The sequence below is a fragment of the Papio anubis genome, chromosome 1 (assembly GCF_008728515.1).
Source record: "Papio anubis isolate 15944 chromosome 1, Panubis1.0, whole genome shotgun sequence".
In the NCBI taxonomy this organism is placed as follows: domain Eukaryota; kingdom Metazoa; phylum Chordata; class Mammalia; order Primates; family Cercopithecidae; genus Papio; species Papio anubis.
Window position 1 is genome coordinate 8355889 of NC_044976.1, and position 119141 is coordinate 8475029.

General features: G+C 50.1%; 2 protein-coding genes across 6 annotated transcripts; both read left to right on the plus strand.

Moving 5' to 3' along the window:
• Positions 1 to 30557: 30557 nt before the first annotated feature.
• SLC25A33 (solute carrier family 25 member 33) lies at positions 30558 to 75842 on the plus strand. Of its 4 annotated transcripts, none has more exons than XM_031664273.1 (7): positions 30558 to 30832; positions 46401 to 46580; positions 49241 to 49314; positions 62275 to 62352; positions 68087 to 68153; positions 72714 to 72994; positions 75370 to 75842. In XM_031664273.1, the coding sequence occupies exons 1-7, from the start codon at positions 30777 to 30779 to the stop codon at positions 75570 to 75572; spliced, it is 939 nt and encodes a 312-aa protein (XP_031520133.1). In that variant the 5' UTR covers positions 30558 to 30776; the 3' UTR covers positions 75573 to 75842. The 4 variants fall into 4 exon arrangements, with proteins under 4 accessions (XP_031520133.1, XP_003891124.1, XP_009187097.1 ...); XM_003891075.3 differs by lacking the exon at positions 49241 to 49314 and adding an exon at positions 64933 to 65033; XM_009188833.4 differs by lacking the exons at positions 30558 to 30832; positions 49241 to 49314 and adding exons at positions 31056 to 31119; positions 64933 to 65033.
• Positions 75843 to 82071: 6229 nt separating this feature from the next.
• On the plus strand, positions 82072 to 108458 carry TMEM201 (transmembrane protein 201). 2 transcript variants are annotated; one of them, XM_003891074.5, is made up of 11 exons: positions 82075 to 82344; positions 89151 to 89271; positions 90113 to 90307; positions 91695 to 91871; positions 94359 to 94711; positions 95325 to 95528; positions 100737 to 100969; positions 103550 to 103621; positions 104202 to 104501; positions 105446 to 105583; positions 106636 to 108458. In XM_003891074.5, exons 1-11 carry the CDS (start codon positions 82232 to 82234, stop codon positions 106731 to 106733), a joined length of 2004 nt encoding a protein of 667 aa, XP_003891123.2. In that variant the 5' UTR covers positions 82075 to 82231; the 3' UTR covers positions 106734 to 108458. The 2 variants fall into 2 exon arrangements, with proteins under 2 accessions (XP_021791470.2, XP_003891123.2); XM_021935778.2 differs by lacking the exon at positions 106636 to 108458 and having other exon boundaries at positions 82072 to 82344; positions 105446 to 105890.
• Positions 108459 to 119141: the final 10683 nt, after the last annotated feature.

Below are 119141 nucleotides of genomic sequence, written 5' to 3' on the forward strand. Positions count from 1 at the left end.
TCACCGTGTTAGCCAGGATGGTCTGGATTTCCTGACATCGTAATCCACCCGCCGTGGCCTCCCAAAGTGCTGGGATTACAGACATGAGCCACTGCGCCCGGCCATATTTTTTTTTATTTTTAAGACAAAGTCTCACTCTGTCCCCCAGGCTGGAGTGCAGTGGTGCAATCTCCACTCACTGCAATCTCCATGCAGCTGGTTCACTGCAACCTCCATCTCCTGGATTCAAGCAATTCTCCTGACTCAGCCTCCCGGGTTCAAGTGAAGAGAACTTGGGTTCCAAACTCCCGCAGGTGCTTCACGCAGGGGCAGACCCAGCTTACGCTGCAGGGACTCCAGCAATGGGCCTCTCCCAGTCAAATGTTTTTGCCAGACTTGCAAAGGGGAAGTGGTTAAATATGACCCCTTTCCATTTTGACCTCCCACTATGCATTACCCCTCCTGTCAGGGATCATTACAATGGATGCAGCTGTTTGGAATCTGATGAGAAGGTGGGTTAAGTTTGGTGGTGAATATCTATGCAGTTTGTGGTCAAGTCTGTGTATGTAAAATTCTTATAGGAAAGGCTTCTGTAGCCAGGCATGGTAGTGCAGGCCTGTAGTCTTAGCTGCTCAACAGGCTGAGGCAAGAGGATTGCTTGAGGCCAGAGTTCAAGGCCACAGTGATCTATGATCACACCACTGCACTCCAGCCTGGGCAACAGAGCAAGACCCTGTCTTTGAAAAAGAAAAAAAAAGTCTGGGCATGGTGGCTCATGCCTGTAATCTCAGCACTTTGGGAGGCCAAGGCGAGAGGATCACTTAAGTCCAGAAGTTCGAGACCAACCTGGGCAACATAATGAGACTACATCTTTACAAAGACATTTCAAAAATTAGCCAGGCATGGTGGCATGAACCTCTAGTCCCAGCTACTCAAGAGGCTGAAATGGAAGACTCACTTAAGCCCAGAAGGTCACGGTTGCAGTGAGCCATGTTCACACCACTGTACTCCAGCCTGGGTGACAGAGCAAGACTGTCTCACAAAAAAAAAAAAAATAGAAGAAAAGACTTCTAGAAACACTTTCACCAACCACTACAGCTCACCCTGAACAATGACAGGTCAGCGCGGGGTCAGAAAATGTGCTGCCAAGTGTAGGGGAAAGAATGCTGGGAACGCCAGGCTGCTGATTGAATTTTAAAGATTTTTTAAAGATCTTTTTTCCTGGATTAAATGTTTGTTTATACTGTTCCTTTACTCCAGTCTTCTGGTCTCGTGGAGGGCAACACGAGAACAAGGTTGGTTTGAGTTCTGCTGTGTCACAGGCACCGATTTTCCATCCTAGTGGGACATTCCACGGAGGCCAGGTGGAGCTGATGCTCAAAAGGAAAGTCAGGGAGGAGTCAACACGGCAGCCCCCAGCACACAGGTGCTTATCAAATCCCGGAAACGGAACGAGTCACCAGACAGACAAGGCAGAGTGGGAAGTGATACAGGACTTAAGAAAAAATTACTTAGGCAGATAGCGAAGGTACAGAAGTCTTCAGTAAGGTTTTCCTTTTCATGAAAAGCAGCCCAAAATTGTTTTCCCTTCTGACAAAGAGCAGCCCGTAAAATCGAGCTGCAGACATAAATGCCGGCAGGTGTGCCAATCGTGTTCAAGGTGGCGGCTCCATCTTCCCTTCTCTTGTCTGCTCGCACATGTATAGTAAGGAGCAGACAAGACGACCCGGCCAAGGGGAAAGTCATTTGCATAATAAGATTAGGGTGGGGCAGCCAGCCTTCTGGGCACACTATGTAACTATGATGCTTGATCAAACCAGTCTGTGAGCCCTATGTAAATCAGAAACCGCCTCCTCAAACGTGACTGTAAAATCCCTCCCATTGCCTGGGCGTGGTGGCTCACACCTGTAATCGTGCCACTTTGGGTGGCCAAGGTGGGTAGATCGCCTTAGGCCAGGAGTTCAAGACCAACCTGGGCAACATGGCGAAACCCCGTCTCCACTAAAAATACAAAAATTAGCCGGGCATGGTGGTGGGTGCCTGTAGTCGCAGCTACTCAGGAGGCTGAGGATTGCTCGAACCCAGGAGGCGGACGTTGCAGTGAACCAGAGGTTGCAGTGAGCTGGGATCGTGCAATCACACTCCAGTCTGGGCGACAAAGTAAGACGCCGTCTCAAAAACAAAATCCGGCGCATCCACCACTGGCTGGCCTTTTCCTCTCAGAAGTCCCCTCTCTCTCACTAGAAAAAGAGTTGTGTTCCTCTTTCTTTCTCTTTCTCTTGCCTGTTGAACCTCCACTCCTAAATGCCTCATGTGTGTCCGTGTCCTAAGTTTTTCTGGGGCAAGACGACGAACCCCAGGGTATTTGTCCCAGACAACACAGCTGCTTCAGAAGGGTGGGCCTGGGACCCAGCACAGGGGACAGAAGAGAAGGAGCCACGGAGGAGGCCACGCCAGGCAAGCAGGGAGGGCGAAGGGAAAGCGGCAGAGGCAACGCCGGGGAAAAGACAGCTTTCATCACCTGGAAACCATGGCATTCCGTGATCGGTTCTTTCTGCCCTGCTGAAACTGCCATTACAAAATTTGAAAGAGAGCTGACCTGACCAACTCCATCTTGCTTCTAACCTCCAAGTTGTCCTGGTTCATTCCTGGGTGTAGGCTGAACTAACTTTGGGAAGAACTTAGTTTAGAGTTTACTTTTATTTTTATTTATTTATTTTTTGGACACAGGGTCTTGCTGTGTTACCCAGGCTGGAATGCGGTGAGCCAAGATTGTGCCATGATCGAACCTTCACCCGCCAGGTGTAAAAAGTAAAATAGAAGTTCCTCTTCAAAGACGTTCTTGCGCATCTAATTAGGAATAAATAGTAACATCTTTTAGAAGCAAAATTTATTGAAAGACCTGTGCTAATATTCTTAAATATCCGCTAGCCATAATAAAGAAATCGATGTGGCCGGGCGCGGTGGCTCAAGCCTGTAATCCCAGCACTTTGGGAGGCTGAGACGGGCAGATCACGAGGTCAGGAGATCGAGACCATCCTAGCTAACACGGTGAAACCCCGTCTCTACTAAAAAATACAAAAAAACTAGCTGGACGAGGTGGCGGGCGCCTGTAGTCCCAGCTACTCGGGAGGCTGAGGCAGGAGAATGGTGTGAACCCGGGAGGCAGAGCTTGTAGTGAGCCGAGATCCGGCCACTGCACTCCAGCCTGGGTGACAGAGCAAGAATCCGTCTCAAAAAAATAAATAAATAAATAAATAAAATGTACTTTATGTTCTTAGCTCCCACAATTTAGCCTAAATGTTTGTCCTGGCATGCTTACACTGGTCCACTGGTCCAAGCAAGCATTAGGTCATAGCCTGTTCCTCTTCCTTATTTGAAGGTGTTTTTAGCTTTCTCAGCATTCCACGAGTTATTTCCTCCTTCCTTTGTTCTCCTCTGTCTTTGCTTTCTTTTTTTTTTTTTTTTTGAGACGGAGGCCTCCTCTGTCGCTTCAGGCTGGAGTGCAGGTCGGATCTCAGCTCACTGTACCCACCTCCCTGGACCACGCCATTCTCTGGCCTCCCGAGTAGCTGGGACTACAGGCGCCCGCCACCTGCCCGCTAGTTTTGTATTTAGTAGAGACGGGTTTCACTGCTTAGCCAGGATGGTCTCGACCTCCTGACCTCGGATTCAATCTGGGCTCCTCGCCTCCCAAAGTGCTGGGATTACAGGCTGAGCCACCACCGGTCAGTTTCTTGCTTCTTTTAAAAGTTCTCAGTTGGTCGGGCGCTGTGGCTCGGCCTTGTAATGCCAGCACTTTGGGAGGCCGAAAGACGAAAGTGGATCACGAGGTCAGGAGATCAGACCATCCTGGCTAACACGGGGTGAAACACCGCCTCTACGCAAAATACAAAAAACTAGCTGGTGAGGCTGGCTGGCCTCTGTAATCCCAGCTTACCTCGGGAGGCTGAGGCAGGAGAATCCCGTAAACCCAGGAGGCGGAGCTTGCAGTGAGCCGAGATCCTGCCACTGCACTCCAGCCCGGCGACAGAGGGAGACTCCGTCTCAAAAAAAAAAAGTTCTCAGTTGCGGCCAGGTGCGGTGGCTCACGCCTGTAATCACAGCACTTTGGGAGGCCGAGGTGGGCGGATCACGAGGTCAGCAGTTTGAGACCAGCCTGACCAACATGGTGAAACCCTGTCTCTACTAAAAATACAAGTTAGCTGGGCATGATGGCACATACCTGTAGTCCCAGCTACTCAGGAGGATGAGGCAGGAGAATCGCTTGAACCCGGGAGGCGGAGGTTGCAGTGAGCTGAGATTGTACCACTGCACTCCAGCCTGGGTGACAGAGCAAGATTCCGTCTCAAAAAAAAAAAAAAGTTCTAAGTTGCTAAGCTGCTAGCCAATCAGGACAAATGCAGAATATGAAGTCCTGTTCCAGCCAGTGGAAACCAGACACAGCAGTAGGGTGGATGCATCAAGTTATAAATGACCCTGTCTCCTTTGTTTGGTGTACTCTTGTGGCAAAACTGCTGGCGAGGGTACCGTTTCTGTAGAAAGTAAAAAATTGCCTTGCTAAGGAAATTAAATTTATATTCAAGTGCTATTTCTTTACGGCACCAGGGAACAAGCATTCCTAACATGGGTTCAAGTGATTCTTGTGCCTCGGCCTCCTGAGTAGTTGGGATTACAGGTGTGTGCCACCACGGCCAAGCTAATTTTTTGTATTTTTAGTAGAGACAGAGTTTTGCTTTGTTAGCCAGGCTAGTCTCAAGTGATCTGCCTGCCTTGGCCTCCCAAAGTGCTGAGATTATAGGGGTGAGCCGCTGCACCCTTTTTTTTTTATAGTTTAAAACAGACAATAACAGCCCTTTCCCCAAACAAACGTTCCTCTTGCCTAGGAACTCGACTGCCTTTGTAGGACTAACAGATTAACCAAAAGATTAGGAATAATGGTTTAGGAGTCATGCAGCTGCAGACTACAAGATTCTGACCCTCTCCAAACTGCTCCTGGGGATAACATCCCTGTGTAAAACCTAAAACCAATGCTTGAGATATTTTGCAGACCCTGCACTTGATGGATCAGCTGGCATCACCCAGATCAGTAAACTGGCTCATCTGATCTTGTGGCCCCCACCAAGGAACTGATTCAGCGTAAAATGACAGCTTCGAATCCCTGTGATTTCATCTCTGACCTGACCAATCAGCACTGGACTCACTGTCCCCACCCCCACCAAGTTATTCTTAAAAACTCTGATCTCCAGCAGGGTGCAGTGGTTCATGCCTGTAATCTCAGCACTTTGGAAGGCCAAGGCAGGTGGATCACAAGGTCAGGAGTTAGAGACCAGCCTGGCCAACATGGTGAAACCCCATCTCTACTAAAGATACAAAAATTAGCTGGGTGTGGTGGCACGCGCCTGTAATCCCAGCTACTCAGAAGGCTGAGGCAAGAGAATCTCTTGAACCTGGGAGGCGGAGGTTGCAGTGAGCCAAGATTGCGCCATTGCACTCTAGCCTGGGTGACAGAGCAAGACTCCGTCTCAAACAAACAAAATAAATAAATAAACTTTGAAAATGAGTGAAGACTTTAAGACCAAAGACAAACGGTGCCACTCATAAGTACTGTCCTCTAGTTGCTAAAGTTGTTTCTCATGGAATGAACTTAACAATTCAGAGCCACTACACACCACTTATATTAGGATTAAACAACAAGTAAATAGATGGTGGATGGCGGGGGCCAGGTTTCTCACTGTTGGAGAGGAGAGGTAGAGATGGGTAAGGGAAAAGGTTAGAATGAACCATGTGATGCTGGATTAGAGTTGGAGACATCAGTGTTAATTCCTTTTAGCTTAACATAAACACAGATGGATAAATATGGAAAGTATAGATATGTGTATATACATAGGTTATTTTTGTCTATATATTTCCAGTTTTGTCCACTGAGAGAGTGGAGAACAACACCACCCAAGTAGCAATGAGCAGTGAGGTCTTGATTTCTTTTTTTTTTTTTCTTTTTTTGAGATGGAGTCTTGCTCTATCACCCAGGCTGGAGTGCAGTGGTGCGATCTGGGCTCACTGCAAGCTCTGCCTCCCGAGTTCACGCCATTCTCCTGTCTCAGCCTCCCGAGTAGCTGGGACTATAGACGCCCGCCACCACGCCCGGCTAATTTTTTTTTTTTTTTTTTTTTTTTTTTTTGGTATTTTTAGTAGAGAGGGGGTTTCACCATGTTAGCCAGGATGGTCTCGATCTTCTGACCTCATGATCCGCCCGCCTCACCCTCCCAAAGTGCTGGGATTACAGGCGTGAGCCACCGCGCCCGGCCAAGGTCTTGTTTTCTAATGCATTCTCCCCAGTAAAAGAAACCAGGGCTCTTTGGAGAAATGACTGATTCCAGAACTGAAGCAGGGTCTTTTTTTTTTTTTTTTTTGAGACAGAGTCTTGCTCTGTCACCCAGGCTGGAGTGCAGTGGCTCAATCTTGGCTCACTACAACCTCCACCTTCCTGGTTCACGCCATTCTCCTGCCTCAGCCTCCCGAGTAGCTGGGACTACAGACGCATGCCACCATGCCTGGTTAATTTTTGTATTTTTAGTAGAGACGGGGTTTCATCATGTTGGCCAGGCTGGTCTCGAACTCCTGACCTCATGATACGCATTCCCCACCCCCCCGCCCCAGTCTCCCAAAGTGCAGAGATTACAGGCATGAGCCACCACACCTGGCTGGGATAGGGTCTTTGTAAGATAAGCTTGAAGCATCTTGTAAAGTCAGAAAGTAAGGAAGAGCTTAAAAAACAAAATGATGGGGTGATGACAAAGGAACAAAGAGCCAGCTGAAACAGCTGAGTGCCAAAAGAAATAATATTGCATTGAATAACAACTCAAAGGATAAACTAAATACCCAGGAGCCCACGTTGATACAAATAAATAACTAAGTAAATAACTGGGGGAGACAAATCTCCAGTACAGAATAATTGTAAATAACTTTTTTTGCCAGGCGCAGTGCAGTGGCTCACACCCCTAATCCCAAAACTTCGGGAGGCCAAGGCGGGTGGATCACCTGAGGTCAGGAGTTCTAGACCAGCTTGGCCAACATGGTGAAACCTCATCTCTGCTAAAAAGAAAAAAAAATACAGGCCAGGCACAGTGGCTCACTCTTGTAATCCCAGCACTTTGGGAGGCCAAGGGGGACAAATCACTTGAGGTCAGGAGTTCGAGATCAGCCTGGCCAGCATGGTGAAACCCAGTCTCCACCAAAAATACAAAAATTAGCCAGGCGCGGTGGCTCACGCCTGTAATCCCAGCACTTTGGGAGGCCGAGACAGGCAGATCACGAGGTCAGGAGATCGAGACCATCCTGGCTAACACAGTGAACCCCGTCTCTACTAAAAATACAAAAAATCAGCCGGGCATGGTGGCAGGTGCCTGTAGTCCCAGCTACTCAGGAGGCTGAGGCAGGAGAATGGCGTGAACCTGGGAGGCGGAGCTTGTAGTGAGCCGAGATCGCACCACTGTACTCCAGCCTGGGTGACAGAGCGAGACTCTGTCTCAAAAAAAAAAAAAAAAACAAAAATACAAAAATTAGCCAGGCATGGTGGTGAGCACCTGTAATCTAGGCTGCTCGGGAGGCTGAGGCAGGAGAATTGCTTGAACCTGGGAGGCGGAGGTTGCAGTAAGCTGAGACTGCACCATTGCACTCCAGCCTGGGCAACAAGAGCGAAACTCCATCTCAAAAAAACAAAACAAAACAAAAATTATCGGGGTGTGGTGGCACCTGCCTATAGTCCCAGCTACTTGGGATGCTGAGGTAGGAGGATAGCTTGAACCCAGGAGGCAGAGGTTGCAGTGAGACAAGGTCGTGCCACTGCACTCCAGCCTGGTGCAACAGAGTCTCTGTCGAAGAAAGAGAGAGAGAGAGAGAAAGAAAGGAAGGAAGGAAGGAAGGAAGGAAAGAAGGGAAGGAAGGAAGGAAGGAGGGAGAGGGAGGGGAGGGAAGGAAGGAAGGAAGGGAAGGAAGGAAGGAAGGAAGGAAGGAAGGGAAGGAAGGAAGGAAGGAAAGAAAAAGTAAAGAAAGGATAAATGATAAGTCTGGGCACAGTGGCTCACGCCTGTATTCCCAGCACTATGGGAGGCCAAGGTGGGTGGATCATGAGGTCAGGAGTTCAAAACCCCCTTGGCCAACATAGTGAAACCATGTCTCTACAAAAAATACAAAAATTAGCTGGGCGTGGTGGCGCGCACCTGTAATCTCAGCTACTCAGGGGGCTGAGGCAGGAGAATCACTTGAACCCGGGAGGCGGAGGTTGCAGTGAACCGAGACCGTGCCATTGCCCTCCAGCCTGGGTGACAGAGTGAGACTCCATTTCAAAAAAGAAAAAGAGAGAGAAAGAGAGAGAGAGAGAGAGAAGGAAAGAAAGAAAAAGAAAGAAGGAAGGAAGGAAGGAAATATTCTAACCCAAGCCTCAGTGAACGCTTTGTTAAGGGCTGAATAGTAACTATTTTCAGCTTTGCAGCCACACAATCTCTGACCTGGGTGTGGCTAGGTCCCAATAAAACTTTATTTATAAGCAGGAAAATGTGAATTTCTATGCTTTTCACATGTTGCACAATATTCTTTTTTCGTTTTTTTTTTTTCTTCCCAAGCATCTAAAAATGTAAAAATCATTCTTACCCAGACCTGGAGATACAAAAACAGGCCTACCCATGGACTGTAGTCTCATGAGCCTTCCGCTAATTTAAAAATCCAGATGTATAATAAATATATGTCCTGACATATGACCCTGGGACAGATTACTCAGTTTTTCTTTGTTTCAATCCCTGTGGATGGATCTGATTCCTGATGTCAAATCTGAGCTATAAAATATATAAAAGTTGGCCAGGTGTGGTAGCTCATGCCTGTAATCCCAACACTTTGGGAAGTGGGTAAATTGCCTAAGCTTAGGAGTCCAAGACCAGCCCAGGAAACATAGGGAGATCCAGTCTCTATTAAAAAAACAAAAATTACTCGGGCATGGCGCCATGCACCTGTAGGCCCAGCTACTTGGGAGGCCAAGCTAGAAGGATCACTTGTGCACGAATGAGCCGTGATTGCGCCACTGCACTCCAGCCTGGGTGACAGAGCAAGACCCTGTCTCAAAAACAAAAAAAGAAAAAAAAGAAAAAAAATCTATATATAGTTAAGTGAGGGTTATTTCCACAGATAGATGTCCCTACATCCACCCCCTCCTAGGGACTTGATATTTGAATGAAAACACGTGCTCATGGTCACCTTCCCAGCTGCTCCTCATTCAGGACTTGTGACTTAATCTGCCATCCAGGAACAAGATGCTTCTAAAGTTCTGGGGCTGGAAATGTGATCCATGATCATCAGGGGTGCCTGTGAAGATGCAGAGGAGGGGGCCAAGTCCCCACCATCTCCTCATTGTATGACCAGGGTGGAAGAGCTAGCCCAGCTTCTGGGCCAGAAGATTGGCTTGTCTGCTTGCCTAAGAAGTGCTGGCAACTCCAAGCTTCTCCTGGAGGATTAGATGATCCCCACCCCCACCACACCCCACCTCCCTCAGAGGGAAAGCCCTTGACATGAGAGGGAACAGCTGTAGGAAGAAAACATCACCAGCCCTCTCCTAGGACACCAAGTTCCCAGGGACTGCAGGCATCCTGCCAGGACAGGCCAGTCTCCCATGGACTCGAAAATAGAGAAGGGAAGGCAGCCCCAAGTCAACCCCACGTGCCTCAAACTAAGAGGTGCATTTAAAACCCCACTGATTATGTGATGACTTGCAGTTTGATTTTTAAAAAACTAAAACAAACAAAATATACTGATGCCCACACCTTGAAGGGAGACTCCATCTAAAATCCACAGATGATTTTTTAAAAAATGAAATGCCAGGCACAATGGCTTACACCTGTAATCCCAGCACTTTGGGAGGCCGAGGCGGGCGGATCACTTGAGGTCAGGAGTTCGAGACCAGCCTGGCTAACACGGTGAAACCCCATCTCTACTAAAAATACCAAAAATTAGCCAAGCGTGGTGGCACATGCCTATAATCCCAGCTACTTGGGAGGCTGAGGCAGGAGAATGGCTTGAACCCAGGAGACAGAGGTTGCAGTGAGCCAAGATCGCACCATTGCACTCCAGCTTGGGCAACAAGAGCAAAACTCCATCTCAAAAATAAATAAATAAATAAATAAGAAAAAGAAATGAAATGTTACGATGTTCAGAGACACTGGTTCTTGAAATCAAGTTCTACCTCTCTTTTGCAGTAAGACTCTCCCTTGATGAAGGGGTAAGAGGGAGGTTGGGGAGGGCACACCTTCCACAATCCCGTTAGCTGTTCATGTTACACAGGCGATGCAATAAAAACCAGAGCAGGAGAGACACACAGAAACAAATGTGTCTCCATGGGGACATCGCTGGGGCACTGAGGGCGCAGGCAGAGGTGTGGTTAGCGAGGGCTGGGGAGGGAGAGAAGCCAGGGCTCCACATGGAGGTGGCATTGGAGGTGACTCTACCAGCAGGAAAGGGCAGGCAGGGGCACAACATGTGCAAAGGCTCAGAGGCATGGCAGATATCACATGGTGAAAGGATCTGCAATTACGTACATATATAATTTTTGAGGCGGAGTCTCACTCTGTTGTGCAGGCTGGAGTTCAGTGGCATGATCTCGGCTCGCTGCAACCTCTACTTCCCGGGTTCAAGCGATTCTCCTGCCTCATCCTCCCGAGTAGCTGGGGTTACAGGCATGCACCACCATGCCTGGCTAATTTTTGTATTTTTGGTAGACATAGGGTTTCACCATGTTGGTCAGGCTGGTCTCGAACTCCTGACCTTAGCAGATCTGCCCGCCTCAGCCTCCCAGAGTGCTGGGATTACAGGCGTGGGCCACTGTCCCCGGCCGGATCTGGAAATGTATGTCGGGGAGTTATTTGAAATGGTGAATTTGGGTTCACATTCTGCTGGGCTCCTCAGACAGAAACCCCGTGTTGCTATTGCTGAGTGTGCGAGACTTCTGCGAGATTCCCCAAGCACTGTCACCCGGGACTGTTTCACTGAACAAGGCAGACTCGTCAGGGACCCAGCTGTGTCCCCTCAGCCAGCCCCAAGTCACCCTGCAGGCTCCTGTGGCTTCCCCATCCTCCATGAGGACACACCTCCGCCGTGGGGGCACACAGGCTGAGGAGTCAGGAGCAACCCTGAACTAATGAGGATTGAGACTCAGTGGGAAATGTCCTGCCTCCTCGCCTCCCAGAGGCACCTTCTGAGCTGCGTCCGCACAGTCTCCCGCGGGCCCTGCAGGATTGAGCACCAGATCCCAACAGCAATGACAGCGGTCCGTTTGCTCACCCTCACCTCCTTCCTCTCTCCCCTCCTTCCCCTCCCTGTGCTTCCCGGGACCACATCCCAGACGTGTACTCACTCCCAAATCCCTGTGCACCACCCAAAAGGTGGTGCTTTTGAGAAAACCAAAGGCAAATGTAACTTTCCAATGTGGTGCTCTATGCATCACAAAAGCAGTATAAATTGCAGCCCCAGACACACTGAGGCAGGCCAGTCTGGAGGGCAGTGGTGCGATCGATCTCTGTTCACTGTAACCTCGGCCTCCCAGGTTAAAGCGATTCTTCTGCCTCAGCCTCCCAAGTAGCTGGGACTACAGGCATGCCACCATACCCCGGCTAATTTTTGTATTTTTAGTAGAGACGGGGTTTCTCCATATTGGTCAGGCTGGTCTCGAACTCCTGGCCTCAGGTGATCCACCCACCTCAGCCTCCCAAAGTCCTGGGATTACAGGCATGAGCCACTGCACCCGGCCTAGGCACACATTTTCAAAGGAGCTTTTTACCCTTCCCCCTTGATGCAGATGGACAGGCTGACTTCCTCACCTACCTTTGCTGGCAGGTATGGGAAAGTTCATACCTCATAGAGGCTGCAGCCCCTGGAGGGCCCCTTACCTGCATCCCTACTTCCTCAGCCATCTGAACCTGCACAGCGAGGCTACAAAGTTCAGCAAACAACTCAAGGGAGGGAGTTCTGACCCCTGGAGATTTCTCATGGTTTTATGAAAAAATAGTATGGTCAGTTCCTTAAAGAATTAAACATAGAATGACCAGGTGATCCCAAAATTCCACATCTGGGCATGTACCCAAAAGAACTGAAAGCAGGGACTCAGATAGATATTTGCACATTCACATCAGCATTATTCACAATGACCAAAAGGTGGAAGCCACCCAAATGTTCATCCATGGATGAAGCAATAAACAAAATGCAGTCTATCCATACAATGGAACATCATTCAGCCTTCAAAACGGAGGAAATTCAGGCCGGGCGTGGTGGCTCATGCGGGTAATCCCAGCACTTTGGGAGGCCGACGTGGGTGGATCACCTGAGGTCAGGAATTCGAGACCAGTCTGGCCAACATGGCAAAACCCTGTCTCTACTAAAAATGCAAAAGTTAGGCATGGTGGTGAGCACCTGTAATCCCAGCTACTCGGGAGGCCTGGGCAGCAAAGCAAGATCCCATCTCTAGAAAAAATTACAAAAAATCAGCCAGGTGTAGTCTGGGCAAAACCCGTCTCTACAAAAAATACAAAAATTAGCCGGATGTGGCAGCACGCACCTATAATCCCAACTACTTGGGAGGTTGAGGTGGGAGGATGGCTCAAACATGGGAAAGGAAGGTTGCAGTGAGCCAAGATCGCCCCACTGCACTCCAGCCTGGGTGACAGAGCAATCCCCTGCCTGAAAAAAAAAAAAAAATTAGCCAGGTGTGGTGCCACCACCTGTAGTTCCAGCTACTATGGAGGCTGAGGTGGAAGGATGGTTTGAGCCTGAGAGTTCAAGGCTGCAGCAAGCTATGATTGCACCACCGCACTCCAACCTGGGTGACAGAGCGAGACTCTATCTCTTTTATTTATTTATTTTTTTGATGGAGTCTCGCTCTGTCACCCAGGCTGGCATGCAGTGGTGTAATCTCAGTTTACTGTAATCTCGGCCTCCTGGGTTCAAGCAATTCTCTTACCTCAGCCTCCCAAGTTGCTGGGACTACAGGCACCCGCCACCACGCCTGGCTAATTTTTGTATTTTTAGTAGAGATGGGGTTTCACCATGTTGGCCAGGATGGTCTCGATCTCCTGACATTGTGATCTGCCTGCCTTGGCCTTCCAAAATGCTGGGATTACAGGTGTGAGCCACTGCACCTGGCCTATTTATTGTTTCATCTTGGATCTGTAGGAGTTTTGTAGTAAGGGGGGCTTTTTAGGATCTCAGATGTGTCATATTTCTAGAAGCAGAGGCACTGGGACTATATTGGTCAGGGTTCTCCAGAGAAACAAGACCAATTATAAATAATTGGATAGATATGGATATATAGAAAGAGATCTAAGATCGGGCACCGTGGCTCATGCCTGTAATCCCAGCTACTAGGGAGGCTGAGGCAGGAGAATTGCTTGAACCCAAGAGGTGGAGGTTGCAGTGAGCTGAAATTGCGCCATTGCACTCCAGCCTGGACAACAAAAGCAAAACTCCATCTCAACAAAACAAAAAAGAGAGATCTATTATGAGGGATTAGCTCACAGGATAATGGAAGCTGAGAAGTTCCATAATCTGCCATCTGCTAGCTGGAGGCCCAGGAAAGCCAGTGGTGCTATTCTAGTCAAAACCCAAAGGCCTAAGAACCAGGGAAGACAATGGTATAAGTCCTGGTCCAAGTCTGAAGACCCAACAACGAGTAGCTCCAATGTCCAAGGGCAGGAGAAGACAGATGTCTCAGCTCTAGCAGAGAGTGAATTCACCTTCCTCTGCCTTTTTGCTCTATTCAGGATTGGCCAATGCCCACTCACATATATGAGGGTAGATCTTTTTTACTCGATCTCCCAATTCAAATGCTGATCTCTTCTGGAAGCATACACATATATCAGGAGAACCCGCTCCTGATGGTCACGTGAGTTCTTCTCTATTTCCTAAGTGTCTCAGCTGGTTTGAGAAATAAAGGGAAAGAGCACAAGAGAGAGAAATTTAAAGCTGGGTGTCTGGGGAACACATCACATGTTGGCAGGATCCGTGATGTTCTCCAAGCCATAAAACCAGCAAATTTTTATGAGCAATTTTCAAAAGGGGAGGGAGTGCACGAATAGGGTGTGGGTCACAGAGATCACATGCTTCAGAAGGTAATAAAATATCACAAAGCAAGTGGAGGCAGGGCGAGATCACAGGACCACCGGATGGGGTGAAATTAAAATTGCTAATGAAGTTTTGGCACACATTGTCATTGTTAACGTCTTATCAGGAAACAGGGTGTGAGAGCAGACAATCTGACCAAAATTCATTAGGTGGGAATTTTCCTCATCCTAATAAGCCTGGGAGCTCTACAGGAGACCGGGGCTTGTTTAATCCCTTCAGCTTTGACCATAAAAGACGGCAGGCTTCCAAGGGGGCTGTTTAGAGGTCTGCCCTCAGGGGCGCATTCTCTTTCTCAGGGATGTTCCTTGCTGAGAAAAAGAATTCAGCAATATTTCTCCTATTGGCTTTTGAAAGAGGAGAAATATGGCTCTGTTCTGTCCGGCTCACCAGTGGCCAATTCAAAGTTACCTCTCTTGTTCCCTGAACATCGCTGTTATCCTGTTCTTTTTTCAAGATGCCTAGATTTCATATTGTTCAAACACACATGCTCTACAAACAATGTGTGCAGTTGACACAATCATCACAGGGTCCTGAGATGACATTCATCCTCCTCAGCTTATGAAGAAAATGACGGGATTAAGAGATTAAAGTAAAGACAGGCATAGGAAATCACAAGGGTATTGATTGAGGAAGTGAGAAGTGTCCATGAAATCTTCACAATTTATGTTCAGAGACTGCAGTAAAGACAGGCATAAGAAATTATAAAAGTATTAATTTGGGGAACTAATAAATGTCCATGAAATCTTCACAATTTATGTTCTTCTGCTGTGGCTTCAGCCAGTCCTTCCGTTCGGGGTCCCTGACTTCCCACAACACACATACACACACACATACACACACACACACACACACAATGTTTTACCAGCTATCTGAGTACTCTTAGCCCAGTCCAGTTGACACATGAAATTAACCATCACAGGGGCCGAGAACAGTGGCTCATGCCTGTAATTTCAGCACTTTGGGAGGCTGAGGTGTAGCAGGACAAGCCTCAGACAAAACCCCTTAGACACCGAGTTAAAGAAGGAAGGGCTTTATTTGGCCGGGAGCTTTGGCAAGACTCATGCCTCCAACAACCAAGCTCCGTGAGTGAGCAACTCCTGTCCCTTTTAAGGGCTCACAACTCTAAGGGGGTCCACGTGAGAGGGTCATGATTGATTGAGCAAGTAGGGAGTAGGTGACTAGGGGCTGCATACACCTGTAGTTAGAAAAATAACAGAACAGGACAGGGATCTTCACAGTGCTTTTTTTAATGCAAGTAACTGATTAGGTCAGGGGTCGATCTTTAACTACCAGGCCCAGGGTGCAGCGCCAGGCTGTCTGCTTGAGGATTTCATATCTGTCTTTTAGTTTTTACTTCTTCTTTCTTTGGAGGCAGAAATTGGGCATAAGACAATATGAGGGGTGGTATCCCCCCTTAGAGGCAGGCAGATCACTTGACGTCAGGAGTTCAAGACCAGTCTGGCCACTATGGTGAAACCCCATCTCTACTAAAAATACAAAAAAATTAACCGGGTATGGTGGCGCACACTTGTAATCCCAGCTACTCGGGAGGTTGAGGCAGGAGAATTGCTTGAACCTGGGAGACAGAGGTTGCAGTGAGCCTGTCTGGGCTATAAAGCAAGACCCTGGCTCAAAAATAAAGAGAGAGAAGGAAAGAAGGAAGGAAGCAAGGAAGGAAGGAAGGAAGGGAGGGAGGGAGGGAGGGAGGAGAGAGAAGAGAGACAGAAAGAAAGAAAGAAAAAGAAAGAAAGAGAGAGAGAGGGAGGGAGGGAGGGAAAGGAAGGAAAGAAAGGAAAGAAAGAAAGGAAGAGAGAGAGAGAAAGAAAAAGAAGGAAAGAAGGAAGGAAGGAAGGAAGGAAGGAAGGAAGGAAGGAAGGAAGGAAGGAAGGAAGGAAGGAAGGAAGGAAGGAAGGAAGGAAGGAAGGAAAGAAAGAAAGAAAGTGGGGGGGGGAGGGAGGGATTAACAATCACAGGGACCAAAGCATGAATCTGGGCCTTGTCAGTCACTCAGAATCCCCATCAGCTCCAGAGTGCAAGCTCTGGAGCTGAGTCTCTTCTGCAATCCTGTCCACACTGTTGGCTTTGCAAGCCAGTTTGTTCTCCCCAGATGTGTGGTTCAGCCACGTCTCAAAGTCATGAGGCTTGAATGAAGTTTCAGCATATGAAGCAGGATGTGTGGAGACAGTCCCTGGATAAGAGGGTAAAACCACCTTGTCCAGGTAAAAGTCCGTGTCTACACCCACACAACCTGCCTGGCCTGGCACCAACCCTGCCTGCTTCTCCATCCCCCCACATCTCTCACCTCTGGCTACCCAGGCTTCAGCCACACGGACCTCCTTTCAGTTCCTCACACAATCTAAGCTTGTTCTGTGGAAGGAAACTATCTTGGGCCCCCAAAATCACTAAGCTAAAGGGAAAAGTCAAGCTGGGAACTGTTTAGGGCAAACCTGCTTCCTAGTCTATTCAGTCATTCCTCTGCTCACTGAGATAAATGCATATTTGATTCCCTCCTTTGGAAAGGCTAATCAGAAACTCAAAAGAATGCAAACTTTGTCTCTCACCTACGTGTGACCCGGAAGCCCCCTCCCCACTTTGAGTTGTCCCGCCTTTCTAGACCAATGTTTTTTGTTTTTTTGTTTGTTTGTTTTTGAGACAAAGTTTCACTCTTGTTGCCTGGGCTGGAGTGCAATGGCACCATCTGGGCTCACCGCAATCTCCACCTCACGGGTTCAAGCGATTCTCCTGCCTCGGGCTCTTGAGTAGCTAGGATTACAAGCGCCCACCATCACACCCAGCTACTTTTTGTATTTTTAGTAGAGACGGGGTTTCACCATGTTGGCTAGGCTGGTCTCGAACTCCTGACCTCAGGTGATCCACCCACCTTGGTCACCAAACTGCTGGGATTACAGGTGTGAGCCACCACGCCGGAACTGAATGTCCTTCCTTTTGAAGGCTGAATGATGTTCCGTTGTATAAAAAAAGAAAAAAGGAAAGAAAAAAAGATGTTCCATTGTACGTAGAGACCACATTTTGCTTACTCATTCATCCCAAAGTGCTGGGATTACAGGCGTGAGCCACCGCACCTCGCCTGGACAAAACTAATGTTTTTTTTTGTGAAATGGTTCACTCTTATTGCCCAGGCTGGAGTGCAGTGGTGCCATTTCGGCTCACCACAACCTCTGCCCTCTGGGTTCAAGCGATTCTCCTGCCTCAGTCTCTTGAGTAGCTGGGATTACAGGCATGCATCACCATGACTGGCTAATTTTGTATTTTTAGTAGAGACAGGGTTTCTCCATGTTGGTCAGGCTGGTCTCAAACTCCTGACCTCAGGTGATCCACCTGCCTCAGCCTCCCAAAGTGCTCCCAAAGTGGATTACAGGTGTTAACCACAGTGCCTGGCCACCAATGTTCATCTTACATGTGTTGATTGATGTCTCATGTCACCCAAAAGTGTATACAACCAAGCTGTGCTCTGACCACTTTGGACACATGTCCTCAGGACCTCCTGAGACTATGTTACCAGCACACGTCCTCAACCGTGGCAAAATAAACTTTCCAAATTAACTGAGACCTGGCCGGGTGTGGTGGCTCACACCTGTAATCCCAGCACTTTGGGAGGCCAGGGCGGGTGGATCACGAGGTCAGGAGTTCAAGACCAGTCTGGCCAACATGATGAAACCACCTCTCTATTAAAAATACAAACTAAAAATTAGCCGGGCATGGTGGCGGGTGTGGTGGCTGGCTGTGCCAGCAGCCGATTAGATGGTGCTCACCCACGCTAAAGGTGGGTCTTCCTGAGGGTGGGTCTTCCTCTCCCAGTCCACTGACTCAAACGTTAATCTCTTCTGACAACACCCAGATATGTTGTAGGAAAATCCCAACACTTTGGGAGGCCAAGGCAGGTGGATCACCTGAGGTCGGGAGTTCAAGACCAGCCTGACCAACTTGGAGAAATCCCATCTCTACTAAAAATACAAAATTAGCCAGGCTTGGTGGCGCATGCCTGTAATCCCAGCTACTCGGGAGGCTGAGGCAGGAGAGTCGCTTAAACCAGGGAGGTGGAGGTTTCGGTGAGCCGCGATCAAGACACTGCTCTCCAGCCTGGGCAACAAGAACGAAATTCCGTCTCAGAGAAAAAAAAAAAAAAAAAGGAAATTCAGGTTCTTGTCACACGACCAGGAAAGACTAGGCTCGCAGACACTTTAAAGGGTGAGAAAAATGAAATTTACTGGGCAAAAAAGGAACAAGGGGAAACAGGAACTCTCAGCAAAGGGAGGGTCCTGCTCGCAGGTTTCCCACCTCACAGATAGAATCCCAGGTTACCACCTAGGAACGGGAGAGTCCAGATTCCTCCCCACCACTGCAAAGGGCCCAAACTTCCCAAGGCTCCATCCCAGTGCGCACTCCTCCCTGTATGCAGGCCGGTTAAACGATCTCCAGGGAGCCCTTTTTCCTTGGCTGTCTCAGATACATCCAGAAACAATACTTTGCATCCTTCAATCCAATCAAGTTTACATTTAATATTAACCATCAGTGGGCCAGATGCAGTGGCTCATGCCTGTAATCCCAGCACTTTGGGAGGCCGAGGCAGGTGGATCACGAGGTCAGGAGTTTGAGACCAGCCTGGCCAATATGGTGAAACCCTGTCTCCACTGAAAATACAAAAATTAGCCAGGTGTGGTCGCGCACACCTGTAGTCCCAGTCACACTCCTGTAAGTGGCAGAGCATGCCTTGAAGTGCTCAGTGTTCATGAGTTCTGATGGTGAGTATCTCACAGGCCCTCATGAAACCATGGCTGGGGCAGCCAGAGCCCTCTGGTAATAAGAACCCGGTGCATCTCCTTCCACACCTGTCTTTCCTTCCTTTCCCCTCACTGGCAACAGATTTACAAATAAACACAAAGAGAACTGCACACGGCAGCTCATGCCTGTAATCCCAGTACTTTGGGAGGCCAAGGCAGGTGGATCACCCGAGATCAGGAGTTCAAGACCAGCCTGGCTAACATGGGGAAACCCTGTCTCTACTAAAAATACAAAAATTAATCAGGCGTGGTGGCAGGCACCTGTAATCCCAGCTACTTGGGAGGCTGAGGCAGGAGAATCGCTTGAACCCGGAAGGCGGAGGTTTCAGTGAGCCAAGATCATGCCACTGCACTCCAGCCTGGGCGACAGAGTGAGACTCTGTCTAAAAATAAATAATTTTTTTAAGAAAATCAGACAAAGAGGTTGGTCAAGGGGAAAGTTGGCTTACAGGTCGGCTTAATTTATGTCAGAGGAAGGAAAGCTGGGAACGCTTCCTGCCTAGTCTCTAATCCATCCTGGGAGTGGGTAGAGCACAGACTGGAGCTGAAATGCACTGGTTCGAATCCTCTGTGCCTCAGTCACCTCATTTGTAAAATGGGGACAGCAATAAAATAGTCCCCACTTGACAGTGTTGCAGGAACAATTGAGTCAATATGACGAAAGCGCAGAGCCGGCACTCTCTGGAAGTTCGCTAGGGTCTGGATCCCTTCTGCAGGCCTGCACTTCTGTTTTGCTGGGCCTAGAGCGGCAGTGTCCCAGCTCTGCCCTACTTAGACTGTGGTGATGCCAGGTCTGCAACCTGAGCCAGCTCCCCTGGGAGGGCAGTGAACAAAGAATAATTTCTTGGTGGTGATGAAATCTTCAAAGCCCCAGGGCTTACTGGCCCTCTAGAGAGTGTCCTGATTCTGCCTCCCAGGCAATTGGTCTCAGAAAAAAAAAAAAAAAAAAGCCCATTGAAAAATGAAAGTGACTTCTCAGAGCCTGAAGCTGCTCCGCCTCTCAGCAGTTCCCTGATGCATGCAGAAGTCACTGCTGGTGCCGTCAGCAGGAGCCTACGCCTACCTGCATTGTCTGCCCTGAGCCTCTGGGACTCCCAGCTTTGTTTTTATGTCTTATGTCTTTTGTCTACCAGTTACCCTGTTGGCCAGGCATGGTGACTCATGCCTGTAATCCCAACACTTTGGGGGCCGAGGTGGGAGGATTGCTTGAGCCCAGGAGTTCCAGACCAGCCTGGGCAACAGGTCAGCCCTGTGCTCTCTCTTGCTTTGCCCCACCTCACTCATTGCTTGGAAGCTGCTGTGGGTCCAGATGCTGTGGCTTCTCCCTAGGAGATGGCCACATCCATGGTGATGCCCCTGGCACAGCACCCCTTGGTATTCAGAGTAGCTGGCACTGGGTATCAGGCTGAGGAGAGCAACACTCTGGAGACAAGAACATAGAACCCACTTCGTATGCTGAGGGTCCTCCAAGTCTCTCGCCCAGTAGCTTTTCCAACTGGGCAGCTGCCCGCCCACAATCAATGTGGCTTAAACTCACACACACACACACACACACACACACACACACATATATTTTGTTTTTTTTGAGATGGAGTTTCACTGCGTTGCCCAAGGTAGAGTGCAATGGCGCGATCTCAGCTCACTGCAACCTCTGCCTCCCGGGTTCAAGCGATTCTCCTGCCTCAGCCTCCCAAGTAGCTGGGATTACAGGCATCTGATACCACGCCCAGCTAATTTTTGTATTTTTAGTAGAGACAGGGTTTCGCCATGTTGGCCAGACTGGTCTTGAACTCCTGACCTCAAATGATCCACACACCTCGGCCTCCCAAAGTGCTGGCATTACAGGCGTGATCCACGGTGCTTGGCCGGTTGAAACTCATGTTGCGGGCTGGGGACCGAAAACATGACAATCATGGGGCTTCTGCTTACTGGGCACTTTCTCTGGCTGAGGCACAGTTAACGTCTGTAATCCTCACCACAACCCTGTGAGCCAGGTCCTGTTGAGGCAGTTCCATCTGCCCTCAACAGTTTGGGAAACATTATCAGAAAGGTTATGTGAGGTGCCCAGGGTGCTGGGATTTGAACCTACGTGGCCTGACCTAAGGGAGCGTGTGCTGACCTCTGCCCCAGCTCTGAGTTAAGCACTGCCATTCTGCAGGCAGGGGTAGCTGGGTTCACATCATAACTCCGCACAAGTTATTAACCTCTCCCAAGCTCAGTTTGCTCATCTATAGATTGGGAATAAGAGGCGCCTGGCCGCCATGGCTCACACCTTTAATCCCAGTACTTTGGGAGGCCGAGGCGGGCGGATCACCTGAGGTCAGGAGTTCGAGACCAGCCTGGCCAATATGGTGAAACTCCATCTCTACTAAAAATATAAAAATTAGGCTGGGCACGGTGACTCATGCCTGTAATCCCAGCACTTTGGGAGGACGAAGCAGGCAGGTCACGTGAGCTCGTGAGTTCGAGATCAGCCTGACCAACATGGAGAAACCCTGTCTCTACTAAAAATACAAAAAATTAGCTGGGCATGGTGGCGCATGCCTGTAATCCCAGCTACTTGGGAGGCTGAGGCAGGAGAATTTCTTGAACCTGGCAGGTGGAGGTTGCGGTGAGCAGAGATCACTCCATTGCACGCCATCACACTCCAGCCTGGGCAACAAGAGCAAAACTGTGTATCAAAAAAAAAAAAAAGAAAGAAAAGAAAAAAGAAAAAGGACATGGCTTGTTGGGGGCCTAAATGAGTTCAGGTATGTGAAGTGCTGGCGGGTGGTCAGTGCTCAAGGAATGTGCTCCTGCAAGTGTGGTCAGCACGGGCTCTGTGACCTCGGGCAAGCACTCAGCTCGGCCAGCCTTGAGAATACTCACTTGCAGGGTTGTCGGGTGGATGAAATAAAACAGAGATCCACAGTCCTTCACCCACAATTCTGAAACCCAAAAGCCCAGGGAGCTGGAGGTTAATTCCCTTGACAGCAGAGCCCAACATGACTCCATTTAGAGGCAAACTGACGCAGTTTCAGGGTGTTTTTATTTTATTTATTTTATGTTTGGGTTAGGTATTTATTTATGTTTTTGAGACAGCATCTAGCTTTCTTGCCCAGGCTGGGGTGCAATGGCACAAATTTGGCTCACTGCCACCTCCATCTCCTGGGCTCAAGTCATCCTCCTACGTCAGCCTCCCAGATAGCTGGGACTACAGGCACCTGTACCTGCCACCATGCCTGGCTAATTTTTGTATTTTTTGTAGAGATGGGGTTTCACCATGTTGGCCAGGCTGGTCTCAAATTCCTGAGCTCAAGCAATCCACCCACCTCGGATTCCCAAACTGTGCTGGGATTACAGGCATCAGCCACTGCTCCCAGCCTCTGGGGGGGGGGGGGGGGGGGGTGTGTGTGTGTGTATAATCTTCACTCCAAACTATGTACCATAACTAGCCTCATTGTACAAGTGAGGAAACTGAGGCATGGAGAGATTATATAACTTGGCAGTTTGGCAACAGAACCCTATGCTCTACTTAGCCTCTCAGAAGTAGAGACAGAGGGAAGAGTGGGAAGGAGGGAGGGAGGAGGTAGGGAAAAGGGCATTGTCTACCCTGGCAGTAGCTGCCCAGCCAGTCATTCCCATGACAGTGTCATGTCATCAATTCATTTTAAGCAGCTGCCGAATTCCAAGCATGATTCAAAACACATCAGAGGCCAGGCGTGGTGGCTCACGCCTGTAATCCCAGCACTTTGGGAGGCTGAGGCGGGTGGATCACCTGAGATCAGGAGTTCGAGACCAGCCTGGACAACATGGCGAAACCCTGTCTCTACTAAAACTACAAAAATTAGCTAGGTGTGGTGGCGTGCACCTGTAATCCCAGCCACTTGGGAGGCTGAGGCACAAGAATCGCTTGAACCTGGGAGGCGGAGATTGCAGTCAGCCGAGATCACGCCACTGCACTCTCGCCTGGGCAAAAGAGCAAAACTCCATTTCAAAAAAAAAAGTTAAAACACACACACATTAGAAACACAAGTCTGGGCCTCTTGGACTTGAGATAGTGCACCATAGGTGCCTCCTTATAAGAAACAATCATGAACGTTTGCGGTCAGGGACAAAGAGCTCACAGAAAGTTGGGAAAACACGTTCCAGCCTTGTAGGCACAGGGCAGGACTCTCAACAGGCAGTGGCTTTTCCTTGTCAGAGCTGGAACAACACAGGCCTTTCATTAACGAGGCCTGACGTGCAGTCTCATTAGGCCCATAGCTGGAAACCTGGCTCAGGCTGGATGGGTTGAGGAGAAATGAGACCAGGGACCTGCTGGGTATTTGTCCTTTGCCCCCAAATTGCACTACCTGCTTCTGCTGCCCCTGGGCAGAAATAGGCCTCACAGCTTCCTCTCACCCTAAGTGAGGACTCCAGAGAGGTCCAGCCCCAGCCTTTGGCTCTCTGCTAAACTGAAATGCTCCTTACAATCCCCTGCAAAGAAATGAAACCCCAAACTTTTGGGAGGGGATGGAGGTTTTTCCAATAGCCAGCAGTTTTTGTAGAAAAACAAGGATTAAAGAAGCAATTAGTGGTTTGCCAACAAGCAATCAGAGGAGAGAGCAAAAGAAATCCACAAGTCAGCAGGAAGCCTCAGGCCCTTCAAATCCGGAATGGTTACAAGAAGCCCAAACAAGCTTCTCCTCTTCCACCCCACCAAGTCAGAGACCCAGGGACACCTAAATGAATCTCTGAGTATAACTGTCTGTGAACTTCCTCCCCTCTATACCTGGCATGTCATACATATCTACATATATTTATGTCTATAATCCACCTTGCTTTTTTACTTTATAAGTCTTTCTTTCCTTCTTTCCTCTTTGCAGTCAGTCCTCTCCTATCCCCGGCCCCGGGCATCCCTTCACTTATCTGTTCTCAGTCACTAAAGATCAGTTTTACCTTTTTTAGAATTTCATATAAATGAAATCATATACTTTTTATGTCTGGTTTCTTTCTTTGTTTTTACTATTATTTTTTAATTATTTTTTTGAGATGGAGTCACACTCTGTCTCCCAGGCTGGGGTGCAGTGGTGCAATCATGGCTTACAACAGCCTCAACCTCCCAGGCTCAAGAGATTCTCCCACCTCAGCCTCCAGAGTAGCTGGGATTACAAGCACACGCTACCATACCCAGCTTATTTTAAAAATTTTTTATAGAGTGAGGGTCCGTCTGTGTTGCCAGACTGGTCTTGAAATCCCAGGCTCAAGCAATCTTCAGCCTCTCAAAGTGTTAGAATTACAGGTGTAAGCCACCACGCCCAGCCTCAGGCTTAAACCATCCTTCTGCCTCAGCCTCTCAAGTAGCCAGGACCACAGGTGTGTGCCATCACATCTGGCTGTAAAAATAATTTTACGCTTGATCTTAGGCAAAAGGATGAGAAGGGATGTAAAAATACTTTTTTTAAAAAAATTTAATATTAAAATAGAGATGGGGGCCAGGTGTGGGTCCTCACGTCTGTAATCTCAACACTTTGGGAGGCTGAGGCAGGCAGATCACTAGAGGTCAGGTGTTCAAGACCAGCCTGGCCAACATGGTGAAACCCTGACTCTACTAAAAATACAAAAAAATTAGCCGGGCGTGGTGGCACATGCCTGTAATCCAGTTACTCAGGAGGCTGAGGTAGGAGAATCGCTTCAACCCGGGAGGCAGAGGTTGCAGTGAGCCGAGATGATGCCACTGCACTCCAGCCTGGGTGACAGAGTGAGACTTCGTCTAAAAAAATAAATAAAAATAAAAAAAATAAAATAGAGACGGGGTCTTGCTATGTTGCCCAGGTTAGTGTTAAACTCCTGAGCTGAAATGATCCTCCCACCATGGCCTCCCAAAGTGATGAGATGACAGAGGTGAGCCACCACACCCAGCCTGTAAAAATAATTTTTTTTTTTGACACGGAGTTTCACTCTTGTCACCCAGGCTGGAGTGCAATGGCGCATTCTCAGCTCATCGCAACCCCCACCTCTCAGGTTCAAGTGATTCTCCTGCCTCAGTCTCCCAAATAGCTGGGATTATAGCCGTCCACCACCATGCCGAAGTTAATTTTTGTATTTTTAGTAGATCCCTGTGGGCCAGGCTGGTCTCGAACTCCTGACCTCAGGTGATCTGCCTGCCTCGGCCTCTCCAAGTGCTGGGATTACAGGCCTGAGCCACTGCGCCTGGCCTAAAAATAATTTTTAAAAATTTTATATTAAAATTGTTTGCGGCTGGGCACAGTGGCTCAAGCCTGTAATCCCAGCACTTTGGGAGGCCGAGACGGGCAGATTACGAGGTCAGGAGATCGAGACCATCCTGGCTAACACGGTGAAACCCCGTCTCTACTAAAAAATACAAAAAAACCTAGCCGGGCGAGGTGGCAGGTGCCTGTAGTCCCAGCTACTCGGGAGGCTGAGGCAGGAGAATGGCGTAAACTTGGGAGGCGGAGCTTACAGTGAGCTGAGATCGCGCCACTGCACTCCAGCCTGGGCGACAGAGCAAGACTCCGACTCAAAAAAAAAAATTGTTTGCAGCTAGCAAAAACTTTTATTTTGTATATTGACCTTATTTCCTGTGATCTTGCTAAATTCACTAATTAGTTCTAGTAGTTGTTATATAGATTACTTAGAATTCTCTAGTAAACAGTTACATCATCTGTGACTGAAGACAGTTTCACTTCTTTCTGATCTTTACACATTTTTTTTTTTCTTTTTCTTGCCTTACTGCACCAACTAGGGCCTCTAGTACAACATTGAGTAAGTAGTAACAGCAAATATCTTTGCTTATTGCCAATCTTAGGGGCAGTTGGTCAGTTATTTAATGTTGTGTGTGATGTTAGCTGTAGGTTTGGGGTAGACACTTTGTATCAGATAGCAGAATTCCCTCCTGTTCCTAGTTTGCTGAGAGCTTTTTTTCATGAATAGGTGTTCAGTTTTGTCAAATGCTTTTTTTGCATCAATTTACATGGTCATCAGGGTTTTTTCCATTATTCTCTCTTTCTCTTTCACTGTTTTTTTTTTGTTTGTTAGTTTGTTTGTTTGTTTGTTTTGCTGTTGACACAGCCCCAGGAGGTCCTGGGAACATGTGTCCCTGTTATTCTCTTAATATGCTGAATTACATGGATTGATTTTTGAATGTTAAACCAACCTCTAATTCCTGAGCATCTCTCATTTCGTCCTGATGTATTATCCTTTTTCTATATTGCTGGATTTGATTGCCAATGTTTCACTAAAGGTTTTTATCTATTGGAATTTCTGTTGTATACCCAGTACATGGCCATGGCCAATGCCTGAGTTGGTGTCAGAGAGCTCTAGAAGTCTGGCTGGCAGACGAAGGGGGCCATCCTAGTCAGGGAAAACAGCAAGTTCAAGCCAGGCACAGTGGCTCATGCCTGTAATTCCCAGCACTTTGAGAGGCCAAGGCGGGCGGATCACCTGAAGTCAGGAGTTCGAGCCCAGCCTGGCCAACATGGTGAAACCCCGTCTCTACTAAAAATACAAAAATTAACCGGGCATGGTGGCAGGCGCTTGTAATCCCAGCTACTTGGGAGGCTGAGGCAGGAGAATCGCTTGAACCTGAGAGGCAGGAGTTGCAGTGAGCCAAGAACGCACCATTGCACTCCAGCCTGGGTGACAAGAGTGAAACTCCATGTCAAAAAAAAAAAAATTAGCCAAGCATGGTGACACACTTCTGTAATCCCAGCTACTCAGGAGGCTGAGGCAGGAGAATCGCTTGAATCTGGGAGGTGGAGGTTGCAGTGAGCCAAGATGGTGCCACTGCACTTCACCCTGGGTGACAGAGTGAGGCCTCCTCTTAAAACAATAGGCCAGGTGCCGTGGCTCACGCCTGTAACCCCAGCACTTTAGGAGGCTGAGGTGGGCAGATCATGAGGTCAGGAGTTTGAGGCCAGCCTGACCAACATGGTGAAACCCTGTCTGTACTAAAAATGCAAAAATTAGCCCAGTGTGGTGGCGTGTGCCTGTAATCCCAGCTACTCAGAAGGCTGAGGCAGGAGAATTGCTTGAACCCAGGAGGAAGAGGTTGCAGTGAGCCGAGATTGCGCCACTGAACTCCAGCCTGGGAAACAGAGCAAGACTCCATCTCAAAACAACAACAATAACAACAGGCTGGGCATGGTGGCTCACGCCCAGCACTTTGGGAGGCCAAGGTGGGCGGACCACCTGAGGTCGGGGGTTCGAGACCAGCCTGACAACGTGGAGAAACTCCATCTCTACTAAAAATACAAAATTAATCAGGCATGGTGGCACATGCCTGTAATCCCAGTTAGTTGGGTGGCTGAGGCAGGAGAATCACTTGAACCCGGGAGATGGAGGCTGCGGTGAGCTGAGATCGCGCCATTGCACTCCAGCCTGGGCAACAAGCGTGACACTCGGTCTCAAAAAAACAAAACAACAACAACAACAAAACAGCAGATTCAAAGGCTGGTGCATGAAAGATCATTGCATCAGCTGCTAAATAGCTGTGTGACCTTGGGCAAATCTATCCTGCTTATCCATAAAAAGGCAAGGAAAGCAAATGGGCTACCAAGCATTGTAAGTATTCAATGGGACCTTGGGAAAGGTCTTGAAAAAACAAAACATGAAACGCCTTAGGAAAATTCTAATAGGAAGGCAGCCTTGCTATTGACAAGGAGGTGGGGAGGCCCGTCTGTCTGTGTAGCAGAGCACTGTACTGACAATACTTGGGAAAAGAAGGCAGGAGACCAGGTGCTACCTTGGAGTTAAGAGCCTGGGTCCCAGCCTCAAACATCTCTGTGAGCAAGGAGCCATGATGAAGGGCTGTGCTCTAAGGATAGCACTTCCTAGAGCTTCAAATCCTGCCCAGAGGCCCGGTGCGGTGGCTCACGCCTGTAAGCCCATCACTTTGGGAAGCCTAGGCAGGCAGATCACTTGAGGTCAGCAGTTTGAGACCAGCCCAGCCAACATGATGAAACCCCATCACTACTAAAAATAAAAAAAAATTAGCCAGGTAGAGGGGCAGGCGCCTGTAATACCAGCTACCCAGGAGGCTGAGACAGGAGAATTGCTTGAGCCCAGGAGGCGGAGGTTGCAGTAAGCTGAGATCATGCTGCTGCACTCCAGCCTGGGTGACAAAGCAAGACCATTTAAACAACAAAATATAGATAGATAGATAGATAGATAGATAGATAGATAGATAGATAGGTAGATAGAGCAGGCAGGATGGCTGGGCGCAGTGGCTCACACCTGTAATCCCAGCACTTTGGCAGGCCGAGGTGGGCGTATCACCTGAGGTCAGGAGTTCAAGACCTGCCTGACCAACATGGTGAAACCCCACTCTACCAAACATACAAAACTAGCCAGGTGTGGTGGCACATGCCTGTAATCCAAGCTACTTGGGAGGCTGAGGAAAGAGAATTGTTTGAACCCAGGAGGTGGAGGCTGCAATGAGCTGAGATCGTGCCATTGCACTCCAGCCTGGGCAACATGAGTGAAACTCCATCTCGAAAAAACTAACCAACAAAGAAACAAAACAGGCCAGGCGCGGTGGCTCACGCCTGTAATGCCAGCACTTTGGGAGGCCGAGGCAGGCGGATCACAAGGTCAGGAGTTTGAGACCAGCCTGGCCAACATGGTGAAACCCTGTCTCTGCTAAAAATGCAAAAATTAGCCGGGTGGCATGTGCCTGTAGTCCCAGCTACTCAGGAGGTTAAGGCAGGAGAATCGCTTGAATCCAGGAGGCAGAGGTTGCAGTGAGCCGAGATCACACCACTGCATTCCAGCCCGGATGACAGAGCAAGACTCCATCTCAAAATAAATAAATAACTAAATAACTAACTAAATAAATAAAAATTTAAAAAATAAAAATAAAAAATTATTTATTTTTACTTTTTTTTTTTCTTTTATAGAGACAGGGTTTTGCCCCGTTACCTGGGCTGGTCTTGAGCTACTGGACTCAAGTGATCCGCTCTTCTCAGCCTCCCAAAGTGCTGGGATGACAGGCATGAACCGCTGTGCCGGGTTTTCTTTACTTCTTTTTGTCAGATACCTCATGTCCTGGTATGGTTTCCCCTTCTCCTAGGCCTGGGAGCAATTGGTTTAATGGTAATCACTGTATTTGCATTTTGGAGGACTGCGCCTAAGAGCTGTTTTTATTTAAAGAGTCCCAGCAATCAAATACAGATTGGATTGCTAGCTCGCCTGTTTCCACACAATTCCCTCCTACTTAAACTCTCTCTGTTTACACACAGGACTTCTAACTGCCAGTTCTGGTCAAGGTACAGCTTTCTGGAGCTCTGAGAGACGGAAGAGAAAGGGTTGGTACGCTCTACAGGTGAATGGTGGGCTGTTGAGAGAGAAACAGAGAGACATAGTCCAAGGTAACAGGAAAGCTTCTGGCACTGGTGCCTGTACAGTCAGTGGTGTCACTGCCAGGACAGGAAATAGGAGAGGCAGAGCAGGTTTGGGGGAGGGGAAGAATGATAAGTTCAGTTTGGGAGCTTTATTCATTAGCTCCTTGGGCATTACTAGGTGGCAGGTACCATGTCAGGAACAACTGTGAACAAAAGAAAGAAGGTCCCTGCTCTCCTGAAGCTTACATTCCTGTATGGGAAGGACAACTTAAATAAATCAACAAACTGCAGAAGCCTGGTTCTATAGTCATGTGACAGACTGCTCTGCAAAGGCGGCCAGGGAAGACTCCATCTGGGGGAGACCTGGAGATTAGACGATGTCAGGCTGAGTATGACAATGACCCAGGGACATAGCCTGAGAGAAGCTGTTTGGATATCTAGGTCTGGGCTGGAGATGATCAGAAAAGAAGCAAAAAGCCTACTGCAAAATATGCGCAGCATATAATACTACTTATAAGGAGATGAAAAATACACATAATGATAATGATTATTAATTATTTGAGACAGAATCTCGCTCTGTCGTCCAGGCTGGAGTTCAGTGGCACGATCTGGGCTCACCGCAGCCTCCGCCTCCCGGGCTCAAACGATTATCCAGCCTCAGCTACCCAAGTAGCTGAGATGACAGGGGTGCGCCGCCTCGCCTCGTCCAGCTAACTTTTGTATTTTTAGTAGAGACACGGTTTCGCTATCTTGGCCAGCTTGGTCTGTAACTCCTGGCCTCAGGCGATCCGCCCGCCCGCCTTGGCCTCCCAAAGTGTTGGGATTGCAGGCATGAGCCACAGAGCAGGGCCTCACTGATTATTTGAGGCTGTTTAGGTTACGGTTTTTTAGATTCTGGGTTTTTTTTTCCTAAATGGGGTGGTGAATACAGAGGTGTGAGATGTAACACGTAATTTGTACACCTTTTGCACACGTAAATATCACAAAGTAAACTTTTAAAATAAGGCAAGGCCTAGGGCCTCGCGAGGCTTCTCTGAGGAGCGAGGACCAGGCAGTCACAGCTAGTTTCCACTGCCTCCACGCTCCGGCCTAGGCCAGCCCCTCTCCCCAGTCATCCGCTCGGGGCTGGCTCCGCCCCAGAACTGCGCAAACTCCCCGCCCACATCTGCTTCCTAACCAATGGGCGCTCGAGATTTGGGCCCACACCCCCGTCACGCCCCGCCCCAGACTCGCGCGCCGCGTGTCGTCACGGCCCGGCCCCCGCCACGTGACGGCCGCGCGCCGGGCTCTCTCTCCCCGCCGGGCTCGCGCCTCAGAGGCCGGTGAGGCGCCGGCGGCCACGCCGCGGAGGGCGCGGGCCGAGCAGAGCCGGGCGTTGGGGCCCGCGCGCGCATGGAGGCGTTGCCGGCAGGCCCCTGAGGGCAGCGGGGAGACACGACCCGCGACCTCGCGCATCCCTCGAGCCGCCACGCGCTCTCGCCACCGGGCGGCGACGGGCCGCGGAGCCGGCGCGGCCATGGCGACGGGCGGCCAGCAGAAGGAGAACACGCTGCTTCACCTCTTCGCCGGCGGGTGAGTTTCCGGCCCCAGCCGCGCGCCCCGCCGCCTACGGTCCCCTCGGCCTTCGCCCCGGGCGCGGTCCCAGCCTCCCGCGGCGGTTACCGGCCCTCCCCGGGCTACGGCGCCGGCGCCCGGGAGGAGGAAGTCCCGGCGTCGGGGGCTGGTGGGCAGGGCCAAGGGAGGGGGTCGGGCCTTCCTCACCCCCTATCCGGACCGCAGCCCCCAGGGCGGCTGTGCCCCGCCGCCCGTCGTCCCCGCGGCGTCCCCAGCTTTTTCCCATTCTGAACAGTCAGTGGTCGGTGAGTGTTGCTCCGCGGCGGTCCTGCCTGGACGCTGTGGCGCGGTCCCCCTCCCCCGCCCCCTTCTCCCGGGGCCTTTCCCGAAGCGCAGCGCCTCAGAGCCCGGGGCAGGATCGCTGATGCTCGGGTGTGCCCGAGGTTCCTCAGGGCAGTGCGGGAGGTCATCCGGACGGGCAAAACGGTCTGCGGACGTTGGACGCCAGCACGGCCTGGATGGTGCTGGGGAACGGTGATGCTGGCGGCCACACGCGGGATGGCCAAGCCTGGGACCCGGACTAATATGAGGTCTGGAAGGTGTGTTGAGACACTTCTCGCCGGCTGGTGGACGCTTCCAACGCCGGAGACCGCAGAATTGTAAGGTGTTCCTTGTTTTGAAAGCTGCATTAGGTCTATGATCAGGCACCTTTTTTCCAGCGGAGACAATGCATTTTTAGGAGGTTGAGTTCTGCGGTTAGGAAGGGAGATGATTTTTACCTCCCTGCCCCTCACGACCTCCCCCCTTCCTCCTCCTCCCCCCTGCGAGAAGGTAAAATATTTTTGAGTATTAGTAATTTTCTTTTTTCCTTTATCACAGCCGGTGGCTTGGGGTCCTTTCGGAGTCTTCCAGATGTTTGGGGTCTTAATTTGAGGACCTCATGGGCCTGGCACAGCAATTTTTGAGTGTAGGATATTTTGCATAAAATAGTTTAACCTGGATGATCATCTTGGCTTGAGTAGTTTAGTTGCAGCCTGGATTCCTACCTGGATATGTTCCTTACAACAATGGTTGAGAAACTTACCTTCGAAGATGATTGATGAAAGCGTCCCTGACCTTTTTTGTGCTTGTATTGTGGGCAGTCACCAGGTTACTTTAACCAAAAACTTTGGTGGGTCTTCATAGATAGGAAGAGTTTCTCATTCATCTCTTCCCTGTCATTCCCTTGCAACCCTTCCCTCCATGTCTCCATTGAGACTTCCTTTGTGTTTTTTGTTGTTGTTGTTGTTGTTTTGAGATGGAGTTTCGCTCTTGTTGCCCAGACTGGAGCGCAATGGTGTGGTCTTGGCTCATCGCAACCTCCGCCTCCCAGGTTCAAGCAATTCTCCTGCCTCAGCCTCCCGAGTAGCTGGGATTATAGGCATGCACCACCACGCCCGGCTAATTTTGTATTTTTAGTAGAGACGGGGTTCTTCATGTTGAGGCTGGTCTCGAACTCCTGAGCTCAGGTGATCCGCCTGCCTCGGCCTCCCAAAGTGCTGGGATTATAGGCGAGAGCCACCGCGCACGGCCCTTTGTTTTGTTTTGTTTGAAAGGGAGTCTTCTTTTGTCGCACACGCTGGAGTGCAGTGGTGCGATCTCTGGGCTCGCTGCAACCTCCGCCTCCTGGGTTCAAGGGATTCTCCAGCCTCAGCGTCCCGAGTAGCTGGGATTACAGGCCCCCGCCAACACGTGCGACTAATTTTTTTTTTTTTTTTTTGAGACAGAGTCTCACTCCATCTCCCAGGCTGGAATGCAGTGGCGCCATCTCGGCTCACTGCAAGCTCCGCCTCCCGGGTTCACACCATTCTCTTGCCTCAGTCCTCCAGAGTAGCTGGGACTACGAACATCCGATTAATGCTTTGTATTTTTAGTAGAGACGGGGTTTCACGGTGTTAGCCAGGATGGTCTTGATCTCTGACCCGTGATCGCCGCCTCCGGTCTCCAAAGTGCTGGATTGAGTGAGCCACCACGCCAGACTGAGACTTCCTTTCAGAGTAACACAAAGGGGAAGCTTTCTTAAATTAAGCCACTCTATATAAATTTGTCTTTCTTGGGAATTTTAAACAAGTTGGCCATTTTTTTTGTCTCACACGTTTTAAGCCAGAAGGAGCATTAAAAATTCTGCTCAGTGATTTTGACTTACTGTTTTTAATGAGGTGGTTTTTGTTTTGTTGTGTGTGGTTTTTTTTTTTTTTTTTTTGAGACAGAGTCTCTGTCACTCGGGCTGGAGTGCAGTGGCGCAATCTCGGCTCACTGCAAGCTCCGCCTCCCGGGTTCATGTCATTCTCCTGCCTCAGCCTCCCGAGTAGCTGGGACTACAGGCGCCCGTCACCATGCCTGGCTAATTTTTTGTATTTTTAGTAGAGACGGGGTTTCATAGTGTTAGCCAGGATGGTCTCGATCTTCTGACCTCGTGATCCGCCTGCCTTGGCCTCCCAAAGTGCTGGGATTACAGCCGTGAGCCACCGCGCCCGGCCAGTGAGGTGGTCTTTTAAATTTTTTCTTTGTATTCCAGGCCAGGAGAGTTGATTGTGGAGAAACCTCTGTTGAGGCGCACTGTGAAATGGATGGCCCTGTCTTGTTGAATCTCCCTCTGTACCCTTCACTGTGCCCTCTGGCTGCCAGATTCTCCTGCTAGGGCAGCCTTTTACCTTGTGATGGAGTAAATCTGCAGTGGCCAGCAGAGTTCTCCTACTTGATTACGATGTAGGTAGTTTATTAGGATATCGCCTGAAGCCATTGTATTTAACAAGTTTCCCTTCCTGTATTGGCAGCAGTTTGAGATTCAAGAAAGAAAGGACAGCTTCCAAAAGGATGTTTTCAGAGTAACTAATTGGATTTTGATCCACTCTCACTAGCCTAAAATATTTTACTTCACTTTCTGTTAGGGAAGAACATGAAAGGAGCTGAGTGTAAAATGGCTGTATTGTATGGTTAAAATGAATCCACCCAGAGGTCCCACCTACTTCGGTGGAATATGTGCTGCTTTGCTCCAAGTAACTAGTTGCCACGCCACTGTTGTTAAGCTGGCGTGTTTCCAAAAAACGAGGTGCACTTCCTTTGAAAAGTCAGAGCCCCTACTTTAAAAATCTGTCACATTTCTCTTGTTTATTGAATAGCCATTGGAAACTATAACAGCAAATAAGTTTAATACTGTTGCAAATTAATGATACTGAACAAGCGTTTCTTTTTTTTGTTTTGTTTTGTTTTGTTTTGTTTTGAGACGGAGCCTCACTCTGTCGCCCAGGCTGGAGCGCAGTGGTGCAATCTCTGCTCACTGCAACCTCCGCCTCCTGGTTTGAAGCGATTCGATTTGCGTGCCTTAGCCTCCCAGGTAGCTGGGGTGTGTGCCACTACGCCCAGCTAATTTTTGTATTTTTAGTGGAGATGGGGTTTTGCCATGTTGGCTAGGCTGGTCTCGATCTCCTGACCTCAGGTGATCCACCCACCTTGGCCTCCCAAAGTGCTGGGATTATACAGGTGTGAGCCACCACGCCCTGCCTGAAAAAGTGTTTTATTTTATTTTTATTTATTTATTTTTGATACAGAGTTTCACTCTTGTTGCCCAGGCTGGAGTGCAGTGGTGTGATCTCAGATCACTGCAACCTCTGCCTCCCAGGTTCAAGCGATTCTCCTGCCTCAGCCTCCTGAATAGCTGGGATTACAGGTGTGCGCCACCACGCCTGGCTAATTTTTTAATTTTTTTTAGTAGAGACGGAGTTTCACCATGTTACCCAGGCTGGTCTCCTACTCCTGACCTCGGATTATCTGCCTACCTGGGCCTTACTTCCCTAAGTGCTGGGATTTCAGGCATGAGCCACCACACCTGGTCGATTAAGTAATTTCTTTCTAATCTCCTATCATTGCTAATTTTTTTGCCATTATAAATACCTAGACATCCTTATGTCTACATGTGTGCTTTATTTCCTTTAAATAAACCAGTACAAGTACAATTGCTGAGTCAAAGGTTTTTAAGGTTTTTGGTACCTACACAGCACATTCATAAACTGTCTTTCAGGGTGAGTGAGTTCTGCATGAGCTTACCTTATTTATTTGATGTTTACTGCCTTTAGGGTTTCTGCTGTCTTCTGCTTTCTTCCCTCTTACCCTCACATCTGGGTGATATTGTTAAAAAAAAAAAAGAAAGAAACAAAGAAAGAAAGTACTCAAGCACATTTTATTGTACAAAACCTGTTTTTTTTTTTGTTTTTGTTTTTTTTGGTTTTTTTTAGATGGATTCTCTGTCACCCAGGCTGGAGTGCAGTGGCACATTCTTGGCTCACTGCAGCCTCCACCTTCCGGGTTCAAGCAATTATCCTGCCTCAGCCTCCCTAGTAGCTGGGATTAAAGGCACATGCCACTATGCCTGGCTAGTTTTTGTATTTTTACTAGAGACGGGTTTTACCATGTTGGCCAGGCTGGTCTCAAACTCCTGTCCTCAGGTGATCCGCCCACCTTAGCCTCCCAAAGTGTTGGGATTACAGGTGCGAGCCACTGGACCCAGGCCTGTCATTCCTTTTCTATTGTTTAAACCACCTCGTCAAGAAGAACACAGAAGTGCTCTGAGGTGGCCCTTCTGTGTGTAGGCTTGATTTGCTGAAGACGAAAATCGTATAAATTTCCCCATCAAATAGCATGGGGGTTCTGGTTCTGTTAGTGTTAGTGATGTCCTTCATATGCTGGGCAGGCACTTCACATAGCACAGTGCCCATTTAGATCTACCCAGTACCTGAAATAGCTGGGCTAAGCTGTCCTTAGATTTAGAGGTTGATCCTGGATTAGTTGCTTTGGGTCTTATTTTTATGGCATGCTTTTTTGTTTCGTCATCCTAGCCTTTAAAATGTATTTTGATGGGAATATGGTATCTCTTTAAGATCTTAAACTAGGACAGGCGCGGTGGCTCACGCCTGTAATCCCAGCACTGTTGGAGGCTGAGGCAGGTGGATCACCTGAGGTCAGGAGTTCAAGACCAGCCTGGCCAACATGGCAAAACCCCATCTGTACTGAAAATACAAAAATTAGCTGGGCTTGGTGGCACGCGCCTGTAATCCCAGCTACTTCGGAGGCTGAGGTAGGAGAATCGCTTGAACCTGGAAGGCGGAGGTTGCAGTGAGCCGAGATCGCTCCACTGCACTCCAGCCTGGGGGACAGAGAGAGAGAGACTCCATCTCAGAAGGAAAAAAAACAAAAAAACAAAAAAATTAAACTATAATAAAATGCAGATATTTTCAAAATTCAGTTTTCCCACCTAGTATGGGCAGCTGTTGCCAGGTGTACTCAGGTACTTTTCCCTACAAATTAAATCTTTATTGGGTGATGGTTACTTTTTTTTTCTTCTTCTTTTTTTTGAAGAAGCGTCTCTCTCTATGACCCAGGCTGGAGTGCAGTGCCATCTCGGTGCCATCACTGCAACCTCCACCTCCCGGGTTCAAGCAATTCTCGTGCCTCAGCCTCCCAAATAGCTGGAATTGCAGGCACGCGCCACCACGCCCTGCTATTTTTTGTATTTTTAGTAGAGACTGGGTTTCACCATGTTGGCCAGGCTGGTCTCGAACTCCTGACCTCAGGTGACCTGCCCACCTCAACCTCCCAAAGTGCTGGAATTACAGGCGTGAGCCACCGAGCCCAGCCAATGCCAGGTTTCAAGTAAAACTTTACAAAAATTTACAGTGTATACAGAAAAGCACCTCGTGTTTTTCAAATAGCACGATAGAGGTAGCAGGTGAAATGGCGGTTACCAAACCTCCAAAGATTAGGATTGCAGGATGTCTGGCAGTATCATTTGTTGGCAGAATGTGGATAAGCTGTGAGCCTGGCAAGCAGTTTACCATCAGCGGGGTAGTGATTATTATCAGAAAAAGCATACAGACCTTGGTTTTAGTGCCTGATATGCATGTATGCATAGGGAACAGAGGCTCTTGTTGAAGACAGTTGGTTTTTACAAATTTTCCTTGATAGTTTAAACTCAGAGTTAAAAAGCACAATTCTGTGTGCATAATTTAAAATTTTATGACTTCTGATCACATAAAGATACTTCTTAAAAATCCCAGTATATATTATAGTAGTAATGTTGTAGTTTTACTCTGCTGTCAACTGGAGGTGAGGTGCCTAAGCCACAAGGGGAAAAATTAAACTAGGGCGGCATGGGTGTAAAAGGATTAGAAGGTTAACTATATCTTCATGTAATAAATATAAGACTTCAATTTTGGAAAGGAATAATGAGAGAAGGTAGAGGAATGGGGAGGGGAGTGGGGGTTTTTTTTTTTTGAGACGGAGTTTTGCTCTTGTTGCCCAGGCTGGAGTGCAGTGGTGTGATCTCGGCTCACAACAACCTCCGCCTTCGAGGTTCAGCGATTCAAAGGGAGCCTATTTTATCTTTTTTGAGGCAGTCTGCTTCAGCCCTTAGGCTGGAGTGCAGTGGCGGATCTCAGCTCACTGCAAGCTCCGCTTCTCCGGAGTTCGCAGCCATTCTCCTGCCTCTCCTCCCGGAGAGTAGCGGGACTGAAGCCTGCCACCTCGCCCGGCTGGTTTTACATTATTTTAGTAGAGGCGGGGTTTCACCCGTGTTAGCCAGGATGGTCTCGGGCTCTGACCCTCGTGATCCACCTGTCTCGGCCTCCCAAAGTGCTAGGTTACAGGCTTGAGCTTTGCAGCGCGCCCGGACCTATTTTATCTTTTAAGAAAGAATACATAGACCAGGTGTGGTGGCTCATCACTGGCAAATCCCAGCACTTTATTATTTTATTTTTTTTTTTTTGAGATGGAGTCTCACTCTGTTGCTCAGGCTGGAGTGCAGTGGTGAGATCTTGGCTCCTGCAGCCTCGCCCTCGGGAGTTCAGCGATTCTCCTGCCTCAGCCTCCTGAGTAGCTGGGATTATAAGCCTGCCACTGTGCCTAACCCATTTTTTTTTTTTTTTGTATTATTTTGGTAGAGACGGGGTTTCACCATCTTGACCAGGCCAGGTCTTGAACTCTGATCTCGTGATCCACCCTCGGCCTCCCAAAGGTGCTGGAATTACAGGCGTGTGAGCCACCTAGCCTGACAATTCTAGCACTTTAAGAGCGAGCAGGTGAATCTCTTGAATCAGGGTTCAAGACCAGCACTAACTGTATCAGTGAAATCCCATCTCTAAAAATAAAAAAAATACAACTGAGCATGGTGGGGCAGGCCTGTAACCCCAGCCGCGGAAAACTGAGGCGAAAAACTTCGCTATTCAGAGCTGAGGTTGCAGTGAGAGCCAGATCACTACAACCTGAGTGATAAATGAACTCGTCACAAAGAATCGTAGTTAAACGTAAAGGTGCAGAAAAACTTCAATTCGTAGTTTCTTTTTAGAAAATTAGTCAAATAGACTTCAAAGAGTATCCCTTGTGACTACTTTTAGACATGTAGTTTAACCACTGTTACTAGCCTTCCTGCCACTGGATTCAAATCCTTCAGATGTTTGCTATGAATGGAATATCCCACAAAGAAATTTCTTTTACTTTTTTTTGAGACGGAGTCTCGCTCTGTCACCCAGGCTGGAGTGCAGTGGCGCAATCTCAGTTCACTGCAAGGTCCACCTCCTGGGTTCATGCCATTCTCCTGCCTCAGCCTCCCGAGTAGCTATAGGACTGCAAAGAGCACACCACCATGCCCAGCTAATTTTTTTTTTTTTTTTTTTTTTTTTGAGACAGAGTCTGCGCTCTGCCGCCAGGCTGGAGTGCAGTGGTGATCGCGGCTCACTGCAAGCTCCGCCTCCTGGGTTCACGCCATTCTCCTGCCTCAGCCTCCCGGTAGCTGGGACTACAGAAGCCGCCACCTTGCCGAGCTAGGTTTTTGGTATTTTTAGTAGAGCGGGGTTTCACCGTGTTAGCCAGGATGGTCTCGATCTCCTGACCTGCGTGATCCGCCCGTCTCGGCCTCCCAAAGTGCCTGGGATTACAGGCTTGAGCCACCCGGCGCCCGGCCATGCCGGCTAATTTTTTGTATTTTAGTAGAGACAGGGGTTTCTGCCGTGTTAGCCAGAATGGTCTCGTCCTACTAACCCTCGTGATCACGCCTGCCCTGCGGCCTCCCAAAGTGCTGGGATTACAGGCATGAGCCACCGCGCCCGGCCCCACAGAGAATTTTCTCTGCACTTTGGCATCAGTGACTGACTAGAACACTGTTACCTTAGGAGCAAAATTAAATTAACGTCCAGGATGTTTACTCAGAACTGTTAAGACAAGCATAAGTCCCAACTGGCCTTTGGAAGATTATTTATATTAGTAAAACTCTTTTTTTTTTTTTTGAGACGGGGTCTGGCTCTGTCGCCCAGGCTGTAGTGCAGTGGCAGGATCTCAGCTCACTGCAAGCTCCGCCTCCCGGTTTTACGCTATTCTCCTGCCTCAGCCTCCCGAGTAGCTGGGACTACAGGCGCCCGCCACCTCGCCCGGCTAGTTTTTTGTATTTTTTGTAGAGACGGGGTTTCACCGTGTTAGCCAGGATGGTCTCGATCTCCTGACCTCATGATCCGCCCGTTTTGGCCTCCCAAAGTGCTGGGATTACAGGTTGAGCCACCGCGCCCGGCCAAAACTCTTTAACTGCTTTCTTGAAAAGTTTAGGTATACATTTTTTTTTTTGACTAGGCTCGTTTAGGGGGCATTCAGTTGCAAGTAATAGAAGATTCAACTTCAAACTGGCTTGATTATGGGTACAAAAACCTGAACTCTAGAAGGAGCGCAGGCTTAAGGTGAGGGCTTAGCTGAGCAGTTCGTCAGTGTCACCAGGAGGGGCCCACCCATGCCCGCTTGGCCTCCAGTAACCTGCTTCATTGTAAGGCTGGCCCTGCTAGCCACAGAAGGGCTTCCAGTAGCAGCTCCTTGTATTTCTCCCACCATTGAGCAAGTCTTCAGGGTAATTCTGGACGCACTAAGACATGTACCCCTTGCTCTAAACCAGTCATTACTCCCAGGGAAATTATGCTGAGTACTCGGGCTGAAATCATATGCCCATCCCTAAACAGATTACAAGGCAAAGTGGATGTTATGACATGGACGGGCTTCAGTGAGTCAGGCCAAAACTAGACATGAGTCCACACTGTGTGGCTTAAGAAATTGGGGATCTTGGCCAGGTGCAGTGGCTCATGCCTATAATCCCAGCACTTTGGGAGGCCAAGGTGGGCAGATCACCTGAGTCAGGAGTTTTGAGACCGGCCTGGCCAACATGGTGAAACCCCGTCTCTATTAAAAATACAAAAATTGGGCCGGGCGCGGTAGCTCACGCCTGTAATACCAGCACTTTGGGAGGCCGAGGCCGGTGGATCACGAGGTCAGGAAATCGAGACCATCCTGGCTAACACAGTGAAACCCCGTCTGTACTAAAAATACAAAAACTTAGCCAGGCATGGTGGCGGGCACCTGTAGTCCCAGCTACTTGGTTGGCTGAGGCAGGAGAATGGCGGGAACCCGGGAGGTGGAGCTTGCAGTGAGCCGAGATTGCGCCACTGCACTCCAGTCTGGGCGACAGAGCGAGACTCTGTCTCAAAAAAAAAAAAAAAAATACAAAAACTAGCCAAGCATTGTGGTGCATATCTGTAATCCCAGCTACTCAGGAGGCTGAGGCAGGAGAATTGCTTGAACCCAGGAGGCAGAGGTTGCAGTGAGCTGAGATTGCGCCACCCTGGGCAACAAGAGCGAAACTCCGTCTCAAAAAAAAAAAGAAATGAGGGATCTTGCTAAGACAGAGGAAGAGGGGGATGGATGCTGGGGAGGCAACCAGCAGTGCCACCAATCCATTATATGGTCTTCAAATAGTACCCATTTTATTGGTCTAGAGCAGGGTTTCTCAACTTTGGTTGGGTGATTGATTGTGAGAGATGGGCTGTCTTGCGTATTGTAGGATGTTTAGCAGCATCCCAGGCCTCTACCCACTAGATACGAATAACACCCTCTCTCCCATTTCAAAACCCAAAATGTCTTCAGACATTTTGTTACTGGGGTGGGGACAAAATTGCCCCAATTGAGAACTACTGGTTTAGAATAGTGGCCTTCAAAGTTTTATTTTATTTTTTTAAGTTTTTGTGGGTTTCTTGTTTATTTTGTTTTGGGTTTTTTTTTTTTTTTTTCTCCCTTTCTGTCACTCAGGCTGGAGTGCAGGCGTATGATCATTGCTCACTGCAGCCTTGACCTGGCAGGCTCAAGCGATCCTCCCACCTCAGCCTCTGGAGTAGCTAGGTAGCTGAAACTAGAGTAGCTGGGACTACAGGCGCATGCCACCATGCCTGGCTAATTTCTGTAGTTTTTATAGAGATGGGTTTTCACCATGTTGCCCAAGCTGGTCTCAGAATTCCTGAGCTCAAGCAGTCTGCCTGCCTTGACCTCCCAAAGTGCTGGGATTACAGGTGTGAGTCACTGTGCCCAGCCATGGCCTTCAAACTTTAATCATACACTGCTATGATTAAAATGTTTGTGCATATCTTATGTATAATTATATTACCCTATTACTTTGATACATATTATAAGACCTATACACAAAATAGAAATTAAATGGGCTGGGCGCGGTGGCTTATGCCTATAAACCCAGTACTTTGGGAGGCCCAGGCGGGTGCATCACCTGAGGTCAGGAGTTCAAGACCAGCCTGGCCAACATGGTGAAACCCTGTCTCTACTAAAAATACAAAAATTATCCAGGTATGGTTGGCACACACTTATAATTCCAGATATTCATGAGGCTGAGGCATGAGAATCGCTTGAACCTGGGAGGCAGAGGTTGCAGTGAGCCAAGATCACGCCACTGTACTCCAGCCTGGGTGACAGAGTGAGACTCTGTCTCAAAAACAAAAAACAAACAAAATAGAAATTAAATGGTGGAGGTTATAAACAAAATGTTATTTCTTTCTGTATGCCAGTAGGTCATGGTGCACATCTCTTAAGAGTATGTAACCCAGTTTGGAGATTCCTTGTCTAAAATACTGCTTCCCAGTCAGATTAGTTAATTTTCCAACTATGTGAGGCTAATGCTGTGTCAGCATGTAACTGGCGGTTGAATATGACTTTTCCAACTGTCTGAGCACTGGCTACTGGAGCCCTCAGATGAACCAAGAGGATCCTAGTCTAAGACTTAGGTGGAAGAACCTGCCCTGCTGCCATTGACCAGACTGTTTATGAGAGAAGAACAGTTGTGGGTGTCAACACTGGGGCCTGTGGGCAGAGAGGATTTTCCTATTATTGTCCCCAACTCTATCCCCGGCCCTTAGTAGGTCTGGGCTACAGACTGAGAGAGCTTGTAAGACAGGGAGACTGGTAGCTTACTCTGTGGCCAGATGCCTGCTACAAGTGAGAGGCTGGTGCATCAGCCCAAGCCAACAGGATGAGAAGGAACTGGGTGGTGTGCTTGGGAAGGACAGTCAGTGACTCCCACTTTGAGCCAATCTTGTTAACTCCTAGAGGTCCCATTGCCTTGATGTCAAGGAGCATGGGGACCAAAGGAAGGGAAGACACCTAGTTCTGCCCACAGGCTCCCCAGGGCAAGTAAGGCAGAAAAGAGATGGGTGGATGAACTGCGGGTTGGATCATTGAGAATTCCCAGTGTTGAGACTCATAGTAGGTTGAACGCCATCTACAATGAAATAACATTCACCAAGGCCTCCAGTACATCACAAACCTTTTTTTTTTTTTTTTTTTTTGATACGGAGTCTTGCTCTGGAGTGCAGTTGTGCAATCTCGGCTCACTGCAACCTCTACCTCCCAGGTTCAAGCGATTCTCCTGCCTCAGCCTCCTGAGTACCTGGGATTACAGGAACCTGCCACCGTGCCCAGCTAATTTTTGTATTTTTAGTAGACACAAGGTTTCACCATGTTGGTCAGGCTGGTCTCTCAAACTCCTTACCTCAAGTAATCTGCCTACCTTGGCCTTCCGGAGTGCTGGGATTACAGGTGTGAGCCACCATGCCCGACTTATTTATATATATACTTTTTTTTTTTTTTTTTTTTTTTTGAGATGCGGTCTCACCCAGGCTGGAGTGCAGTAGTATCATCTCAGCTCACTGCAGCCTTGACCTCCCTGGGTTCAGGTGATTCTCGTAAGTAGCTGGGACTACGGGTGCACACCACCACACCTGACTAATTTGTTTTTATTTTTGTAGAGATGGACTCCAGCCTGGGTAACAGAGCAAGACCCTCTCTCTTTAAAAAAAAAAAAAAAAGTGAGTGTGGCCTGCCACCTTGAAAGAGGTCACTGATTCACTGTTACTAGGGCATTTGCTGTTTTGGACAAACATACCATCCTTTGATTAGCGGCATAGACTTGGATGACAGTTGGCCAAAGTAATGAGTGCAGTTTCCTTAGGGACAAAGCAAAGGTGGTTGACCTGTATGGTATTTGAACTTACTGGCTTTCTGATGAAAAGATTTACCCAGAAGCTCTTTTTTTCAATGATTTGGAGTTACGTTATTGAACACAAATAGATTTCAGATATTTCTTTATTTTACTATGTTGCTGGTAAGTTTTTCAGGATCTTTAAATGTTATACTTTTTAGGCATGTGGTTATTATGACAGGTAAGAATATTTTGTATGAATAGACATGGGTTAGAAAGTTTTTACGTCTAACATTTTAATTTTTATTATTTATTTATTTATTTGTTGAGACTGAGTCTTGGCTTTGTCACCCAGGCTAGAGTGCAGTGGTACGATCTCAGCTCACTGCAACCTCTGCCTCCTGGTCTTAAGCCATCCTCCCACCTCAGCCTCCCGAGTAGCTGGGGCTACAGGTGCACATCACCAAACCCAGCTAATTTTTTAATGCGTATTCTTGGTAGAGACAGGGTTTCGACCTGTTGTCCAGGCTTGGTCTCCAACTCCTGAGCTCAAGTGCTCCACACTCCTCGGCCTCCTAAAGTGCTAGGATTACAGGCATGAGCTGCCATACCCGGCCACTTCTATCTTTTTTTAAATATTTCTTATTATAGCCTATTTTCTTTAGATATATTCTAGTGCTTAGAGCAAATTACACAGACCAGTATTAAGCTACGCCCACAACTTGATTAAAAATAAAAATAGGCCAGGCGTGTGGCTCACGCCTGTAATCCCAGCACTTTGGGAGGCCAAGGCGGGTAGATCACTTGAAGTCAGGAGTTGAAGACCAGCCTGGCCAACATGGTGAAACTCCGTCTCTACTAAAAAATACAGCTGAGACCTGTAGTCCCAACTACCCAGGAGGCCGAGGCACGACAATTGCTTGAACCCAGGAGGCGGAGGTTGCAGTGAGTTGAGATCGCACCACTGCACTCCCAGCCTGGGTGACAGAGTGAAACTGTCCCCCCAGAATAAATAGGTAAATAAATAAAATAATCCCTCATGGGGATTTTACTTCATTCATTACTTTCAGAGTCTGTGTTAGGTACCAGGTTTGCTTCTAGATTTCCAACATTTGCCTCTCGTGGAATAGGGAAACTGCATAAACATTCTATATGTCCAGGCCTGTTTTTCCTTCCTGTTGTTACTTTTCCCAGGCGGAGATGCTGGTGCTCTATCATTTTTATTGACCCACCTATTTTATGCCAGGTGCCTGGTATACTCTAGTTGCAAGAATGTATGAACTGCTTTTCTCCAAGGAGCTCCCAGTCTAGTGAGAAATACTTTTTTTCAAATACTTAGAAATCTTGGAAGACATTTTCCTTGAAATCTCAGTTGAATAATTCATTTGCTTAGTAAATACTGTTTAGGAACTTGTTGAGCCCTGATGCCAGGGATGGAAAGATAAGTAAGGCCCTAGGTGTGGATCTTGAGGAAATCATCAGATTATAGAACGATGTTTTTCAGAGTGAGGCGTAGGCATGGGTGAGGATGTGTCTATTATGGCCCTTGACATTGTTAATTATAACTAGCCCATCAAACATGTTATTTCACTGGTAGTATTGTTTAAGAGATGATGGATGTTAAGTATTTTAGGATAAATAAGTGAGTTGTCTTGAAGAAAAATATTTAATAGTAATTCAGGTAATATCTCGATATGAATATGTTATAAGGGTAATACTCAAATGATTGGCTTAGGGGAACCCTGATCCAGAGAGACAGTGTGCGAGGTGAAAACACAGGATTAACTGATTAGTTGTGAATGAGGGAAACACAAGGACTTCATTGTTGAAAGTGATTAATCAGATTTTTTTTTTTTTTTTTTAAAGACAGTCTTGCTCTGTCACCCAGGCTGGAGTGCAGTGACACAATCTTGGCTTACTGCAACCTCCGCCTCCCACATTCAAGCTATTCTCCTGCCTCAGCCTCCTCAGTAGCTGGAATTACAGGCATTATAGGCAGGCGCCACCAGACCCGGCTAATTTTTGTATTTTTTTTAGTGGAGATTGGGTTTCACCGTGTTGGCCAGGCTGGTCTCGAACTCCTGGCCTCAGGTATCCACCTGCCTCAGCCTCCCAGGGTGGTAGTATTACAGATGTGAGCCACAGTGCTTGGCCAAAAGTAATTAATCAAATTCTAAGAAGGGTCTGTATTGGGGTAAATATTGATTTTCAAAATAGTATATTCACCTGAATGAACTATTTTGTTTGAATGTGCAAAAATACTTTTCTAGAGTATTCATTGCAGCATGGTAGTGAAATTGGAAATTACATGAATGTCCAACAGTAGGAAATTGTTTAAAATCTTATCAATCGATAAGGTAGAGATAGTATGAAGCCATTGCAAATGATGAAACAGGTACATAATTTGCCATAAAAGGGCACTCAGAATACCTAGATACTGGGAAGGGGTTAGGTGAAAATGGCAAGAATGGAAAGCCCCAAAGAATGTGCTAACGTGGGAATAGTAGTTATCACTTTAGCTCTGGGATTTCAACTTTTTTTTTTTTTTTTTTGAGATGGAGTCTTGCTCTGTTGCCCAGGCTGAAGTGCAATGGAGAGATCTCCACTCACTGCAACCGCTGCCTCAGCCTCCTGACTCCTGAGTAGCTGGGATTACAGGCAGATACCACCATGCCTGGCTAATTTTTATATTTTTAGTAGACATGGGGTTTCGCCATGTTGGCCTGGCTGGTCTCGAACTCCTGACCTCAGGTCATCCACCCGCCTCAGCCTCCCAAAGTGCTGGGATTACAGGTGTGAGCCACTGCAGCCGGCCAATTTCAACTAATTTTATTAATCTCTGTTGTGTTCTAGCTTCCTTTTTTTTTTTTTTTTTGAGACGGAGTTTCACTCTGTCACCCAGGCTGGAGCGCAGTGGAGCGATCTCGGCTCACTGCAAGCTTCGCTTCCTGGGTTCACGCCATTCTCCTGCCTCAGCCTCCTGAGTAGCTGGGACTACAGGCGCCTGCCACCGCGCCTGGCTAATTTTTTTTTTTTTTTTTTTTTTTTTTTTTAGTAGAGATGGGGTTTCACTGTGTTAGCCAAGATGGTCTCCATCCCCTGACCTCGTGATCCGCCCACCTTGGCCTCCCAAGTGCTGGGATTACAGGTGTGAGCCACTGTGCCCAGCATGTTCTAGTTTTAAAGAGAGAAAAGCTAAACTTCGCATTCCATTGTGTAGAGAATAGTATAGCTTCTCTGATCTGCTTTGATCCCTTCTTACAGGTGTGGAGGCACAGTTGGTGCTATTTTCACTTGTCCACTAGAAGTCATTAAGACGCGGTTGCAGTCTTCGAGATTAGCTCTCCGGACAGTCTACTATCCTCAGGTTCATCTGGGGACCATTAGTGGAGCTGGAATGGTGAGACCAACATCTGTGACACCTGGACTCTTTCAGGTTCTGAAGTAAGTTCAGTCTCTATTCAGTCTTCTTTGCTCCTGCCACCTGCACACCCTGTACCACCACTGTCAACCCAGAATGTTCATCAGGCTTATCAAATGTGACGTTCTGTTTGCATAGCCTTGGTCCTAACTTAAGAATTAGGTTACTTTACCAATACCTTTGAGCTGTGACCTTGCTCCCCTGGCAGCGGGGGTCCCAGTGTACATGTGACCATCATCCAGGGTAGTTAGAGTAAACCTAGCAAAGCAAACCAAAAATCCACGTGTAAATTGTTGCATCACATTGTCGCTCTTGCTCAAAGCTCTTGAGGGAAATGAAGAGGTGGTAGAGTAAAATTTTAAATTGCACAACAGAAGAGTTGTGAATATTTTATTTTATTTTATTTTATTTTGTTTATTTATTTTTTTTTGAGATAGAAGAATCTCGCTCTGTTTCCCAAGCTGGAATGCAATGGTGCGATCTCGGCTCACTGGAGGTGATCCGCCCACCTCGGCCTCCCAAAATGCTGGGATTACAGGTGTGAGCCACCGTGCCCAGCCACAAATATTTTTAAAAGAAACAAAATTTTTTTTTTTTAAGACGGAGTTTCGCTCTTGTTACCCAGACTGGAGTACAATGTCGCCAACTTGGCTTACCACAACCTCCACCTCCTGGGTTCAAGCGATTCTTCCACATCAGCCTCTCGAGTAACTGGGATTACAGACATGTGCCACCATGCCTGGCTAATTTTGTATTTTTTGTAGAGATGGGGTTTCTCCATGTTCGTCAGGCTGGTCTCAAACTTCCAACTTCAGGTGATCCGCCCACCTCAGCCTCCCAAAGTGCTGGGTTTACAGGCGTGAGCCACCATGCCCAGCCGTGAATATTTTTAAAATAAACAAAAAATTTTTTTCTCTTTTTTTTGAGATGGAGTTTCGCTCTTGTTGCCCAGACTGGAGTGCAATGGCACGATCTCGGCTTACCACAACCTCCGCCTCCTGGGTTCAAGCGATTCTCCCACCTCAGCCTCCCGAGTAGCTGGCTGGGACTACAGGCACCCGCCACTAAGCCCGGCTATTTATTTTGTATTTTTAGTAGAGATAGGGTTTCACTGTGTTTGCCAGGATGGTCTGGATCTCCTGACCTTGTGATCTGCCTGCCTCAGCCTCCCAATTTTTTTGCTTTTTATTGGGAAATATTTTTAAATGTATAGGAAAGTTATATTTAATAAAATGGGTTTTAAAGTTTGTTTTATACCTGAGCTACCTGCCCATTTTATTATTTTTACTGTTAAAAATAATTCATTTGCCTATAAAGTAGCTAAATATTCTTAAGTCAAATTTGGCGTATCAGTCTATGCTTAAGGTAAAATCAAATTCAGAAGAGAACTGATTGAGTATCTGATTTTTAGCTCAGGACCTTGTACTTTGAGATGCTCTATAAATAATAGTTGAGTTTAGCTGAGCATGATATTCAAATCTTTGAAACTGATTCTTGGGCAAGAGTGTTCAAGAAAGACATTCATCAAGAAAGCTATCAGTGTAGAGATTTATTTGGGAAATGTTAGAAAAAGAAGTAATAAAATGGAGATGCTCTGTTTTAAAAACCACACATTTAACACTCTTTTTTTTTTTTTGAGACGGAGTCTCGCTCTGTCACCCAGGCTGGAGTGCAGTGGCGCGATCTCCACTCACTCACTGCAAGCTCTGCCTCCTGGGTTCACACCATTCTCCTGCCTCAGCCTCCTGAGTAGCTGGGACTACAGGCGCCCGCCACCACGCCCAGCTAATTTTTTTGTATTTTTAGTAGAGATGGGGTTTTACCATGTTAGCCAGGATGGTCTTGATCTCCTGACCTTGTGATCTGCCTGCCTTGGCCTCCCAAAATGTTGGGATTACAGGCATGAGCCACCACACCCAGCCACATTTAGCACTTTTAGGCACAATTTAGATGAGGCAGGATGAGTTGGAAAGTGCTTAATTTATGTTTAGGTACCTTTTGTTTGTAAAACCTAACTATGAATCACTCGGGCATTCATGCCAAATGTGTGTAAAGGTACATCTAAGCTTACTGAGCAAAACTGAATAGCAAGACTAGATGTCAAGGACAAGTGAGTGCATCAGAAGCCCAGCGAGGGAACAGGAGAGATTGGTGTCCAAAACTCCAGGAGAATTGGGGTTTTTGTTTGTTTGGTTTCTTTTTTGAGACAGATTGTCACTCTGTCACCCAAGCTGGAGTGCAGTGGTATGATCTTGGCTCACTGACACCTCTGCCTCTTGGGTTCAAGCGATTCTCCTGCCTCAGCTTCCCGAGTAGCTGGGATCACAGGTGTGCACCACGATACCTGGCTAATTTTTGTATTTTTGGTAGAGACAGGGTTTTACCATGTTAGCCAGGCTGGCCTTGATCTCCTGACCTCAGGAGATCTGCCTGCCTTGGCCTCCCAAAGTACTGGGATTACGGGCATGAGCCCCTGTGCCTGGGTGAGAATCAGGTTTTTAAATTAAATGCTAAGAAGAGGAGTGGAGACACTGAGTGAGCAGGAAGGTTGGGGGTGGGTACAGGAGGGACAGAAGCACAGAGATGTGGAGGGACACTTTGCTCTCAGGGCAGATCTGAGTCCATGGCCCCCAACAAGACAGGACAGTGAGAACCCTCCTGCTTTGCCTTTTCACATGCTTAGGCAGTGCCAGTATCCTGATGACACCTTTCTTCTAAGGAACATGCAGTGCTTTGGACATAAGGAAACTGAGACAGGTAATGTTACTTCAGTAACATTCAGAATGAACTTCCTCTTGCCAAATAACTCATGACTAGTGAATTTGGATTTACTGTAACTGGGGAACTGTTACCCAAAAGTGTGGGTGTCAACAGGGCCAAGCATGGAAGGTAAATGGGAATGTTTCTCCATTTTAGGTTTTACAGGATATGTGGGTTGAGTGAGTGTCACTTATCCGAAATGCTTGGGACCAGAAGCAATGTGGATTTCGGAGTTTGGAATATTTGCATTTCTTTCACCATCATGTTGTCACTCAAAAAGTTTCTGATTTTAGAACATTTTGGATTCTTATGGCTTTCTTTTTTTTTTTTTTTTTTTTTGAGACGGAGTCTCGCTCTGTAGCCCAGGCTGGAGTGCAGTGGCCGGATCTCAGCTCACTGCAAGCTCCGCCTCCCGGGTTCACGCCATTCTCCGGCCTCAGCCTCCCGAGTAGCTAGGACTACAGGCGCCCGCCATCTCGCCCGGCTATTTTTTGTATTTCTTAGTAGAGACGGGGTTTCACTGTGTTCACCAGGATGGTCTCGATCTCCTGACCTCGTGATCCGCCCATCTCGGCCTCCCAAAGTGCTGGGATTACAGGCTTGAGCCACCGCGCCCGGCTCTTATGGCTTTCTAATCTCCAGTAAATCCACCCCCCCGTAAGAGATACTCTGTGTGTGTGTGTGTGTGTGTGTGTGTGTGTGTGTGTGTGTGTCTGTGTGTGTCTGTGTGTATCTGTTCCCTCCCGTCAATTAGGGCAATTGTTCAGTAAAATTTAAATCAAAGAAAAAAAAGCCACTCCATGTTTTAATACAGGAACAACTTCCACACCACACAAAAGACAAACTATTTTCATTACAGGCCCACCGGCTTCATTGGTTAACACAGCCACAGCTACACAATAATGAGCCATCACTTACATATGAATACTTTAATTTTTTTTTTTTTTTTTTTTTTTTTATTATGAGACAGAGTTTCACTCTTGTTGCCTAGGCTGGAGTGCAATGGCGCAATCTCGGCACAACCTCTGCCTCCCAGGTTCAAGCGATTCTCCTTCCTCAGCCTCCCAAGTAGCTGGGATTACAGGCATGTGCTACCACGCCTGGCTAATTTTGTATTTTTATTAGAGACAGGGTTTCTCCATGTTGGTCGGGCTGGTCTCAAACTCCCAACCTCAGGTGATCTGCCCGCCTTGTAGCTGGGATTACAGGCATGTGCTACCACACCTGGCTAATTTTGTATTTTTATTAGAGATGGGGTTTCTCCATGTTGGTCAGGCTGGGCTCGAACTCCTGACCTTAGGTGATCCGCCTGCCTTGGCCTCCCAAAGTGCTGGGATTACAGGCGTGAACCACCACACCCAGCATGAATACTTTTAAAATCAGTTTATTTTATTGATATCAAAATACAAACAATGGCGTTATTAAGTAAAATTTTAGTTATAATGTTTTGTTAGGAAGGTGTTTGTAAAGTGGCATTTTTCACCCAAGAGCTGTTGTATTTAAGCTTTATTTCCTCAACTTTATTACATATTTTAAAAATTCGGGGCTGGCCGGGCGCGGTGGCTCAAGCCTGTAATCCCAGCACTTTGGGAGGCCGAGACGGGTGGATCACGAGGTCAGGAGATCGAGACCATCCTGGCTAACACGGTGAAACCCCGTCTCTACTAAAAAAATACAAAAAAACTAGCCGGGCGAGGTGGCGGGCGCCTGTAGTCCCAGCTACTTGGGAGGCTGAGGCAGGAGAATGGCGTGAACCCGGGAGGCGGAGCTTGCAGTGAGCTGAGATCCGGCCACTGTACTCCAGCCTGGGCGGCAGAGCGAGACTCCGTCTCAAAAAAAAAAAAAAAAAAAAAAAAAAAATTCGGGGCTGGGCACGGTGGCTCATGCCTGTATTTCTAGCACTTTGAGGGGCCAATGCAAACGGATTACTTGAGCCAGGAGTTTTGAGACCAGCCTGGGCAATGTGGCGAAATCCCATCTCTACAAAAAATGCAAAAAATTAGCTGGGCATGTTGACATGCACCTATAATCCCAGCTACTCAGGAGGCTGTGCTTAGGAGTTGAATATAACTGAGCATGATATTCAGATCTCTGAAACTGATTCTTGGGCAAGAGTGTGTTCAAGACAGACATTTATCAAGAAAACTACTTATCAGTGTAGAAATGTATTTGGGAGCCGGGCATGGTGGCTCACACCTGTAATCCCAGCACTTTGGGAGGCTGAGGCGGGCGGATCACGAGGTCAGGAGATCGAGACCATCCTGGCTAACACGGTGAAACCCCGTCTGTACTAAAAATACAAAAAATTAGCCGGGCGTGGTGGCAGGCGCCTGTAGTCCCAGCTACTTGGAGGCTGAGGCAGGAGAATGGCGTGAACCTGGGAGGCGGAGCTTGCAGTGAGCCGAGATGGTGCCACTGCACTCCAGCCTGGGCGACAGAGCAAGACTCTGTCTCAAAAAAAGAAAAAAAAAGAAATGTATTTGGGAAATGTTAGAAAAAGACGTAATAAAATGCAGGTGCTCTGTTGCAAAAACCACACATTTAGCACTTTTAGGCACAATTTACATAAGACAGGATGTCCTTGAGCCCAGGAGACCAAGGCTGCAGTGAGCTGTGATTGTGCCACTGTACTCCAGCCTGGGCAATAGAATAAGACTGTATGTCAAAAAAAAAAAAAAAGATTCTGTCACACAAGTATTTAATAACTTTCAAGTAAAGGACTACTTTAGAAAAATTGTGGGTACATAGTAGGTGCATACATTTATGAAGAAAACTCCTTTTAGGTAGTAGTATTTCATTGATTTTTCACAACCTTAACAGATTAGTACTCAGGTGTGATATTACCTCTATTTTAGAGAAGAGAATATGCAGGTTAAGAGTTAAGTGACATGCCCAAAGTCATGTTCAAAGTATATCCATCTTGTTTCTAAGAAAGACTTGAAGCCGCTAAAGTAAGAAACGAACAAGCCCCAGACACAAGGCTGAGCCTCTGCTGCTGCTCTGCGAAGGCAGCAGCAGTTCCCAGCTCAGAGACTCCTAGGACTACACCCTCCTGCCTCCGTGGCTATTGCTTCTGTTTCCTTTGCTGTCTTGCAGCCTTACAACCTCTGGCTGTTGGAGGGTCCAGGGCCCAGACCCTGGCCTTCTCTAGCTACTGCCACTCCCTCTGTGGGCGCACTTAGTTTCATGGCTGTAAAATACCATCTGTAAACTGGCAGCGTTTCTGCTCTGAGCCTCACACGCTCCATCCGGCTGCCTGTTTGACAGCTTGGATGTTTATTAGCCATCCAAGAGTAACATGAGCAAAACAGAACTCCATAAAACCTGCTGCTCCCAGAGTCTTCGCTGTCTCTGTTAGAGGCAGCTTCATCTTTCCAGCTACACAGATCTCAAGCCTCATAGTCATCCTTGGATCTTATTTCTCAACCTTGCAGCAAAATCCTATCAAGTCTATCTTTAAAATAAATACAGAATCTGACCCCTTTTCACTGCTTCCTCCACCACTGTCCTGATGGAAGCCACTGTATCTCACCTATATTGGTGCATTCGCTTCCTGACTGCTCTGTTTTGAAAGCTTGCTGTCCTCTACCCTCAGTCTGTTCTCAGCAGAGCACCCAAAGAACCCTCTGCTCAGATCCTCTGTTCAGAGTTGCTGTCTTCCTCTGGGTAAGAGCTACAGCTATCCCTGCGGCCTACTAGGCTCTACACGATTGTCACCCTTCCCATTACTTGACTTTTCATTTCCTATTTTCCCCTTTGCCCCTCCAGCCTCCTTTTTGTTCCTTTAAAAGGCCAGGAACATTTCCCACCACAGGGTGTTTGCAATAGACATTGTCTGCATGGCTGACTTCCACTGTCATCGCCTTGCAGGAAGACCCTAAAGTGAACATGCTATTTAAAATCAAACTCTCCCCAACACCCCAGCCTACTTTCCTGCTGTATTTTTATCCGTCACACTTACATCCATCAACATACAGTGTAGTTTACTTATTTATATTCTTTTCTCCTTCTTCACCACCCCCTCCAATGGGACTTCTTTGGAGGTAGTGACTTTGGTTTGTTTTGATTACTGAAATCATCCCCAGGCATCGAGAATGTTGCCTGGCACATAGCAAGCATTCCATACAAATTGAACGCATGAGTTTTGGTATGTCAGGAAGATATTGCATATAAAGGGCTTAACACCCTCCCTCCATGTAAATAATAAAAGCTTCTGTCATTATAATAGCTACTGTCTGCTTTTAAACACAAGGTTGTTTTTGGTTTTTTTAACCTTAAAGTCTTTTATCTCTTAATAGAGGCCAAAAAAGGGGAATATCATATTGCGTAATTCTCATATGAAGAAAGCGTACTTACTCTTCAGGGGAAATGTGTATCTTTTCCTGTTAATAAGTTCTAAAAGCAGAGTCTGTAACTTAGGACTTACATAAAAACAATATACCAATGTAGGAAGCTTTAGAATGGCTTAAGAGAGGGTGGCTCCTTTACAGGCTGCTACCATGTGGGTTGAAGCCACCATCCTCTCTCACCTGGGTTATTGTACAGCTTTCTGGTTCTTCATTAACCATCCCTAAGCTAACAGCACGATGGTTTACAGAGAGGGTCTTTAGTAAGTGATCAAACAAGAACAAGGGTACAGGCTTTGGTCTTATCTACAAAGCCCATGTTAGTTTCCTGTTGACATTTTTGGAAGACTGTGTGTTTATCAAAAACCCATACAAGGCTGGGCGCAGTGGCTCACTCTTGTAATCCCAGCAGTTTGGGAGGCCAAGGCAGGTGGATCACCTGAGGTCAGGAGTTAGAGACCAACCTGGCCAACATGGTGAAACCTCATCTCTACTAAAAATACAAAAATACATGGCAGCACATGCCTGTAATCCCAGCTACTCGGGAGGCTGAGGCAGGAGAATCACTTGAACCTGGGAGGTGGAGGTTGCAGTGAGCCAAGATCACGCCACTGCACCCCAGCCTGGGCAACAGAGCGAGACTCCATCTCAAAAAAAAAAAAAAAGAAAAGAAAAAAAACCCATGCAAATAACATGGTCATTCGTTTAAAAGTTGTCTGCTTATGGCCGGGCGCAGTGGCTCATACCTGTAATCCCAGCACTTTGGGAGGCCGAGGCGGGTGGATCACGAGGTCAGGAGATGGAGACTATCCTGGCTAACACGGTGAAACCCCGTCTCTACTAAAAACACAAAAAATTAGCCAGGCATGGTGGCGGGCGCCTGTAATCCCAGCTACTTGGGAGGCTGAGGCAGGAGAATGGCATGAACCCAGGAGGCGGAGCTTGCAGTGAGCCGATATCGCACCACTGCACTCCAGCCTGGGTGACAGAGCAAGACTCCGTCTCAAAAAAAAAAAAAAGTTGTCTGCTTATTAATGGTCTTACTCATTTGGGGAATACTACTTTAAAAGACTTGTCAGAGAACGGAATTTATTTATAGGAAGTTTATTTTTCAAAATTCAAAGAAAAAATGTTCTCTATTCTGTTAAAGAAAAAATATTCTCTATTGAAGAACCTATCTTTTTTTTTTTAATAGTTACTTAAAAAGCAAAAAGGCAATATGTTGTTGTTTTTTTTGGTTTTTTTTTTTTTTTTTTTTGAGGGGGGGTTCCTTTTTTCCCCCCCGTTTGTGTGGTTTGCCCGTCTTAGCTCACTGCAAGCTCCGCCTCCCGGGTTTACGCTGCCTCAGCCTCCGGAGTAGCTGGGACTACAGGCGCCCGCCTAATTTTTTGTATTTTTTTAGTAGAGACGGGGTTTCACCGTGTTAGCCAGGATGGTCTCGATCTCCTGACCTCGTGATCCGCCCATCTCGGCCTCCCAAAGTGCTGGGATTACAGGCTTGAGCCACCGCGCCCGGCCCAAAAAGGCAATATGTTAACAGATTCAGGCATCTGCTATTAAATTTGCCAGAGTAATAAATAGTGTATGTATTTCAGGTATCTGCTTTTTAAAAAAATAAAAATCTTCTGGCTTAATATTTTCCAGCAGAGTTCTTACTGTTTAAACTGCTGAGATACATTCTTTTTGTTTTTTCTTTCTTTTCTTTTTTTTTTTTTGAGACGGAATCTTGCTCTGTCGCCCAGGCTGGAGTGCAGTGCCCCAATCTCAGCTCACTCACTGCAAGGTCCACCTGCCGGGTTCAAGCGATTTTCCTGCCTCAGCCTCCGGAGTAGCTGGGACTACAGGCGCCCCCCCACGACACCCGGCTAATTTGCTTTTGTATTTTTAGTAGAGACGGGGTTTCATCATATTAGCCAGGATGGCCTCAATCTCCTGGCCTCGTGATCCGCCCGCCTCGGCCTCCCAAAGTGCTGGGGTTACAGGCGTGAGCGCCGCGCTTGGCCCTCTTTGTTTTTTCAAGTGCCTTTGTCATCTGAAAAGTAATGTATTAGTGATCTCCTATCTATCTTTTAGGAACTGCAGTGTTCAGATGAGACATTTCTCTTGGATTAGTCTGTGGTATTCATATTATGATATAAAACTAGTGAAGAGAATAAAATGCTCCAAACAAGACCCTGATTTTTTTTTGTTTTTGTTTTGTTTTCATCTTTTTCCTAAATGAAAGTTTGTGACTGTGGGAAAATGAGTCTGGATCCTTCTGGGCTTGGTTTTGCAGCTGAAATGTACCATTTATAGTAGGATCTTAATTGTTCCAGAAAAGTTTTGTAAACATCCAGCTAGGTTAGAAGTTTGGATTATGTAACAGATTTGGCTTTTTGCCAGCTGTTAATATGTGTAACTATGGAGACCGCCTTTCTTAAGTTCTTAACAGGCCTGAGTCACTTCGGGACACAAGTTCCCTACTGCATTATGGATGAGCCGCTTCAAGCTTCCTGGAGCCAGAGATTCCCTTAATTGTGTTTAAATGACTCCTGAAGCTAAACAGGTACATTAATCTGGACCACAGAGAGGATCTAAACTTAACACAATTTCTCGATACTCTTAGCATTTGAAAATCTTGATTATGTGCTATATTATAAAGTATAGGCCGCTTCAACATGTTACTTGAGAGAGGTTTTAGTTCAGAGAGCTCAGTCTTTTAAAAGAGCAATACTGCTTGAACCTAGGAGGCAGAGGCTGCAGTGAGCCGAGGTCGTGCCACTGCACTCGTCTGGCAACAGAGTGAGACTCCGTCTCGGGAAGAAAAAAAAAAAAGCAATACTCATGGTGGCTCATGCCTGTAATCCTAGCACTTTGAGAGGCTGAGGTGGGCAGATCATCTGAGGTCAGGAGTTCAAGACCAGCCTGGCCAACATGGTGAAACCCCATCTCTACTCAAAATACAAAAATTAGCCAGGTGTGCTGGCACACGCCTGTAGTCCCAGCTATCCAGGAGGCTGAAGCAGGAGAATTGCTTGAGCCTGGGAGGCGGAGGCTGCAGTGAGCCAAGATGGAGCCACTGCACTCCAGCCTGGCTGACAGAGCAAGAACTCAGCCATCTCAAAAAAAAAAAAATTAGTAGGGCGTGGTGGCTGGCACCTATAATCCCATCTACTCAGGAGGCTGAGGCAGGAGAATTGCTTGAACTCAGGAGGCAGAGGTTGTATGGGATCGCTTACAAGGGCCTGGTCTTACACTTGTCAGTAAGGAAAATGATTTGATTAGAAAATAAGACTACTGTCTCTCCATAATATTTTTATGTAATTTAATTATATAAATGGGCCAGGTGCAGTGGCTCACGCTTGTAATCCCAGCACTTTGGGAGGTCAAGGCGGGCATATCACCTGAAGTAGGGAGTTCGAGACCGACCTGACCAACATGGAGAAACCCCATCTCGGCCGGGCGTGGTGGCTCAAGCCTGTAATCCCAGCACTTTGGGAGGCCGAGACGGGCGGATCACGAGGTCAGGAGATCGAAACCATCCTGGCTAACACGGTGAAACCCCGTCGAGAAATCCCATCTCTACTACAAATACAAAATTAGCTGGGCGTAGTGGCGGGTGCCTGTAATCCCAGCTATTTGGAGGCTGAGGCAGGAGAATCACTTGAACCCGGGAGGCAGAGGTTGTGGTGTGCCGAGATCACGCTATTGGACTCCAGCCTGGGCAACAAGAGCAAAAACTCTGTTTAAAAAAATATATATATACACACACACATATATATGTACGTATATATGTGTATATATATGCATATACATACATATATATACACACACACATACACATGGGAATAAGGTCTGGCTTACTACTTTTTAAAATAATAGCTTTTTTTTTTTTTTTTTTTTGAGGAGTCTCTCTGTCCCCCAGGCTGGAGTGCAGTGACATGATCTCGGCTCACTCCAGCTTCTGCCTCCCAGGTTCAAGCAATTCCCCTGTCTCAGCCTCCTGAGTAGCTGGGACTACAGGTGCATGCCACCACGCCTGACTGATTTTTATATTTTTAGTAGAGACAGGGTTTCGCCATGTTAGCCAGACAGGTCTCAAACCCCCGACCTTAAGTGATCTGCCCACCTTGGCCTCCGAAAGTGCTGGGATTACAGGTGTGAGCTACCACGCCCAGCCAATAATAGCTTCATAGAGATAATTGTTTTAGTAGATTCTTTAGTTTTTTGTTGTTGTTGTTTGTTTGTTTGTTTGTTTTGAGACAGAGTCTCGCTCTGTCACCCAGGCTGGAGTGCAGTGGCACAATCTCAGCTCACTGCAAGGTCCACCTCCCGGGTTCACATCATTCTCCTGCCTCAGCCTCCCGTGTAGCTGGGACTACAGGCACCCGCCACCACACCTGGCTAATTTTTTTTTGTGTGTGTGTATTTTTAGTAGAGACAGGGTTTCACCGTGTTAGCCAGGATGGTCTCGATCTCCTGACCTCGTGATCCGCCCACCTCGGCCTCCCAGAGTGCTGGGATTACAGGTGTGAGCCACCACGCCCTGCCAATTCTTTAGTATTTCAACAAAAGGTCATGTTGTCTGTGAATAGACATAGTTTTACTTTTTTCTTTCCACTCTTTTTCGTCTAATTGCTAGCCTACTTTTTAGGAAAGCTCTTTTTGAAGGTACAGATATTCTTTATTTTAAACATCCAAAAATTAGGAGAAGAGAAGCTAAGATTCAAAATTTTATTTATACATTCAGAGAATCTAGAACATGAAAAGTTGCATAGTAATCTGAGGAAGGAGAGCTGGAAATAGATGAAACTTTAACATTATCCAGTATGCCGTGGACCAGAATGTCAGCTGTACCTCTTTTGCACCAAAAACCAGCTTAATTTGGGAAACTTTCCCTGTGGAGAAAGTGGAAGTCGTAGAAGTAGAACTGACAGGATTTACTTTACTATTAGCTTTACAGGAACATCTTTTCCGTAAAGTGAAAGATCTTTTCATCATACTTTCTGTGTGTTATAATGAAGGTAAAACATTCTATGAACTTTTTTTTTCCTTTCTGAGACAGAGTCCTGCTCTGTTGCCCAGGCTGGAGTACAGTGGCATGATCTCGGCTCACTGCAGCCTTTGCCTGCCGTGATCAAGTGATTTCTGGCTAGTTTTTGTATTGTAGAGACGGGGTTTCACCTTGTTGGCCAGGCTGGTCTCGAACTCCTGATTTCAAGCGATCCACCCGCTTCAGCGTCCCAATGTGCTGGGATTACAGATGTGAGCCACTGCTCCCAGCCATTCTATTAACTTTTGACTAGCATATGATTATTTGTGAGCTATATCAACCTTGAGTGCTATCAAATGGACGGTACTAGTAGTAAAGAAAAATCCTCAGTAAGAAAAGGAGATTAAATTAGAGAAGACCCTAATATAACAATGTAAATTCTATTGGATACCATGGAAATTGAACCATTGAAAAGAGTAAATTTAACCAGCTTAAATAACTGTGCTGCAGCAGAAAAATGCCTCTAAGAGTGTTCCATACAATCCTTTTAGGATTTTCTGAGTCGCTTTTAATCGGAAACAATATTTAACTTTTTTTTTGTGAAAAGCACATTGGTGAAGTTATAGAGAAATTGGAACTCCTTTTACGTTGCAGGCGGGAATGTAAGGTAGTATAACCACTATAGAAGACAGCCTAGTGGTTTCTCAAAAAATTAGGCATAGAATTACCATGTGATCCAGCAATTCCACTTGGATTCCACAAAAGAATCCAAAGCAAGGACTCAAACAGATATTTGTACACCCATGTTTATAGCAGCACTATTTATAACAGCCAAACATGGAAGCAACCCCAAGTGTCCATCGATGGATGAATGGATAATAAAATGTGGTGTATACAGCAGTGGAATCATATTCAGCTTTTAAAAAAAGGGAAATTCTGGGTGGGCACAGTAGTTGTAATCCCAGCATTTAGTAAGGCCAAGGTGGGTGGATCACTTGAGGCCAGAAGTTCGAGACCAGCCTGGCCAACGTGGTGACACCCTGTCTCTATTTAAAAATATATATATGTATATATATGTGTATATATATGTATATACATATATATACACACACACACAAATTAGCTGGGCGTGGTGGCACTCACCTGTAATCCCAGCTACTAGGGAGGCTGAGGCACAAAAATTGCTTGAACTTAAGAGGTGGAGGTTGCAGTGAGCCGAGATCACCCCATTGCACTCCAGCCTGGGTGATGGAGTGAGACCCTGTCTCAAATAAGTAATAAAATAAAAAGAAGGAAATTGTGACACATGCTACAACATGGATGAACCTCAAAGACCAGGTGAAATAAACCAGTCACAAAAAAAGATGTGATGCCACTGATAAGAGTTACCTAGAGTTGTCAGATTTATAGAGACAGTAGAATGGTGGCTGCCAGGGCCTGACAGGAGGGAGGGCTAGGGAGCTGGTGCTTAATGAGTGCAGAGGTTCCGTTTGAAAAGATGAAAAGGTTCTGGAGGTAGATGGTGGTATGGTGATGGTTGCACAACAGTGTGGACGTACTTAATGCCACTCAACTGTACACTTAAAAATGGTTACAATGTGGCTCACGCCTGTAATCCCAGCACTTTGGGAGGCCAAGGCGGGTGGATCACCAGGTCAGGAGATGGAGACCATCCTGGCTATAACACAGTGAAACCCTGTCTCTACTGAAAATACAAAAAATTAGCTGTGCATAGTGGTAGATGCCTGTAGTCCTAGCTACTTGGGAAGCTGAGGCAGGAGAATGGCATGAACCCGTGAGGCGGAGCTGGCAGTGAGCCAAGATTGCGCCACTGCACTCCAGCCTGGGCAACAGAGCGAGACTCTGTCTCAAAAAAAAAAAAGTTACAATGGTAGATTTTTCTATTATGTGTATGTCACCACAAAAAAAAAAAAAAGTTTAAAAGAAAAAGCAATTGGCTGGGCCCAGTGGCTCACACCTGTAATCCCAGCACTTTGGGAGGCCAAGGCTGGTGTATCACCAGGTCAGGAGATTGAGACCATCCTGGCTAACGCTGTGAAACCCCATCTTTACTAAAAATACAAAAAATTAGCCAGCCGTGGTAGCGGGCGCCTGTAGTCCCAACTGCTCAGGAGGCTGAGGCAGGAGAATGGCATGAACCTGGGAGGCGGAGCTTGCAGTGAGCCGAGATTGTGCCACTGCACTCCAGCCTGGGTGACAGAGTGAGACTCCATCTCAAAAAAAAAAAAAAGCCATCATGGTATAATCTTTGGACTTGAGATACTTACTAGGCTTTGGTTTTAAATAACCATCATCCTGTCCATGAAAATTATTAGAGTTTTCTATTCCTTAAATTCCACCTTCCCCCCTCCCGCCAACATTTTTTTTTCGTTTTTAATTTTTGAGACAAGGTGTCTCTCTGTCGCTAAAGCTAGAGCGCAGTGGCGTGATGATGGCTCACTGCAGCCTTGACCTCCCAGGCTAAGCTATCTTCTCACCTCAGCCTCCTGAGTAGCTGGGAGCACAGGCACACACCACCACATCTGGCTAGTTTTTTTCATTTTTTGTAGAGATGGGGTTTATACTGTGTTGCTCAGGCTGATTGGGAACTCCTGGGTTCAAGTGCCTGGACCTCCCAAAGTCCTGGGATTACAGGTATAAGCACTGAGCTGGCCCTATTCCTTATATCCCTGTGTAAGTTTCTACTATATTAGGTAAAGATCTAGAAGATAGGATTGTTAGAAGCAGTAAATCCAAAAGAAATCTTTGAACCTATTTCTCAGTTAATCTTATTATGATGAGGAAATTGTTCCCTGTGTGGAACCCTCTGCCAGATATTCATCCTACTTTCACAGGATTTCATTGTCTAGTACAGACTCTGCACAGCTTCCTCCTGTGTTAGGCCGGTCGTGGTGGCTCATGCCTGTAATCCCAGCACTTTGTGAGGCCGAGGCGGGCAGATCGCCTGAGGTGAGGAGTTCAAGACCAGCCTGACCAGCTTGGAGAAACCCCATCTCTACTAAAAATACAAAGTTACCTGGGCCTGGTGGCGCATGCCTTTAATCCCAGTTACTCGGGAGGCTGAGGCGGGAGAATCGCTTCAGCCTAGGGAGCGGAGGTTGCAGTGAGCCAAGATCAAGCCATTGCACTCCAGCCTGGGCAACAAGAGTGAAACTCAGTCTAAATAATAAATAAATAAATAAATAAATAAATAAATAAATAAAAATACAAAACTGGGTGTGGTGGTGAGCACCTGTAATCCCAGCTACTTGGGAGGCTGAGGCAGGAGAATTGCTTGAACCCGGGAGGCAGAGGTTCCAGTGAGCTGAGATCATACCACTGCACTCCAGCCTGTGCAACAGAGGAAGATTCTGTTTCAAAAAAAAAAAGAAAGGCAGAAAAATAAAATATGTCTAACTGATGCTTTTTGAAGCATGTTTTTTTCACTGTGTTAATGATTGCAGTATTCTACAGACTTTACAATACATTCTGTATTGTAACCAAATCAGATGAGAGTCGAGCTTGAGATCTCTCAAACATTTTATTGTCTCAAGGAACTAATGAGAAGGTTGACTCCTTATCATTTTTAATAGACCTTGCCTGAGGGGTTTTAAAGGTTTGTCTTTTCTTATTATTCAGGTCGATCTTGGAGAAAGAGGGACCAAAGTCACTTTTTAGAGGCTTGGGTCCAAATTTGGTTGGAGTTGCACCATCAAGGTAAGCATTAAACTTTCCAGCTAGCCCGTGCTAAGCAGTGTGGAATTCTGGGTCCTTTCTTACCAAAGGGTGATGCTGCTGAATGACCAGTGTCTTTTTTCTGTGTTGGATTTGCCTAAATGTAGCGGACATAGCAAATAGTTATTGAGAATTGTAGGTGTGTCTTCAGTGTGTGAAAGAGATTCTACTTACCGTATTCTTCATATTCTTAAGTGTGAAAATTAATCTGCTATCATTACTGTAATGTACTCTTAAGTGTTTGCTCCTGTAAGTATGGCATGCGGCCAGCAGCATTAGTACTGTCTGAGAGCTTGTTATAAATACACAATCCCAGGGCACATCCCAGACCTACATCAGAATCTGCATTTTAACAGAACCCCTGGGTGACTCCAACGCACTTAGAAACACTGATCCGGAGGAACTGTAAAGGCTTTTAACTTCACTTTCTATCAAATGACATCCTCGTATTTTTGCAGGGCTTCTCCTGAAAGCCTGTTTGAAATATACAGAACTGTACTGTCACAGTATATAACGATAGTCACTGGCCACAAGGAGCTGTTTAAATGTAAATTAATCAGAATTAAAGGTTCAGTTGCTCAGCTCCCTGGCCATATTTCAAGCATTCAATCTCCACATGCAGCTAATGGCTACTGTATTGAAGAGCAAAGATACACGGCATCCCCCTTGGCAGAAAGTTCTCTTGGATAGATAGGATAGAGAGGATAACAATGTATGATTGATTGTAAAAGTAACAGACAGAGAGAGAATAGCATATCTGGAAAGCAGATTAAAAACTGCCTCCAGGCTGGGCATGGTGGCTCACCCGTGTAATCCCTGCACTTTGGGAGGCCGAGGCAGGTGGATCACCAGAGGTCAGGAGTTGGAGACCAGCCTGGCCAACTTGGCAAAACCCTGTCTCTATTAAAAATACAAAAATTAGCCAGGCATGGTGGCGGGCACCTGTAATCCCAGCTACTCTGGGGGCAGAGGTTGCAGTGAGCCAAGATCATGCCACTTCACTCCAGCCTGGGTGAAAGAGCAAAACTCATCTCAAAAAGAAAAAACAAAACAAAAAAACTTCTTCCAGAAAGGACCTCCTGAGAAGGGAACTGGGTGGCAGGGGCAGGACACTTAACTTGTCATACTCCAAGAGACTTGAAAGAAAATGAAGTCTTTCAACAAAAATGAGAATGTTGTCTTATATAGGGTGAAGACCAAAAGCTTATAGAATTCCTCCAGATCAGTGCTCCAATTTAAACATAAATTGGCTGGGTGCAGTAGCTCACACCTGTAATCTCTGCACTTTGGGAGGCCGAGGCAGGCGGATTACTTGAGGTCAGGAGTTTGAGACCAGCCTGGCCAACGTGGTGAAACCACATCTCTACAAAAATACAAAAATTAGCTGAGCGTGGTGGCATGTACCTGTAATCCCAGCTGCTTGGGAAGTTGAGGCAGGAGAATGGCTTGAACCCAGGAGATGGAGGTTGCAGTGAGGTCAGGTCACGCCACTGCACTCCAGCCTGGGTGACAGAGCAAGAACGCCATCTCAAAACAAACAAACCAAAAACATCACCTGGGGATGTTGTAAAAAGGCAGACTTTTTTACTGCTTTTGTTCCTTTAGAATTTTGTAGCAAGTATGTATGATGTATTTAAAAACAGAAAGTACTAGTCTGTGAGATGATCTGGGGTATGCATTATTCATAGATGGGAAACTACTGCCCATCTGTAGTAAACAAAGTGAGAAGAGCCCTTGCTGCTCACAGGCAGTGCTCCTACAGTGTAACCCTGGTAACCTGATGCAGATTCCTGGCTGCCTCACCCATTTAGAACAATTGGGGTTTAGGGGAAAAGGAAGACTTTTATAACACAATAATGATAAGTAGTTAAGATCCTGAACTGAAAAATATATTCTATGATTAAGATTCATTGGCCAGCAGAAGACAGAAACATTTTCCCTGCATTGCTGGTGAAAGAGCAGGAAAAGTGCCAAGTAGCTCCTATTTCCCAGCCCCAAAAGCGGAAAGATAGCAGGGGGAAAAGTGAAGAGAAAACAAAGGTGACGGGACCACTCTGTGGTAGTCAAGGCAGGGGGTGGTGGAAGGACTCTTTATGAAAACACAGGTATGATATGATGGCTGCTCCTGTGTGATCCTGAGTCATGCAAAAACAGTTCAAATTATGTTCGACATTCTCATTTTGGCACAAGGTGAAAAAGTGTGGTCTATTCTAGAAACATAAACAAAAATTTAAAACTTCCAATGTGTTGATGCTTAAAGGATTAGCATTTATCCAGAACGAAGAATGTAAAAGGACTTTATAGATGTCTTCCCCAAATCTCACTTTCCTCAATTATTTTTGAACACCTCTGTCATCACTAAATCATTTCTGGAGGGACACACAAGAGCTTCCTGAACGTGCCTGTGGCAGGTTTTGGTTTTAGCACAGGCGAGGACAAGATTTTTGGGTGCGTGGCAGTGTCTTTCCCATTTTATTTTCTAAAAATTTTTCAGGTATTCTGGAGGGACATATAAAGTTGCACTATGATGATTTCTTTATAATGTTCTCTTTGTTCTAACAGGGCTGTATACTTTGCATGTTACTCCAAAGCCAAAGAGCAATTTAATGGCATTTTCGTGCCTAACAGCAATATTGTGCATATTTTCTCAGCTGGCTCTGCAGGTATGTCACCCTAGTGAGCGAAGAGAGGGTTTCTCTCGCTTTTCTAAAGCATGCATTCTGCCAAACAGTTTTTCCAGGAATTAGAAATTAGCTCCTTTCTTCCTTTGCACCTAAAATTGTTTTTCTAAAGCTTTATATTACAACTGATAGGAGAGTGACAGCGGTTTGTAGCTTGATTTTATTTTCCTTGCCCACTAAAGCTCTTTATTTGCCCTCAAAATTTACATGTTCTATGCATGCTATTGGTACTTTGTTCTTCTAAAGGAATATTCATAGGTTTTTCATGTCTTCCTGTTTGCCCATCAAATTATATATATATATAGATTTATTTATTTTAATTTTTTTTTTTTTTTTTTTTGAGACGGAGTCTCGCTCTGTCGCCCAGGCTGGAGTGCAGTGGCCGGATCTCAGCTCACTGCAAGCTCCGCCTCCTGGGTCTACGCCATTCTCCTGCCTCAGCCTCCCGAGTAGCTGGGACTACAGGCGCCCGCCACCTCGCCCGGCTAGTTTTTTGTCTTTTTAGTAGAGACGGGGTTTCACCGTGTTAGCCAGGATGGTCTCGATCTCCTGACCTCGTGATCCGCCCGTCTCGGCCTCCCAAAGTGCTGGGATTACAGGCTTGAGCCACCGCGCCTGGCCTTTAATTTTTTTTTTTTGAGACAGTCTCACTTTGTCACCCAGGCTGGACTGGAGGGCAGTGGTGCAATCTCGGCTCACTGCACCCTCCTTCTCCCAAGTTAAAGTGATTCTTGTGCCCTAGCCTCCTGAGTAGCTGAGATTACAAGTATTTGCCACCACGCCTGGCTAATTTTTGCATTTTTAGTAGAGACGGGGTTTCACCATGTTGCCCAGGCTGATCTCAAACTCCTGACCTCAAGTGATCCACCTCCTTGGCCTCCCAGAGTGCTGGGATTATAGGCATGAGCCACTGTGCCTGGCCCCGCCCCATCAGATGATTTTCTAAAATTAGAGTTTCTTTCTTCAGATTCCCCACGGGGTCCCACACACCCTGTGTACAATTGGCACTCCTGTCCCCAACTATGGGTTATGCAGTGAGGGTATCGGGCTTGCAGTGGAATTTTTCAGGAGGGTCAGTGACAGCTCACAGCTCACAGGGCATCTGTTCTCTTTTGAGGGAACCATTCCACTTCCTAATGAAAAGCCATAGCAGGACTTCTTCCCCAGGATGTACTTGTAAAACATGAACGCGTAGCTATCTGAGAGAAGGGAAGGCTCTTTTTTTTTTTTTTTTTTTTCTTTTGAGACAGAGTCTCACTCTGTCGCCCAGGCTGGAGTGCAATAGCAAGATCTCGGCTCACTGCAACCTCCTCCTCCCGGGCTCAAGGGATTCTCCTGTCTCAGCCTCCCAAGTAGCTGGGACTACAGGCACGGGCCACCACACCCAGCTAATTTTTTGTATTTTTAGTAGAGGCGAGGTTTCACCGTGTTAGCCAAGATGGTCTCGATCCACCTGCCTCGGCCTCCCAAAGTGTTGGGATTACAGGCGTGAGCCACCGCGCCTGGCCGAGAAGGCTATGTCTAGAAGGCTATATAGAGTTATATGTCTATTTAAACAGAAGGGGTTTTTTTGTTTTGTTTTTTTTAATTGGTTTTGTTTTGTTTTTTGTTTTGTTTTGGTACAGGGTCTGGTTCTGTCGCCTAGGCTGGAGTGCAGTGGCATGATCTCAGCTCCCTGCAATCCCCACCTCCTGGGCTCAAGCCATCCTCTTGCCTCTAGCCTCCTGAGTAGCTGAAAGTACAGCCGCACACCAGCATGCCCAGCTAATGTTTTTGTATTTTTTGTAGAAATGGGGTTTAACCATGTTGCCCAAGCTGGCCTCGAATTCCTGAGCTCAAGTGACCCACCTACCTCAGCCTCCTAGAGTGCTGGAATTGCAGGCATAAGCCACCATGCCAGGCCTAGAAAGATATTTTAGAGAACTTAAATTGGCATTTTACAAAAAATTTGCATCTCCTACTAGTCTGTAAGATGTACACACCATTTTTGTTTGCCATTTGTTACTCCAGATACAAGTGTGACCAACCTGTCTGAATATTTATAGCTAATTATTTCTAGACCCTGAATAGAAAATGTTAAAGTTGCTTTATACAAGGAAGCCGTTTCTATGTAATACAGAGCTCTGAGGAGGAAAGGCAGAGTTCCAAAACAGGTTGCTCTTTGCTTAAAGATAGGCCAGTAGTGAGTTACCATAAGCTAACAACTATTAATCCGTTTTGTAACTTTTGCAAAGTTAACTTAGAACCCTTGATAAATAAAGCAGACCTGAAGGAAGTTCTTAAAAACAGTGTCGGCTGGGCGCGGTGGCTCACGCCTGTAATCCCAGCTCTTTGGGAGGCCAGTTAAATTATTTCTGGATCTGAGGCTTATAAATTGAGTTTTAGGACAGTTATAATTTTTGGTAGGAATCACATTAACACAGATATCAACAGTACCATCTAGAGGTTGAAAAGACTAGAAGGGATTCCAGAAAATTAAGAGAAATTTATTTTAGATCCAGCAATACCAATAGATGTTACAATTAACGGGGAAACTGAAGCTTCTATCTGCAGGATAGAAATGAAACTGCTTCCGGCTGGGCGCAGTGGCTCACGCCTGTAGTCCCAGAATTTTGGGAGGCCAAGGCGGGTGGATCACGAGGTCAGGAGATGGAGACCATCCTGGCTAACAGGGTGAAACCCCATCTCTACTAAAAATACAAAAAATTAGCTGGGTGTGGTGGCAGGCGCCTGTGGTCCCAGCTACTCGGGAGGCTGAGGCAGGAGAATGGCGTGAACCTGGGAGGCAGAGCTTGCAGTGAGCTGAGATCGCTGGAGTGATCACTGGAGTGCCCATTGCACTCCAGCCTGGGCAACAGAACAAGAATCTGTCTCCAAAAAAAAGAAAAAGAAAAAGAAATATAACTGCTTCCTACTGTCTTTTTATTAGGCCATTGAAATCCTGATTTCAAAGTTTATTATATGATAATAGACATCTTTAATAAGTATTGACTATGTACAGTGTTGACCTTTACTGTTTTTTTTTTTTTTTCCAGCTTTTATCACAAATTCCTTAATGAATCCTATATGGATGGTTAAAACCCGAATGCAGCTAGAACAGAAGTAAGTTATTATTTGTTCCTTCCTTAATGAAAGGATTTTTGGGATTTTTTTTTTTCTTGCCCGAATTCCCCCACATCTCTAAGGAATGAGATATACAGATTCCTTAGCTATCCCCCTCCTCGTTTTCTTAATTTAAGTGCATGCAGGATTCCTTTTGCATTGAGGTTTGTGTTGTGAGCATCATTGGAAGATGAGGGCAACAGAGATGACAAACAGGGGAAGGAGGGGGATTTCTCTGGTTGCGTTCCCTGATCCGCAGTCCTGCCTGTTGTCTCAGAGAGTCAGTGACTGTCTCTCCTTTGCAGACCCCATCCCAGTTGAAGTGCTGTGGGTTCTCCTCCAGATGGTCTCCCTCTCAAAAGGGAAGACAGTAAAGGCAGAACTCTGAGTGTCCTCGGACCTCAGAGGGCTAATTTTAGTCTCCAAAGGCCCTAAACTGTAATAGGCTTCTGCCCTCGAACTCCAGCCAGGGGTTTGTAACATTTTGTAGGGCTGTGGATTCCTTTGGTAGTCTGGTGACACCTGCAGGCCCTTTTTAGAATAATGTTGTTTTTTGGGTGGTTTTTTTTGGTTTGTTTTGTTTTGTTTTGTTTTTGAGATAGGGTCTCACTTGCTGCCCAGGCTGAAGTGCAGTGCAATCTCAGCCCACTGCAATCTATGCCTCCCAGGTAGAATAATGTGTTTTTTTTCCCTTTTCTTTTTTTTTTTTGAGACAGGGTCTCATCTATCACCCAGCCTCGACCTCCCAGGCTCAAGCAATCCTCCTGCCTCAGCCTCACCTCCTCAGTAGTTTGAGATCACAAGTGCATGCCACCACATCCAGCTAATTTTGTTTTTCTTATAGAGATGGATCTTGCCATGTTGCCCAGGCTGGTCTCAACTCCTGGGCTCAAGCAATCCTCCTGTCTCGGCTTCCCAAAGTGCTGGGATTACAGGCGTGAACCACCACACCAGGCCTTACAATAAGGTTTTTAAAAATACACTTATCAGTGATATAGTAGTGTGCCTCTTTAACACATTAAATTAACAAGATAGTAGTCCAGTAACTGCCATAATTTCTAAGAAATGATAAACCGTGTCCTGTGATGTTTTCAACAAATATAATGTGACATGAAAATATTTCTATGTGTGTCAAATCACAGGTACTACTACTAGTACTACTGTGGCCTGTTTATTTACATTTGTAATAAATACGATTAACCCAAGCTAATGGAACCCGGCGTAAAGAGTGTTTTAAACTTATCATCAATAAAGCTAAGTTTCATCTAAGTTGTAAAAAACCCTAGCTGAAATGAAATAAAGTACGAAGGTGGCTTTAATACTTCTGAAGACACAATAGCTAAGACCCAAACTGGGATTAGATACCCTACTATGCTTAGCCCCAAACTCCAATAGTTAACAATTTAACTTTTGGATTTCGGTTAGGGATTAGGGTTAAAGATGCCATTTTCTCCCCAGTCCAAGTGAACGAACTACCAGCATTCTATTAAGAACCCCTGGAAATGTGTACATTGGAAACTTCTAGCCAGTCCACTCTGATTTTCAGCTGCCTCTAAAGAAAGGAGGCAGGCTGGACGTGGTGGCTCATGCCTGTAATCCCAGCACTTTGGGAGGCCGAGGAGGGCAGATCACAAAGTCAGGAGTTCAAGACCAGCCTGGCCAACATGGTGAAACCACGTCTCTACAAAAAACACAAAAATTAGCCGGGCATGGTGGCATGCACCTGTAATCCCAGGGAGGCTGAAGCAGGAGATCGCTTGAACCCAGAAGTTGGAGGTTGTAGCTGAGATCACACCACTGCACTCCAGCCTGGGGGATAGAGTGAGTAAGACTCTGTCTCAAAAAAAAAAAAGCATGGTTAGTTCTAGGGAGCTGTAAGACAGAAAGTGTGGTTGGCGTGTAGTATGTGCATCTGCTCCGAGGAGAAGGGAGTTATGGAAGAATAAGGCTGGAAGAGCAGGAGAACCCAATCCTTCCCAGGCCTGAAAGGGAATTTGGAGTTGGACTTTGAGGGCAGTCTCGGGAAATGGAGGATGGAAGTAGGGGGTGCTTTCCAGGGGACATTCAGCAGCTAAGTTTGGAGACATTTGAAGTTGCCACAACTTAGGTGGGTGTTTTTGGTGTCTAGTGTGAATAGAGGCTGCGATGCTGCTAAACATCCTACAAGGCACATGACAGCCTGCTTCTCCCCAAACTGAATGATCTAGCCCCAAATGTGAATAGTGCCAAGGGTGAGAAACTCTGGATGTTTTGTTTTGAGATGGAGTCTTGCCCTGTAGCCCAGGCTGGAGTGCAGCGGCGCATCTCAGCTCACTGCAAGCTCCGCCTCCCAGGTTCATGCCATTCTCCTGCCTCAGCCTCCCGAACAGCTGGGAATACAGGTGCCCGCCACCACGCCCAGCTAATTTTTTGTATTTTTTAGTAGAGACAGGGTTTCACCATGTTAGCCAGGTTGGTCTCGATCTCCTGACCCTGTGATCTGCCCGCCTCGGCCTCCCAAAGTGCTGGGATTACAGGCACCCAGCCTCTGGATGGGAGTTGCGTGGTTGGATTTGTGTTAGAAAGGTCACTGCGACTAAGGAGCGGGAACAGTCTATGCGGAGATAATAAAGGGAGAGAGGCCAGTTGAGACTGAGTGAAGCCCAAGGGCCCCAGGTCTGCGCCTGCTTGGAGGGGTCTGTGACGTGTGACCGGTGCACAGCTGACTACGCTCATCCAGTGGCTCACTCCTGCCTTGCAGCCAGGCAGTTCATAAATGCTTTACGTCCTGGGGTAGGAGCCTCTAAACCTGAGGCTTTTCATTTGCTGTTTTATTTTGATGTTTTATGATTTTATAAATTTAGCAATAATTAGAATCTATTTGGAGATGAGTGCAATCAGAAATCTAATAAGTAGCCTCACCAACAGGTTGGAATGTTCCTGTTTTTCTTTCTTATTATTTATTTTTTTGTAGAGATAGGGCCTCACTACATTGGCCAGGCTGGTCTTGAACTCCTGGCCTCAAGCAGTCCTTCCGCCTCAGCCTCCCGAAGTGCTGGGATTACAGGTGTGAGCCACTGCGCCTAGCCCTTGTGATCGTCCTTTACCTTTAACTTAGTCCTGTTTTCCACTGAAAGCATTCCCTGTGTCTCACGGCCTTGTGACTTAATCTAGCAGGTGTACCATGGTCAGCTATCTGGATTGTTCTGATTGTTTTGCAGTTGTAGTTCCTCTGTGATGAGCCTTACTGCTCCCTGCAGCTCTTTCTAAAATTAGGTCAAATGTTAATGTTTTTATGAACATGTTTCTATGACTCTTGATACAGATGTAGCGAGTATTCTGTGGGCCTGTCAGATGTGCCAGCTAATTGGTCTGGCCTCAGTGGGCTGGGGGTCAGCTGACAACAGTACAAAGATACGTGGAAAAAACTCTTCCTCAAACCATGTTTTTCCTCCACTGTCACACCACAACAGTCATTGACACAGAAGATGGCCGGGCGCGGTGGCTCAAGCCTGTAATCCCAGCACTTTGGGAGGCCGAGACGGGTGGATCACGAGGTCAGGAGATCGAGACCATCCTGGCTAACACGGTGAAACCCCGTCTCTACTAAGAAATACAAAAAACTAGCCGGGCGAGGTGGCGGGCGCCTGTAGTCCCAGCTACTCGGGAGGCTGAGGCCGGAGAATGGCGTGAACCCGGGAGGCGGAGCTTGCAGTGAGCTGAGATCCGGCCACTGCACTCTAGCCTGGGCTGCAGAGCCAGACTCCGTCTCAAAAAAAAAAAAAAAAAAAAAAAAGAAGATGACTTCTGTGACCAAATGTGCAGGGGGGTTTTCCCACACACTGAGCAGCGGACACCAGCTGGGTGTCCTCTCGTTCAGTTCCGACACTGTCTAACAAGAGACAGCCCCATAGATTGGGGGCTTAGCCCCCAGGACTGCCCACCCCCCACCCACCCACACACCAGTTGCATGTCTGGGCCTCCAGAGCTTCTAAACGACCAGCTTCAAGTTGGGGTTCCCATGCCCCTCTCTTTGGATTCTATTAATTTGCTGGAGTGGCTCACAGAACTCAGGGAAACACTTAATATTTACTGGTTTGTTATAAAGGACATCGCAAGGATACAGAAGAAGAAATAGGTAGGGCCAGGTACAGAGTAAGGGGCGCGGAGCTTTCATACCCTCCCCAGGGGCCACCCTCCAGGAGCCTGCATGCGATCAGCTCTGAAAGCTCCCTGAACCCTGTCCTCTTGGGTTTTTCTGGAAGCTTCATGCCAGCAGCATTCCTTCCCCCAAGGGATAGAAGGGGACTCTCATGGAGTAAGATCAACAGGGTAGGGACATTAGAGGATGGCCTTGGGGCAGGCGAAAGGAGATTGAGGGACTATCAGAGGCTGCCCCTGTGGCCTCACACACCCCACATTGTAACAAAAGACAAGGGCTATGAGAGTTAGGAGCCAGGAATGAGGATGAAAACAGGTATCCTAACACCACAAGGAAGACCCATTCTCCTACTGTGTGATATCTCTGTGTTCCGCCATGACGTGTCTCTTTAACAGCCTGTGCTGGTCTCTTTTATGCAGAGTGAGGGGCTCTAAGCAGATGAATACACTCCAGTGTGCTCGTTACGTTTACCAGACTGAAGGCATTCGTGGCTTCTATAGAGGATTAACTGCCTCTTATGCTGGAATTTCCGAAACTATAATCTGCTTTGCTATTTATGAAAGTTTAAAGAAGTATCTGAAAGAAGCTCCATTAGCCTCTTCTGCAAATGGGACTGAGAAAAATCCCACAAGTTTTTTTGGACTTATGGCAGCTGCTGCTCTTTCTAAGGGCTGTGCCTCCTGCATTGCTTATCCACACGGTATGTTTTGCTTTTGTTCTTCCAGAGCAGTAAAACAGCTGTCAGGTTTGTCATTTGTGGGTATATCTAGACTTCTGTGGCACACGCTGAGGCACAGGATCCCTGCAGGTAAGGTCAGTGAGTACGAGGGAAACGGCTCTAACCGCATGGACGGAGGTCACGTGAGTGGTGGGAACTCGACTTTACTCAGCTCCAGCTGATTATAGCCAAAACTTGCTGTGCAGAAACGCAGGCCCTGGGTTGCTAAACTTCTGCTGTTTTCAAGGAAGCTAAAAATCTGGATTGTATTTAATATTCCTTGAATCAAAATAATAATATGGGAGCCAAACTTAAAAATCACTCAGCCTTGGCCGGGCATGGTGGCTCACGCCTATAATCCCAGCACTTTGGGGAGGCTGAGGCAGGTGGATCATGAGGTCAAGAGATTGAGACCAGCCTGGCCAACACAGTGAAACTCCATCCTTACGAAAAATACAAAATTAGCTGGGCATGGTAGCACACACCTGTAGTCCCAGCTACTTGGGAGGCTGAGGCAGGAGAATTGCTTGAACCCGGGAGGTGGAGGTTGCCGTGAGCCGAGATCAAGCCACTGCACTCCACTCTGGTGACAGAGCAAGACTCTGTCTCAAAAAAAAAATAAAAATAAAAATCAGCCTTCATTTCTAATGGAGCCTTAAGTAAGGCTACTTTGGGTAAGTTTATTTTTTTAAGTTATGGAATTGTTGACCTACTGGCCTACTTGTTTTTAAAAATGCTTAGTTTATTGTGCCATGAAAAACAGGGTTTATTTTCATAAGCCTACTTACTGTCAGCTATGACAAATGAATACAGTCAACTCAGTAACAGGTGCTGAGTCCCCCTTGTGTCCTGGGACACTAAGCTGACCCCAAAGGACATGTGAGGAAAGAGGTCAGTGATGCCTCACAGGGTCTGAGGTCTGTGTGAGGGCAGAAATGATGAATGTCCAACTGTAGGTGTCTGGGAAGGAGGCCCAGGTGGGCAAAAGCTAGCAAAAGGAGAGGGTGGCTTTTGAGCCGGGCGGAGTAGAAAATGTTTCCAGGAGGAAAAGAAAACTGAAAAGTATAAGAAAAGAATTCGTTGAAGATATTGCCATACTTCATACAAATTACACCTTCAGTGAAATTAGCATTTGCTTAATTGGGAGTAGAAAACCGTGAATTATTTTAACATTAAGTTCCATTCAAACTAAGCTTTTCTTTTAACACCCTCCCCCCACTTTTTTTTGTTTTTTGAGACTGAGTCTTGCTCTGTGCCCCAGGCAGGAGTGCAGTGGCGCGATCTCGGCTCACTGCAAGCTCCGCGGTTCACGCCATTCTCCTGCCTCAGCCTCCTGAGTAGCTGGGACTACAGGCACCCACCACCACGCCCGGCTAGTTTTTTGTATTTTTTTAGTAGAGACGGGGTTTCACAGTGTTAGCCAGGATGGTCTCGATCTCCTGACCTCGTGATCTGCCCGCCTCAGCCTCCCAAAGTGCTGGGATTACAGGCTTGAGCCACCACGCCTGGACTTTTTAACCCCTTAAAAGTTATTTTGCTGTAATCCCGGCACTTTGGGAGGCCAAGACGAGAACATCATCTGAGAAAAGGAGTTCGAAACCAGGCTGGCCAACATGGCGAAACCCCGTCTCTACTAAAAATACAAAAATTAGCCAGGCATGGTGGCGGGTGCTTGTAATCCCAGCTACTCAGGAGGCTGAGGCAGGAGAATCACTTGAACCAGGGAGGCAGAGGTTGCAGTGAGCCAAGATCGTACCCACTGCACTCCAGCCTGAGTGACAGAGTGAGACTCTGCCTCAAAAAAAAAAAAAGTTATTTTGTACTTTTGTGTATATGTAAGTGTCAATAGTTGACCAAATCCTAGAGTTGGAAATGGTTCTAAAAAGAACTTAATTTTTCATTATCTCTCTAGGTATATGACTTTCCTGTCCAAATACAGCTGAGGTGGGAAACAGACATAGTTGTAACCTTGACAATTTTATTTTATTTCTTTCTTTTTTGAGACAGAGTCTTGCTTGCTCTGTGGCCCAGGCTGGAGTGCAGTGGCACGATCCCGACTGCAACCTTCACCTCCCAGGTTCAAGCGATCTTCATTCCTCAGCCACTCTAATAGTAGGCGTGCACCACCATGCCTGGCTAATTTTTGTATTTTCAGTAGAGACGGAGTTTCACCATGTTGGCCAGGCTGGTCTCCAACTCCTGGCCTCAAGTGATCCGCCCACCGCTGCCTCCCAAAGTTCTGGGATTACAGTGTGAGACACCGCAACCGGCCTAACCTTGACAGTTTTAAAGTTGCGTGCTGTGGATTCTTTCCCCATTTAATATGTGGAGTAAAGTAGGTCTTTCTCTCTCTGCAGAAGTCATAAGGACAAGGCTCCGGGAAGAGGGCACCAAGTACAAGTCTTTTGTCCAGACGGCGCGCCTGGTGTTCCGGGAAGAAGGCTATCTCGCCTTTTATAGAGGACTCTTTGCCCAGCTTATCCGGCAGATCCCAAATACTGCCATTGTGTTGTCTACTTACGAGTTAATTGTGTACCTGTTAGAAGACCGTACTCAGTAACATGCCAGAAAATTGTGCTCTAGAAGAATAAAACTGAAAAACTCTAGAGAATTTTTCCCCCATTGATGTTTAGAACGTTTGAGACTGAAACAGGAAAGGCCATAAAATATCTGGCTAATATCACCTGTTGGACATTTCCTTTTGGATTCATGCTTTCTGGAAGGTTTAAATTCATTAACGTTAATAGTTAATTATAACATTTTTTTTAACTTAAGAGGATTCAGGGTTAAGCACCAACTAAATTAAATCATGCTATTTAATTTAAGTATACATTTGGCTTGTGTCCTCTTTTATGCTCACTGTACTATGAAGGACTTAAGTAGTTCAGATAAACATGCCCTAGAAATGCATAGAAAAATGATAAAGTCAGAATACAACTTGTTTTGTAATCTGACTTTAAGATCTTGCACTGCTAGATAAGGAAGAAATGTCACATTTTGGCTGGGTGCAGTGGCTCACGTCTGTAATCCCAGCACTTTGGGAGGCTGAGGCAGATGGATCACCTGAAGTCAGGAGTTCCAGACCAGCCTGGCCAACATGGCGAAACCCTGTCTCTACTAAAAATATAAAAATTAGCCAGGCGTGCGCCTGTAATCCCAGCTACTTGGGAGGCTGAGGCAGGAGAATCACTTGAAACCCCCCGGGGGCGGAAGTTGCAGCCAGCCAAGATCGTGCCACTTTACTCCAGCGTGGTTGACAGAGCGAGACTCTATCTCAAAAGAAAAAAAAGCGTCACATTTTGATGGTGGTGTGTGGACCAGGACAAACTTCCCAGCAATTTTTCTCCTTCGTACATTTCCGATTACATGCAGATCATCTAAGCTTTCAGACTACTGAGATGAATATATATAACTTTCTGACACTAAATATTTTAAGCTATAAAAAATTTCCTGAAGTTATCCTCTTCTCCCTACTTTGAACCAAAGGCAAGAATTTTTAAAGAACTGTTTATCAGTGGCCTGGCTCCTGGATATAGTTTCGGAAGTTAAGACCAGTTACCTTGTTAAGTGTGTGACAGCACAGCCGACCTGTTTGGCTGTGAATCCAGAATGTGATGAAGAACGGTCATTCCCACTGAGGTCTTTAGCCCTATTCTTGGACCTCTGCTTTTGCAGAAAAGGAGCACAACATAGGACTATGGCTCACCCGTCAGAGAGCTCACCTTTATTCTGATAGAAAGCACTGGGATTATTTAAATATCCTAGTTCAATGTTAAAAAAAAAAAAATTTTAACCCCAGCACTTTGGGAGGCCGAGGCGGGCGGATCAGGAGGTCAGGAGATCAAGACCATCCTGGCTAACACGGTGAAACCCCATCTCTACTAAAAAAAAAAATACAAAAAAATTAGCCAGATGTGGTGGCGGGTGCCTGTAGTCCCAGCTACTCGGGAGGCTGAGGCAGGAGAATGGCGTGAACCCGGGAGGCAGAGCTGGCAGTGAGCCGAGATCACGCCACTGCACTCCAGCCTGGATGATAGAGTGAGACTCCGTCTCAAAAAAAAAAAAGTCAGGGTGTTACCCCCTTGGTTTTAAAGCAAATTTAATGAGGGAAGAAAAAGATGATACTAAGAAGGCAAGTAAAGCCCGTAGTCTTCCCATTAGCTGTCACTGGAATTTCATTATATTATACATGAAGGTGGGTTTTCAATCGAATGTCTAGAAAGATACTCATTTCTAATACCTATGCACTGTAGTTTCAGGTTTACTTGCAGACATTCTGTTAGGGTTAAGAGGAGGATATTTCCAAGTTATATTTAAATCGAGTTTACTTTTATTCACCTTTATATAGTCATAAGGGAAGTTAACTGGATTCTTGACTCTCTAGTATAATTGCTCCAACAACTATATAGAAGTCAAAATGAGTGACTTTAGTGAAGCTTCTGTACTTTACAATACATGATAGGAATGCTATTCCAGAAGTTTTGTTTTTGAGATGGAGTCTCGCTCCGTCTTTCCCAGGCTGGAGTGCAGTGGCACGATCTCAGCTCACTGCAGCCTCTGCCTCCCGGTTTCAAGCAATTCTCCTGTCTTAGCCTCCTGGGTAGCTGGGACTACAGGCGTGCACCACCACACCTGGCTAATTTTGTACTTTTAGTAGAGATGGGGTTTTACCATGTTGGCCAGGCTGGTCTCAAACTCCTGACCTCAGGTGATCTACCTGCCTCGGCCTCCCAAAGTACTGGGATTACAGGAGTGAGCCACCATACCTGGCCCGCCCTACACCCCATGCCCTTTTTGTTGTTACTGTTTTCAGACAAGGTATCACTGAGTCACTGAAGCTGGATACAGTGGCAAGGTCATAGCTCACTGTAACCTCAAACTCCTGGGCACAAGGGATCCTCCCACCTCAGCCTCCCAAAGCAGCTTGGACCACAGGAAAGTACCACCATGCCCAGCTAATGTTTTTTCATTCTTTGTGCAGACAAGGTTTTGCTATATTGCCCAGGCTGGTCTTAGACTACTGGCCAGAAGCGATCTTACCTCCTCAGCCTCCCAAAGGACTGGGATTACAGAGTAACATCTTATTTTAATATTCACATTCCTATTTTAGTATTCATATTCGATGATGGCACTTAGCAACATCCTCCTATATCCATATTAAAACCTGTTTTCCAAGATTGTATCTAATATGAAGGTGTAAAATTGCTTTGTTTTCACTCATTCTTGAATGAATAAATTAGATAGTAACTAATTATAATTTTAGTTTTCTGCTTCTCCTGCCCCAGGGCATGGAAATGCAAGCTGCTTAGGCACCCAAAGTAGGAAAGAAGTGATGTTTCCTCTATAAGCTTTACAGTTTAAAGCTCATTAGCTTTAAACATGGGAAATATCTGTGGTTTTTCTCTTAATTTTTGTGAGTATATAGGAGGTGTATATATTTATGGGGTACATGAGATGTTTTGATGCAGGCATGCAACGTGAAATAAGCACATCATGGAGAATGGGGTCTCCATTTCCTTCAAGCATTTATCCATTGAGTTGCAAACAATCCAGTTACACTCTTATTTTGAAAGGTACAGTTAATGTTGGGGCTGGGTGGTTCACGCTTGTAACCCCAGCACTTTGGGAGGGTGAGGCAGGCGGAGGATCGCTTGTACTCAGGAGTTCGAGATCAGCCTGGCAACATGGTGAAACCCTGTCTTTATCTAAAAAAAAAAAAAAAAAAAAAAGCTGGGTGTGGTAGTGGTGTGCACTTGTGGTGTCAGCTGCTCCAGAAAATGAGGCAGGAGAATGAATGACTTGAGCCCAGGAGGCGGAGTTTGCAGTGAGCTGAGATGGCACCATTGCATTACAGCTTGGGTGACAGGAGTGACCCTGTCTCAAAAGTACGGTTAAATTATTATTGACTGTAGTCACCCGGTTATGCTTTTTTCTTTCTCTTTTTTTCATATAAAGATTTTTTTTTTTTTTTGAAACGGAGTCTCGCTCTGTCGCCCAGGCTGGAGTGCAGTGGTGCAATCTCGGCTTACTGCAACCTCCGCCTTCTGGGTTCACACCATTCTCCTGCCTCAGCCTCCCGAGTAGCTAGGACTTTAGGCACTCGCCACTACACCTGGCTAATTTTTTGTATTCTTCAGTAGAGACGGGGTTTCACTGTTAGCCAGGATGGTCTTGATCTCCTGACCTCGTAATCCGCCCACCTCAGCCTCCCAAAATGCTGGGATTACAGGCGTGAGCCACCGTGCCTGGCCAAGATTTTTTAAATAAAAACAATTTTTTTTTTTGAGATGGAGTCTGGCTCTGTGGCTCAGGCTGGAGTGCAATGGCATGATCTCGGCTCACTGCAACCTCCGCCTCCCGGGTTCAAGCAATTCTCTTGCCTCAGCCTACCAAGTATCTGGAATTACAGGTGCCCGCCACCACACCTGGCTAATTTTTGTATTTTTGTATTTTTAGTCACCATGTTGGCTAGGCTGGTCTCAAACGCCTGATCTCAAGTGGTCTGCCTGCTTTGGCCTCCCAGAGTGCTGAGATTACAGGTGTAAGCCACCTCGCGGTAGCTCACACCTGTAATCCCAGCACTTTGGGAGGCTGAGGAAGGAGAATTGCTTGAGGCCAGGAGTTCAAGGCCAGCCTGGGCAACATAGGGAGACCCTCTCTCTACAAAAAATTAGTTGAGCATGCACCTGTAGTCCCAGCTACTTGGGAGGCTGAGGTGGGAGGATCCCTTGAGCCCAGGAGGTTGAGGCTGCAGTGAGCCATGGGATCATGCCACTGTACCCCAATCTGGATGACAGAGCAAGAGGGGCATCTAAGCCTGTAGAATGGTCTGACTCCAAAGTCAAGACCTGACAAACCATTTCATTCCATTTACTTAAGAATTACAGATCCATGGATGATACCGCTGATAATGCACATAACAGAATTGGCCACATAAAGATTCCTTTGGGTGGGACATGCAAACAATCTTCCTTGGGAAGCAAATAGTACTTAAACACAATTGCTGTTTTGAGGGAAGATAAACCTTAGATGATTATTTTGTTTGCTCATGGCTGGTGAAAGCATCAAGACCGCATGGAAAGGCTTTTGCTGGGATACTCACAAGAAAGGAGGTCCAGACCCAAGTGAACCTCCAGGTTTCCTGTCTGCTTCACTCTCCAGTCCTCTTTCCCACCTAGTGAATGTGCGTGATTCGGGTGTGGACAGAGGAACTGGCTGCAGGAGCAAAAAAATATTTGCCCTTAACCTGTCACTACCCACAAAGAGTTTACAATGTTAACCTCCGGAAAAAAAAAAAAGCAAACTTGTCAGAACAGTGGAACATAGTGTGTAATTAGATACAAATATTTTCTGTTTACTTTTTAAAAACTAGTAATTTAGCTGAAATCAATAATGAAACACAGTGACTCTTCCTCTCAAATCTCCCACCACCAGGTAGTCAGTTTGCAGTTAAGCGTTAACTATCCTCCACTTCCTACAAGCACATAAGGCTTTATTTAAGCTTTGAATATTATTTAAAAATCAATCTTCATGTTGCTTTTTTCTTTTTAATTTTTTTTTTTTTTTTGAGATGGAGTCTCTCTGTCGCCAGGCTGGAGTGCAGTGGCGCAACCTCAGCTCGCTGCAACCTCCACCTCCTGGGTTCAAGCGATTCTCCTGCCTTAGCCTCCCGTGTAGCTGTGACTATAGGCGCGCACCACCACACCCAGCTAATTTTTGTATTTTTAGTGGAGACCAGGTTTCACCATGTTGGTCAGGATGGTCTCGAACTCCTGACCTTGTGATCCGCCCCTCGGCCTCCCAAAATGCTGGGATTACAGGCATGAGCCGCCATGTGCACGGCCTGCATGTTGCTTTTTTGTTGTCGTTTTTGTTTTTTCGAGAAGGAGTCTCCCTCTGTCACCCAGGCTGGAGTGCAGTGGCGCAATCTTGACTCATTGCAATATCCGCCTCCCGGGTTCAAGCAATGCTTGTGCCTCAGCTTCCTGAGTAGCTGGGATTACAGGCGTGCACCACCACGCCCGGCTAATTTTTGTATTTTCATTAGAGACTGGCTTTCACCATGTTGCCCAGCCTGGTCTTGAACTTTTGACCTCAGGTGATCTGCCCGCCTTGGCCTCCCAAAGTGCTGGAATTAACAGGTGTAAACCACCGCGGCCCGCCTGCATGTTGCTTCTTAGAAACAATTATCATCCATCTATGCCAATAACTCCAGATCTGGCTGGCTGGCTTGCTTGCTTGCTTTTCTTTCTTTCTTTCTTTTCTTTCTTTTCCTTCTTTCTTCTTTGTTTTTCTTTTTTGAGAAGGAGTCTGGCTTTGTCGCCCAGGCTGGAGTGGAGTGCAGTGGCGCCATCTCGGCTCACTGAAAGCTCCGCCTCTCGGGTTCCCGCCATTCTCCTGCCTCAGCCTCCCGAGTAGCTGGGACTACAGGCGCCCGCCACCACGCCTGGCTAATTTTTTAGTAGAGATGGAGTTAGTATTTTTAGTAGAGATGGGGTTTCACCGTGTTAGGATGGTCTCGATCACCTTGTGATCCGCCCGCCTCGGCCTCGGGAAGTGCTGGGAGTGCGGCCACCGCGCCCTGCCTGGATCTGGCATTCTTTCTAATGGTTGCGTTATGTTGCGAACTATGGCTGTCCTATGATTTATTTAACCATGTCCCTATCCGTGGATGATCGTGTTTCTAAAAAACTAGTTTTTCAACCATTGGAGCGGCTTAAGGAGCTGCTAAACAGCACCGGGCGCAGAGGCTGGGTTTGACTAGACAGGATTAGGGAGGGGGAAAAAGACTAATTACAAGCAGTTGCGTACTCTGGAGATGCTCCCCTTCGCAGAAGCTCGGTGTACTGTCTGCAGCCAGACCTCCCCGCCTGGCGGCGGGCGCGGGAGGCAGAGGGCGGGGCTTTCCCACCGGGCTCCGTGCCCCGCCCTCCCCGCACCGCCTTCCACCTCCCGCCGCGTGGGGGCGCTCCCGGGCCGGCGCTGTCGCTTCCGCCGCCGCCCCGCCCACCCGGGCTCGCCCCGCGTCCCGATTGGCTGCGCGACGAGAGCGCGCCGAGTCAGGGGGCGGGCCCGCGCCCGCTACAAAGCGGCGAAGGTCACGGCGCGAGGTGGCGCGCGCCGCCTCCCCGCGTCCCGCCTGCGGCCCGCGGCCCCGGCGTTGCCGCCTCCTGCCCACCTGCCAGCCTGCCGGCCTGCCGTCCCTCCACGCGGAGAGCCATGGAGGGAGTGAGCGCGCTGCTCGCCCGCTGCCCCACGGCCGGCCTGGCCGGCGGCCTGGGGGTCACGGCGTGCGCCGCGGCCGGCGTGCTGCTCTACCGGATCGCACGGAGGTGAGTGCACGGCTTGGCCCCACGCGGCCCTCGGCGCCGCCCGCCGGGCCCGCCCCCGCGCCGCCCCGGCCCGCTGCCAGCCTCCGCGCCGCCTTGGCCCGCTGCCCTCCTTGGCCGGGACCTGGCCTGCCCGCGAGCGTGTGGAGACCCCCCAGCGCGCGCCGCCGCCCCCCGAAACCGGGTTGGGACTGCAGTCGGGAAGCGGCTGCGGAGTCGGGGGGGGCGGCGGGGACTCCGGGAACGTGGGGTGCGGGCGGGAGCGCGGCGTGGGGCCCACAAACTTCCTCCGGGAGCCGCGCGGGGCTGGAGCCGGTGCGCGCGGGCCGCCCCTGCCCTCAGCCCGGTGCTCTGGGCCCCGGTGTACAGCGATGCTGGCGATCGCGGCTGTCGCTTGCCACTCGGCATGTGACGTCCCAGGTGTTTTTCTACACGCCTCACATCCGCGCGTTTCAGAGCCACAGCCCCTGCTTCCACTAGAGCAGCTGAGGGACAGGGAGGCTGAGTAAATTGCTGTTAACGAGAGGAATCATGGTTTGAGCCCATGGAGCCTGTAGGGCAGATCCCTAGAGTGGGCTGCCTCCCAGAGGTGGGCAAGGCCTGAGATGCCTCAAAACAGTTCATGACGGGCCGGGTCACCCTCATCCCTGCCCCACTCACGGACCATGTGGGCTCCCGTGTTCAGATCCGGCCTCTTTCATCGGCCTCCATCTCCAGGCATAAAAGCTTAGTGGCCTCTTGCTTCAGCAGAGCCTCGCAGGTAGCTTACTGTTTCTCCACCTGATCCACCTTTCCAGAGAGCAGGGGGGAAATTGGGGTTGTGAGAACATCCTAGAAAGAGTGGATGGGTTTCCAGCATTCAGCAAGGGATGCAGGGAGCTCACACCCTTAAGTAAAAGGGGAGAAGGGACTTGCCCACTCAGCGACAGAGCTGGGGTTTGAACCCTGACCGTCTGGCTGGTCTGTGTGTTCTTCCTTAACCCATACCGGTGCTGCTTCTCTCCTCCAGGGGGAAAACAGGGAAAAAGAAGTACAGGCGGTTGAGTCGCAGAGGCTTCCCAGAGGAGGAAGGGATGGGAGGGACATCAGCTGTGTCTGGAGGATCAGCCAGATGTGACTAAGGAGGGTAGCTGGGGACTGAGTGACCCCAGCCCAGGGGTCCCTGACAACCCAAGTCTCTCCGTGTCAGTTTCTGCTGGATTCTGGAAGTCGGGCATCTGCAGGACCAGCTTGTCCAAGCCGGTGGGTTTATACCCAGGGGACTGAGGTCCAGAGACCTCAGGTGATTTGCTTAGATTCCCAGAGCATGTTGCCAGCTGAGCTGGTCCAGCACCCGTTGTTCTTCCTGGACGAGGCTGCCTCTCAGCTAAGCCAGGATGAGGGGTGTTGCCCCAAGGATCAGAGCCTGGGCAAGGGGATAGTCTCCCAGCCACACAGCGCCTCTGTTGTAATTATGGAGGCTGGACTTGGACTGAGTGGCTCACTGTGCCGCACACTGCGGCTGTCCTCAGGGGTCCTGTCTCCCCTTCCTGCCCTGCTGGCCACAGCGCTCCATCTCCTGAAACAAGAGTCTGGGGCCTTGAAGAGGTATTGGGCTAGCTGGTGCCAGGGGAACTAGGAGGGTGCCTGGAAGTCCTTTCACGCCCCTGACAACACCAGTGGGTCATGGTGTGGCATTGGGACCCTTGCTGTTGATTGGGCCGAGAAGGGCCAGCCTTTCCCAGGATGCTTTCAGATGTCCTCACAGAGCACTGGGTTTCACCTGGAGGTCATAAATTGGCCATTGTCACGATTCAGAAGCCAGACCAACCTAGCAAGAAGTTGAGCCTTCCTCCGAGAAGGAGAGTGCTGTGACAGCGAGGAACCAAACATTGACTCTGGCTGCAGTGTGGGTTTTGAATGACCCTCGGGAGGGCATGTAAGGAGAGCTGTTTTTGGAAGGCGACTTGGCTGGGTGGGTGTTTGCAGGCTCAGCATAGAGATGGCAGAGAGGAAGATGTAGAGGGAGCGGGTAGGTCAGCCCCACCTTGTGCTTTAGGACTGGCCGAGGCACCTGGGAAGGAGGCTGCTTCTCTGAAGGACTGAGTCCTCCCACAGCCTCAGTCAAGGCCTGTCCTGGCTTCCCCACGCATGGAGTCCTCTTGCTCCCATGATTGTGACTGATGGGAGCAGCTGATGGCTGGAAGCACAGCACACTGTCTCCTCATGAAACCGCCAGGGCGGGCCGTACTGTTCTCCCATTTTATAGATGAGGAAACCAGAGCTTGGGGAAGTTGGGCTACCTGCCCCACATTACCCGGCTGTTAAATGGCAGGCCCCTGCCTCGCACCAGAACTTCAGCTGTCAGCCCAGCTTCAACCTCCAGGTGCTCACGGAGCCCCTTGGCTGCTTCTCTGCACCCATGGGAAGCCACCATGGTCAGCGCAGATGCCCCAATTTCACTTCCCTGTGTCCAGGCCATTGGGAAGGCTGTGACTTTTAGGCCTCCCTGTGCCCTGGACGCTGCTGCTCGGGCGCCTGTCCTCAGCCCTCTTCAAACGATGCCCAGGATCCATGCTCTGCCAGCACATCCCTGCACACACCACCGTCCCGCCTCCGGGGCTTTGTTGATGTTTACTGGGATTGTCTCCTTTCTAGTGTTTGGGGACAAAGAGGATGCAGCCTCCCAGAGGAACGCAGCAGAGCCTCATTCTGGAAGTCAGAGTCCACTGTACCCCTCCCGTTTCCAGGCTCACCCCTCCCACTCACTGTCCTGCTGCTGCGCGCTCTCCCTGAGCGACCGCCGCACCCTGGGCACACATTGGGTGGTCCCCTCCCTCTGCCATCTGCCCTGCTGGTGAGCACAGCTGTGTTTCAGGGCGACCGCAGATGCCCCGCTTATTGGCCTCTGTCCTGTGGCATCTGTCACCAACTGCCCTGGGAGGTCGTCGTTCTTGTCTTGCTCATGTTTGCATCTCCGCCAGCCTAGCGTGGTTCTTGCTTAACTGATGGGATGTTCCGCTCACACCAGGCTGGGGTCTGACCCTAGAATGGTGGATTGGGGTGTTTTCCATCCTGGTGGTGGAGTTACTGCTGTGGATTCAAGTCTGTTTTGCTTGGAGATGGGCAGTGCTAAGTTCTGAGTTGCATTTTGATGCTGCTGTCGCTGAAGCCCAGGAGGCCTCTTCTCTGGTCCTTCTGGTTCAATGACACACAGTGTTGCCCACCTAAGCAGGAAGTGCAGGCGAGGAGCTGCTTGGGAGGCTGGCCTCTGGCTCCCTGGGCCCCTGAGGGAACCTGACTCTTACAGTCTTTCCAACCCCCCGCTGGGGCCAGCACGTAGCGTCCAAGGTCCGGAGCAATGTACTAGGCCCCTGTCTGAGGAGGTGGTGATTTCCCAGGGCTGGGCAGAGACTCCGGGAGATGGCCAGCCTGCTACAGCCACTGAGCTCCCCAGGGCAGGGACCAGGCCCCATCCAGTGCCCCCTCTAGCAGGTGTCCCCTCCCTGGCACATTCCTAGGCTGAGGACCCAGTGCTGGGCTCACACCTAGAACAGAGCCCCTCCCACCTGCAGGGAATAGTGAGGCGTCCCGCAGGAGCTTGGTTTCAGTGCATGTCTGTGCTCAGGGCTCCGGAGTGGTGTCATCAGTAAGGACACGTGCCCGTCTTGTTTTCCCTCAGGGTGTATGTTGGGCTTGTGGACGGGGCAGGTACAGAGCGTGCAGCTGCCCTAGCTTTTTCTGAGGGACCCATCTCCCTCCAGGCTTCCTCAGGCTTCCCAGGGGCTCAGCATCAAGCTAGCAGGAGCTGGGTGAGTGGCCTCCAGGCCCTCGTGTCCACCCATCCAATGGGAGCTATAGGGCCAGCTGCTGTCCCCCCAGAGCTGGGACCGTTATGGGCAGGCGCAGCCCCTCCAGGCCCGAGCTCCCCTCTTGCTTGTGTTGCAGGGACATTCTGTCATGTCACCTCAAACCTTGTACACCAACTGTGGTTTGTCCCAGAGTCAAGGATGGAGGTTGTTAGCTTACAGAAGAGAAGTGAGCTGAGGGGTTTATCAGGGAAACTTGGGGGCGTCTCCCAGAGCAAAAACAGGGTCCAGTCTAGGCTGGCTCAGAAGAGATCGGCCCAGATGCTGCCTCAACAGGCTGGGCGGAGGCACGCATAGGCCAGGGGCCAGGACTGCCCCCACCTGTGTGGGGACCTTCTCCGAGCTGTGGACAGTGTTTCGCATGAGGTCATGTGTCTGACGCCGCCACGCTGGCGCCTGGGGGACCTGCAGTTCATGCCCAGCTCCCCATCGCCCCCTGGCCTACCTGCCTCGGGACTTTTCAGGGCTTGCCCCCAAAGGCACTGTGGGAGAGGACCCTCTAGCAGGTAGGGCCCGCCTGGCCAAAGTGGGTGGCAGCTGCTCTGGCCATGAGAGAGCCCACCCTCAACTCTGGCAGGGATTACCCAGGGCTGAGAGTGACCGGAGTTAGAGCTGCTGGCCCCAGGGACAAGGGCTAATCCCTTGCCTCCCCCGTCCCCTTCCAGGCCGGCTCATTCTAGATCAGTGGAGCCATTTCCCTAGCAACAGAGCTGGAGATTCAGAATGGAAACATGACTTCCTGGGGTGGGCGGGGCTTCATGGCAGGCGCCCTGGACAGAAGCCACAGCCCCTGCTCAGCTGTCATTGGTCCCCCAGGCAGGCTCAAGGGTTGACCTTCCTTTTCAAACAGGGTAAGAGAGCCGAGGGGCCCTCCATGGGGACAGGAAGCCCATCACCCAAAGGCAGTTGGGTGCAGTGCCTTGTCCCAGCACCGGGCTCTGGGGTATGGGGTCACACAAGCAGGTCATCACCCATCAGGATATGCCCCTGTGCACAGTTACAAAGAAGCCTGTAAAACAGGTAGTAATTAGCACAGAGAAAACCACATGCTTAGTTGCCCGGGAGTGCTAGATGCGGGCACCGCAGCAGAGCAGGTCTCCACACGCCCCAGAGCGAGTCTCCTGCCCTGGCTGTTTGTGTAGTTGGCGCCCGGTGGCGCTGTCCTAATGTCGCACTGAGCGCCTCTCTGCATTCTCCTTGAGGATCCTCACAGTGGCCTCTCCTGAGGCAGGGATGCTCAGCAGCCCCCTTTGACAGGTGAGGGATGAGACGGCGGCCCTAGAAGGTAGAGCTGCTCTCCGAGGCTGTGCCTGTTGCTGTGCTGCCTGCCTAGCTGGCTGGCTCCGTTTTGTCGCTGGTCCACAGGCCTTGCCCACTGTCTCCATGCTGTTGACAAGATGTAGCGGTCCTTGTCCTCTGTGAGGGCTCAGGCCTGTGCTGGGGCAGGGGGTGTGGGGTGAGAAGGGTATGGGCCGAGGCTGCTGATGGAGATCCCAGCTGCCCTTGTGGGCCCCGGGCCTTCCCCACAGGGCCTGGTCCCATCTCCCCTTCTCTCCCAAGCCTCCCCACCCTCAGTGTAACTTGGCTTTTTTGGGTACGTACTCTAGGCCAGGCACTGTTAAGTGCATCCCACGAGCAGCCCCTTGTGGGGGAGGTGCTTTTGTCCCCAACTGACAGGTGATCAGAGATCTCCCTTCATCTGCCCCTGGTCAGAAGCGGGTGGAGGGGAGGGCCGGGCAGCAGCAGTGGTGTCAGAAGCGGGAGCCCTGCTTCCCAGGGCCCAGCCTCCGGCCTCTGGCCAGCCCAGTGGGTTAGGGGCAGAGCTGGCACTTTGCTGAGCACAACACCTTTCTGTCTTGTGTCACTGCATCCTTGCAGCATGCAGAAGCCAGGGTGATGTGGACACTGAGGCTGAGAGCACAGGAACTTCCCGGGGCTCCGTCCTCCTTTCTCTGAGCAGTACCTCAGGATGAAAGGCCAGAGGGCCATGCTCTCTGGTCCTGTGGACAAGGGGGGCCATCTGTGCAGGAAGTGGCTGCCCACTTTGGCAGGGGCCTAAGCGGTGTCCTTGAGCTGGAGGTGGCCCATGGGGGAGAGGTGGGGAGTCGGAGCAGCAAAGCTGGGGCCCCAGGGCTCCCACAGCTGCTGCCTGTCACCCACATTGTTTCTGGATTCCTGGAACTGGGGGGGTTTGTTGGGCAGTGGCGGTCTCTCTCCCTACCCCTCCCCAGGCCCCCAGTGTCCCACAGCCAATGAGGAGGGTAGAGGGGGCCCCAGAGCATAGATCCCACAGTGTCTGGGCTGGGATTATCCCGAGGCCCCACCTGTCACCACACGTGTAGCCAGCAAGGGCCACTGTCCCCTCCACCAGAGAGGGTTGGCCCCAGGCTGGGCAGCTGTCACTTGCTTCCTCCCCTCAGCCTCCTTGGCTCTCACATCCTGGGACTTTCTCTCACTGGAGCACAGGAGGCCCCTTTCAATCTGGAATATCCCTGGGGCGCACCCTTTCTGCAGCCCAGGATCGAGGACCTCGTAGGGGAGGGGTGGTCCTAGAACCTGGTCCCAGTCAGCCCTGTGGTTTGGCCAGCCCTGACTCCTGTTGCCCTCCATGTGAGCCCCAGGTCACCAGGAGCTGGTGGCCCGGGGTCCCCATGTGGCTGCACTGGAGCCTAGGGATCTGGTGAGGCCCCAGCTGGCCTCCCCTTGAAGACTGAGAAGCCCAGGTTGGCCGTGGCCTCCCTGTGTGGTCCTCCTGGGTGGACGCAGCTGCACCCAGTCTGCGTTCCTCTCCTTCAGAGCCCTTGTTCCTCCTGTCAGCCTGGGGCGAGCATGTCCAGCTTTGCGTCCCCAGATCCCACTCCCAGCACCTTTTCCCTGGTGGCCCTGGGGCAGGGCATGGAGATCCCTCTCCAGCAGGTGCTGGGGTCTTCCAGGCCGACCCGCTCTTTCCTTGGTCCACAGGATGAAGCCAACGCACACGATGGTCAACTGCTGGTTCTGCAACCAGGATACGCTGGTGCCCTATGGGAACCGCAACTGCTGGGACTGTCCCCACTGCGAGCAGTACAACGGCTTCCAGGAGGTGTGGGTCACAGGCAGGCGGGTGGGTGGGCTCGTGGGGGTGGGGATCCTGAGATTGCACCTTGAGACCACCCGGTGTCCCTGCCCTGTCCCGGGGCTAGTGGGCCCCACACCCTGTCCTCTCCAAGCCCTGAGTGTAGTGTGTCATGTACATTGTCTCACTCAATTCTCACCACTGCCCTGGTGCTGTCCCCTCACTTGAGGAACCCGGTGCAGGGAGCCATGGTAATTTGTCCAAGGTTATCCCACTAAAAGTGGCAGATTTCGGGTTCACAGCCAGGTCTTTCTGGCTCTGCGTCTCATTCTCTGTACTATATCAGGGCTAGCAAACCTTTTCTGCAAAGGGCCAGATAGTATTTCCAGCTTTGGAAGCCATTTGGTCTCTGTCACAACTGCTAACACTGCTGAGCCACTGTAGATAATACAAGAGTGACTTAGCCTGCTGGTGTTCCAGTAAAACTTAACTGCAGAAATAGGCAGCTCCTCCACGGGTCATAGTGTGCCGTCCCCTGGACTAGACTGGGGTTTGCAGACTGAGTTCCGAGAGAGTGGGGCTCTGAGGACAGATGCTGGCTAGAGGTGTGTGGGTGGGCGGCGGGCTGCAGGCCCTGCTCTGTGCTCGGGCTAGGTGGCCTTTGGGTTCCATGGAGACGTCTTGAGAAGAAAAGCAGCTGCTGTTGTGTGCAAAAAAATAAAAAAGAAGGGAGATGTTTGAGATCTACTGTCACTTGCCTGGAGCAGGCCCCCAGGGATATCACCAAGCCTGAGCAGGCTGGGAAGGCCTGCCTACCCATTGGGAAGGGGCTCCCCACCGAACCTCAAGTCCCACCTCTATCCCGCAGAATGGTGACTACAACAAGCCGATCCCCGCCCAGTACATGGAACACCTGAACCACGTGGTGAGCAGCGCGCCCAGCCTGCGTGACCCCTCGCAGCCGCAGCAGTGGGTGAGCAGCCAAGTCCTGCTGTGCAAGAGGTGCAACCACCACCAGACCACCAAGATCAAGCAGCTGGCCGCCTTCGCTCCCCGCGAGGAGGTGAGGCCGGGTTGGGAGGGGAGGGGCCCTGGCTGGGGCTGGGGGTGCTTAGAGCAGCGGGGGGAGAGGCACGTGCAGGGCGCTGGCTCTGGGCCTCTGGCCCCTGCTCTGCTAGACAGCGGCTTTTCTGTCCAGAGTGCCCAAAGGGGCCCTCATCCTGGCCGCTGCCAGCACATTCCAGGATGTGTTCTTCCATCCCCCGTTGGAGCTGAGCTGCTTCTCCCCGTGTCTTACAGTCACTGCTCTCTGGGTTCCAGGCCTGGGAACACCGTGGAAACCTCAGCACCTGCCAGTCCAGAGGAATTTGTCCCTGGGCAGAGGGAGGAAGGGACCTGGGGCTCCAGGTGGGGCTCTTTTGAACCCACTCTGTCCTGTTTCTCTGAATCAGCCTTGCCTGCTGGTGGCCCTGACAGTCTGCTGTGGGGTTGGTGGAGGATGCCACAGGCTTCTGGGAGTTGGAGGAAGCTAGACATTGCTGAGAGGCTTGGCATTAGGAGCTGGGCTGAGCCGGGAGCCTTGCCTCGCCTGTGCCCTCCATGGAGTCCAGGAGCCTTGCTTACCGGCTGCTCCTTCCTGCCCTCGGCCAGCCCAGGGGGTCCTGTCACCTCAAGAGGCAGGTCCCAGCTGGGGCCCAGAGACACGGGCTTTCCTGGGGTCCAGTCTGGGAGGGAGGGAGAACAGAGGTGAACTCAGGCCAAGGCAGGGATGGGGAACCTGCGGGAAGGGGAAGGCAGGGGTGACTTGGCAGCCAGGCAGCGTCGTCATGCTTGGTCCCAGCAAGGGATCACACTCCTCACCCTCCCGGCCCTGCAGGCCAGAACATTTGCTCCCTCAGAAACAGGGAGGGAGAGTCGCAGTGCTGCACATCTGAGGGGTGGGAGGAGGGGACTTGTCTTCTGGGCTATTCCAGAAGCCGAAAGAAACCTTCAGCTGCCACAAAGAGACAGGCCTGGCCAGGGAATCTCTAGCATTCAAGGGGAAGGGCAGGCACCACAGTCTGGGTTGTCCATCTGCCCCAGTCCAGGCAGTGTCAGCCCGCAGCCACCTTCCCCCATGTTCACCCACCTTCTTGGAGCTCTGCATCTGGGGAGCAGACCCTGAGCTCCTGGCCTGCAGGTGCATCCCTGGAGCAACAGAACCTTGTTAGTGTCCCCATCACTTGTGGGCCCTGCCCTGGATTGGCTCTCACTCCCGGTAGCCCACGTGGCTATACACAGTGGGCATTTGTCCTGTTGGGCAGAGGGGAAGCAGGTTCAGAGTGGGGTCGACTTGCCCCGATCATCCCCTACTAAGTGGCAGGTCAGGATCTGATTCCACGTCTGACCTGTAAGAGGGAGGCAGCTCAGCCACCCCTGCAGATGCCGAGCCTATTCCCCCCACCCCGCAGGGCAGGTATGACGAGGAGGTCGAGGTGTACCGGCATCACCTAGAGCAGCTGTACAAGCTGTGCCGGCCATGCCAAGCAGCCGTGGAGTACTACATCAAGCACCAGAACCGCCAGCTGCGCGCCCTGCTGCTCAGCCACCAGTTCAAGCGCCGGGAGGCCGACCAGACCCACGCACAGGTGAGAGGCAGCATCCACAGGGCGCGGGTGGGGGCGTTGAGTTTGTTCAGGAAACCCTCCCAAGAGACTGGGCCCCAGTGACCAGAGGGTAGCTCTTCAGAGCTGAGCCGCTTTATTTTTACTTATTTTTATTTTATTTTATTTTATTTTTGAGATGAAGTTTTGCTGGGATCACAGGCACGCACCACCACGTCTGGCTAATTTTGTATTTTTAGTAGAAACGGGGTTTCTCCATGTTGGTCAGGCTGGTCTCGAACTCCCAACCTCTGGTGATCCACCTGCCTTGGCCTCCCAAGGTGCTGGGATTACAGGTGTGAGCCACTGCACCTGGCCTTTTTTTTTTTTTTTTTTTCCAGAGTCTCGTTCTATCACCTGGACCTGAGTGCAGTGGCACAATCTCGGCTCACTACAACCTTGCCTCCCGGGTTCAAGCGATTCTCCCATCTCAGCCTCCCAAGTAGCTGGGATTACAGGCAACTGCTGTCATGTCCAGCTAATTTTTGTGTTTTTGTAGAGATGGGGTTTCACCATGTTGGCCAGACTGGTCTTGAACTCCTGACCTCAGGTGATCCTCCTACCTCGGCCTCCTGAAGTGCTGGGATTACAGGCCTGAGCCACCACACCCAGCCTTTTATTTATTTTTAATTTTTTTTTTTTTTGAGACACAGTTTTGCACTGGCATCCAGGCTGGAGTGCAGTGGCGTGATCTCGGATCACTGCAACCTCCTCCTCCCGGGTTCAAGCGATTCTCCTGCCTCAGCCTCCTGAGTAGCTTGGATTATAGGCACGTATTACCACAGCTGACTAATACTTGTATTTTAGTAGAGATGGGGTTTCACCATATTGCTCAGGCTGGTCTTGAACTCCCGACATCAAATGATCCACCAGCCTTGGCCTCCCAAAGTACTGGAATTACAGGCGTGAGCCACTACACTCAGCCTCCAAATAACTGTTTCCATCCTTTTGTCAAGTTCTCACCAAAAATTCCTATTGTGATTTTCTTTATTTTTATTTTTTTATGTTTTTTGAGACGGAGTTTCGCTCTGTCCCCCAGGCTGGAGTGCAGTGATGCGATGTCGGCTCGCTGCAAGCTCTGCCTCCTGGGTTCACACCATTCTCCTTCCTCAGCCTCCCAAGTAGCTGGGACTACAGGCGCCTGCCACCACATCCAGCTAATTTTTTTTTGTATTTTTAGTAGAGATGGGGTTTCACCGTGTTAACCAGGATGGCCTCGATCTGACCTCGTGATCCGCCCGTCTCAGCCTCCCAAAGTGCTGGGCACGCCCAGCCCCATTGTGATTTTAATTGGAACTGACATAAATGGACAGAAAACTGTGGCAAAAGTTAACCTTAAAAGTACAGTAGTAAGTTATTCAGACCAGGAACAAGGTAGTCAGAATGAGAACCAAAAGCTCCAGGACAGGGTCCACCTGGTGCGCTGCTGTGCAGACATGTGGCAGGGCAGAGGTGGCATGGCTGTGTCCCAGCTACAGACTGGAAACCATATACCAGTCAGACCCAGGTCACATCTAGGGACACAAAGGGGTGGATAGGAGTTTCTTTGTGGGGGTAGATTTTACTACTTAACCTCCATATCTGATTTTTTAAACAACCAGAATAGTCTATCAACTGAGTACTATGATAAAAATTAGTTTTAGCCGGATGGTCCTGGGCTTAAATCCTGGAGCCACTGCATACCAGGTATGGGCTTTATACGTGGCCCTGTGCAGTTTCTCGGCCTCCCTGAGTGTGGTTTCCACAGCTGTAAACAGGTCCAGGACTTTGGAGTGCACCACCAAGGCTGCGAGGAAGACGAATGCAAATGCCAGGAAAGTGCTGAGAAACAGCGGGGCCACCCCAAAACCCATGCTCAGATACGTACATAACAGACGCATGGTGATACCAGTCACTGTCCCGGGACACCCACCCTGGCTAACAACATGCAGGGGACTGGGGAGCGGGGTAGGGAGGTGGCCCCATGGGCATGTTGCTTCCCCAAAGTAAAGGGGCTCAACTTGTCCGGATGTGGTGGCTCATGCCTGTAATCCCACCACTTTGGGAGGCCAAGGCTGGTGGATCACCTGTGGTCAGGAGTTCAAGACCAGCCTGGCCAACATGGTAAAACCCCGTCTCTACAAAACAAAATACAAAAATTAGCTGGGTGTGGTGGTGGGCACCTGTAATCCCATCTACTGGGGAGACTGGGGCAGGAGAATCGCTTGAACCTGGGAGGAAGAGGTTGCAGTGAGCCAAAATAAGGTCTCTACAATATGGAAAGATTTCTTTAAAAGGAGAGTGTGGTAGAGCAGCGCTCCTCCCCACCCAGAAGGGAGGCGGGCCAGTGGAACTCAGTGGTGAGTTTTTGAACCAAGCCCAGGATGTGTGGGAATGTGGGTCTGGCCAGAACCCCTCAAAGAGTGACACCAGTGATGGCTGGGGGTGGTTCCCTGGCCATCTCACTAACCTGCATCTCTTCCTCCTCTGCAGAGCTTCTGCTCCTCCACCGTGAAGTCCCCAGTCCAGGTCATCCTGCTCCGTGCCCTTGCCTTCCTGGCCTGCGCCTTCCTACTGACCACCACACTGTATGGGGCCAGCGACCCCTTCGCCCCGGGCACCACTGTGCCCCTGGCCCTGCCACCTGGTGGCAATGGCTCGGCCACACCTGACAATGGCACTGCCCCTGGGGCCGAGGGCTGGCGGCAGCTGCTGGGCCTGCTCCCCGAGCACATGGCGGAGAAGCTGTGGGAGGCCTGGGCCTTCGGACAGAGCCACCAGACGGGCGTCGTGGCACTGGGCCTGCTCACCTGCTTGCTGGCAATGCTGCTGGCTGGCCGCATCAGGTGTGCATGGGGCTGGGAATTGACAGGTGGGGGACTGTGTGCTGGATTACTGTCTAGGGTGGGGGCCAAGAGACCCCATTGGGTGCACAGCCCTAGGCTGAACTCCACTATGTCGCTGGTACAAGCCCAGGGACTGGGAGTCATAGGTGAGGTAAGGCGGCATAGCAGACGCCCTCTGAGCCAGCCCTCTGCACACCCGCTGTGAGCTGGGCCCAGTCGCCTCGTCTCTCCTCCTCGGGCTCCGTTAAGTCAGGATAATGATAACCACCTGCCTCCTGGGTTGTGGGGCTTACGTGGGAGGCTCTGGAGTTCCCTGAGTGGAAGCGTGTCCTGTGAGTGCCGTGTCCCCATTGCCCCTCCTCACCGACTTGGAGGAATTTTCCTTAGCCCTGTTACAGGCTGGAACTTAGAGGCCAAGGAGAAACACTGAGCCACCTGCTCGGAGCCGGGCAGCGTGTGAGTGTGAGGGGTTCTGAGCCCGCGCTCTCTCCTGGCTCTGGACTCTCTGAGCAGGGCCAGGGATAGACAGAGGAGGCAGAGGAGGCAGGAAGGAAGGCGTGGACCCAGGAGGTCTTGTCCTCCCCTGGGGTGACCCCACTGCTTTCCCTTTCAGGCTCCGGAGGATCGACGCCTTCTGCACCTGCCTGTGGGCCCTGCTGCTGGGGCTGCACCTGGCTGAGCAGCACCTACAGGCCGCCCCGCCCAGCTGGCTGGACACGCTCAAGTTCAGCACCACATCTTTGTGCTGCCTGGTTGGCTTCACAGCGGCTGTGGCCACAAGGAAGGCGACGGGCCCGCGGAGGTTCCGGCCCCGAAGGTCAGAGAAGCAGCCGTGACTGCGGGGGGAGGACACGCGATGCTCAGGCCCAGGCTTTGCCCGGTCCGAAGCGGGCCCCTCTCTGTCCTGCCTCTTTTCACCTGCTCACGCCCTCCCACCCCCATCCTACAGCCCCAGGTCCTGGCCCAGTCCCTCCACTGCCTCAAAGAGTCAGTCTGCCCCGCCTTTTCCTTTCCGGCACCACCAGCCATCCCCGAGTGCCCTGTAGCCACTCACCACTGCTGCCACCTCTCTGGCCAATGGCCCTTTCACTGGCCTGGTGACTGGAACGTGGGCATCACCCACACAGGCTCTGACCTGTGGCTTCCTGCTGGTAGCTCCAGGCACCCCCATCTCACAATGCCGTTTCCTGGCTCTGACACTGTTGATTGAGGAGCCTGGTCCTGTCTGGTGGTGACAGGGGCTGCAGGCTGGGCCCCTGGCATGCCCTAACCATGCAACAGAGTGAGGCTGGGGCAGCACAGAGCCCCCACCTGGCCCCTGAGGAGCACCTGCGGTCTGTCCCCTTGGTCCTGCTTGTGGCTGGACCGGCCCTGCAGGAGATGGTGGAGCCGTCAAGGAGGCAGGGCTGCTGCTCTGTGTCTGCTGCTCGGCCTCTTGCTCCGAGACCCTCCCGAGTCCCTGGGAATGGAGAGTGCAGTTCTCAGGCCCAGCCTGGCCTTCGCTATGAGTTTGGGGAGTGAGACCCTGCCTGAGATGGGCAGTAGGAGCCTGTGTTGACCTTGGGGAATCTGAGCTTTTCCAAGGGTAAGGGACCCAGGGTATGCAGGCCTTCAGTGACATCAGGTTGTTGTCATCCTCTCCCTCCCTGGCCTGTCACGAGCTTCCCCAGGCCCTGGCAGTGGCTCTTGGATGCTGCCGAGGCACCTGCTTGCCATGACCCAGCCTCACTCTGCCCTCCGACTTAGGTGAGGGGGCAGCCCACAGACCTGCTGCTCAGTAGCAGGGCCTGGCCAGGTCCCTGCTGTTCCCAGCCTCAGTTTACCATCTATGAAATGAGAGGGACCCCTCTCCAGAGCCCTTGGGTGCCAGCCTTAGTGGGTGTGGGGATCACATGAGGTGGCTCATGAGGACACGCTCTGGAAGTCGAGGGGCTGCCACATGCAGAGGAAGTTCCCGGCCTGGGGGCTTCATCCAGGGGTCCCAGTCAAGAGTGGCCCGAGGCCATCCTCCGCCAGGCATGTTCCCTCTGGCTGCCCACTCCCTCGGGGCCCGCATGTCCTGCCACTCGCCACTCTGAGCACGAGCTCACCTTCCAGATGTGGCCAGGGTGTGCCAGCTCCTCTCTCCTGTGTGTTGGAACCCGGGGAGGCAAGAGCAGATCACAGGTGCATGAGGGTTACACCCGCCAGCTGGTCTGCTGGGATGGGAGTGGGGGGCGGGTGCCAGGACTCACTGCTGTGAATCCGCCACGCCAGGGGTCCTGGAGGTTGCCCTACCTCAGTGATTGGGTAGCAACTCACACCTCACCCAACTTCACGAGTGAGGAGCCCAGATGCGCCGGGAGACCCTCAGGGGCTTCTGTGGCCTCTGTGCCCGATGACCTGTGGGGCTTCAGACAAGGCCTCAGCATTACTGGGCTCAGCTTGTTCTGTGTGGAGTGTGAGGTGAGGAAACCCCTCTGAAAATATGTCGATGGGGCCACACTTCCCACTGGTTCTGCAGTGAGGAGTGGGGCTGGGTGAGCCGAAGCAGCCCCCAGTGGTGTCTGCCTGAGGGGCAGGGAACCACCTGCCTGTCCACTCACGCCACCCCCACCCCACAAAGAGCCCGTCTGAGAGAAGGACGTGGCGGAGCCAGGACGAGACAGCGTCCTGTCGGCTGGCCATGCTGTTGCTTGCGTCTCGAATCTTCAGTTCTCGAGGAAGTGTTGACAGTGTGATGCTAATTTCTGCTTTTCTTGGCATTGGGTAGAAGCAGGACATCTGTGTGTATGTGTGTATTTAAATTAGATTATTTATAATAACCAGAGCCAGCCCTCGCACTGGCCAGGATCCTCCTGCCGACTGATGTCGCTCCTGCCCTCTGCCGGGGTCCGGAACGCCATCTCAGGAGGTAGCTCTCAGCAGAGTGAGGATTCCTGCCTTTTTTAGAGTTTTGTGTGACTTTCTAAATTATCCATCTATCCCTTAAAGTTTCACTATGTGGAGAAAATTCTAGCACTTTCGCGTGTTGTGGCAACAACCGAGGGAGTGCAGGCATCACTGTGTTGTGGCTTGTTGACTGGGAATGTCACCCCTGCCAGGGAACTCCTCCTCACAGAGGACGTGGGACGGCCATCAGACCTTCCAGGGTCCAGGTAGGGTCATCCCGGTAACGGGTGACTGTCTCTGAGACATAAGCGAGGTAGATTCGGCCATCCTCACTCTCAGACTTGGGGTCCCCACCCAGGCCAAGCAGACTCCCTGTACCCCTTGCCTGGGAGCAAACCACCAGGACGCAGCCTCCACACCGCACCTGCCGCGCCCCGCCCTGCCCTGCCCTGCCCAGGAAGGAACCTGTGACCTTTCTGTCTGTGACTGTTGCCGAGTCTCTGTCTCGTGTCGTAGAATTGTGGATAATTGTCTAGTGATCCTCTCATCACTGTAACCATTGCGCCTGGCCTAGATGTCGTGTTTTGGATGCTGTGTTTTCAATAAATGCCTCTGGGGCCCTGCTTTTACCCGCTGGCGTCAGGTGCCGCGTCTTTCTTCTTTTCTTTCTTTCAGAAGGGCTCTGTGCCAGGGCTGGGGTGGGCAGCTGCGTTTGGGGTACAGACACGTCCACAGGAGTCAGGTTTGGGAGTCAGTGACAATGACACCAGCTGGCTTAGGGGGCCCGGCTCACCTCGCTCGCCTTTGCTCGATCGTATTTTTTCCATCTCAATAAACTGCTGCTTAAAACGTGGTCTCTCTCCTTCCACTCCTGACGTGGGCTGGGATTGGGTCGGAGAAGACCAGACATCTCCCCTTGTTATCAGATGAGTGTATCCGTGCCGGCACTCCCCAGCCAGCATCCAGGCCTGATCCTGGCCTCTTAATCCCTCTCTCAGACATGGTTTGACGGCACAGGGCAGTCGGGGGGCCTCTCACCAAAGGAAATGTCAGCACCTTTGGAGTTCTCCAGGGTCCAACAGATTGGGCTCCTTTAGCTGGGGGAGGCTTGCTGCGGCCCCCGTACAGAGCCCAGCCCCTCATGCCCAGCCCTGCGAGCGATTTACGAGGTCTTGCTCGTTGAGTGATGTTCCCACATATCACAGTGAGGGGGTCAAACTGCCAAGGAACTCCCCACAGCACCATCTTCAGTGGCACCAAACTGGGAATAACAGCACCTGTGCCAGGTAGCCAGGAGATTCAGCTTTTGAGGACTGAGGCAGCCCCGGGTGGTGTGAGCAGGAGCTGGGAAGACTGGGGACGCACTGGCAAGACCCAGCCGCTCCTGCTGGAGGTGACCCCTTGGGGCCAGGAGCTGCGGGGCCCAGCCGACCACCTCATACTCACAACACACTAGGACCCTCCTTTCATGCGTCCCCCAACGGTACTCGCAGGTCACTGGGAGACCTGGTCACCCTTGGCTGACTCTTGGCTATATCTGTGCTGCCGGGCAGGGTAGGCACAGGAAACCCAGCGTGGAGCCCTGCTGCCATCTGCTGGGGGCGCTGCTCGAGGCCAGAGCCCTGCCCCACAAGCTCCATCCCATGGAGGGTCATGCCCTAAGGTCCCAGCCACTCCTTCACTGCCCCTGCCTGAGGGTGCCCTCAGGGTCATTCGCTGCGCTGTCCTGCCAAATGGAATCACAGTTCTAACATGACAACACAAAATCTCATCTTCTGTGTAGAGGTGGAGCCTTCCCTGGAGTCTTGAGGGCAAAGCAGCGGGCATTGGGCCTGGGAAGCACAGGTCAGTGGGCAGAGCAAGGGTGTGTCTAGTCCTGCTGTCCAGGCCCTTCCCCAGGGTCCTGAGCTCAGCTGCCTTGATGCCCAATTCCCCAAACATGGCCTCGCCTTTGGTTCCGAAGTCCCGGTGACCTCCTGGTACCTTGGAAGGCATTAGAAAGGTTACATGATTCTCTGGGAAGTCAACAGCTGGCCTCACACTTTCCTTATAAAACTTTATTTTAGAGGGAAAGTAGCTGGGAGGTTGGTGGCGTGCGGCTTGGCTAGCAATCCCCGAGCATTCAGTCGTGATGGGCACAGGTCCCTTAGCCAGCTCCCGGCTCCTGCAGGGCCTGGGCCAGCTTGCCCGCTCACCAGCACGTTGTCCGCTGGGCTCCTTTGTCCCTTGGCACCGAGGTAAGGCTGGACCCCCGGAGCTCCGTCCAGACGGTGGACTAATGTATTAACTGCCTCTGTCCCTCTCTTCCCTCTGTAATTGGGTGCCTTAATCAGAAGCATGGTTGATGTTCTGGCGTGGGGCCATCGGGTCCTGCTGTGTGATTTGTACCATCTCGAGTTAAAGAGACACTGTCACCTTCCGTCTTTCAGGCAGCCTTGCGGTCGTTGACGGGTCTCTTGTAAGTTCGGTTTTGGCGTTTTCCCGCGAGAGCCTCTTCCAGGGGATTCCAAGGCCTGGCTGCCCCCCAGTTCTGCTCTACCAGGAGCTTCAGAGGAGTTTCCAGAGTGCAAGGCCAGAGCGCAGGAGGCAGCCTCCTAAGGGCAGAGCTGTGGGAGAACTTCCAGGAATCATGCCTGGAAACAGAGGGTGCCCAGAGCCGTGCTGGGGCCTGACTTCCTGTGATCCAGGCCCGTCTGGGAGATGAGCCAGGGTGTCCCTGAGCCCGGCCGCTCTGTGGGGAGGCTCGGCACAGAACAAGAAGTGGCAAGGAGTCCAAGTCCATTAACCTTCATTGAGTGCCTGGCACGGGGCTGGGCATTTTTGCTTCAAGGCGAAAGGGTTGGCATGAGGTTGGCAAGGGCGACAGTGTCACTTTAATACCGAGACTCGTAGTGGAGATAGTTTGCTGTGAGTCGAGGGGTAGGAGGGGGCATGCGGGGAGGGCCGGGTCTTGCTGGCACCTCCCAGCCACCCGCTCCTAATGGCGTGAATGCGGTCGGATTGCTTTTCTGCTTTCACTAACGCACGCCTTCTTTGGGACCCCAACTGAGGCCCCCACCTTGCACCATGGGAGAGGGGTGGGACCCACGGAAAGGCTGCCTCCAGGACCTCCCGCTGACCCTCTTCTTGTCCCGTGCCTGACGGGCCCTTGCAGGTTCCTCCCAGGAGACTCTGCCGGCCTCTTCCCCACCAGCCCCAGCCTGGCCATCCCTCACCCGAGTGTCGGAGGCTCTCCAGCGTCTCTGTTCATCCCCAGCCCGCCCAGCTTCCTGCCCCTTGCCAACCAGCAGCTCTTCCAGTCTCCTCGACGGGCCTCACCCTCCTCATTGCCCGGCCGCCTCAGCCGGGCGCTCTCTCTGGGAACCATACCCTCTCTGACTCGAGCAGGTAAGGGGTGCCCAGGCATTGGCAGACAGGGCTGGGGGCAGCTGGGACGGAACTGTGGGTGGGCACATAGTGTAGGGAGGGCCAGGAGTGGTTAGTGTTCCTGCTACAGAGACAGGCAGAATGGAGCTTTGAGCCTCAGTTTCCCCTCAAAGAAATGGGGCTAGCTAGGAATAGGTGGCTCATGCCTTTAATCCCAGCACTTTGGGAGGCCAAGGTGGGAGGATGGCTTGAGGCTGGGAGTTCAAGACCAGCCTGGGCAACATAGGGAGACGCTGTCTCTACAAAAAAGGTGTTTTAATTAATTGGGCATGGTGTTGTGCGCCTGTAGTGCCAGCTATTTAGGGTGAGGTGGGAGGATCACTTGAACCCAGGAGTTGGTAGCCACAGTGAGCTATGATCACACCACTGCTCTCCACCATGGGCAACAGAGCAAGACCCTGTCAAAAAAATAAAAATAAAGTGCCCAGAATTGCCACATCATCTGGGAACCCCAGCATGGCCCCTTAGTCCCAGCTCTGGTGACATGACCTTGGGTAAATGTGTGCGCCGTGCTGTGCCCTAATCTTTTCCTCTAAAATTGCAACATGCCCCTCAGTAAATGGGGCCACTGCAGTTATTCTAGGGGAGGAGATGCTGATAACAGCCAAGGCCCTCTCCTCTCGTGCGGTTAAAGGGCAGGCCATTTTGCGCACACGCCGAGGTTTATATTAGGATGCTTTTGCTTTTCCCCTAAGCAGAGATACCCCCGTTTTCAGGGCGTCCCAGCCTGGTGGCACTTGAATGGAACTTGGGGTGGGAGGTGCCAGGAGCAGCCCTGCCCTGGGCCTGAGCACTCCGAGTAAACTGTGCACACTGGCCGAGGCGGTGGAGCTCAGGGACTGCTGTGTCAAGCCCCTTGGGAGGGGAGCGTGGCAATCCCAGGGCCAGTTCAGGCCTCTCAGGCAGGGCCTCCCATGGATAGAGAAGAACAGGCAATCTCCCTGTTGAGGCTGAAGGCAGGGACACAGTAGCGGCCTGTCTGAGGTGGCAGCAGAGGTCTGTGGGGCACAAGCTTGTCTTGGAGTGTCTGGTCACGTGACAGATGGGACCCCAGTCTCCATTGCCAGGGTGGTTGGGGGGAGGAACCTGGTCCCCATCACCAGAGGGTGGGTCGGGGGAAGGAGTTCCTGCAGGGCTTTGGCTCACGTCTTCAGAGACGCGCTGGAGCGCGCTCAGGCGCTGTGGCCAGAATCCAGCTTGCTGTCTCCCTGTCTGTCCTCAGTCTGCTCCTCTGCCGCACACCTCATCCCTGTGTCCTGCAACGCATGCCCAGCAGGAAAACGGCCTCTCCCAGCATCCATAGAATGGGTTCCAGAAGGACCCTGGGTGGCGTGCTGGGCTCTTGTGACCACCCTTATCCAGCCTATGCCCTGGCCTGGTGAGGGGAGGGTTATCTGCGTGCTGCAACAGACCCTTCAGAGCCTGCAGGTGGCAACAGGACACGAGGCAGGCAGTCGCCGGGTCCCACATTCAGCTCTCAGCCAGCCACTTGGAATTGGGGCCCCTGCCCTTGGGGCGCGTGCACCTGATTTAGGAAAAGGCAGCGTGGTCGGTGCTACCTGGGTTCGAGAGCGCAGGCAGTCAGGGCCTGCGATTAGTGGAGAAAGTGGGACTAGAAGGCTGGAAAAGCTGGCCCTTGTGTGGGAAGAAGGGCATGGATTGAGGAGTGGACAATATACCTGGTGCTGACTCTTTTCACCACCTGTCATGAGCCATGAGCCTCGGTTTTTGTGTGTGTGTGTATGTGTGATACGGAGTCTCGCTGGCTGGAGTGCAGTAGCGCCATCTCGGCTCACTGCAACCTCTGCCTCCTGGGTTCAAGTGATTCTCCTGCCTCAGCTTCCTGGGTAGCTGGGATTACAGGCGCCTGCCACCACACCCGACTAATTTTTTTGTATTTTCAGTAGAGATGGGGTTTCACCATATTAACCAGGATGGGCTCGATCTTCTGACCTTGTGATCTGCCCGCCTCAGCCTCCCAAAGTGCTAGGATTACAGGCATGAGCCACCTTGCCCAGCCAGAGCCTCGATTTCTTTTTTTTTTTTTTTTTTTGAGACGGAGTCTCGCTCTGTCGCCCAGGCTGGAGTGCAGTGGCCGGATCTCAGCTCACTGCAAGCTCCACCTCCCGGGTTTACGCCGTTCTCCTGCCTCAGCCTCCCGAGTAGCTGGGACTACAGGTGCCCGCCACCTCGCCCGGCTAGTTTTTTTGTATTTTTTAGTAGAGACGGGGTTTCACCGTATTAGCCAGGATGGTCTCGATCTCCTGACCTCGTGATCCGCCCGTCTCGGCCTCCTAAAGTGCTGAGATTACAGGCTTGAGCCACCGCGCCCGGCCGGCTCCTCGATTTCTTTATCTGCAAAAAGGGAATGTGCCCAGCACCCCTCAGATAGCAGTCCGAGGGATCCGGGAGCACCTGTGTTTTCATGAAAGCACATTTGTAAAGAGCAAAGGCTGGATTGGGATTTCGACAGAGCCTTTGTGGGGGCCTCTGCCCGTAGTCCACAGGCCTGATGTGTTGTCTGCTTCTCTTTGTCTCCAGACTCCGGCTATCTGTTCAGCGGTAGCCGCCCACCGTCTCAGATGTCTCGATCTGGGGAGTTTCCCGTTTCAGGTGAGGAGGACGGAGAGCTAAGGGGGGACGGGGCAGCGTGAGGCCCAGGCGTTCCAGAGCACAGTGGTTTGTGTGAGCTTTGGGGTCAGACAGGCCTCAGGTGTGTGTTCACATCTCAGCCCTGGGCAAGTGACCCACACGCTTGTGCCTCAGTTTCCACCTGCGTGACATGGGAATGGCAGTCGCTAGGATCAGATGGTACCATGCTGCTCTGCCGTCCTCAGCGGCGGTCATGGCTGGAGCTGGTGCACCAGGTGCCAGCTGGCAGCAGGGCCTTGTGGCTCCAGGGTTTGCTGCTCTCTGGCCTTGCTCTCAGCGGATGGTGCCCGGGGCTTTGGATGGGAATCAAGGGCAGGAGGTCGTGGCTGAGGCTCCAGGATCTCTCCCCTCCCTCAGGTGCCTGGTAGCGGGCAGCCCCCTCCTCCCTCAGCTGTGCAGCAGGACCTCCCCCTGCCCCCAGTCTCTGCACCTTTCCTTTCTTCCCGGGTTAATAGAAGAAAGCCCCCAGAAATGAAATAGTGCATCATAGCGTTGCGGTGACAAGAGCCCACGTTCACATCATCTTCCTCCCTCCCTCCAGATTACTTTTCTCTGCTGTCGGGGAGCTGCCCCTCCTCCCCACTCCCTTCCCCAGCGCCCTCCGTGGCTGGCTCGGTGGCCTCCAGCTCCGGCTCTCTGCGCCACCGCAGGCCCCTCATCAGCCCTGCCCGGCTCAACCTGAAGGGACAGAAGCTGCTGCTGTTCCCATCACCCCCTGGAGAGGCCCCCACCACGCCTAGCAGCTCAGATGAGCACTCGCCTCACAACGGCAGCCTCTTCACCATGGAGCCGCCCAAGGTTCCCCGGAAGCCGCCCCTGCAGGACATGAAGCACGCCCTGGGTACGGCCTTCTGAGCGCCCCGAGGTGCCGCGGGAGGGCCTCTGCTGCCAAGAGACCTGGCTGTGCAGCGGTGGGGGGGCTCATCCTTGCTCTGACTCCAGTGTGTGCCTTCCTGCCCTGGAGCTCTAGGCACCCCATTGTGGCTCTCATGACTCAAACCCTCTGGGACATTGTCCTCTACTGGCTGATTTCAGTTTCTCCTTTTGCAGTTGACCTTCAGGGTCTTCTGTTCCTTGGAACTGATCGAAAATACATCACGCATTGCCAGGTGCGTGTGGTCACAGATAGTTTCACTCAAATGGTGCTGTACTGCAAAGCGTTTAAAATTTTTAAAGTTAGCCCCCAACCTTCAACACCTACAACTTTCACATGAATTTGTAGGTTTCCTTTTTTTTTTTTTTTTTTTTTGAGATGGAGTCTCACTCTGTCACCCAGGCTGGAGTGCAGTGGCGTGATCTTGGCTCACTGCAACCTCCTCCTCCAGGGTTCAAGAGATTCTCCTACCTCAGCCTCCCAAGTAGCTGGGACTACAGGTGCGCACCACCATGCCCAGCTCATTTTTGTATTTTTAGTAGAGATGGGATTTCACCATGTTTCCCAGGCTGGTCTTGAACTCCTGGCCTCAAGTGACCCACCCACCTTGGCTTCCCAAAGTGCTGGGATCACAGGCGTGGGCCACTGCACCCAGCCTTGAATGTTTAGATTTCCTGTGTCTCTTACAATGTCAGAGATCTGGTCACCTTGGCCCTGAATACTGGCAGACAGAGGTGGCACGACAGTGGAGCAAGGACCTGGCCCCCCACTGTCCAGGGTGGATGAGTGGCTTGGGACAGGCTGGCTCACCACTTCTGACAACTGTCCTTAGAGTGGAAGTGCAGCTGCCCCACGTCTGTCCCTGGGGAGAGCCGTGAGCGCCACTGAGATGCACACCCTTCTCTTTGCAGACCTGAGATCCAAGCTGGAAAGAGGCAGTGCCTGCAGCAACCACTCCATCAAGAAAGAGGACGACTCTTCCCAGTCATCCACCTGTGTGGTAGACACCACCACCAGGGGCTGCTCGGAGGAGGCTGCCACTTGGAGAGGTCTGCACCCTGAGGTGTGGGAGGGGAGGGGGGCAGGCACGCATCCGAAGCCACCATCTCCCCCTGGTGGGTCCAGAGCGTCGACAGAATCTTCTAGGACATTGCAGTCCCTGAGTGGCCAACGAGTAACCCACCCGGCGCCTCTGAATCCAGGATCAGGGACTCAGTAGACGGCGCTCCCACCGTCGGGGTTTGGGCCCAGATCTGCACTATTCCAGTGGCTTCTGGCCCTGGGCAGCTATTTAAATTAACTGAATCAAAATTAAATCAAGTTTGAAATATTGTTCCTGAGCTGCACTAGCCATATTTCAAGTGCTCAGTAGGCACCTGTGGCCCGTGGCTGCCATCCTGGCTGGAAGTGCCCGGAGAGCCTGGGCACGCCGGGACCACATCACGCTGGGGCTGCAGCCCGCACCAGGTGCCGAGCTGCCTGGCTCAGATCCCAGGTTCTCTGCTCACTGACCCCGGGCTCAGGGGCAAGAGACCAGGTCATCGGTCCACGTCGTCACTCCCCGGGTGGGGAGGGGGTGTGTATTCAGGGAGACGGATGGATCAGCAAGCAGGGCTTTTCCTGGGCAGACCATTTTGCACTGACTCTCGAAGCCAGTGCTGCCCCAGGCTGGAGGGTGGCCCGGCAGCTTGGGGGCCTTGGTGAGGACGCAGGCTGCGGCAGGCGGACCTGAGTTGGCTGCTTATTCCCTTGGAGGCCTGGACGGGGTGCTCCTGTCCCCAGCCCCCCATGTCCTCATCTGTAAAGTGGCCGTTGTGGTCACTGCCTCATCGCCCAGGCCCCAGCTCATGACAGCCCAGCCCACGGCCTTCCTGGTGGCTCAGGGTTAGGAAAAGCTGTGCCTTCAGGGAGGCAGGGATGGGGGATCTTTCCTGCTAGGGAAGCCTTTGGCCAAGAGAATTGGGGGTGAGCCTCACCAGCCTCGGGGAGCACCCTGGGCAGAGCCTTGAGCTCCCCACAGACTGCATGCTCTGGGGGGCTGTTCAGCTGCACAGCGACCTCACCCACACACACGTTTTGACGGGGTCTCTCCGCTTTGCAGGTCGTTTCGGCCCCTCCCTGGTCCGGGGCCTGCTGGCCGTGAGCTTGGCCGCCAATGCCCTCTTCACCTCGGCGTTTCTGTACCAGAGCCTGCGCTGACCCACTATTGGAGCCCCTCGGAGGGGAGCAACCCGGTGCCTGTTGCTTCACCACTGCCGGCCTCAGGACCCTCCCTGGAGGGGCTGCCGCCTCTGCCCTCATCTCCAGGGCCTTGACCTCACTGGACTGTGACTGTCCTCAGGACACCTGCCCCTCCTCACCTAACGGACTGCAGGGCTGAGTGTGTGTCTGGGATCACACTCTCTGCTGCCCACCTCCTTGGCTGACATCGGCTGTGTTTGGTGCTGACACTCTGATCCCGAAGCCAGGGAGCCCCAAGGGGCTGCATGACCCTGGGGTGCCCCACACCGCTCAGCCCTGCCTGGCAGGGATGCCAGTACTACTGTAACTGCAGCAGGAGCTGCCCGGCCTGCCTTCCGGCCCCACGCCCACAGGCGTGGTCACATCTTTGTACTGTACTCCCCTGTCCCACCTGGGGCGACCTCAGAGCCCCACTAAGCTGAAGGCCCCCTGGGGGAGAGGGAAGCATGGTCCTTGTCATCTGCCCTGTCTTGCCCCTTCCTGTGGAGTGGGCAGAAGGGTGCCCGGGATCCTCAGAGCTCCCAGGTCTGAGCAACCAAACGCCCAGCGCAAGCCCCTGCTCCACCCATCCCTGCCAGATCCCCCCGCTTTGTGACCTCTGTTGACCTTCCAGGAAGCAGTCCCGTTACCCTGAGAACGCAGAGAGCCCTGGCCCGCCTCGCCCTGTGTGTCCAGGGCTGCACGTCTGGTCCTTCAGCTGCGCATGGAACTGCAGGGCAGGCTGACAGGGGCCTTCAGATCTCAGATGAGACTGCACCCCTTCGCTCACCCTACTGGGCACCTGCCTCCCTTCAGCCCCGGAGAGTCCCATCTTCCCCTGGTTCTCCTGCCCACTCCTCTGCTGGGGCTCCTTCCTGGCGCTGAGGAGGGACCCTCCCGATGCTGTGAGGCAGAGAGGAGGGACTGTGCGCCCGTGGCTCTCAGAGCCCCCCCCGCCGTCCTGCCCTGGGCCTCGGACATGGGCCTGGGGCAGCGCATGTCTGCTGGTCGTGTGCTTTTGCCAGTTGGAGAAGAATCAGCTGCCTCAGTGGATTCTGAGACTCACTGTGGGGCGGGAGGAAGGGTCTTCACTCTGCCATTCAGGGATAAAGTTTAATTTTATTTTTCTACACATTTTGCCAGGTCAGGCATTTTGCTAGTAAGCAGGATGCCCCCAACTCTCCCTGCCATGGAGGATTCATTTTTTTAAGCTTTGGGTGCTTTTTTAATACTTTTTTTTAACGTGGGGAAGGAGCTTGCTCTGACGTCACCCTCCTCTCCCCTGACTCCTATCCTGAGAGCTGTGGATGCTGCCTCCTGCCCTGCCTACCCCTGAAACATGAGGGACGGGGGCCCCAGGACAGCGTCAGGACCTTTGAGTCCAGCTGCCCGCAATGGTTCCAACTCGGAGGCAGCGCTTCACGGTCCCCATTTTTGTATAGTGGGCGTGTGTGTCGAGGTTTTTTATTTTTTGCTTAACCAAACTCCATTCCCAAATGCCCTTCCTCTCTGGCTCTGAGGGCGCGCCCTCCTCTCAGCCAGGCAGCCTGGCCTCTCCTGCCCAGACCTGTGGTCCCAGCATCCCCCAGAGCCAGGTACAGGCCCGGCGGGAGGGGGTGTTATGTTTTAGTTCAAACAGAAAACACAACCTTATTTTTCTTTACAAAAGCAAAAAAGGAAACCAAAAACGATACAGCCTTTGAATGATGCTTGCTGGCTGTTTGTATTCGTTTGCCTGGGCAGCTTGGGCCCTCCAGGTAGGGCAGGGTCCTGCTAAGGGGGCTCTCATCCACTTTCTCTTTCCTCTTCAGTGGGGGACTCGGGTTGGGGTAGCCACAGTGTGACCGGACAGTGTCCCTGGAGGGGCTTAGGGATTTGGACAGGAGACTCGCTGCCTGGCGGAGCCTGGGCCAGAAGGACACCCCAGAGTTCGCTGCACAGAGAAGGGTGTTCGGGCAGGAAGCACTTGGCTCAACTCTTCAGAAAACCTGAGTCCACCCGCCATCCCTGACAGTCCTTGCTCCTGGCTGCGGGACCAGGGTCAGCATGTAAAAAAGACCTTGGCTTCCTCAGAGGGGGCTTGGAGCTGCTGCACGGCTCCAGGCTGAGGCGGCGGGGATGGGGAATGGCCAGGGTGTCACAGCACAAGCTCTGGCGTCACCTTCCTGGTGACAGATCTGCATTTCTGTTGGCTTCAGTTTGACACGGAAGTAACAGGATGGCCATCCAGGGCTGATGTGAGGACCTTAAGCCACAGCACAGTGCACGGGGAGCCCTACCATGGTGGCCTGTCATTCTGGCTCAGTGCCCAGCGGGCAGGAGGACTACAGCCGGCAAGTGGCAGGGGACTGGCTCCCAGGGGCTGGCAGGACCAACCTGAACCAGACCCTGAGGGCAGATGAGGGTGCAGGGCTGGGCCGGCTCCCCACCAGGAGCTGCCTGCAGTGGGAGCCACAAATGCCTCTGAGCTCACTAACCTCAGGTCCTCAAGATGTTGGGAACATCATGTTTCAACCTGAGGTCCAGCAGCCGCTTCAGGTCCTACCCGGGCCTGGCATGCAGAGGCCAAGTGAGGGCAGCAGAGAGCCGAGCGCCGTCAGCTGGGAGGGTTCTCCCCGCCCTGGAAGCACCAGTAGTAACGCCATCTATGGTTTTCTTATCAGAAGGTAACACATTTATGTAGAAAACCTAGAAATAGAAGTGAGCAAAAAAAAGCCTCATAATCCTGGCATTTAAGATATTGGCGTCTCTTTGTGGTGGTTTTGAGACAGTCTCGCTGTCATCCAGGCTGGAGTGCAGTGATGCAATCATAGCTCACTGCAGCCTCAACCTCAGGGGCTCAAACATTCCTCCCGCCTCAGCCCTCTCAGTAGCTGGAACTACAGGTGCACACCACCACATGCAGCTAATTTTTGTTGTACTTTTTATAGAAAAGGGGTTTCACCATGTTGCCCAGGCTGGTTTCATATTCCTGAGCTCAAGCAATACACCCACCTCAGCCTCCCAAAGTCCTGTGATTACAGGTATGAGCCACCGTGCCTGGCCAGAATCTTCAGTAGAGTGATTTACCTCTCAAGAATTATCCCAAGGGTCCAGCATAAACTCATGCCTGTAATCCCAGCACTTTGAGAGTCCAAGGCAGGAAGATCTCTTGAGCCCAGGAGTTCAACAGCAGCCTGGGCAATAAAGTGTAAACTCATCTCTACAAAAGCATTAAGAAAATTAGCTGGGGCCGGGCGCGGTGGCTCATGCCTGTAATCCCAGCAGTTTGAGAGGCTGAGGCGGGTGTATCATGAGGTCAGGAGATCGCGACCATCCTGGTTAACACGGTGAAACCCCGTCTCTACTAGAAATACAAAAAGTTAGCCGGACGTGGTGCTGCCCTCCAGTCTGGGCAACAGAGCGAGACTCCATCTCAAAAAAAAAAAGCTGGATGTGGTGGCACATGCCTGTTGTCCCAGCTACTCGGGAAGCGGAGGCAAGAGGATTGCTTGAGTCCCTGGGAGGTCACGGCGGCAGTGAGCTGTGATTGCACCACTGCCCCGCCTGAGTGACAAGAGCAAGACCCTGTCTCAAAAAGATGCTAAAGCTTTTTTTGTGTGTTGCATTACAGAAAGGTACAGAAAAATTAGTTTTGCTTTAGAAACCTGTCCCTGGTTCCCAGGCGTCGTCCACAGTGCAGTTGAAAGCTCATCAGAAGATCAGGAAGGAACTTGGAGAGGGGAAGAGAGGCAGGCAGGGTGCCCGCACCACCCCTCTCTAGCAGAGAAGCTCAGTTTTCTTAGGCAGGGTTTCAGCTGAGATGAATTTACAGGTTGCGGTAAAGAAATCATTTTGGGCCGGGTGCAGTGGCTCAGGCCTGTAATCCCAGCACTTTGGGAGGCCGAGGTGGGTGGATCACCAGAGGTCGGAAGTTCAAGACCAGCCTGACCAACATGGAGAAACCCTGTCTCTACTAAAAAAAAAAAAAAAAATATATATATATATATACACAAAATTAGGCATGGTGGAGCATGCCTGTAATCCCAGCTACTCAGGAGGCTGAGGCAGGAGAATCGCTTGCACCCGGGAGGTTGCAGTGAGCCAAGTTCACACCATTGCACTCCAGCCTGGGCTATAAGAGCGAAACTCAGCCTCTAGAATAAATAAATAAGCCATCTTGGTTTTGGTGGGTTTTAGCTTCTTTACTGCAAACCGTTTTCTCAGTAAGGTCTTTATGACCTGTGTCTGTGCTAACCCACTTTTTTCTGTTTTACATCAGAAAAGTCTACTGATTTTTCTTTTTAAGTTCAAAAACTGTAGCATTACCACCCACCATGCCAACCTACTAGCCGTGTGGCACTGGACCCCTCTGTGCAACAAGAAAGGGCCTAGGTGACCCCTGTTTCTTCTGAGGGACGATCAGAGGCAGGAACTCTCCCCCCACCCCCACCATAGGTGTCTTCTGTGGGGTCCAGAGTGGCTCTACCACTGCAAAATGCTTTCTGTGATAGCCACTGAGGGTATCTTGCTACAAATGCAGAGGGAAGTGGGGAAAGCTGTTTTCAGTCCTTAAAGGGCCGAAGTGCAGCCCCCTCAGCTTGGTGCCGACTCGGAGTTCTCCACACACCCTCTCACCAGCCCCCAAGTGTGCGTGTCCAGCCCCGTTCACCGGGCGGGACTGAGCTGGACCACAGTGAAGGAGAAGAGGAATCCGGGATTTCCACAGCAGGTTCTTCCCTTAATTCATCCGTCCTCAACCACTGTGCAGCCATCAGTGTGGTGCCACTAGCATGTGCCAGGCTGTGCTGGGCCCAGGAAATACAATGGTGAGCAACACTGAGCTGTCCCTGTCCCAGAGAGCTTACCTCGAGTAGGGGGTCAGACTTAGGCAGGCATACAAATATTTATGTAATTATCCACTTAAAAGTGCAGCAGAGGGCCAGGCATGGTGCTCACGCCTGTAATCCCAGCACTTTGGGAGGCCAAGGTGGGCGGATCACGAGGTCAGTAGTTCGAGACACGCCTGACCAACATGGTGAAACCCCGTTTCTACTAAAAATACAAAAATTAGCCAGGCGTGGTGGTGCATGCCTGTAATCCCAGCTACTCAGGAGGCTGAGGCAGGAGAATCGCTTGAACCTGGGAGGCAGAGGTTGCAGTGAGCCGAGATCACACCACTGCACTCCAGCCTGGCAACAGAGTGAGACTCCGTCTCAAACGGGGTTTAACCAAAAAAAAATTGCAGCAGAAGCTGGGCGCAGTGGCTCACACCCGTAATCCTAACACTTTGGGAGGCCAAAGTGGGCAGATTGAGCTCGGGAGTTTCAGACCACTTTGGGCACACGGTGAAACTCTGTCTCTACTAAAATATGAAAAATTAGCCAGGTATGGTGACACCGGGGGGGGAAAAAGTGCAGCAGAGCAGTGGGAATAGTTGGGAGGTGGAGCTGAAGCTGAAGGCAAGCTCGCCTCTAGCTGGGAGGAGACACTGGTGCAAAGGCCCTGGGGCCAGCTTTCCAGGAACTGAAAGGCTAGCGTGGCAAGAACCACACTAGGAGGAAGAGCGTAGGAGCCACCCAGGAAAGGCCCTCAAAGGCCACGTTAGGGATTTTAGGTCTCATTCTAAGAACAAAGGGGAAGCCAGAGACAGGAGCAAATTTTGCATTTGCAAAAGACACTCAGCTGAACACGGAGACTGGGCTGGAAGAACCCATCAATCAAAGAGCCAGCAGGTGCTGCCACGTGGCTCAGAGAGAAGATGGATGATGACCCACCAGTCCCTGGGGGGAGGATGAGGAGGGGACACAAGGTGGCCTCTGGGTTTTGGACTTACACGGTGGGCAGGGTCTCGCTCTGTCACCCAGACTGAAGTGCAGTGGCACGAACTTGACTCACTGCAACCTCCATCCCCTGGGTCCAAGGGATTCTCAGGCCTCAGCCTTCTGAGTAGCTGGGACTACAGGCACGTGCACCACTCCCAGCTAAATAAAAACAACTGGGGGCTGGGCGCAGTGGCTCATGCCTGTAATCCTAGCACTTTGGGAGACCAAGGTGGGCAAATCACCTGAGGTCAGGAGTTCGAGACCAGCCCGGCCAACCATGGCCATCATGGTGAAACCCCGTCTCTACTAGAAATACAAAAATTCGCCAAGCAAGATGGTGCACGCCTGTAATCCCAGCTACTCAGGAGGCTGAGTCAGAATTGCTTGAACCCAGGAGGCAGAGGCTGCAGTGAGCCAAGATTACACCACTTCACTCCAGCCTGGGCGACAAAGCAAGATTCCGTCTCAAAAAAAAAAAAAAGAGAAATTTTATATTTTTGTAGTACAGACGGTGTTTCACCATGTAGCCCAGGCTGTCAGCTTAGTTTTGAACATTTGCACTGGACGCTTCAGAGACGCCCACCAGAGTCCTCTGCCTTCTGTTCCCTGCCTGGAGCCTGCACAGCCACATAGCACGCACCTCTCATCCTTCAGTTCTCGTCCTAAACGGCCACCCACCACCTGTGAGAGGCCTTTTCCCTCTATGCTCTCAATATCCGCAAATCACTTCCACTAAATCTGGGCTGTGAATGCCTTGTGACCGCTGGACCGCGTGCTTCCCCCATGAGAATGTCATTTCCACAAGAGCAGAGCCCTTGGGTCGTAGTTGGGGCTCATTAAACATTGAATGAATGCTTGAATGAAATGCCCCTTAGCTCCATGCAGGCATCCGCAGTCTTAGCTCTGAGGGGAGGTGGCAAGAGGCACACACATCTGGGGCTCCTGAAGCCAGGGTGAGAACGGTGAGCTGCAGCTGAGGTTCAGAGTTCCTGGCTTTAGGGCACCCGTTCCGGAGCTAGAGGGAAGAAGGGAAGTGGAGAGAAGATGGGCACTGAGCCCAAAGGATTGGAGGTGAGCTGGTGGCTCATCTGTTCCAGAGCTGAGAGCAGATCACGAGGGAGGCTGAGGCTTGGGAAGGGCGGTCCTGCACGCTCCATCTCCAGAGTTCCAAAATTCACTTGGGGCTTGGTATGGTGGCTCCCACCTGTAATCCCAAGCATGGGAGGCTGAGGCAGGAGGATTGCTAGAGACCAGGAATTTGAGACCAGCCTGGGCAACATAGTGAGACCCCATCTCTACAAAAAACTTAAAAAATTAGCCAGGCAGGCCAGGCGCAGTGGCTCACACCTGTAATCCCAACACCTTGGGAGGCTGAGGCGGACAGATCACCTGAGGTCGGGAGTTCGAGACCATTCTGGTCAACATGGTGAAACCCCATCTTGGGCTGGGCGCAGTGGCTCACGACTGTAATCCCAGCACTTTGGGAGGCCGAGGCGGGCAGATCACAGGGTCAGGAGATCAAGACCATCCTGGCTAACACAGTGAAACCCCGTCTTTACTAAAAATACAAAAAATTAGCCTGGCATGGTGGCAGGCGCCTGTAGTCCCAGCTACTCTGGAGACTGAGGCAGGAGAATGGCATGAACCTGGGAGGCGGAGGTTGCAGTGAGCCAAGATCGCGCCACTGCACTCCAGCCTGGGTGACAGAGCAAGATTTTGTCTCACAAAGAAAAGAAAAGAAGCCCCATCTCTACTAAAAATACAAAAATTAGGTGGACATGGTGGTACACGCCTGTAGTCCCAGCTACTCGGGAGGCTGAGGCAGGAGAATTGCTTAAACCTGGGAGGCGGAGGTTGCAGTGAGCTGAGATCGTCCCCCCCTTGCACTCCAGCCTGATGACAGAGTGAGACTCTGTCTCCAAAAAAAAAAAAACAGTGACCTCTGGTTGTCCTCACTCCTATACTCCCACCAGCGCCATGATAGTTTACAGATGCCATGGCAACATCAGGAAGTTACCCCCTGTGGTTCTAAGAAGGGGAGGGATGAATAATCCACCCTTTGTTTAGCATATCATCAAGAAATAGCCATAAAAATAACCAGAGCAGCCCATGGAGCTGAAATAATGGACTAGCCATTCTTTCACCACTTAATAAATTTGCTTTTGCTTTGCACTGTGGATTTGCCCTAAATTATTTCTTGTGTGAGATCGAAGAACCCTCTCTTGGGGTCTGAATCAGGACCTCTTTCCAGTAACACAAGAGTGCAGGAACGGTAACCCCTCTACCGGGAACATCAGACGGGAGTGCAGATGTATTGGTGCCGAATGAATTTTTTTTTTTTTTTTTTTTTTGAGATGGAGTCCTGCACTGGTCGTCCGGGCTGGAGCGTGATGGTGCGATCTTGGCTCACTGCGACTTCTGCCTCCCGGGTTCAAGCAATTCTCCTGCCTCAGCCTCCCCAGTAGCTGGGATTACAGGTATGTGCCACCACACCCGGCTAATTTTTGTATTTTTAGCAGAAACCGGGTTTCACCATATTGGCCAGGCTGGTCTCAAACTCCTCACCTCAGGCGATACACCCACCTTGGCCTCCCAAAGCGCTGGGATTACAGGTGTGAGTCACCGCACCTGGCCAGATCTCTTTCACTGTCATAATTTTCTCACTATTATAATTTTTGCAAAGGCGGCTTCATTCAGCCTGGGAACCTTCCAGCATCCTGCCTCAGCTCACTAGAGGGTCAGAGCTTGTGTCACCCCAGACCTCTTGTCACCTATGGTCATTCTTGTCACCATCTTGGTTTTGGTGGCTTTTAGCCTGCTTCTTTATTGCAACCTGTTTTCTCAGCAAGGTCTTTATGACCCGTGTCTTGTGCTGACCCCGTCTTATCCTGTGACTTAGAATGCCATAACCATCTGGGAATTCAGCCCGGTAGGTCTCAGCTTCTTCACCCAGCTCCTATTCAAGATGGAGTTGCTCTGGGTCAAATACCTCTGACACTTGAGCTAACATTGTGGATGGGAGGGGAAGACAGGATTAAAGGAACAGTCACAAATAATGAATTACAGAAGAGACAGCAGAGGACTGGGTGTGGTGGCTCATGCCTTATAATCCCAGCATGTTGGCAGGCCGAGGTGGGCGAATCATTGGAGGTCAGGAGTTTGAGACCAGCCTGGCCAACATGGTGAAACCCCGTCTCTACTAAAAATACAAAAATTAGCCGGGCGTGGTGGCGGGTGCGTGCCTGTAATCCCGGCAACTGGGGAGGATGAGGCAGGAGAATCACTTGCACCTGGGAGATGGAGGTTGCAGTGAGCTGAGATCGCACCGCTGCACTCCAGCCTGGGTGACAGAGCAAGACTTTGTTTCGGGAAAAAAAAAGAGAGCGAGAGAGAGATCTGACCTAAGCTAAGCAACTCCCTCTTGCCTTTAACCTCCAAACTGCCCTTGACTATTCCGGGGGTGTGGGCCTAGCTAATTTTGGGAGGAATTTAGTTTATGGTTTAACCTTAAAGCAAGGATGATAGTAATAACCCTTCCCAAAACTAAACCGGATTGGTAAGACTAATGAAAAGCTACAAGGTCAGGATTGTGAGAGGGGCCTGAATTCTGTAAAATGTAAGTGTAGTTATAAATGATTACCAGCCATTGTTCCGGGGCTCCTAAGATTTGCAATTTCTCCAGTTGTTCCTGTAAGTAACATCACTATTGCATAATTTAAGATAGGCCTTTTGTGGTATCTTTTCAGACTTTTGTATTTCTGAAGACCAGATGACTCCACCCGGCCAGAGACTCAGGACTCAGCTGGTTCTGTGGCCCCTACCCAGAAGTGGACTCAGCAGAGGAGGACCAGGTTCCATACCCCTATGACTGCATCCCCAACCAATCAGCGGCACCCACCCTCTAGCCACCTGCCAAACTATCTTTTAAAAACCCTGGTCTCTGAATTTTCCAGGAGGGTAAATTGAGTAATAGCAAAACTCTGGTCTCTTGTTTAACCAACTCTGTGTGAATTAGTCTTTCTTTTGCAATTTCTACCCCCAGCATTTTGTTTGTTTTGTTTTGTTTTGAGACAGAGTCTTGCTCTGTCACCCAGGCTGGAGTAGAGTAGCACGATCTCAGCTCACTGCAACCTCCGTCTCCTGGGTTCAAGTGATTCTCCTGTTTCAGCCTCCCAAGTAGCTGGGATTACAGGCACCCACCACCGTGCCCAGCTAATTTTCCGTGTCTTGATAAATCGGCTCTATCTGGGCAGTTACATGAGGGCCACTGGGGGTGTCCCAGGTGGCAGCTCCTCACCAGTCTCATGCTGGAAGACACTGGGGAAACTGGATCCATTGATCACTTTGCTTCCTCAGCACTGTTATGGGGAAGGTGCCTGTGCCACCCATACTCCATACTCAGACAGTCTGTGCGGTTTAAGACTCAGATAGGGGTCAGGGTATAGATCCTTCCCACTCCCTCAGTCTGGTGGTGCAGGGATGGGAATGGACATTTTCATCTTCATACCACAATTTGTTGTTGTTGTTGTTGTTATTGAGATGGAGTCTCGCTCTGTCGCCCGCGCTGGAGTGCAGTGGTGTCACCTCGGCTCACTGCAAGCTCTGCCTCCCGGGTTCACCTCATTCTCCTGCCTCAGCCTCCCGAGTAGCTGGGACTACAGGCGCTCGCCGCCACGCCCAGCTAATTTTTTGTATTTTTAGTAGAGACGGGGTTTCACCGTGTTAGCCAGGATAGTCTCAATCTCCTGACCTCGTGATCCACCTGCCTCAGCCTCCCAAAGTGCTGGGATTACAGGTGTGATCCACCGCGCCCAGCCTATATCATAATTTTTTTTAAGCAATGATGGGGTTGTGCCTCCACCCCTTCTGGCAAAATGAAAAGAATAAATAAGAGCCTGTCTGGACAGTGTTAACTTCCAGTCCCTTCTAGATTGGACTCTGGATGCATGTTCATCTTCTCTGATAGATAAAAATTCCCAGGGAGAGTTTTTATGACAATTAGCTTCCTTCTGGACAATCTACCTTTAATCAGATAAGAGAAATCCAGGAAAAGCCCCTTTGTGCATTTGCTGTTTTCCAAATGCCTTCAGTTTGAAGTCATCATCATAGCAATGCGGCATATTTTGGGATGTTATTTCCTGGATTCCTTCAGCAGCCACCTGCTGTTGGGTATTTAGGCTTAATTAAAGTTGGCAAGGCATGCTCAGCTAGAGGCTCAGCTGCATGGGAGATGAGTTATAGGAAGTCCTATGTACGTAAGGGAAGCTCAGAACACTTTCATTGCACATTTTAAATAAATGCCTCTGGGCCAGGTGCAGTGGCTCACGCCTGTAATCCCAGCACTTTGGGAGGCCAAGGCGGGCCGATCACCTGAGGTCAGGAATTCGAGACCAGCCTGGCCAGCATGGCGAAAACCTATCTCTACTAAAAACACAAAACATTAGCCGGGCTTGGTGGTGGCGGGCGCCTATAATCCCAGCTACTGGGGAGGCTGAGACACAAGAATGGCTTGAAGCCGAGATGGGGAGGTCGCAGTGAGCCAAGATCGCACCACTGCACTACAGCCTGGGCAACAGAGCAAGACTCTGTCTCAAAGATAAATGCATACATACATACGTCTGACCTGTGCCTTGGGATGGGGTCTTACCCCCTATACAAATGGCCTGGGTGTGAGAGAGCAGCAAGTCCTGATACAAGGATCCTTCTGGGTTCTTAGAATTTTTCTTTGAGACGAAGTCTAGCTCTGTCACCCAGGCTGGAGTGCAGTGCCATGATCTCAGCTCCCTGCAACTTCTGCCTCCTGGGTTCCAACGATTCTTCTGCCTCAGCCTCCCGAGTAGCTGGGATTACAGGTTCCCGCCACCATGCCTGGCTAATTTTTGTATTTTTAGTAGAGACTGGGTTTCATCATGTTGGCCAGGTTGGTCTCGAACTCCTGACCTCGTGATCCACCCACCTCGGTCTCTCGAAGTGCTGGGATTACAAGTGTGAGCCACCGCACCCAGCTGGGTTCTTAGAATTTTGACTTGTGAAAGAAAATAAAATTTGGAGACCTTCTAAATTTACTAGGGCAGAAGGGAATTAAGCCCTGGAGACTGATTCACATAGCATGTTTGTAACTCCTGCCCTCCTTTTTTTTTTTTTTTTTTTTTGAGACGGAGTCTCGCTCTGTTGCCCAGGCTGGAGTGCAGTGGCCGGATCTCGGCCATTCTCCTGCCTCAGCCTCCTGAGTAGCTGGGACTACAGGCGCCCGCCACCTCGCCCGGCTAGTTTTTTTGTATTTTTTTAGTAGAGACGGGGTTTCACCATGTTAGCCAGGATGGTCTTGATCTCCTGACCTCGTGATCCGCCCATTCGGCCTCCCAAAGTGCTGGGATTACAGGCTTGAGCCACCGCGCCCGGCCACTCCTGCCCTTCTTAGATTGCAGATTAACTTTCTTCCTCATTGTTCTTGTTCTACAAATGACTAGGAGAGACCAGAGACCAGACCTCCTTCCCCTCCAATCACTGATCTTTGTTATAAATTAACTGCCTCCTCTATTGTCCTGTGCCTAACTCAGACCAGATGGCGCAAAGGTCTGTT

Excerpts from the sequence above, each read along its gene's own strand:
- SLC25A33 (XM_009188752.4), top strand. The coding sequence starts at position 31,352 with ATGCTGGCGGCCACACGCGGGATGGCCAAGCCTGGGACCCGGACTAAT. Across the intron at positions 62,353-64,932 it reads GTTGGAGTTGCACCATCAAG|GGCTGTATACTTTGCATGTT; the intron begins GTAAGCATTAAA and ends TTGTTCTAACAG. Across the intron at positions 68,154-72,713 it reads CGAATGCAGCTAGAACAGAA|AGTGAGGGGCTCTAAGCAGA; the intron begins GTAAGTTATTAT and ends TCTTTTATGCAG.
- TMEM201 (XM_021935778.2), top strand. The coding sequence starts at position 82,232 with ATGGAGGGAGTGAGCGCGCTGCTCGCCCGCTGCCCCACGGCCGGCCTG. Across the intron at positions 90,308-91,694 it reads CCTTCGCTCCCCGCGAGGAG|GGCAGGTATGACGAGGAGGT; the intron begins GTGAGGCCGGGT and ends CCCACCCCGCAG. Across the intron at positions 95,529-100,736 it reads CGGAGGTTCCGGCCCCGAAG|GTTCCTCCCAGGAGACTCTG; the intron begins GTCAGAGAAGCA and ends GGGCCCTTGCAG.